Source organism: Procambarus clarkii, chromosome 82 (genome assembly GCF_040958095.1).
Source record: "Procambarus clarkii isolate CNS0578487 chromosome 82, FALCON_Pclarkii_2.0, whole genome shotgun sequence".
Lineage (NCBI taxonomy): Eukaryota > Metazoa > Arthropoda > Malacostraca > Decapoda > Cambaridae > Procambarus > Procambarus clarkii.
Window position 1 is genome coordinate 5,318,368 of NC_091231.1, and position 121,896 is coordinate 5,440,263.

Sequence of the window (121,896 nt, forward strand, 5' to 3'; positions counted from 1 at the left end):
ACATGATCTTTCCCCGCCAGACATTGTCACTCCTCCCGAAGATCCAACCGGAAAAACGGAAAAATCTATCAACTTCTCCTGTGATAAGTGCCCCAGGCGTCGCAACAACTGTTGAGTTGTACGTAACCTTCCATGTATGTGTGGATGATGACGGTAGTTGTGATACATCATGTGATGAGAGGACCTCTGGGGAGGAGGCCAATAAGAAGAGGAACTTGCGGAAGGGAACAATTACGGAAGACAGCCACTTCCTCAAGCGGGTGATGTGGTTGACCCGACCCCCTTCTGCCCCCTGGTGGGCAGAAGGGGGTCACACACACACACACACACACACACACACACACACACACACACACACACACACACACACACACACACACACACACACACACACTAAATTACATTAAATTAGTGTGTGTGTGTGACCCCCTTCTGCACACATAAAGAGAGAGAGACAGAGACAGAGAAACAATACGAACTATCGTCCGTCCTTCACCTGCAATATACTTCCCACAGCCCGTCCCAGTCCGCCCCCTCCCCCTCGTCACCCAGCACCAGGTGGGACCACCACCCGCCCACCCAACCCTGGTACATACAGGGTTGGGTGGGCGCAGATACGCAGTACAGTATACACACCCAGGCAATAGTCAGTGGTATATGAAGGTATATGAATGAATGTTTTACCCGATAAGGAAATACATTTGTATTAAATTCCTCTGAATATCATCAGATGTTGGCATCAGAGAGTATAATACTGTTGACATGCTTATAAAGACAGCCTGTAGCAGACTAATAGTAGAAATTAACACATTAAACATTTAGTTAATTACATTAACTAAAACATTGAAACGACTCTGATGAAAATTTTATTAACCAAAAAAACATTTATAAACATTTTAGCATTATATATGATGAATGCCGTGAGATGTTTACATGTGGAACTAGTAGAGCAAAAGGTCGACATGGTGATGTTTCAGTGGCCAGGATGTGGTCTGGGATACTGACATATCTGGAGTTTAGTGGCCAGGATGTGGTCTGGGATACTGACATATCTGGAGTTCAGTGGCCAGGATGTGGTCTGGGATACTGACATATCTGGAGTTTAGTGGCCAGGACGTGGTCTGGGATACTGACATATCTGGAGTTTAGTGGCCAGGATGTGGTCTGGGATACTGACATATCTGGAGTTTAGTGGTCAGGATGTGGTCTGGGATACTGACATATCTGGAGTTCAGTGGCCAGGATGTGGTCTGGGATACTGACATATCTGGAGTTTAGTAGCCAGGATGTGGTCTGGGATACTGACATATCTGGAGTTTAGTGGCCAGGATGTGGTCTGGGATACTGACATATCTGGAGTTTAGTGGCCAGGATGTGGTCTGGGATACTGACGTATCTGGAGTTTAGTGGCCAGGATGTGGGCTGGGATACTGACATATCTGGAGTTTAGTGGCCAGGATGTGGTCTGGGATACTGACGTATCTGGAGTTTAGTGGCCAGGATGTGGTCTGGGATACTGACATATCTGGAGTTTAGTGGCCAGGATGTGGTCTGGGATACTGACATATCTGGAGTTTAGTGGCCAGGATGTGGTCTGGGATACTGACGTATCTGGAGTTTAGTGGCCAGGATGTGGTCTGGGATACTGACGTATCTGGAGTTTACCCAGGACCCAAGTGTCAAATACATGTGTCAACTTTATGAAAGAGAAAACATGTATTCTTTTGAACGTTATATGACTGGTCGTCCCATAGCACTGAAGAACAAGCCAGTAACCACTATAACTCTGAAGAACAAGTCAGTAACTAGTATAACACTGAACAAGCCACCAACCACCATAACACTGAAGAACAAGCCAGTAACCACTATAACACTGAAGAACAAGCCAGCAACCACCATAACACTGAAGAACAAGCCAGCAACCACCATAACACTGAAGAACAAGTCAGTAACCACCATAACACTGAAGAACAAGCCAGTATACCCACCATAACACTGAAGAACAAGCCAGCAACCACCATAACTCTGAAGAACAAACCAATAACCACCATAACACTGAAGAACAAGCCAGTATACCCACCATAACACTGAAAGTTGAGAATATAATCGTCAAGCAGACCCTCAACTATATATCACACCTCATTAAATATATGTATACTTGTCATTTGTATCTTTACCCAAACCATTACGCATGATATTATTCTATTTGCCCGGCACTTGGGCGACATGTTAAAAGTCAACAGCTCCCAGTATACCACATCATCTCTCACTCCAAGATACTTTACTAGGAGGTCCTGCAGTCGCTCCTTAATTCTTTGTTCCCCTCCTTCCCGCCTTGTTCCGCTACACGTATCCTCGTGTGACTGGTCGACTAACACTTGGACGATCATATGATTGGTAGACAGACACTGGGACGATCATATGATTGGTCGACTGACACTGGGACGATCATATGACTGGTCGACTGACACTAGGGCGATCATATGACTGGGACGATCATATGACTGGTCGACTGACACTGGGACGATCATATGACTGGTCGACTGACACTGGGACGATCATATGACTGGTCGACTGACACTAGATGATCATATGACTGGTCGACTGACACTGGGACGATCATATGACTGGTCGACGGCCGCGTTTTACACAAGCTACTCAACATTAACTTTCAATTAGAGTCATTACTCTTGTTCCGTTCGTAATATTTGTCTAGAATTGTCTTGCTTGTAATTCTTTATCCGTTTTGTAAATACATCTTAGTGTGGAGAGGAGCGCTTCTTGACGCGTACGTGGCTGCCAGTAACGCCACGAACGACTCCAAGAACGTCTCAAAGAATGCCTCCATGAACGTCTATAAGCCAGCCAAGAAACTCCTACGTTTTCTGCCTCAATAAACTTGATTTTATTGAGTAGCTAATTTAAAATCTTCAATTTTTTTACTGCTCAATATTAATATTTAAATTAAGTTATTGAAATTTGAAAGTTTATCTTTGAAAATGTTTCAATTTATGTTTATTTAATTATAATTAGCATTACTGGTGGGTTTAGTGTATATAGGGGTCGCTTAGTGTAGTTGGCTGCGTTCTAGTTTCACACTCGAGAATCCCGGGTTAGATTCCCCGGGCGGGAGAGGAATGGGTGGGCACGTTAACCTGATGGCTCTGTTCACCTAACAGCTAATAGCTATACCCGGGAGTTATTGGCAACTGTTATGGGGTTTGCATCCTGAGGAAGGTCAGAAGTTCTACGCTGGGGACCGGGACCTGTGCCTAAATTATATATATTCACAGGCTTCTTGTCCCCGACAAGGCCTTGACTGACCTTCCCAAGGATGCAATCCACAGCAGGTAGCTAACTCAGGGAACCTGTTTACTGTTATGTGAACAGGTCCATCAGGTGTAAGGAAATGTTCTCAATCGCCTCGTTCTGTGCGGGAATCGATCCCCGGAGCATTCAGTTGTACTCACCTCACCTAGTTGTGCTTGCGTGGGTTGAGCTCTAGCTCTTTGATCCCGCCTCTCAAACGATCATAAGACTGGTCGACTGACACTGGGACGATCATATGACTGGTCGACTGACACTGGGACGATCATATGACTGGTTAACTGACACTGGAACGATCATATGACTGGTCGACTGACATATATGGTCGTGAGTCGACCTGCAGTGACCACTGTTGTGTTGTGAGTCGACTGTAGTGATCACTGTGCTTCCAGTTAGTGGCTGGAGGGGAGTGAGGGGCGGGGGGAAGGCACTCACCAGGCGAGGAGCGACAATATCCAGCAGCAGCAGCGGCAGCGAGTGTCAGGGCGGCAGTGTTCAACCCGCCTCCTTCACCCACACTTTTATACCTCCGCTGACGTCACTAACCATGGACCCTCCGTCTCCGTGTTCCAGTAATTACCCGAACTCAGTCTTAGACTTCGTCTGCAATGATAATATGACCATAAACAACAACTATGGTGCTCGCTTGACTAAGTTTGAGGGAACAGGTACTGCAGACGAAGAGGCTGAATCTGTCTTTCCCCCACTCCTCCCTCTCTTCCTTCCTTCTTTCACTCCTCTCTCTCTCTCTCTCTCTCTCTTCCCTCCCTCCTTCCCCCTACCCGTGCGTCCCCAACATTCGTGAGCTCGTTGACCAGTCAGTCGTTCGTGGCCCAGATACCGCACAATTTGGCGGGAATGTAGGTAGTGATCTTTGTATACAGGGCCGGACGTCAACCTTGTGTTGGCGTCTCGTCCACCAGTGTCAACACTATGATGGACTCCTCACCCCTGCAGCTTCTATGGCTGTCTATCTGTCTGTCTGTTGAGGCAGACAGACAGACATACCGAGACAGTGACAATGAGTGACTGAATATGTGAGTGGATGTGTAAGTTACGAGTGAGTGCGTGCGTAAGTGTTTAAGTGGGCGTGTGAGTGAATGAGTGAGAGATATTGTATTTATCTAATTGTGCTTGCTGAGCTTCGGTTTTATGGTCTCTCTGCTATCAATAAATTGGTGTACAAGTTTCAGGACATATTGGACACAGTTTCAAATTCAAATACATCATATTTACATATATCTGAATTTACATTTGAAACTATGTAGGCGTCAGCCTTCACCACATCACTTATTAATTCCATTTATTAACTACTCTGAGACTGAAAAGTCTTTTTGATATCTCTGTGGCTCATTTCGGTTCTCAGTTTCCACCTGTATCCTCTTGTGCATGTACCACCCGTAGGTGCGTGTGTGTATGTGTATTTACTATTTATGCAGAATCGTGCTATTAGCTCTTGGACCCCGCCTTTCTAACCGATCTATTTTTTTCTCTATTATGTCTACTACATATATATTTCTCTCTAATACACACACACACAGACGTAGTAGCCGTCTGACTCCCAGGAACCTATTTACTGCTAGGTGAAGAGGTGCATCAGGTGAATCTGTTTGTGCTTCGGCCGGGAATCGAACCCGGGCCCTTAGGACTACGACCCCCGAACGGTGACCACTTAGCCGCGAATGCATGTGTGTGATGGGGGGAGGGGTAATAAAAAAAAGGGTAGTAGGCTTACTCAGAAGACGAGATAAGAGAAAACTACCGGTTTGAGGCCATACTTGCTCTGAACACTAACAAGCTGATCTCCTTGATACAGACACAGATCCCATCACGATGAATGAGGCCAGGATTAAAGAACGGTGTCCGGCTGACCGTCCCTCCTGGCCGACGTAGACTGGGAGGTGTCCGGCTGACCGTCCCTCCTGGCCGACGTAGACTGGGAGGTGTCCGGCTGACCGTCCCTCCTGGCCGACGTAGACTGGGAAGTGTCCGGCTGACCGTCCCTCCTGGCCGACGTAGACTGGGAGGTGTCCGGCTGACCGTCCCTCCCTTAGACTGGGAAGTGTCTGCACAAGGATGCAACCTCACAACAAGCTAACCTCTGGGTACCAACTTACTGCTAGGTGAACAGATGCATTAGGTGATAGGAAATGCGCCTAACCATTTCTGTCTCGCCCGGAATTCGAACCTGGAATTCTCGATAGTGAGTCGAGAAACGAACCGGCTTGCACTACCGGTATATTAGACAACCGACGGTTAGAAAGGTGGGGTCCAAGAGCTAGCATCTCGATCCTGTAGGCAAAAATAGCAAAATTACACACATGTAGACCTGGAAGTGAATGACCATCTTCTAACAATGTGAGGCGTGAAAACTGGCTAACATAACGAGAGGAGGACGTAGACGAGATAAGGTCGGCTTGTATGGTCGGTGGCCCAAATCTGTCTCGTTATCACGTCCTGTCGGTTAGATAGGCCTATTTTTTCATATAAAATATGTTTTAATTAGTTTTGTTGATAATATTATTTGTTTCCGTAAAAAAACACACCCAACAGCGTACAGTGGATGTGGGTATAATTATGTGTGTTTTACAATATGATTGAAAATGGAAAACTGTGAAGAGAAAATAAAGTTATTCAATTACTACGGAATGATTCTCTAAGCTTGCAGGGTTTTTGTTCCTAACCGGGGATACCCAGACCCCTTTCAGGCGTGGATAACCCCGGTTCCCATATTCCTTTGGGGTATGGGACTCGTTCTCTGAACAACTTAAACAAAAATTGTTGTTGTTGTTAGATTAAAATTAACTCTCACCGTCAATAACTGTACTTCCATTTCACGTTTTGAATGAACAAAAATAACCTAAAAAATCTCACTGGATAGTCACTGCCAGAATATTCAGCCTGTAAACTCTGTGACAAACCATTCACTTGAACACTGTATTATTAAATGTGAAGCTGTAAAAGATTTGAGACCTCCTGGCCTATAATACAATCAAATATGCAACTATCATTGAATCTGGTATATTAGAAGAAAGCCTAACAATTTTTCCAAAATTTCCTTCACATTAGTTTTCTTGTTTTAAGCTGAATCTCATAAATCCATCTCTCTTGTGTTGCAGTGAACAATAGAAAGCTGCGTTTACAAATTCCCAAATTAAAACATGTAAAGCATGTATAACATCTAATGTAGTAGTGTAGCCTCATGAAATATATATAGTATATAACAACCTTTGATGTTATCTATGACGAATTAGCAACCTTTGATGTTATCTATGACGAACTAACAACCTTTGATGTTATCTATGACGAACTAACAACCTTTGATGTTATCTATGACGAACTAACAACCTTTGATGTTATCTATGACGAACTAACAACCTTTACTAGAGTTATGACGAACTAACAATCTTTGATGTTGTTATCAAAGACGAACTCATTCTTGTCCAGATAAGATTATGACTGGAAGGATCACTGGTCTCCGCAGCTGGCGGTGACACACCCAACAGGGTCGGGGTAAAAACAGTTTATCAGAGATAAGACCATTGATACGTACCGGACGCCCGGGTGGGTGAGTTACAACTGCATAGTTCCCCTAGCAACCTGTTGTGGCAGAGTCGTCTACCTCGCCTCTGTGGTAAGCTGGTGTACTCACCTGCTTGTTGTAGTACTAGCCTAGATGTGCTTGCGGGGGGTTGGGCTTTGGCTCTTTTGTCCCGCCTCTCAACTGTTAATCTACTTGTGTACAGGTTCCTGGGCCTACTGGGCTCTATCATATCTACATTTTAAACAAAGTATGGCGTCAGCCTCCACCACATCACTTCCTAATGCATTCCATTTGTTGGCTATTTTGGTGTGGCTATGATACTGTTCTGGAGTGACTGTGATACTGTTCTGGTCGTGGGAGAGGTAGTGATGGTCGTGGGAGAGGTAGTGATGGTCGTGGGAGAGGAAGTGAGGGTCGTGGGAGAGGTAGTGAGGGTCGTGGGAGAGGTAGTGAGGGTCGTGGGAGAGGAAGTGAGGGTCGTGGGAGAGGTAGTGAGGGTCGTGGGAGAGGTAGTGAGGGTCGTGGGAGAGGTAGTGATGGTCGTGGGAGAGGAAGTGAGGGTCGTGGGAGAGGTAGTGATGGTCGTGGGAGAGGAAGTGAGGGTCGAGGGAGAGGTAATGATGGTCGTGGGAGAGGAAGTGAGGGTCGAGGGAGAGGTAGTGAGGGTCGTGGGAGAGGAAGTGAGGGTCGAGGGAGAGGTAATGATGGTCGTGGGAGAGGTAATGATGGTCGTGGGAGAGGTAGTGAGGGTCGTGGGAGAGGTAGTGAGGGTCGAGGGAGAAGTAGTGATGGTCGTGGGAGAAGTAGTGATGGTCGTGGGAGAGGTAGTGAGGGTCGTGGGAGAGGTAGTGAGGGTCGTGGGAGAAGTAGTGATGGTCGTGGGAGAGGTAGTGAGGGTCGTGGGAGAGGTAGTGAGGGTCGTGGGAGAGGAAGTGAGGGTCGAGGGAGAGGTAATGATGGTCGTGGGAGAGGTAATGATGGTCGTGGGAGAGGTAGTGATGGTCGTGGGAGAGGTAGTGATGGTCGTGGGAGAGGAAGTGAGGGTCGTGGGAGAGGTCATGATGGTCGTGGGAGAGGTAATGATGGTCGTGGGAGAGGTAGTGATGGTCGTGGGAGAGGTAGTGATGGTCGTGGGAGAGGTAGTGAGGGTCGTGGGAGAGGTAGTGAGGGTCGTGGGAGAGGTAGATGGTCGTGGGAGAGGTAGTAAGGGTCGTGGGAGAGGTAGTGATGGTCGTGGGAGAGGTAGTGAGGGTCGTGGGAGAGGTAGTGAGGGTCGTGGGAGAGGTAGTGATGGTCGTGGGAGAGGTAGATGGTCGTGGGAGAGGTAGTAAGGGTCGTGGGAGAGGTAGTGATGGTCGTGGGAGAGGTAGTGCGGGTCGTGGGAGAGGTAGTGATGGTCGTGGGAGAGGTAGTGAGGGTCGTGGGAGAGGTAATGAGGGTCGTGGGAGAGGTAGTGAGGGTCGTGGGAGAGAGGGGATAAGATAAGATCAACGCAGTAATTATCTGTTACCTCTGCCTTAAAGAACGGTTCGTGAGTCATCATTTTGGTTCCTGAGGTAGTATGTGCCGTATACGCTGTAAATATTGTATCTTAATATTTTCTCGCACCTCAGTACTCTCATGCTCAATCGTTGCTTGGAGTCACTCGTGTGTTGGAAGCCACAAAGCTTATTTAAGGCCACTGTAGATGAATGCTAGTTAGGTAAACAACATCAAGCAGATCGTCGAGGACGCCGCTGACAGCCGTGCCGAGCTGTGTTGGACGCCTTGGTGTATATATTCTCCCAACTCAGCAGCTTCCGAGAACAAAGTGCTCGTTGCATGCACGCACGGTTGCCAGATCTAAATTGCTGAAAGTAGCGAGCTGACGCTCTAAAAGTAGCGAATTTGTAATAAGAGTAGCCCAATCTTTTTTAGTGAATGATATGGGGTTTCAAAGTAATATATTTTGATATATAGAGTACACTACACGATGTTAATTGTTTTATTAATATTATTTCTGCACATGCACACACACATATTATATATATATATATATATATATATATATATATATATATATATATATATATATATATATATATATATTAGTATATTTTGGTAGCAGTCTTTCCTGTAGACATATATTATTAAATATGACCGAAAAAGTAAGATTAATAATTCTAACACGAATTTTCTCAATCTTTCGTACATTTCTTTTCACTGTTGGAGGTAATTCAAAAATCAATTCTCCAAAATTCATTTTTATTTCTAGTCTATTTCTATTTATTTCTAGTCTCAATTTGTGCGCCCCTTGAGGCGCACAAATTGAGGGACTTGAAGTAGAGGGCTGGGGGGGGGGGGAGGGTAGAAATAGCCTAAGCTACTCTATCCCTTTGAGATGTATTTTTTTTATTGTCTCAATAAACATACTTGAACTTGAAGTAGACTTTAATGTTTTTTCGGCAGCTTTATTTCCTTAGTTTCCGAGCTGTTTTCTTTACCGTGTATGTTGTGATAAACTATTCCTATATTTACAGTTGTTTCTCCCTGTGAAGATTATTAAACAATGGTGATTATAAGGGCGCGGAAGTTCAGCCTGGCCAGGGCCGCCAGCAGACCTTGGGCCCGCCCCGGCAGCACCCAGTCTTTAATTTGGCACCTTTGTGGCACCTTTGTGGGACCTTGGTGTAAGCCTAACATGTATATACACACACTGGCTGCCTGTCCCCCCTACACAATGATTTATTATTACCTACTATTTTATCATTTAATTTAAATATTAAATAAAATAATTTATTTAATTATTATAGTAAGTACTTAATAATTTAATAATAAGTAGTAAGTACATAAACATAATTAAAAAGTACAGTTTAGTCATAGGAGATACCTAGATTGGAATTCACTACCAAATTTCAATATATCCAAGTATTTTTAGTGTGAAATGCTGTTATTATATGCATAAATTGTTGTTTTAATAATATTACTCCTAACCACTTGGGCTGGACGGTAGAGCGACGGTCTCCTTTCCTACAGGTCCGCGTTCAATCCCCGACCGCCCAAGAAGTTGGGCACCATTCCTTTCTCCCGTTCCATCCCAAATCCGTATCCTGATGATGATGATGATAAAGATTAAGCCACCCAAAAGGTGGCACGGGCATGAATAGCCCGTAAGTGGTGGCCCTTTTGAGTCATTACCAGTATCAATAGATGATACTGGAGATCTGTGGAGGTGCGCCTGCACCCTGCGTGACGGGAGATGTCTCCCGTGACCCCGTATCCTGATCACTTCCGAGTGCTATATAGTCGTAATGGCTTGGCGCTTTCACTTGATAGTTCCCCCACCCCCTGAATAATATTAAGAGAGCAGTATTTATGGGCTATTCATGCCCGTGCCACCTCTTGGGTGGTTTAATCTTCATCAATCGAGAGCAGTGCGTCCTAACCAGACATTATATGATGATATGATTATATTGCAGATTATAAAATATAGATATGATTATATATATATATATATATATATATATATATATATATATATATATATATATATATATATATATATATATATGCGAACAAGCCTGAATGGTCCCCAGGACAATGGGGACCATTCATAGTCCCCAATATATATATATATATATATATGCGAACAAGCCTGAATGGTCCCCAGGACTATATGCGAATGAAAACTCACACCCCAGAAGTGACTCGAACCCATACTCCCAGAAGCAAAGCAACTGGTAACTACAGGGCGCCTTAATCCGCTTGACCATCACGGCCGTCAAAAGGAAGTGATAGCCGAGGCTATTTGAGCCACTTCCCCGACGGCAACTCGGATGGTAATCTTGGGCATAGCATTTCACCAAATCACCTCATTCTTTGGGGCACACGTGAGGAACACAAATGCGAACAAGCCTGAATGGTCCCCAGGACTATATGCGAATGAAAACTCACACCCCAGAAGTGACTCGAACCCATACTCCCAGAAGCAATATATATATATATATATATATATATATATATATATATATATATATATATATATATATGTCGTACCTAGTAGCCAGAACGCACTTCTCAGCCTACTATGCAAGGCCCGATTTGCCTAATAAGCCAAGTTTTCATGAATTAATTGTTGTTCGACTACCTAACCTAACCTAACCTAACTTTTTCGGCTACCAAACCTAACCTAACCTAGAAAGATAGGTTAGGTTAGGTTAGGTAGGGTTGGTTAGGTTCGGTCATATATCTACATTAATTTTAACACCAATAACAAAAAATTGACCTCATACATAATGAAATGGGTAGCTTTATCATGGCATAAGAAAAAAAATTAGAGAAAATATATTAATTCAGGAAAACTTGGCTTATTAGGCAAATAGGGCCTTGCATAGTAGGCTGAGAAGTGTGTTCTGGCTACTAGGTACGACATATATATATATATATATATATATATATATATATATATATATATATATATATATATATATATATATATATATATATGTCGTACCTAGTAGCCAAAACTCACTTCTCAGCCTACTATTCAAGGCCCGATTTGCCTAATAAGCCAAGTTTTCCTGAATTAATATATTTACTATAATTTTTTTCTTATGAAATGATAAAGCAACCCTTTTCTCTATGTATGAGGTCAATTTTTTTTTATTGGAGTTAAAATTAACGTAGATATATGACCGAACCTAACCAACCCCACCTAACCTAACCTAACCTATATTTATAGGTAAGGTTAGGTTAGGTAGCCAAAAAAAGCTAGGTTAGGTTAGGTTAGGTAGGTTAGGTAGACGAAAAAACATTAATGCATGAAAACTTGGCTTATTAGGCAAATCGGGCCTTGAATAGTAGGCTGAGAAGTGCGTTCTGGCTATTAGGTACGACATATATATATATATATATATATATATATATATATATATATATATGTCGTACCTAGTAGCCAGAACGCACTTCTCAGTCTACTATGCATGGCCCGATTTGCCTAATAAGCCAAGTTTTCCTGAATTATTATATTTTCTCTAATTTTTTTCTTATGAAATGATAAAGCTACCCATTTCATTATGTATGAGGTCAATATTTTTTTATTGGAGTTAAAATTAACGAAGATATATGACCGAACCTAACCAACCCTACCTAACCTAACCTAACCTATCTTTATAGGTTAGGTTAGGTTAGGTAGCCGAAAAAGTTAGGTTAGGTTAGGTTAGGTAGGTTAGGTAGTCGAAAAACAATTAATTCAGGAAAACTTGGCTTATTAGGCAAATCGGGCCTTGCATAGTAGGCTGAGAAGTGCGTTCTGGCTACTAGGTACGACATATATATATATATATATATATATATATATATATATGTCGTACCTAGTAGCCAGAACGCACTTGTCAGCCTACTATGCAAGGCCAAATTTGCCTAATAAGCCAAGTTTTCCTGAATTAATATATTTTCTCTAATTTTTTTCTTATGAAAAGATAAAGCTACCCGTTTCATTATGTATGAGGTCAATTTTTTTTTATTTTAGTTAAAATTAACGTAGATATATGACCGAACCTAACCAACCCTACCTAACCTAACCTAACCTATCTTTATAGGTTAGGTTAGGTTAGGTAGCCGAAAAAGTTAGGTTAGGTTAGGTTAGGTAGGTTAGGTAGTCGAAAAACAATTAATTCATGAAAACTTGGCTTATTAGGCAAATTGGGCCTTGCCTAGTAGGCTGAGAAGTGCGTTCTGGCTACTAGGTACGACATATATATATATATATATATATATATATATATATATATATATATATATATATATATGTCGTACCTAGTAGCCAGAACGCACTTCTCAGCCTACTATGCAAGGCCCGATTTGCCTAATAAGCCAAGTTTTCATGAATTAATTGTTTTTCGACTACCTAACCTACATAACCTAACCTAACCTAACTTTTTCGGCTACCTAACCTAACCTAAACTATAAATATAGGTTAGGTTAGGTTAGGTAGGGTTGGATAGGTTCGGTCATATATCTACGTTAATTTTAACTCCAATAAGAAAAAATTAACCTCATACATAATGAAATGGGTAGCTTTATCATTTCATAAGAAAAAAATTAGAGAAAATATAATAATTTAGTAAAACTTGGCTTATTAGGCAAATCGGGCCTTGCATATTAGGCTGAAAAGTGCGTTCTGGCTACTAGGTACGACATATATATATATATATATATATATATATATATATATATATATATATATATATATATATATATATATATATATATATATATATATATATATTGATAAATAAAAGTAATTGCGGAACTCCAGTTATTCAATACTTATCATAAATGGTATAAAACCTTATCATAAGCCAAGGGATTTGTAGATCAGTGTTTAAAGGGAATTCGGAAGTAATAATAATACAGCTGATGCCATCTGTCGGCAGAAGAGAACACTATCAACTGGCTGGTCAACAGTGGCCATAAGATACAGCTTACGCCATCTGTTGACATCAAATTACACTTATAACAAATCATCCTACAAAATACAACTAACGCCATCTAGTTTTTTTCCAACGCACTATAAATAGCCAAACAGCAACCCATAAGGCGGGTTGTTGTGCTCGGGTAGGAGGTTCCAAGCTCCGCCCACAAGATGATATGGGGTGCATAATAAATGGCATATCATTGGTAGATATTCTTTGTTGACATTCACACAACAGCCAATCACAGGAAGGGATCAGCTAAAGTCTCCATCCACTTTTTTTTTTTTTTTTTTGAGATATATACAAGAGTTGTTACATTCTTGTACAGCCACTAGTACGCGTAGCGTTTCGGGCAGGTCCCTGGAATACGATCCCCTGCCGCGAAGAATCGTTTTTTCATCCAAGTACACATTTTACTGTTGCGTTAAACAGAGGCTACAGTTAAGGAATTGCGCCCAGTAAATCCTCCCCGGCCAGGATACGAACCCATGACAGCGCTCGCGGAACGCCAGGCGAGTGTCTTACCACTACACCACGGAGACACTTAATAAATCATATTTATTCAGCACACCATCCTTGCTTATGACATTCTGCTTCAACTTTATTCTACCTAAAATGTGAAATGTTAAGTATTTAAAAATATTAATATAGTGATAATTAAATACTGCAGGATGTAACGGGTGTTACAGAAACATAGGCTGGCTACCTAGCTTGTGACGTTATTATTGGTGGTTGCCTTGACACAAATAATGATACACTGCTCTGCCCTCTTGTTCGAGTAAATTATTCAGTTAGATGGAGATTTCTGTCAGGTGCAAAACAAAAATTGTTGTTCTTTTTCACAACAACCTTGTTGTTGTGCACAAGGACCTATTTCTTAGTATAAATTTTATTCATAAAAGAGTGTTGGTATTCCCCGCAACAGCCAATCACAGGAAGGTATTTCTGGAAGCTCGGCCTCCTTATGGACTCAGCACATCGATCTAGCTCATGGCTCTGTTTCATCTCTTGTATATACAAACTATGACTTTTTTCGATTACTGTTATAATTAATAATATGAGATATAAAAGTTTTTACACAAAATGGCTAAATTCTGCCATTAAATGGACTTTGTCTGTTATACATACAAACAGACACCAATTTATTACCATTCATCCATTATTAATTTCAAATGTAATGTATACTGTCTAGTTTTTTCCTCTCGCCATTACTTGGTGCAATATTTGAAAGTTGTCTATTTATCAATCTATCTATTATCTTGTATTTATATTTACAAGTTTCTGTGCTTGGAAGAAAACTCTGCATTGAATTGGGACTAATTTATTAAATAATATTATTTAGTATTAATTAATATTTACAATTATTATTAATTACAATTATTTATAGTTCAGTTACTTTCATGTAACTCGCAATCGTACATTCTTAACATTAATAGCCCAAATTAGCACATCTTGCTTTTAAATTAGCCCAAAAAATAGCAAGTAACGAAAATAAAAAATTGGGAGCGCAGGGCTCTCAAAAGTAGCCCAATTCGCTATTTGTAGCCTAATCTGGCAACACTGCATGCACGTCCGAGGTGGCTGACGACCAATACTAGACCTGCATGAGCCCTCGTCCTGCACTCACGCCAGCTAGTTGTGGCCCAGTAGACATTTATATATTTTATTATTATAGAAGAAAAGGCCACGGGTGTTTTGTACTGCATTCCTCCCCACTGACAATCAGAACCGACTAATAACACGTGGCCTAAGGTCACTCATGGCCTGGGGGGTCACTTGTCGCCTAGGGTCCCTCTCCATGACGCCATCCGGGTTGCTGTACCCGTGGTCGTCAACACGCCTGGAGCAGGAAAGCCAATGTTGAGTCGTAAGACCTGTCTTCCTGGTGTTATTAATTAACAGCCGCCTCGATCTTACCCCCGCAGGTGCTGCTGACTCACATCTGAGGACGGTGAACACTCGTGTGTGTCTGCGCCCACCTATCCCTACACAGCACATCAAATAACTCTCCACCTACAGCACCTGTTCCCACCAGCACCCATCACCTCCACCTACAGCACCAACATCACCTTCCCTGACAGCAGTGCACGTCACGATATCAACGCGACATCCGTCTCCAGTATGGAGAAGTCTCCCGTCGACGAAGTCAATGCTGCCTCACCCTTGGGTAACTAATTAAAACAGATTAGAATTAATATTATCTAAAGATGAAGAGATAAACTGATGGTATTGCATATTTATCTTGACCACGGACGACGTAAATCTTTAAAATATTGACGGTGAAATATAAACTTTTTACGGACTGACGACAGATAATTATTTCCTCGAGATGGTCATCATCAGTCGCTAGCCTGTAGGCTACCGTTCTTGTGGTTTCCAGGCTTCTAGGGCCCGAGTGAATGAAATGTTATTATCCACGTCTGTTGTGGTTAGCAATTTACATAACTTGCGGCGTGGATCACCTAATGCCTCCGTGCTTAAGTAGCACCCCAGGGAAGGCCTAAAGTCTCAGTTGGATACCAGTTACGTATCTTTGAGAGCCTCTCCTACTGTGGGTGTATTCAACTTAAATTGAACTTGACGGATGTAATCAGTCATTTCACAAAATAATAATAATTTTATAACCAAATAATATTCGTCCTACATTAACTCTCATGTATTTAGGAAATAAATTATATAAAAATATCCACTACTGACATACTCATAAACCATAAGTCACTAGCATATAGACCACATCTGTCATTTCCTCAAAATATACCCAGAAATATCCGTCATATACCTTATTATAATTTCATATATATTTATCTTATAAACATACTGACCTGAGGTGACTGAACCGTCCCTCACTCTTGCACTGGGAGGAAATGTAGATGTTTATCTCTCAGAATGTTTGGTAATATGTTTATTGTTTGTGATGTGTTTATATGTATGTATTAACACGATGTACTTAACTGGGTGAGAATAGCTTGGGCTACCTCATCCCTTTGTGTGTATTTTACCTCAATAAACTTATTTCAATTTCTTGCACTGGACTCCCCCACCCACTCGTATACTGGACCATGCCTGATTGGGAACCACCCCCACAGTGGAGCAGCCACCACCATACAGCGCCGAGCCTCCGGCGCCTCCACAGACGACAGTGTACCAGGCTACACCCCCTGGGGCGTACCATCCGGGCCCCGAGGTGGTCCAACCGGCTCCTGTACTGATCCAGCCGGTTGTGGTGGCAGCGACTGCCTGTCCCGCCTGCCAGGTCAGCACTAGTACATGTGATAAACGGGTTTCCAGTTTAAAAATTCTAAATTCATTAATATTTTTAGAAAATACAGAACAAATTAATATAAAGATATAAAATATTAAAGATGTGATAGTCACGGACAAATTTAAGAACATTTAATGTGATTATTTTCACAATACTTAACATGTAAACCTGTGCTAGTGTATTTTCTCGTAGTATTTAACCACAACCACTAATCATAAGAGTACAAATATTTATTATATTATGTTTTGTAGTTAAACAGAAATTATACACATAAACACAATAAAATCCAGATATGGGGTTTATTTATTTATTTATTTATTTATTTATTTATTTATTTATTTATTTATTTATTTATTTATTTATTTATTTATTTATTTATTTATATATATATACGAAGAAGGTACATTGGGTTTGAGAGAATACATTGGATAGTACAATATTTACATTCTTGTAAAGCCACTAGTACGCGCAGCGTTTCCGGCAGGTCCTTAATCTAGCAGATAATTTTAAGTAGGTAATTTCAATCAGAATTGATAAATGAAAGATATATTACACGAGAAAAATGAGATGAGAGAGATAAGTAAGTATATTAAAGCACATTGTTATATTAAAGCTCTGATTGATTACATTGACAGCTTGATTAGTAATTCAAACAAGATTAATAGACACCATACAGCAGATTGACAGCACATATAAGACAGCAATGATCACAATGGTAAAGATGTTCAGAATGGGTACATAAAGATTGGGAGACTGGGTAGCAAAAGATACAGATAACAAGATTTATAAACACCATACAACAGATTGGCAGCACATATAAGAAAACAGCAATGATCTCAATGGTAAAGATGTTCAAAATTGGGAACATAAAGGTTGGGAGATTGGGTAGCTATAGATACAGTACAATTTTAAGGCAAAAGTGAAAAACTATGAAGTTTATAAGGTAACAAGATACCTGCAGTACCTTGGTCCACACTAAAGTATGCTTGCTGGTTGGTCAGTAAGGGATTGTGTAGCCTTAACAACCCACCTCACATATTATTAGGCTAAAACTTCGTTCTTCTAAATTTAACACATTTTTTATTTTTCTCTAGGGGTCTTAGTAGGCTATTGTAGATGTTAGTTACTTTCTAGTTCATCTACATTTATTCCTTGACTGTATTCCAAGTAATATACGTGATGAGTGGCTTGTGCACTCCTCCAGGCGGGCATCCTGACGGAGCGGTTCACCCCCTGCGGCATCTGTCTGGCCATCTGGTTCTTCCCGCTTGGTATCCTCTGTTGCTTCCTTATGAGGCAGACACGCTGCACCAACTGCCGAGCCATCTTCTAAATCTCATCCTCCTCTGACCTCACCCACTCCTAGGAGACCTCATTCTCCCATGATGTCGCTCCTAGAAGACCTTCTCCCAAGATGTCGCCTACCCCTAGGAGACCAATGTAGTGTTGTGAGAAATCTGTATAAAGAAAAGTATAAACCTAAGACGTTCGGTATACTGGTGGTTCCTTTTACACGTGTCATCCATGTATCATGTGTCGGGGTGTTGGCAGTCACTCACACTTGGTGGTTAGGATAATTATTAGCTCTTATAAAACAATTACCTCCGCTGTAACATAGCTCCATTAAGCACCATTTATACAGGAAAGTGACTTTGTTGTGTACAAAAAAACTATGAGTTTTAGGAGACCAGCTGGCGTCTGGTGGACGCCTGCAGAGAGCTTTTAATGACTCGGTTAACTGAGATGAGTTCTTCAGGTATAGTGTTTACCTGCAGTAATCACTGCCACTCACTTAACATTGCTTGATGTAACAGTGGTTGACAAGAACAGTGACATAACAGTGGTTGACACGCAGTGACATAACAGTTCGTCTTTGCTGTAAATGTTTTTGAGAGCTGTCTTGTGACAAACAGCGTTACTTCCGAATGTGTGGAAGACAATATAAGTAATCAGTTCATCTGTCAACATCACTTGCCCCATCTTGGCTGATGCAGGCGCGACCAGACGCGTCAGTACTAGAGACGAGTCATTTAACACTCGCCAGGTGATGGTATCATATGTGCATCCACCGCGAGAATGTGCCGAATCACACAAGTGTCATATTAAGACATAAAACGTCTCATGTGGCACTACACCGCGCAATATACCATCGTTGTGTATAGCGTCCGTGACACCTACACACTGCGTGACACTATGCCATCTATGGTAAACATAGCCACCTTTTAATAAAGGGGGAAGAGTGTTCCCTATGGCGTCCATCTCCGAGTAAGGTCTAAGACCTGAAACAATGCTCACCATTCTTTGTCATCTCTACTCTTTAAGCAAACTTAAAGCAATCCAACCCGATACAATTTTGTGTTTTGTATAGAGTATGTACAAGGTGTGTAACGTCACTATGACGTCATAATGTGAGCCCTACCAGTGAGTCAACATGTCTGGCAACTCGGGACTGTTATAAAGTAGGTTGGCAGCTGTCCGGTGGTGTGCCGGTGCTGGCGTGCTGGTCACTGTGTTTCAGCTCATGTTTTGTTGTTACACCTGCCTCAGTGGTTGTCCCACGGGGGAGTGTGCTGCCGGGGCTGTCCCGCATGCCAGCTGCCGCCGCCAGGGCCTGAGGGCCGACGAGGTGGTGGTGACGCCGGTGACAACTTTCTGCTAGCATGAGGTGACCGGCGTGAACGGGGGCAGTGGGGGGAATGACTCGGACATCTCAGATTCGACTATTTTCAGGGTTTGTAACTCATATGTTTAGCTGTAACAGACTGAGGTAAGGTTTGGGGTCAAGCAATCGTAAGCTTAAGATTTCAGAACAATGGGACTTTGCTGAACATATATTTTAGAGATGCGGCCCCAGCACTGAGATTACGAATATAAGAAGACAGGAACATTGTACAAAAACACACAAAATGAGACATCGAAGGCCTACTGAAACATGCTGGACAATTCCGGTTTAGCATCAATCTTACTCTGTCACATATCCGCTGGCTCTCTCAAAAACAGTGAAGAAAACTGTTTTTCAATCTATGATGCTGATATGAGTAGAAATATAATATGAGGGCTTCCTCGGCAGCTGTGCAGGGTCAGGGGGGGGGGCTTCCTCCCAGCCTCATCCCCCCCTCCTGTACACAGTTCCACTACACTCATTGTTACTCTGGAGTTTATAATTTGATACTTAAGAGTTACTCATTTACCCATGTTGTACATCTGTTACTTTAGTTAGCAATATCATTTACTGTATTAGTCTATCATTAGTTTACACTTACTCGCTGTTCCTAGAAACTCATATTGTGGTTCAATTGCTTCAATTCCTGACACATTACATTGTATTTATGTTTACTACTTAAATTAAGTATATAAAAATGATTATAATAAAACTATTATAATGAAAAAGTGTTCTCATAATTTCGTTCAACCCTCGGAAAATAATGTTTTCTATATACAGTAATCGTCAAATTATGTTCAAATTTGTTAAACAAAACAAAAATGAAAAGATATATTTTTTATGTAAAATTTCCAGTGTGAAGTTAACACTCCATATGTATGATTAGGCTTTTGGGAGGCCGAGCGCGTGCGTGGGGAGTGGCCGGGAACATTGAGAGTAGGCTGACACCAGACGTCAAACATCAGGCTTATATCTAAATGTGACGTTTTATTTGGAGGATCGGTTGCACACACACTACTAGTGTGGACACTGATTACCCCCTATGTCTTGGAGAGTGTGTTGGGTGCTGTGCTTACCTATCATGGTCTACGTATTATTTTTTATTTATTTTTTTTAATTTTGCCCCAAGGGGCGAGTTTATTGGGTAGCGCCACTCATCCTGTGAGTGGACATCCCGCCATAGCAGCATGTACAACACTCCAAAACGAAGAAAACCCGCTGGGTTGTTCATTCTGTCACTTGTACCCAGACAAGTGACTTGCTTAACTTGCTTAACTGTCCTCAAGTGAATAGCTCCTCAAACAAGAAGATTAACATTTGTCAACCCTCAAAATCTTATGTTATCTTGCAGGTGCAAAATTGGGGAATCTCTTAAGAACAGGGTCAGTAACTACGGGAAAGTGAGGTCCAGCTCCTTAATATGTGTCTGAATTTACCGGAGGGCTTCTAGTGGCCTCGACGAGGACAGGAAGCCGGCGACTTGTCAAAAATCCCCCCCCCCCCGGTTGTTCTTGAGGATTTTTTTCCCTTTTTTTACTTGTCGCGTTATAATGATAATAATAGAAAAAATAATAATAATAATACTAATAATAATAATAAATTGTGTTCGGGGGGACAGGCAGCCAGTGCAAATATCTTGTCTTTGTTTTCCAATTATTTACACGGATATCATTACTGTTCAAAGCCATACATACTACTGACTCCCAGTAATGTGTCTGCAATACAGTCACAGCTCCGCTCCTGTGCCAGGTAAGTTCACTACGGCCTCACCACAGCCCGTGCTACTTGCAACTTTTTGTTCCGAGAAGCTGAATTTGAAAACAACAACAACGTCTGCAATAGCTGGCACACCTTTCCCTGGAGAGGTGGGCCCCGGCCCTCGTCCCTTGTATGGTGGGCTTGCCAGTGTAAGAGTCCCACTTATCAATGAATGGCACTGCATTATCTGTGCAACGCTTTTCAAGTCGTTTGGTTTAGACATGCCACTTCCGACGTCCAGTCGCAGCCTAGTCTTAACTTTGCCAGAACACCACACGTGACCACGACCCCTCACTCATGCCTTATCATATCTAGCGTTACTTTTGCTCAACAGCAAATTCGAGATTAAATCATGGTACTGCCCTCTTATAATCTATATATATATATATATATATATATATATATATATATATATATATATATATATATATATATGTCGTACCTAGTAGCCAGAACGCACTTCTCGGCCTACTATGCAAGGCCCGATTTGCCTAATAAGCCAAGTTTTCGTGAATTAATATATTTTCTCTAATTTTTGTCTTATGAAATGATAAAGCTACCCATTTCATTATGTATGAGGTCAATTTTTTTTATTGGAGTTAAAATTAACGTAGATATATGACCGAACCTAACCAACCCTACCTAACCTAACCTAACCTATCTCTACAGGTTAGGTTAGGTTAGGTAGCCGAAAAAGTTAGGTTAGGTTAGGTAGGTTAGGTAGTCGAAAAACAATTAATTCATGAAAACTTGGCCTATTAGGCAAATCGGGCCTTGCATAGTAGGCTGAGAAGTGCATTCTGGCTACTAGGTACGACATATATATATATATATATATATATATATATATATATATATATATATATATATATATATATATATATTATAAGAGAGAGAGAGAGAGAGCACTGTCACTCACCGTCAGCTGTTGTGTTGTTACTCAGCGTCCTCCTTACACCTGATACCTGTCTACTAATTAATGGGACGCCCCTAACCCACTTACCTACTTGTGCCACCAGGACGACCTTCACATACACCAACTTATGCTCCACTAGACCCTTACATTTTAGCGGTAAAGGGGAGCGGGAAAGAAGAGAAAATTCTTCTCTTCTTCCGAAAGAAAGAAAGAAAGAGAATATATGTCCTTCTGAAGGTGGCGTCTCCATGCCTGGATACCTATGTACAGGTGCGACCTGCTTAACTAACACCACCTCGAGTAGATGGTTCTATTACATGACGGCCATCAGGGCGTCAACATCATCATGATGTTTGATTTGGTGTTGGGCTTAGAGCACATCAGCCTCTTGACTCTACAGGGTTATTAAGGCCACCACAAGTGCTTACTGACCAACCATGCCAAGTATACGTTAGTCCTGAATATAATCCACGACTAAAGTAAACTTACCTCTGGACCACGACATGATATAAGTTATATAACTTGGGATTCCACTGAATCCACAGGTCGTCTGGAGGGGCCCTACTGAAGCCAGTTCAGGATGTACATACAACCCCGGTGTACTCTGGTGTAGGTAATGGAGCTCTTCCACCGTACGCTCCAGCTCCAGCAGTCTCCATACACAGACACCTCATTAACGGGTTGTATCAATGAAACAAAGATCAGTTGGATTAATAAATGGGAAACTCATGTCGAGGATGCGAATTCCAATATTGCTCCAATATTGTTTTTCATTGATGTATCACGTTAGTTCGGTTGTGTATACGAATAATAATTATAATAGTAATTTTTATTTAAAGATATGGAAAAAAGGTAGTGACTGAATAGTTGTTACATAAATTCATAATACTGATATTTAGCAATAATTATTACTTAAAATACATAATATTGAATTGTATATAATAGAGCAACTACTACACAAAGCCACAGCCCCGGTCCTGTGCCAGGTAAGTCCACTATGGGCTCACCATAGCACGGCTACTTGGAACTTTTGTTCTGAGTAGCTGAATCTAAAACAACAACAACCTACGCAAAGCATTTTCGCAATTACAGTTAGACAACAATTGGGGTTTGGAGCCTGGAGAAGGGCAGTATTTAGCATAGCGGGATCCCGGTAAGCCTAATAGGCTTCCTGTCCCCGACGATTGGAAACTCAGGTAAACCGCGCTGATAACACAAATCGTATAGTTTCCCATTCAGTTTAACAGTTACATATTTTCTATTTTTTCATTCATAGAAAATGAACAATGCGTATTTATGGCACACAAAGTTAAACCTTTTGTTGTTCGGTAGTTACCTGAATTTACATAAAGACCACTATCTCGCCAATGGTCTCGATGAGGACAGGAAGCCAGCGGCTTGCCAAAGCTTCCCACATTGTTTCTGAGTTTTATTAACTGGATTTTGAAATGAAACAATCAATGTTATTTACGGCTTCGTCAATGGGTTTATAATTTCCGTTGTTGAGGGTAGGAAGCCTATGTATATTTATATACTTTAGATTTGTATCGATATATATTCTCTGGGTCGAACTACGGAGCTTCCCAAGGATACAACCTCCATAACAGATGCCTAACTCCCAGGTGCCTATTTAGTGTTAGGTGGTCAGAAGCATTAGGTGAAAGGAAACGTGATCAACCATTTCTATCTCATGAGGGGATCGAACTAGGGTCCCCGATTTTGAGTCGAGAACGCAGATCACAGCACTATGGGTGAAAAAGCATCCGTTTTCTGTCCTACACTGTGGTTTGTTGAGCTATTTGAAGGTCCTTGTATGAATGACATAAGACCTAACCATGGCTGGGGTCGTTCTTGCCCTTGTTGGAGTGGTTCTTCCCCGGCCTGATCACAGCGGTCTCCTGGTTTGGAGTCCCTGTCCCTTCTGTTACCAATTTTGAGATAAACTCCGGACCTGGAGCCCCTAGGGCAGTTCGGTATTGCTTCCAACCTCGCTCGTTCTGACAATTCCTGCGACGGCGCTGGAACCTGTCGAATTGCCTTTCCATTGGAGACTTTCGGGGCCGTGGAGAGGAGGAGTGGGGGGCGCCTGCTGCTTGGGTGACAGCTTCTCTCCCGTATCGCCCTACCCTTGGAGAGGATGACGATACGTCACGTTACATGTTTCATGAGAACATATTTTTGGTTTTAAATTACGACTTGTTATACCGAAAAAATAGCAATTAGAGAAAACAGCGATGGGGTCCATTTTTACCCAAACCTCCCTACAGTTTTCAAAATATCGGAAATATAGGAAATCTGACACATGAACATTATTTTTTAACCGAATTCTGGTTCACTGGACATATTTGGAGCCTGAAATTACGACTTTTTATACCGAAAATATGCCAATTACTGAAAACGGCGATGGGTCATATTTTATAATAATAATAATAATTTTATTTAGGTAAGGTACATACATAAAGAGATTTTACAAAGTTTGTTGGCTTTATAGATAGAGCTAGTACATACAATGCCTAAAGCCACTATTACGCAAAGCGTTTCGGGCAGAAAAGCTTTGTGAAGAAACGCAAAAATTCATTTTTGCCCAAACCCCCCCCTGCAGTTTTCAAAATATCTGAAATGTCGGAAATTTGACTTCTGAGCGTGATTTTTGAGCCGAATTCTGACTCTCTGCACCTATTTTTATTTTCATATTACGACATTTTATACCGAAAATATTTCAATTACTGAAAACGGCGATAGGTCATATTTTGCCCAAACCCCCCCTGCAGTTTTCAAAATATCTGAAATGTCGGAAATTTGACTTCTGAGCGTGATTTTTGAGCCGAACTCTGACTCTCTGCACCTATTTTCATTTTCAAATTACGATGTTTTATACCGAAAATATGCCAATTACTGAAAACGGCGATGGGTCATATTTTGCCCAAACCCCTCCTGCAGTTTTCAAAATGTCTGAAATGTCGGAAATTTGACTCCTGAGCGTGATTTTTGAGCCGAATTCTCACTCTCTGCACCTATTTTCATTTTTAAATTACGACATTTTATACCGAAAATATACCAATTACTGAAAACGGCGATGGGTCATATTTTGCCCAAACCCCCCTGCAGTTTTCAAAATATCTGAAATGTAGGAAATTTGACTCCTGAGCTTGATTTTTGAGCCGAATTCTGACTCTCTACACCTATTTTCATTTTCAAATTACGACTTTTTATACCGAAAATATGCCAATTACTGAAAACGGCGATGGGTCATATTTTGCCCAAACCCCCTGCAGTTTTCAAAATATCTGAAATGTCGGAAATTTGACTCCTGAGCGTGATTTTTGTGCCGAATTCTGACTCTCTGCACCTATTTTCATTTTCAAATTACGAATTTTTATACCGAAAATATGCCAATTACTGTAAACGGCGATGGGTCATATTTTGCCCAAACCCTCCTTGCAGTTTTCAAAATATCTGAAATGTCGAAAATTTGACTCCTGAGCGTGATTTTTGAGCCGAATTCTGACTCTCTGCACCTATTTTCATTTTCAAATTACGACATTTTATACCGAAAATATTTCAATTACTGAAAACAGCGATAAGTCATATTTTGCCCAAACCCCCCTGCAGTTTTCAAAATATCAGAAATGTCGGAAATCTGACTCCTGAGCGTGATTTTTGAGCCGAATTCTAACTCTTTGCACCTATTTTCATTTTTAAATTACGGCTTTTTATACCGAAAATAAGGCATTTACTGAAAACGGCGATGGGTCATATTTTGCCCAAACCCCCCTGCAGTTTTCAAAATATCTGAAATGTAGGAAATTTGACTCCTGAGCTTGATATTTGAGCCGAATTCTGACTCTCCACACCTATTTTCATTTTCAAATTACGACTTTTTATACCGCAAATATGCCAATTACTGAAAACGGCGATGGGTCATATTTTGCCCAAACCCCCCTGCAGTTTTCAAAATATCTGAAATGTAGGAAATTTGACTCCTGAACGTGATTTTTGAGCCGAATTCTGACTCTTTGCACCTATTTTCATTTTTAAATTACGACTTTTTATACCGAAAATAAGGCATTTACTGAAAACGGCGATGGGTCATATTTTGCCCAAACCCCCCTGCAGTTTTCAAAATCTCTGAAATGTCGGAAATTTGACTCCTGAGCGTGATTTTTGAGCCGAATTCTGACTCTCTACACCTATTTTCATTTTCAAATTACGACATTTTATTTTGAAAATATTTCAATTACTGAAAACGGCGATGGTTCATATTTTGCCCAAACCCCCTGCAGTTTTCAAAATATCTGTAATGTCGGAAATCTTGCTCATGAGCGTTATTTTCGAGCCGAATTCTGACTCATTGCACATATTTGGAGTTTGACATTACGACTTTATATACTGAAAATATGCCAATTACTGAAAACAGCGATGGGTCATATTTTGCCCAAACCCCCCTGCAGTTTTCAAAATATCAGAAATATCGGAAATCTGACTCATGAGCGTTATTTTTAAGTGACGATGCTCATGCCCTCAGTTGCATGAGCAGCTGAGGGCACCGACCCTGAGCCGTGGGAGTGGTATTCACTGCTGGTATGACGGCTTAAGGAAGATGCATACAAATACGGTCCAGGATGTCTTTCTCACTCTCCAAACATATAAATAAACTCATGCACAATACCCCGTCCCATCTTTAACACATTTCTAAACGTTTTCATCATTCATTTTTTGAAAATTCTGATAAAGAAGTATGCCTTTTCTGAAGACTACAGCGCCATATCAATTGTCACAACATAAACAAAAGTTTGTAAAGACTGTGAAACTGGGTAAAAGAAATAATTCTGTGTCGACTATATCACATCAGAATTGGATTCACGAAAGGTTTGTATACACGAGATGTAAGAAGTAGCACATTAATCCAAGAATGAGAGCTGCTTTGGGGGGGTAGAAATAGCCTAAGCTACTCTATCCCTTTGAGATGTATTTCTTTCTTATCTCAATAAACATTCAATAAACTTGAACTTGAACTTGAGAGCTGCTCGGCCAACCCAGATTTCTTAGATACTAGTAAATCATTTCACAGTAAATTGCTGGAAACAGCTTCACAAACTAGTACAAAGAAAAAGATTAATTTGATCATTTTTTGCAGAATTTTAGTGCGTTCAGTGATGATTTGAAGTGCAGTTATGTCTGTAATTATCGACAGCGGTGGTTATAGACAAGTGGCCTGTTAAAGAACACATCAAGTACTTGAGTGCTAATTAGTATGCATACAGGTAAGAAGCCGATGCTCTAATCATCACAACGGTGGTCTTGAGTTTAGAATTACAGTTACATGGTCGGGGGAACGAACGCAAGGCACCTTGACTATTCAGTTATTTCGATGACTACAACAGATGAATATTGTTGCATTGGTTGTTGTTGTTTTAGATTTAGCTACTCAGAACGAAGTGTCCATGTAGCACGGGCTATGGTGAGCCCGTAACCTATGTTGCATTGGAAATATATATATGTATATAGATTGTTAATCTTACACCTGACTCAACTTAGAGTCGTTGCAGACTTCTCTATCATAGTTACTGCTGTTTCCCTTTGTCATACTTCTGTCTAAATATATTAATTTGCATATTTTATACGAAGAGGTAAGGTGAAAATAAGATATATTGTTAAGGAGACAAGGAAACAGTAAGTTTGGTTATACAATATATATTTGGAAAAACATAAATATCGTCATAAATATTATACAAACAGGTTCACAACAAACTTAACATATGGCTAAATAATTTGTATAAATACAAAAGTTCTTTGTATTTTTATATGTATATATATATATATATATATATATATATATATATATATATATATATATTAATACATCTTCAGAAGGAGTTTTATAAGTCAAGTATTGGACATATATAGGCAGGAGAGAATGGTGGAATGAGGTGAGGTACAATAATATATATATATATATATATATATATATATATATATATATATATATATATATATATATATATATATATATATATATATATATTATACTGTATAAGTGGTGGGAATTAACAAATAAATTACAAGAACAACAACAAGAGTCGTGAGTGTGAGGTGGGTCTAGTGACTGCCTCACCACACAAGGTCCACCTCTCAGTGTGACCTTCCAGTGGTCCATCTTAATATCACTCTTCATCTGTGAGAGTAATATTCTCCAGTACATTTACATAGGACTGCTACAGAATATATTTAACTCAAATTAAAATGCATAATTTCGTATATTACAAGTTGTATGAAGCTATATCAGTATTTTGTAATATTTTTGGTCAAACAAGATAGAGAATAACTTAGGTGTGAGGTCACGAAAACCTATTTCCTTTATTGATCACATGACCCGCGAGTGAGCTGAACTCATCACCTCTCTGAAGCCTCAAGAAATTTTGAGTCTCACTTCAGTTCTATTTTCTCTTGAGGATTCGTCTGACCGAAGCTCGACCCATTTATTAAGGAGAACTGATCTCATAGAAAACAGCAGACTCCTGAAGGCCTACTTCTAGCAGACCTTGTCCATGTTGAAGAAAAAGTCAGAGTGCTTTTCCGTCAGGTGAATGTTTACTATTGTGTGGGGAGCGGTCGTTATGGCCGCTCTGCGTATTAGTGGCTTGATATATTGTACTTATCTTACCTTCAAGTTCACCACTGTTCATGTATCACATGTCTGTACATTTTCATAAAAAATATTATTATTATTATAGTTTGGATATTGTGAATGAGCTTCATAAATTAGTAGCGACAAATTGTATCATGCACATCAGGATTCCAGCCGCGAGTATTGAAAGGTGATCGAACTCAGAAAATAGGACAAGCTCCGCAGTATTTGATAATCAGCATTGTTAGTGAGTGGTAATACGACGCTGGTACTTCACGTCAGGAGGTCGACGCTGGTACTTCACCTCAGGAGGTCGACGCTGGTACTTCACCTCTGGAGGTCAACGCTGGTACTTCACCTCAGGAGGTCGACGCTGGTACTTCACCTCAGGAGGTCGACGCTGGTACTTCACCTCTGGAGGTCAACGCTGGTACTTCACCTCTGGAGGTCAACGCTGGTACTTCACCTCTGGAGGTCGACGCTGGTACTTCACCTCAGGAGGTCGACGCTGGTACTTCACCTCAGGAGGTCGACGCTGGTACTTCACCTCAGGAGGTCGACGCTGGTACTTCACCTCAGGAGGTCGACGCTGGTACTTCACCTCAGGAGGTCGACGCTGGTACTTCACCTCAGGAGGTCGACGCTGGTACTTCACCTCAGGAGGTCGACGCTGGTACTTCACCTCAGGAGGTCGACGCTGGTACTTCACCTCTGGAGGTCGACGCTGGTACTTCACCTCTGGAGGTCGACGCTGGTACTTCACCTCAGGAGGTCGACGCTGGTACTTCACCTCTGGAGGTCAACGCTGGTACTTCACCTCAGGAGGTCGACGCTGTCACTTGGTGGTAACCGAGAGTTCTCAAGCACCACGTAAAAGATAAATTACCCAATCAACGGTAACATTGTTTAAGTTACGTCATGGAAGTAAGGCAGCACACAGCGCTGCGTCACGGTCCTCAGTTGACCCCGGCCACTGGCAGTTGGCCGCACGCCAGTTGAATGGGGCATATCTAGCGCCAGAAAATTACCGGTTACTATTTACAGGACACAACAAATGAGTTATCTAGTGCCGTCTTGAGTGATCCACTTCAGGTATTTGAATGTGCATGTGTGAAGAGGGTGTGTCATGTTACAAGTAATGAGGTGAGCATTGTTTTGTTGTAAATATATTCATTACTCGGGACTAGGCTAATATAAGCCATGAACTTGTAGAGTTATTTTCGAGAGATAACACTCTTATCCCAGTGATTATAAATTATTTTAGATCATTAAGAGTTTGTTGTGATTTTCTAATGAACTATAATTCATTCGTTAATATAACAATATTAACGGGGGGGGGGCACACAATAACAATGTTTTACACACCATGAGAAACCCGAGGAAGCCACAGTTTACATTTACGAGCTTAACATTGGAGCTTATGAGAGTCGCTAAGACGAGTAGAGTCCGTAAGTGTTCAGTGGATCCTGGCACACATTTAAGATCATATAGCTTAGGAAAGAATATGCGAGAGAAAGTTTTAATTTGGCTATAAACTAGGATGCTTACACCCACATTCAGCAACTTTTGGGTTTGGCTTGAAAGTTTACATTTTCACAACTCGACTTCACTTCTGACTCGATCTCTGGCAATCTGTCTACAACGAAATACCGAGCGTCGTAAGCTTGACTGCTGCTTTTGTTTTTAACATTTTGAAGATCAACTGTTGTGTTGATACAAGACTGAGGGCGGTGTTAGACATGTTGGATGATGCCCAGGAGTATGGGAACGTAATACAAACAAGACTAACGAGGTAACCAATCCTACAGGATAAGAGTTTCCAACAGCTACAGTAGGATGATAAACACTTGGATGTACACTTCTGGAATCCTGCAAGCTAATCAATGTGTGATTTCCAGAACGTGTGTGTGGGACGAACCATCTCCACGAGGGTGTGGGTGAGCCGTCCAGAAAGACCGCGTCGTTGGGGAGCAGGTGTTGCCTAGAGCTCTGGCACGGTTGGACAGGAGTACTTGTGGCAGGACTGAGAGAAGCCATTCTCGGCCACCTCGTTCAAGTGGTGCAGCTGGTCGACGTACCGGGGACTGTAGGGAACCCATCTGTGGGCAGAATGGTGGTGTGTTACTGGTAGAACACCCAACCCTTGGTCCTGCCTCCACCCCCCAACCCTAGACCCTGCCTCCACCCCCCCAACCCTAGACTCTGCCTCCACCCCACCCACAATAAGAGAAGTATATTAGAGACAGGAGCAGGTACTCAACGGGCTCACCAAAGCCCGTGCTACTTTTAACTTTTTGTTCCGAGTAGCTGAATCTAAACTAACGACAGGAGCAGTTACTGACCTTCGGAGGTAGCCGGCCACCTTGAAGATCATGGAGGAGACGGTGAGGTACTTGGAGGACTTGTCGGGCGTGAGGCAGACGATTCTCTCCAGACAGGAGTTGTCGTGGCTGGCCTCCCCCAGCAGCCACGCCAGCAGCAGCAGGATGTCCTGTCCCACACCACACCAGGTTTAGCCGCGTATGAAAGAATTACGTGAACATTGTACAGTAAGACTAATGATCACAGACAATATTTAGAGTGAATAATGTCATTGTACGAAACTTATTAAGGTACTCATAATTAGCATAACATTTCTGACGTTGCTTCCATTTTCTATTAGAGAGGAATGTTTTTCTTGTGCAGAAAGCGAGTCACAACAACGGGGCTTAACATTACACAACCAGCCCACATATCTGAAATTGTCGTCAATTCTTCATTCTCTGATTTGTGGCTTTGGGGTCTAATTTGTTTATTTCATTTTTCCAACGCTTTACCCGCCTCTGTAGAGACATGTGCGTTGTCAGGGTCACCCCTCATACACCATTAATTCATTCTCTCTTTTGTCACCACAGGCAGGTGCAGGAGTAGACGAGTCTGACTCCTGTTAGCAAGGTTTGAGCTTTTCCTTCACGTATTTATCTTAAAATCCTTACCCCTATTCTTCCCCTGAAACACAAGGTTTACAACCACTTTACCAATTACTGATAAGTGAATAGGGGAGAACAGTTGAGGATTCGATCTGGTCACCCCCTCCCTGGCCAGGGCTCGAACCCAGACGAAATCAGTAACGGGGCAAGTGTATTAGAACTATACCCTCATTCTCTCTCTCTCCCTGTCCAACCATTTGGGCTGGACGGTAGAGCGACGGTCTCGCTTCATGCAGGTCGGCGTTCAATCCCCGACCGTCTAAGTGGTTGGACACCATTCCTGCCTCCCGTCCCATCCCAAATCCTTATCCTGACCCCTTCCAAGTGCTATATAGTCGTAATGGCTTGGCGCTTTCCCCCTGATAGTTCCTTCCTTCTCTCCCTCCCTGACCAGCTTACCTGCTGGTCGACTAGTCCAAGGTAGGTGTGTTCCTCATCCCTCCTAGCGATGGTCTCGCCGGTGATGAAGTAAGGTGTGGAGATGACGACGGTGATCCAGAAGCAGATGATGATGAAGACGATGTAACCAACGGGCCACCTGCCCAGGAGCGCTGCTGACGTGGCCGCCACGTTGGGCGTGATCAGTCCGTCCTTGGCGGCCGGCGACGGCGCCTCCAGGCAGTCTCCGTTGTCGTCCTCCTCGCACCCGGCGTCAAACTGTACACACACACACACACACACACCAAGGTAAGGTGAAAGGTCAATAAGTAAAGACTATCTCCAGAGATATCCTGGGGTTGACTGAGGACTTGGTGTGTGTGAGACTGAAGGTAAAGCAGAATCCTCTACTTGTCTGAAGTAAACCCTGAAGTCAAGCCCTAAGCGTCCCAAGGGTCACGTCCCAATGGTCGCGTCCCAAGGGTCACGTCCCAAAGGTCACGTCCCAAGGGTCACATTTCAAGGGTCACGTTTCAAGGGTCATGTCCCAAGTGTCACGTCCCAAGTGTTACGTCCCAATGGTCACGTCCCAAGGGGTCCCGTCCCAAGGGTCCCCGTCCCAAGGGTCACGTCCCAAGGGTCACGTCCCAAGGGTCACGTCCCAAAGGGTCACGTTAATGTACAGTAAATGTAATATTTTGGAAGTCTGTCCTGGGAGGGAATTTTAACTGGAGCAAGGGGTTAACTGAGAGACTTGATACACCAGAGGATCCGGTACTAACATGACCTACATCGATTAAGATTCTGTAAGGGATTGGTATCGGTGAGATGAATAATGGAGCAGTTTCACGCAACATTGAAGGAGACAGTATTGATGCAATCTGTGAAATTTGAAAAGATTGCAGAATATTATGGAATTGATTCCTACCGAGGATTGAAGGATAATTGCTTCAATCATGCACTAGATGATTCCAGATACAAACTGAGGATAGCAACACAGGGAAGGCGGGTCTGTGTAGAGGACGAACAAGATATCTCAAGAAAGGGAATCTGAGGTGAAAGACATTTGAGGGGACGATAACAGCCGGACACAGGCTGTTATCGTCCCCCCAAATGTCTTTCACCTCAGATTCCCTTTCTTGAGATATCTTGTTCGTCCTCTGAGCATGACTTGACATGCTCACCAGAGATGCATATGAAAATGGTAGAAGTAGAAGCAGAACAAAGAGAGATCAGGATAGCAGAGATTGAGGCCCAGGAAGAGAGAAAACTATATTATCAAATAGAAGAGAAAGATCAGAGATTGACTAAAAAAAGTAAAAGGATGTAGCAAAGACTGAGGCACAGAAAGCTCAACTGGAAAAGAAGAACACTGATAATTGAACAGCTTCCTGGGAGCACAGAGAACTGGCCGAGAGTGGCCTCAAGTCCCACTACGTGACGCGGTTGGTAGTGCTCATAGGAGACTGTAGAGAGTCGGATTTTCAGTAACGCTCACATAGAGAAGTATTTGTCAGCATTTTGAACGTGGCAGAACTGGGAAGGCCGCTGCGAGACAACTAGACAAAGCTGACTAATTTACTGAACGAAGGAGAGAGAGAGAGAGAGAGAGAGAGAGAGAGAGAGAGAGAGAGAGAGAGAGAGAGAGAGACAGAGAGCTAGACAAATGTCAACATTGATGAGTGTAATGACTCTGAGGTTACGAAGATGTCATTTTATGGTCGTTTGATCTTGTCCTACAGAGTTACAGGAAAATATAGATGTGATTTATAAGGAGAGTGTAGCAAATCTTCATGATTCCAGTGTTGTGATCGACTATAATAATTAACTATACAAGACAAGGGCATATAAGTTCTACTTTACCTAGGCAAACACTTCCTCCGGCTCTGGGGACATGCTGGACATTAATTTAATAACTTCTTCCCTGATAACCACTAATCACCATGACCTATTAACCACCTACATAAATTTCTCCAGGTGTAGGTAAAATATGGAGGTCTTCTCTAGTAAATACAAAGTACTTATTTAAAATTCCACCCATTTATTTGTCATTATGAGTTACCTGACCTGCTGATCAACGGCCCAGTCTTCTCCCTAACCCTTGTTGATATATCTGAATATAAATCTTTAGTCTTTGCTCTGTTCTAAGTGTATCATAATTTATATAGGATTCTTATTCCTGTTTTAACATTCTGATAAGGTTCTTTAGCCTAGTGATTATTCATTTTGCCCAAATGTTATTTGAGCTAATCAATTTATATGGTTTACTACGCTCTTCTGAATTACTAAAATTTATAAATTTATTATAATTGGAATTGACATCGTAATCCATTGTCATGTCACCCACCGCTAAGACGTGACGTGACGTGATTCACGTCACCTAAGAACAGCCCACCTTCCATTTTCAGATTCAGCTAATCTATCCATTCCAATAAACCCTTCAGTCTTTCAAATTCAAGTTTTGGGAAATCTAACGCCCTGACAAAGCTTTCTCTCACACTACGTTGCTGTGCTGTGTTAAATATCATTTCTCATGGATAACTATTTCCTAATTTGTTGCCTACTTCTATATTGTCTCTGTTTGCCAGGGCCAAAGCCAGAGTATCATTGTTTCTGTCGGGTTCAGCAACACACTATAGTAGACAGCAATCTTCCATCAGTATCAGGAATTCAGCCTGTGAGTTACCTGTTCCTAATTTTCAACTAATCCCCCCGAGGTTTAAGCCCTCCCGGTCGGCCGAGCGGACAGCACACTGAACTTGTGATCCTGTGGTCCCGGGTTCGATCCCGGGCGCCGGAGAGAAACAATGGGCTGAGTTTCTTTCATCCTATGCCCCTGTTACCTAGCAGTAAAATAGGTACCTGGGTGTTAGTCAGCAGTCACGTGCCCAGCCTCTGTATACCTCGTATACCCCGTTCCCTATATAAACGGGGTATACGTGCTTCCTGGGGGTAGAGGCCTGGTCGAGGACTGGGCCGCGGGGACATTAAAGCCCCGAAATCATCTCAAGATAACCCCCCCCCCTCCCAACACACACACACATATTACTGTGTCTTTATACCATCTATCTCTTCGAAAATTGGCTTACTGTCCGATTTATTTAGACGAGGGAAGTGTATATTATTCCTGTTACGAGTTTATCACTCCCTCACACCTCCCCAGCAACCCACCCCACCTCACACCTCCCCCAGCAACCCACCCCCCATCACCTTCACCCCTCACACCTCCCCAGTAACCCCCAACCCCCCTCACACCTCCCCAGTAACCCCCCTCTCACCTTCTCGACGATCCTGGGCTCGTGGTCTTCGACAGTGATGATGGTGACCTCGTCGTCCGAGTCGTTGAGGTCCGCCAGGTAGGGCTCCCGGGTCGTGGCCTCCGCCCCGCTCTAAGAGACACATAAGTCATCTGGTTCACAACACACACATTCTCAGATACTCGGCTAGATATATAGATATACCAAAGCTCAGGTCAACCTCTATAAACAATATATCTAAACTGTGAAGTTGAATATAGTTTATAAGGTATACAAATGTTGCCTTATGAGGGGTGACAACACAGCCGCTCACAGGGCGAGAATGGGGTGCGTGAGGAACTAGCCGATAATGGCGGGAACAATAACAAATTCTGGGAACATGGCGTGTTAACCTTGGCCTAGAGCGGGGTATTGTTATGGGTACCGGCGCCATACCAGCAGGCCAGGCTGGGTCACACCCAATAAACCATGAAAGTGCCCAGCCTAGGTGCTGGGGCACTGCCCCAAGCAGCGCCCGCCAGCCTGGGTATGAACCCTTACGGGTGAGTGCCGCTGGAGAACTAACCTTCTCTTCCCGCTGGTTGGTCATCGTGGACTTGGTGCCATTGACGGCGGCCGGGGAACTGCTGTTAACTTCAGTGGTTTTGGCTTCACTAATTTTGGCGGGACTGGCGGCGGCAGGAGACAGGAGGGCCAGGAAGAAGTCCCGGACGAACCTGAGGAGGCGCTAGGCTTACTGTCTCGTATACACATGTGTGTATATATGAATACATTGTTAATAAATCGGATATATGCACCTGTCAAATCTGGGGTCGGGGGGGGGGGGGGGCGTACAGGTGACTGTACCTGGGGTGAGGAGGGGGTGGGGTACATACAGGTACACCTGGGACTGTACCTGGGGTGAGGGGGTACATACAGGTACACCTGGGGACTGTACCTGGGGTGAGGGGGTACATACAGGTACACCTGGGATTGTACCTGGGGTGAGGGGGTACATACAGGTACACCTGGGGACTGTACCTGGAAGCAAGAGCTCACCTTGGAAGTGTTTACTCACAAAAGGAATTCTGTTATTAAGGAATCTGACATAGCAGGAAGCTCCCTATATAAACAGACTGTGGGTGGGAACTCACTTGAAAACGGACACAATGTTGATTGGTGGTAAGCCGAACCCACCAGGCCCCAGCGACATTTGGGCTTCAGCTCCCGGCACCGGCACCACCACCATCACCACCGCCAACACCGCCGCCGCCGCCACCAACACTCGCATCCTGTCAATATCGAGACGGAATTTAATAATACACTGTGGTACACAGGTACTCTACAGTGAAGGTTACTGGGCACTGTGGTACACAGGTACTCTACAGTGGAGGTTACTGGGCACTGTGGTACACAGGTACTCTACAGTGAAGGTTACTGGGCACTGTGGTACACAGGTACTCTACAGTGGAGGTTACTGGGCACTGTGGTACACAGGTACTCTACAGTGAAGGTTACTGGGCACTGTGGTACACAGGTACTCTACAGTGGAAGTTACTGGGCACTGTGGTACACAGGTACTTTACAGTGAAGGTTACTGGGCACTGTGGTACACAGGTACTCTACAGTGAAGGTTACTGGGCACTGTGGTACACAGGTACTCTACAGTGAAGAAAGAGGACAAGAGGTCATGTTTAAGTGGTTAGTGAGGCTCAGGTTGGACCCAAAAGCGACACAGAGTGAGGCCGCCTCACCTGACACCCGGGGCGGGCTGCTCGCGGGTCATGACAGGTGGGGAACCTCTGCAGCAAGAGGCGTCAACACACTATATACACCACGGGGTATTAAACTCGGTAATGCGTCTTCTATCAATCATATACTAAATGGCTTACTCGGCGGTGCCCGGGTCGACCATTGCGACCGTCCTCCCCCAGACATATTCATCAATTTTAATATACTGTGTATTAAACATTGTTTTGTTTTCGTATATAAATTAATATTATTATACATAAAAATTCTATGTTAGGCGTAGGTTAGGTGTTTAGGTTCTGTTGGCGATTATTTGTATTTGTAGTACGTGGGTGAAGCATTTATAGAATTGTGGTTCGAACAGAGGACGTGAGCGAAGCACTTCTGGAAGTGTTCGAACGTCATCAGTTGTGAGTTCGTGTGTAAACCGCTTTTCATTCATAAATAGAGGGTTTGGCGGCTGGATTAACGAGCTTGGATCTCTGTATGCGAGGACGGGGCTGCTTTTTAAGAGTTGGGTGCCCGCGTCGACCCGGTGCTTGAGTCGACCCGCGCACCTAAAGGTTGCACCGTGGGAGGCAACACTGCAGCCCGTCCTCGTCAACAAAGGGCAAAAGTGGTTCCATGCACCCGCCGAACCCGCTGTTTATGAATGAAAAACGGTTTACACACGACACACAAATGATGACGTTCGAACACTTCCGGAACAAGTGCTTCACTGACGAAGTTTGTTCGAACCACAACGCTGTAAATGCTTCACCCACGTACTACAAATAAAAATAATCGTCAACAGAATCTAAACCTCCTAACCTAATCAGTGCCTATATATGCACAATATGCTAATATATAATAATATTAATTAATATTAGAGAAAATTCCTGTCTTGAATGAACAGCATGTTAAAATTGTTGAATGCGTCTTTGGGGTCGACCGCTGGATGGAATGGACTTGGTCTGGGCAACGGGTTGAACACTGACCCATTCTCGACTCACAATCGAGAATCACGGGTTCGAATCCCAGGCGGGACAAATAATAATTCAGTGTATAATTGTATTATGGTTGGACGCGTTTCCTATCAGCAAAATTGTATGGACTCTACCATCCACTTTCCACTTATTTGGAAAGGAGGTTGCAATCGGATCACACCACCTTTTAATGGGACCAATGGGGTCGACCCCGACCCACCCATGTTGGTCACCTACCCTACAGTACTCACCTTGTAAAGTTGGGCGAGGCTAGCCACAAACATCTACTCTCTTATTTTAGACAGACAGACATTCACTCTTACCAAAGAGCTACTGAAGGCTCAATAAAATGCATCAATTAAGAGATGCCTTACATCACAGTTATCTTGATCAATGTAGATCGGGTTTGTTGACACAGTATGCTCAATCTGACGTTACTGAAGCAATGTTTACATTATTACCAAGTAGGAAGGAGGAGAGGAGAGAGAGAGAGGGAGAGAAAAGAGAGAGAGAGAGAGAGAGAGAGAGAGAGAGAGAGAGAGAGAGAGAGAGAGAGAGAGAGAGAGAGAGAGAGAGAGAGAGAGAGAGAGAGAGAGAGTGTGAGAGAGAGAGAGAGAGAGAGAGAGAGAGAGAGAGAGAGAGAGAGAGAGAGAGAGAGAGAGAGAGAGAGAGAGAGAGAGAGAGAGAGAGAGAGAGAGTGAGAGAGAGAGTGAGAGAGAGAGAGAGAGAGAGAGAGAGAGAGAGAGAGAGAGAGAGAGAGAGAGAGAGAGAGAGAGAGAGAGAGAGAGAGAGAGAGAGAGAGAGAGAGAGAGCATAAAAACTGGTACAGCAACTTTGCTTTTTATTTAAGATGGGTTAGGAAGTGGTTTGTGTGAGCGGTGAGAGAGACCTGACCCATATCTGGTGTGGAGAGATGGGTACTGTGATGTGTCCTGTGTTACTGTGATGTGTCCTGTGGTACTGTGATGTGTCCTGTGTTACTGTGATGTGTCCTGTGTTACTGTGGTGTGTCCTGTGTTACTGTGATGTGTCTTGTGTTACTGTGATGTGTCCTGTGTTACTGTGATGTGTCCTGTGTTACTGTGATGTGTCCTGTGTTACTGTGATGTGTCCTGTGGTACTGTGATGTGTCCTGTGGTACTGTGATGTGTCCTGTGTTACTGTGGTGTGTCCTGTGTTACTGTGGTGTGTCCTGTGTTACAGTGGTGTGTCCTGTGTTACTGTGATGTGTCCTGTGGTACTGTGATGTGTCCTGTGGTACTGTGGTGTGTCCTGTGTTACTGTGGTGTGTCCTGTGTTACTGTGGTGTGTCCTGTGTTACTGTGGTGTGTCCTGTGTTACTGTGATGTGTCTTGTGGTACTGTGGTGTGTCCTGTGTTACTGTGGTGTGTCCTGTGTTACTGTGGTGTGTCCTGTGTTACTGTGGTGTGTCCTGTGTTACTGTGGTGTGTCCTGTGTTACTGTGGTGTGTCCTGTGGTACTGTGGTGTGTCCTGTGTTACTGTGATGTGTCCTGTGTTACTGTGATGTGTCCTGTGTTACTGTGATGTGTCCTGTGTTACTGTGGTGTGTCCTGTGTTACTGTGATGTGTCCTGTGTTACTGTGGTGTGTCCTGTGTTACTGTGATGTGTCCTGTGTTACTGTGGTGTGTCCTGTGTTACTGTGATGTGTCCTGTGTTACTGTGATGTGTCCTGTGTTACTGTGATGTGTCCTGTGTTACTGTGATGTGTCCTGTGTTACTGTGATGTGTCCTGTGTTACTGTGATGTGTACTGTGTTACTGTGATGTGTCCTGTGTTACTGTGATGTGTCCTGTGGTACTGTCATGTGTCCTGTGGTACTGTGATGTGTCCTGTGTTACTGTGATGTGTCCTGTGTTACTGTGATGTGTCTTGTGTTACTGTGATGTGTCCTGTGTTACTGTGATGTGTCTTGTGTTACTGTGATGTGTCCTGTGGTACTGTGATGTGTCTTGTGTTACTGTGGTGTGTGCTGTGTTACTGTGGTGTGTGCTGTGTTACTGTGGTGTGTCTTGTGTTACTGTGATGTGTGCTGTGTTACTGTGATGTGTCTTGTGTTACTGTCATGTGTCCTGTGTTACTGTGATGTGTCCTGTGTTACTGTGATGTGTGCTGTGTTACTGTGATGTGTCTTCTGTTACTGACATGTGTCCTGTGTTATTGTGATGTGTCCTGTGTTACTGTGATGTGTCCTGTGTTACTGTGATGTGTCTTGTGTTACTGACATGTGTCCTGTGTTATTGTGATGTGTCCTGTGTTACTGTGATGTGTCCTGTGTTACTGTGATGTGTCTTGTGTTACTGACATGTGTCCTGTGTTATTGTGATGTGTCCTGTGTTACTGTCATGTGTCCTGTGTTACTGTGATGTGTCTTGTGTTACTGTCATGTGTACTGTGTTACTGTGATGTGTCTTGTGTTACTGACATGTGTCCTGTGTTATTGTGATGTGTCCTGTGTTACTGTCATGTGTCCTGTGTTACTGTGATGTGTCCTGTGTTACTGTGATGTGTACTGTGTTACTGTGATGTGTCCTGTGTTACTGTGATGTGTCCTGTGTTACTGTGATGTGTGCTGTGTTACTGTGATGTGTCCTGTGTTACTGTGATGTGTCTTGTGTTACTGTGATGTGTCCTGTGTTACTGTGATGTGTCCTGTGTTACTGTGATGTGTCCTGTGGTACTGTGATGTGTCTTGTGTTACTGTGATGTGTCCTGTGTTACTGTGATGTGTCTTGTGTTACTGTGATGTGTCCTGTGTTACTGTGATGTGTCCTGTGTTACTGTCATGTGTCCTGTGTTACTGTGATGTGTCCTGTGTTACTGTGCTGTGTCCTGTGTTACTGTGATGTGTCCTGTGTTACTGTCATGTGTCCTGTGTTACTGTGATGTGTCCTGTGTTACTGTCATGTGTCCTGTGTTACTGTCATGTGTCCTGTGTTACTGTGTTGTGTCCTGTGTTACTGTCATGTGTCCTGTGTTACTGTGATGTGTCCTGTGTTACTGTCATGTGTCCTGTGTTACTGTCATGTGTCCTGTGTTACTGTGATGTGTCCTGTGTTACTGTGATGTGTCCTGTGTTACTGTGATGTGTCCTGTGTTACTGTGATGTGTCCTGTGTTACTGTGATGTGTCCTGTGTTACTGTCATGTGTCCTGTGTTACTGTCATGTGTCCTGTGTTACTGTGATGTGTCCTGTGTTACTGTCATGTGTCCTGTGTTACTGTGATGTGTCCTGTGTTACTGTGCTGTGTCCTGTGTTACTGTGATGTGTCCTGTGTTACTGTCATGTGTCCTGTGTTACTGTGATGTGTCCTGTGTTACTGTCATGTGTCCTGTGTTACTGTCATGTGTCCTGTGTTACTGTGATGTGTCCTGTGTTACTGTCATGTGTCCTGTGTTACTGTCATGTGTCCTGTGTTACTGTGATGTGTCTTGTGTTACTGTGATGTGTCCTGTGTTACTGTGATGTGTCTTGTGTTACTGTGATGTGTACTGTGTTACTGTGATGTGTCTTGTGTTACTGTGATGTGTCCTGTGTTACTGTGATGTGTCCTGTGATGTGTTCTGTGTTACTGTCATGTGTCCTGTGTTACTGCCATGTGTCCTGTGTTACTGTGCTGTGTCCTGTGTTACTGTGATGTGTCCTGTGTTACTGTCATGTGTCCTGTGTTACTGTGATGTGTCCTGTGTTACTGTGATGTGTCCTGTGTTACTGTGATGTGTCCTGTGTTACTGTGATGTGTCCTGTGTTACTGTGATGTGTCATGTGTTACTGTGATGTGTCCTGTGTTACTGTGATGTGTCTTGTGTTACTGTGATGTGTCCTGTGTTACTGTGATGTGTCTTGTGTTACTGTGATGTGTACTGTGTTACTGTGATGTGTCTTGTGTTACTGTGATGTGTCCTGTGTTACTGTGATGTGTCCTGTGATGTGTTCTGTGTTACTGTCATGTGTCCTGTGTTACTGCCATGTGTCCTGTGTTACTGTGCTGTGTCCTGTGTTACTGTGATGTGTCCTGTGTTACTGTCATGTGTCCTGTGTTACTGTGATGTGTCCTGTGTTACTGTGATGTGTCCTGTGTTACTGTCATGTGTCCTGTGTTACTGTGATGTGTCCTGTGTTACTGTGATGTGTCCTGTGTTACTGTGATGTGTCCTGTGTTACTGTGATGTGTACTGTGATGTGTCCTGTGTTACTGTGATGTGTCCTGTGTTACTGTGATGTGTCCTGTGTTACTGTGATGTGTCTTGTGTTACTGTGATGTGTCCTGTGTTACTGTGATGTGTCCTGTGTTACTGTGATGTGTCCTGTGTTACTGTGATGTGTACTGTGATGTGTCCTGTGTTACTGTGATGTGTACTGTGTTACTGTGATGTGTCTTGTGTTACTGTGATGTGTCCTGTGTTACTGTGATGTGTACTGTGTTACTGTGATGTGTACTGTGTTACTGTGATGTGTCCTGTGTTACTGTGATGTGTACTGTGTTACTGTGATGTGTCTTGTGTTACTGTGATGTGTACTGTGTTACTGTGATGTGTCCTGTGTTACTGTGATGTGTCCTGTGTTACTGTGATGTGTACTGTGTTACTGTGATGTGTCCTGTGTTACTGTGATGTGTACTGTGTTACTGTGATGTGTCCTGTGTTACTGTGATGTGTCTTGTGTTACTGTGATGTGTCCTGTGTTACTGTGATGTGTACTGTGTTACTGTGATGTGTCTTGTGTTACTGTGATGTGTCGTATGTGATGGAAGTCCAGTGTGGTGGTGGTCCAGTACAGTGTGGTGGTGGTCCAGTACAGTGTGGTGGTGGTCCAGTACAGTGTGGTGGTGGTCCAGTACTGTGTGGTGGTGGTCCAGTACTGTGTGGTGGTGGTCCAGTACTGTGTGGTGGTGGTCCAGTACTGTGTGGTGGTGGTCCAGTACAGTGTGGTGGTGGTCCAGTACTGTGTGGTGGTGGTCCAGTACAGTGTGGTGGTGGTCCAGTACTGTGTGGTGGTGGTCCAGTACAGTGTGGTGGTGGTCCAGTACAGTGTGGTGGTGGTCCAGTACAGTGTGGTGGTGGTCCAGTACTGTGTGGTGGTGGTCCAGTACTGTGTGGTGGTGGTCCAGTACTGTGTGGTGGTGGTCCAGTACTGTGTGGTGGTGGTCCAGTACTGTGTGGTGGTGGTCCAGTACTGTGTGGTGGTGGTCCAGTACTGTGTGGTGGTGGTCCAGTACAGTGTGGTGGTGGTCCAGTACAGTGTGGTGGTGGTCCAGTACAGTGTGGTGGTGGTCCAGTACTGTGTGGTGGTGGTCCAGTACTGTGTGGTGGTGGTCCAGTACTGTGTGGTGGTGGTGGTGGTTGCCTCCAGGGGGCAATACTGTACCTGTTTTCCACCTGAACACTTTCTACTGGTGTGGAGACCCACAGATATACAGGTCGTCACCCGTCATCACCCGTCATCACAGAGCACCGTGGGTGACGACTGGTCATCCTGGGAGGCCGCAGGTTATCGTGCTTCATTAGGAGTCATCACCATGGATGGCTACACGGTGTAGTGGCCATGATAAATTCAGTGTATCGACGGTGTACCGTGGATAGAGCCCCACACCGTGGACACACTGCACCGTGCGTCTCCCCACGCACGTACATCAATAAAAAAAAGTCTCAATGAACCATTTTCTTCTGCGAATTGGTTGCTATCAAGGAGCCTCGACCCCAGAGATGCCTCAGCCGAGGCACGGTTGCAGTGGGGCGGGCCGCTCCCGCCCGCCGGGCATGATATTTGGCTCCCCACACTAAACACATTGTTATTAACATATCTCTGTAGTGTTGTCATGGCTGCTGTCTGTACGGCGGCTGTACACGGGTATACAGACGCGTCTTGTCGCTCTGTGGCGTGGCTGCTGGTGTAATTGTGTTTTTGTTCTGTAATTTACTAAAATACATAATAAAATGCTAAATTAAAATAGTTTTAGTTGTGTATGTGCTTGTGTGTGTGTGTGTGTGTGTGTGTGTGTGTGTGTGTGTGTGTGTGTGTGTGTGTGTGTGTGTGTGTGTGTGTGTGTGTGTGTGTGTGTGTGTGTGTGTGTACTTACATAGACATGCTCGCTTAGATATGCATTCAGGGTCAAGGATTACCACCCTGACTGTCTCTCGATCTCCAGTTCCTGGTCATAAAATGCAATGCAATGATTTGTATTCCTGATGTTTTTCCTCGCCATAATACCTCTGAAAAAGGCTTTATGAGCCCCGCCTTGACATGCTCCTCTTGTACAGCTCATTCCACTTGTTGGTGACTTTATACATTACAGCCGCGTTTCCCGCCATATTTCTCCGCCTCGTCGGCGTCCTCAGCCGCCACCCGCGTCCTCTGCTCCTTCAGTTCAGCATTTTGAGTATTGCCTCTTTTTTTTCCAGTCTGGCAATTTCCCTCGTTATTTTATGTTATTATATAACAACGTTGTGAGTTCTGTTAGTCAGTCGGTGTAGGTGAGTTATCTTAGTTCTAGGACCAGTCAGAGTGCCTACTTCTCAACTTTCTCTAGATTTATTTTGGGTGTTTTTAGGTGGGGACTTCAGGTCGGGCTGCATATTGAACAGTTCGTCTTGCATAGGTTGCAGATAAAGTTCCGAAGATCTAGGTACCCGGAGGCTACTCTGACATTTGACAACATGACTTCTGCTGTGGTCCTCGGGTGCCAGGTGTGGTCCTCAGGTGTCAGGTGTGGTCCTCATATGTCAGGTGTGGTCCTCGGGTGCCAGGTGTAGTCCTCGGGTGTCAGGTGTGGTTCTCATATGTCAGGTGTGGTCCTCAGGTGTCAGGTGTGGTCCTCAGGTGTCAGGTGTGGTCCTCAGGTGCCAGGTGCGGTACTCTGGTGTCAGGTGTGGTCCTCATATGTCAGGTGTGGTCCTCAGGTGTCAGGTGTGGTCCTCAGGTGTCAGGTGTGGTCCTCAGGTGTCAGGTGTGGTCCTCGGGTGCCAGGCTCTTCCTCCCATTCCTCTTCTCATTGCTTAGCATTTGTCGAGTTGAAGTCTAGCAGCCAGGTGCACCCAACCGTTCTGTAGCCTCTCGCAGCCTTTCTCTCTAATATTTATCGCCCGCAAACATGGATTTATCTGAGGCCCAATATCTCAAGTGTCCTTGACGGAGACAGATAGCCAGCGGCCTGTCAAAGGTTCGAATTCAAATTTAATTCAAATTCAAATGTTTTATCCATAAATGTATGTACATTTACAGCTGGGTTAGTTTACACAAATTTACACTAAATTGTTTACCAAAGAGAAAGTCATTATAGCACCATAAAATGTAATATCTATAATTATATATTGTATATTCAACATTTATAATCCACATTTATCAGTGGTATAAAGATCATTAAAGTTGTCAAATTCACTCAGAAAATATGTTGCTAACAACTCCCATTATTACCGAACAGTTTTTCCAGCTGAAATCTATACTGAAGTATTGTCTTCTTCAGGAACGGCTTCGGCGGGTAGGCGGTTCTATAGATTTATAACCATATTTCCTGTTTTCTGTCCTACGTTATGGCTTGTTTGGCTTGATGCTGTTGCCCCTTGTGTGTTAAACTGAGATTTAATGAAGTTGTCTGGATTACTGTGTGGATTAGTATCTTCCAACTTGTCCAGTATAGTGAAGATCTCGATAAGATCAGCCATTTTTGTTTTCTGGTTTGTAGTGTTAGTTCTGTGGCCCTCAACTGTTCCTGGTCTGGGAGTCCGCTTAGTTCTGGGATGATTTTAGTCGCTCTGTGCTGAACTTTCTCCATATATGTTCTTCTATAAAGATGGGGATTCCCTGTTTGGATACAATCCAGGTGAGGACGCATCAGAGAATTGTACAGCTGGATAAGCACTTTATTTTCCTTGAATTAAAAAGAGTCGTTTGAATAATCCTGGGGTTTGGTTGGCTTTTTTTTACTGCGGTTCCGACGTGTTTAGAAACTTCATCAATCTGGTACATGGTAGTGTTGTTCATATGTTAGTTGTCATGCGCACTACATGCAATGTTTTGCATTTTCAATGTTGAAATGCCTTTCTAACCGTCAGGTGTCTAATGTATAGAATCCCTACCTGTGTATGTGGTGGAGAGGTTTCTTGCCTATCAACCATTAAGTAATTGGATTATAGGTTCCAGAGCCTATTGGACTGTGAATTGCAACAAATGCTTGTGCCCTCCAGACACAACCATCACCTCGGCCCCACCAGATGACCTCAGTATAGCCTATATGGCAACACCGCGCGCCGGCAGCCTCCTCAACTTGTAACATTCCTGGCCAGCACACCCGGCCGGATATGGGTACGGTAGTGTACTCTTGTACTCTCCTTTCACAGCACCTGAGGGCCCACCGTCAGCCACACACCTCGCCGGGTTATGAATGAGGCCGGAGTGACACACACACACGTCAGGCACCCCGCTGGCAAACATGTTTCACTTAGTTGTTTTAATTAATAGAAACATGAGCCTGGCCCTCGGGACACAACAGTGTTTGAGGCGTCGTAGCGCCTGAGGTCGGCTGCCAGGTCACTCAACGCCAGCACCCGCCACGCCTCCCTCACACACAGTGTTGATACAAGGTGTTTACCTCGTGTTGTTGGTGGTCTCGCCTCTCTGTACACGGGACGTGGTTGGTGGTAGTGACTGGTGTCGTAGGTGAGACAGTGTCACCATGAGTGCCCTCTACCGTAGGTGCGTATTACAGTCACCTACGAGCGGGTCGACTGTTAGCCACCGCAAGTGACCCACTTTTCTAGGCGGGCCTCCGGCGGGCTCCACGCGGTCAAGGTCAAGGTGCACCGTTGTCTTATTATATAGTGAAGCACATTACCTGGCTCATGACTGTGTTAGTGTGTCCCAGCCACCGCCCCAGCCGCTACCCTAGCTCCCAGCTACGATTTACAACCCTAACTAGGATTCAAACTCCCAGCCATAACCCTAGTCAACATTCTGATCCCAGCCAGAATGTTGGGGGGGGGGGACCCACGATCCTGGGGACCAAGCTCACATTAGCGACCATGGAGACAAGTGTGAGTCCATATAAGGAAGAGGGACGGGAGGACGAGCGACCTCGTCCCCCCGTGACCTTCACCTTGATACTGGGACTCTTGTAACGGGACCTCTGCCCTGCCCCCGCCCATGTCATCCCCACAACACCCATCCTCACCACTTCCTATCCCACACATTAAATCTCCTTCCCTCCCCCCAGTCTTCTCTTCCTCAATCCCTCCGTCAACGCAGGAAGGTTGGAGGGAACGAGAGGCGGTGGAAGGGTGGGAATGAGGGAGGCCAAGTTGGTGACCTATGTACAGGTCACCTCCAAGAGACACGTCCCCCACCCACCCACCACTAGGACACACGTCCCCCACCCACCCACCACTAGGACACACGTCCCCCACCCACCCACCACCAGGACACACGTCCCCCACCCACCCACCACTAGGACACACGTCCCCCACCCACCCACCGCCACGACACACGTCCCCCACCCACCCACCACAAGGACACACCAGTACCATGCACATTGAGACAGTTCCAAAGGAGGGCAACATTCACACTAACAGCGCACACTCTTGTAAATCTACACAACATAGGAAATATAGGATAGATTTATTTTTACAAAACTAACTTTTGAAATTGGTAACTAGCTATTCAACCAGTCTTACAGTAGGTGTAGTGCACATGGACTTCTCTAAATCTAGAATGAAAACCCGGTTTAAAAAAAAGATTGTCCTAAACGGAAATGAATTTGACTCGATAAATGTGGTGAGTGGAGTGCCGCAAGGTCCCATCTTGGGGCCAACCGTTTTTGCCATATATAATAGATGAGAATATTACAAACCACATCATCAAATTTGCAAATAACACTAATTTCTAGGGTAAAGTGAGCAGTGAAATCGACACTGAAGCCTTACAAAGCTACAACCGAACACCACAGATGCCGATATTTCTTAAAACATGGCACTCGTGTCGATCCCGACTGGCCTATGATATTCACACACTCCACATGTATCAATCTGCAAAGTTGGGTGAGGCTAGCCCGAAGCATCTGGCCTCATACTTCGGACACAGACAGACATTGTATTTTATATAGATATTTTGCCACAATATGTGTCACCGCTCTAACTGTAAGTTGTAAGTCTTATATGGCTGTGCACGTGTCCACTTCAGCTACAACTGTAATGAGTTGTATAAATCACTTACAAATAAAGTAGTAGCAACAGCAGAAGTAGTAGAAATAGTGGTAGAAGTAGCAACAACCGTCACATGAGGTTTTGAGAGGTTTTGGGAGCGCTGCCCCCTGCAGCTGGCCTGAGGTCAGACTTCTCTGGTGGTCGTCTGATCAACCATGAGGTTAGTGCTGCTCGCAGCTCTCAATCAACACTAACCACAACAGCCGCGATGAACCGGAACAGCCTGCAGGAACTTGTCAACTATTGCTATAATGTTTCTACCTTTGTTACAGCAACATATCACATATTTGCTGACAGGATTTTATACTACCAACAATGGATTTTGATTATTCCTATAAATGATATTTGTTGTTGTTTCAGTATAAGTAGCATTATTAATATTAGTAGCGGTATTAGAAGTAATCGTAGCAGTAGTAACAATAGTAGTTGATGTGGTAGTAGACCGGCAGAGGTAGTTAATTATTCACTCGTATACAAAATACATAATGAACTTCACCATCACTAAAATTATATTTTCAGTTTCCCACACACCTTCTTCCATCAAATATATGAAATATTGCGGGAACAAAAGTTAATGTTTTCAAGAGGCCATTGGACAAATTCCTGCAGGAAGTGTCGGTTCAACTGAGTTGTTGTGGACATGTTGGCCTGCGGGCCTCTGCAAGAAATTCTGGCCCCAGGCCAGGCTTGGGGAGTACAACTCTCAAAATCGACTACAGGTCAACGAAACCGCCATAGTTATCTTTGTAGATCTTGATAGACTGTGTGAGTCATGCAGCACTACTCAGCAACCTCAACATATTAAGAATTAGAACAGTTTCGACAGAGGTTAAAAATCATACGTTTTGCAAACGACACAACTTATATATCGCAGGTAAAGACTACGATATTCTTAACAACACGTTAAATACAGAACTAGGAAAACTTCACCAATAGTTTGTGGCTACCAGACTTTCCCTTAATATTAGCAAGACTTATACCAGGGACCAACTTAACAATTAATAATGAGGCTGGTAGCTAGCGAAGCCTCACGCGTGGTCCTCAGTGCACCTCTTCACGAACAACTCAACTTTACCATCTAACAGGCAAAAATAATTAAAATGTACGCTTTTCCGGTACTGCTGTTCTCAGACTCGTTCTCGACTGACAATCGAGAATTTCGGGTTCGAATCCCGGGTTGGACAGAGTGATTGGACACGTTTGCTATCACCTAATGCCCCTGTTAACCTAGTGGTAATTAGGTACCCTGGAGGTAATCAGCTTGTGATGTTTGTCCCTTCCAAGCGTTATATAGTCGTAATGGCTTTGTGCTTTCTCCTGATTTACATGGGGAAACACACCCAACCCCACAACCTTACATTGTTGTGGGGTTGCATCCTGGAGATGCAGATTTACTTCAAACTTTTCCAGCATATTTCAAAGAGTTGATAGTTGGAAGGATTGCGACATTCTATATCTTGGTTTTCGAAAGACTTTTGATGCTATACCTCATAAGAGACATCAAAAAGTTGGATGCTCACGATATTGGAAGAGTTATCCTAAGTTGGAGCTAGGCTTGGTTATCACGTAAAAAGCGGAGAGTTAGCATAGATGGAGTCCGTGTGCGAAACTATTATAAGTGAGGTGTACCAGGTCTCTGTTCTGGAACCTGTTATTTATCATATATATAAACGATTAAACACCAACATTTGTTTGCAGTTACAGCCCCGCTCCTGTTCCAGGTAAGTTCTCTACGGGCTCACCATAGCCCGTGCTACTTGGAACGTTTTGTTCCAAGTAGCTGAATCTTAAACAACAACAACAACCAACATTTGTAAATTTGCTGAAGATACAAAAACAGAGCTGGAAATAAATTCGAGACATAAAATCGCTTCGAGAAGATCTACATAGGCTTTCAACACGAACGAAAGATTAGCAGATGCAAAATCATGCAGTTTAATTTTGAAAAATATAAAGTAATTTTAAAATCCCTATATTATTACCTATAATTAAAACAATAGAGTAATTATAGCTTAGGTAATAATAATAGAGTTCCCATAAATCACCTGCAAAATGTTGAAAGCGCGAAGTTTGGAATACGAGAACACTATAAGATTCGCGATTAATTCGCTTTGTCATGAGTGGGAAGCCTATGTATAAATATATACAGGCGATGAGTCACAATAACGTGGCTAAAGTAAGTTGACCAGACCACACACTAGAAGGTGAAGGGACGACGACGTTTGGGTCCGTCCTGGACCATTCTCAAGTCGATTCCAATCGACTTGAGAATGGTCCAGGACGGACCGAAACGTCGTCGTCCCTTCACCTTCTAGTGTGTGGTCTGATCAACTATAAATATATACTTGAGGCTTGCATGGAGGTCCACAAAGGTCGCGCTACTGACTCTCAACAGGATATGACCCTCAATAGTTGCCTAACTTCCGGGGTACCTATTTACTGCTAGGTGAACAAAGGCATGAGGTGGAAAAAATCGTGCCCAACCATTTCTGTCCCAGTCAGGAATCGAACCCGAGATCCCTACTTGGGAGTCGAGAATGTAACCAAAGGGGTAGAAATAGCCTAAGCTACTCTATCCATTTGAGATGTATTTTTGCTTGTCTCAATAAACATACTTGAACTTCAGAATGTAGCCAACCGTACTATGAAACCTTAGTAAGAAACTTAAGCCAAAAAATCAATCCATAAATGAATGGAATAAGACAAATAGGACTGATTTATTTAGAAAAACATTAGCAATTAAACCTCTAATGTTACTCCTCAGCTTTATCTTGCGTTGGTTAGGCCCCGCTTAGATTATGCAGGTGACCTTAACAACAGTGCAGCAACTGCTGCCTGAGCAACAGCAGCACAACAGTGACTATGGTACAGGGGGACAAGGTGTTAAGGACAAGGACCCAGAGTGATAGAAACTTCATCTGGTGGAGTCAGTCCACGGAGCGTTGCCACACCTGGTGGCCACCATTAATTAATACGCTCATCTTCCCTTCACGGGCCACTATGAATATGTAACTGGGTATGTATATCTCAAGTAGCCTGGTGCAGCCGGAGTGGTGAGGCTTCCCACGTCTTGTGCCTGGGGTTAGTTAGCCTGGTGTCCATGTGGTGCCTGGCGTTAGTTAGCCTGATGCCCATGTGGTGCCTGGCGTTAGTTAGCCTGGTGCCCATGTGGTGCCTGGCGCTAATTAGCCTGATGCCCATGTGGTGCCTGGCGTTAGTTAGCCTGGTGCCCATGTGGTGCCTGGCGTTAGTTAGCCTGATGCCCATGTGGTGCCTGGCGTTAGTTAGCCTGGTGCCCATGTGGTGCCTGGCGTTAGTTAGCCTGGTGCCCATGTGGTGCCTGGCGTTAGTTAGCCTGGTGCCCATGTGGTGCCTGGCGTTAGTTAGCCTGGTGCCCATGTGGTGCCTGGCGTTAGTTAGCCTGGTGCCCATGTGGTGCCTGGCGCTAATTAGCCTGATGCCCATGTGGTGCCTGGCGTTAGTTAGCCTGGTGCCCATGTGGTGCCTGGCGTTAGTTAGCCTGGTGCCCATGTGGTGCCTGGCGTTAGTTAGCCTGGTGTCCATGTGGTGCCTGGTGTTAGTTAGCCTGGTGCCCACGTGGTGCCTGGCGTTAGTTAGCCTGGTGCCCATGTGGTGCCTGGTGTTAGTTAGCCTGGTGCCCATGTGGTGCCTGGCGTTAGTTAGCCTGGTGCCCATGTGGTGCCTGGCATTAACTAACTAGGTAGTCCTAACTTCAAACGTCAAAATATGCAAAATAACGGTACACACATATATATATATATATATATATATATATATATATATATATATATATATATATATATATATATATATATATAATATATATATATATATAATGTTAATACTTAAAAGTTAAGAATATGTAGCCCCAAGTGACCAATATTGTGCAATAACAGTCATTTGCTACATAATTGACGTGCTCTCAGCCCGCTGCTTGTCTTACCTTCTTAATTGTTGGTCTACAGGAGTGTTGACAAAGTCTGTAGTGCGTGCGTGCGTGCGTGTGCGCGAGCGTGTGCGTGTGGTGCCAAGGTGTGCCCGCCTTCACTGTGACCCTCACACTGGCCCGCTGGCCCGCTGGCCCGGCCCCACAACCCTGCCGTACGACAACCCTGACTCTCTCTCTATATATATATACCTCACTGCCAAGCGGCGACAGTAACATTATACACCAGGACGGTTTATTATGTATGTTGGAATAAGAGGCTCTTCATTCAAATGAATACTGTATGTTAAAGAAGATAAAGTATTTTTTAATTTGGCGTTATATGCAGTTTTATGAGTGGTGAGTTAAGATCAGCGCCCCCTGGGAGACATCAATGCAGCAAGAGAAAGCATTCAGAGCCCCGTGCCGTTACCTAGCGGCTCACTCTGGGAATATTCATGACTGCTGTCCTCGGTCATGGTAAACACATCACCCAGGCTCCTAAAACACCTGTCCTCGGCCATACTAAACACGTCACCCAGGTCCCGAGAACACCTGTCCTCGGCCATACTAAACACGTCACCCAGGTCCCGAGAACACCTGTCCTCGGCCATACTAAACACGTCACCCAGGTCCCGAGAACACCTGTCCTCGGCCATACTAAACACGTCACCCAGGTCCTGAGAACACCTGTCCTCGGCCATACTAAACACGTCACCCAGGCCCCGAGAACACCTGTCCTCGGCCATACTAAACACATCACCCAGGTCCCGAGAACACCTGTCCTCAGGCACAGTAAACACACCAGAACTCATGAACACCACAAGAGAAACAAATATACGTATCATATTCCACGGGTGCGATCGGGTGGCTGTTCCGTCAGTTCTTATATATAGTCCTGAGTTGAAGCAGATGATTGAGTGATTCGTATATGTAACTTTACTAAGTGGACCTTTACTGTGTGTGTATATTTAACTAAATATCATAAATGAAAGGACACCTCATATGCTTTTCTCACAGTAACACTTCCATGGCAACTAAAGCCATGTTCTGCTTATATTATTTTGACTCTCATGCATCCCAGTACCTAACTAAATTTTCAATCTGATAATGACTTTAGCAACTGAGGACCTTTACTTTCTGCAGCTCAAAATATTTCCCCTTTTAAAACAATTCAGCTTAATGAAGGTTAAACTCCATCTAAAATGTCTCAAGCCTTTTTCACTCGAGTAAAAGAAATGTGATCAACAAATGAACGAGGAAGCAAGGTATTGTATTGCGTTAAGAGTCAACTTAAGAGTACAGTAAAATATTAAGTTCAGTAAATTGAATCAAGTACAGTAAACAGAAAACCTAACTTTAAGATATGCTTCTGATACGATATAATATATATTTATCTTTGACATAAAACGTTTCACTGAAAACTGTTAACATCAGCACTGATGACTTGGTTCATACATCTTGAGAAAGTAGGCGAGGCAGACTCACAAGCCACTCATTACAGTACTACAAACTTCTCATATAAACATAAAATAAACACCTGAGCAAAAACAGGGATGTAAAACAAGTGATCAGAATACTTTTTTTTATATTTTTTTGCAAAATGTTAATTATGCAAGTTTTCCTTAATTAATACTTATTATGATACTAATATATGAAATGGGAAAACATTATTGTCAATGAAGGTACAATAATACTGTATGCGAGAAATCTAGGAAAATATAATATTCTGAACTAGATATAAAAAAAATAACTTTTCTCTATATAAGGCTTTTTAATGAGTGAGCATATTTTCCACTGAATTGGTTGTAATCTAAATTAGAACAATGGTTGAAACACATACACACATGAGCAACAAACATGCATCATATAAACATCGCAAGTGTTAATGCTACCATTATTGTGTGCGGAAGACCCCATCATAAATGTACAATACAATATTTACAAACGAGGGACTGCCAAAGAAAAGTTTAAACAATTTGATTGTCTGAAAAGGGCGAACGGTGGCTCCCTAAAACTGGCTCACTGAGGTAGCTCCAGACACGAGTAACATCAGCCTTAGGAGTCCTTAGTAGCCTACTTGGGACCAGAGCCAGAATCTGGCCCTCTCTCAAAGGGGCACAAGGAGCAGGGGATTACTATGATCACTCACCTTCATCTTACGTGAAGTGGGTTTTTGGGAGTTCCATTCCCCAAACCTGGCTTGGGCCAGGCTTGATTTATGATTGCTTGATACAACTGTTGCTCAAAAAGGCCAGCAGGCGTATATATATTCACAATAACCCATTTGGTCTGTCACTTCTTGCAGGAAAGTCGATTTTTTTTTTAAGAAATCCATTTTTGTTCTGGTAATATTCCTTATGCTTTCTGGGATAATACTGAACAGCAGTGGACCTTTGATGTTCAAACAGCATTCTCTGATTGTGCCATGGCATTCCTACTCTTCATTGGCTCTTCTGCATTTCCTACCATATCAATCACCCCAGTATATTATTCTACTGTGCAAATTTGGGACCTGGCTTTCCCATATCATCCATGAATATATTGTGATACTTTTCTTGTGTCCTTTGCAGAGTTGCTGAAACTTTGCACTTTGAGCCGAGACGGTCCCAATAATTTAGAAGCTTTATCGTGTCTATGCATGCCATGATATTTACTTGGTTATGTTATGCCGTTATACTGACGACCTCGCTAAACGTTAGGTTGTCAGTAGTCAGAGGGTAAGCGAAGTTATACAGACAACTGCAGGGATCAGAGAAAGGAACTAAAGCAGCAAATGACTCCTGGTGGTGCTGCAACCAGGAACTCACAATTGCCATGTTATCAGACCTCAGTCTTGTCACTGTTCCAGAGTGTAGACATACTAGTCGTCGGCTTTAGTGGGTCCCAGTCCTTTATAAGAAAAGTGTGGACCATCGTTTGGACTTTTGTCCTGTGTGGAGGGGGGGGGCCATTTGCTTATGTTTAAAAGTAGTATTTGCTTCATGAGTGTGTTTACAAGCCCCACTTGTAGCATTGACTTGGTTTCATCTTGAGCTGCATGTGTTTAGGACTGCCCTTCTCTGGCATTGCTCATGCTATGAAAGACTGACTGATTTGGTACCTGGTCACAGGTCTTCAACACCTCTGCAATGCACTGTGGCTAGAAGCCTTCAGGGGTTTGTTGTTGTAGGATGTACTAATGTGTACATGCTTATTTATACTGCCTGCCATTGACTTCCTTTGCAACCACATCCAGCATCATTTCTTTCAGCAAGCACCTTTAGTGCCTGGGTGTCATACTTGGTCATTACCTTCAGGCCCCAGTACGCCCTGCAGGTCTCAATATGGCTCAAACTGCCAAGCCAACACTCACTACTTGTGAGTGTGATGGGCGACTGTCGGCTTTCCTAAAAGCTGACAGTCATTCTTTGTCATGCTACCTGTTGGGTGCGTGACACCTTCCACTCTGAGAGGGTAACATTCACTGGATTATTGTCTTAGCTGTGTCTATCTCATTACAGGAGGCTTATCAGGCAGTGGCTGATATGTGGCTAGCTACCTCAGCGAGCTAGCTCTAGGGAGCCACAGAGTATGTTACACAGAGGCATTACATTACATGCAATGGTGGTGTTTTTCCTTCTGATGTGTGCATGTGGGAAGGCTCATTCAAACCCATGAATCACACCTAGACATGGGTTTACAACTTGGAATGGTATAATAGTATGAAAATAAATTACATTTATACCTCAGTCATGCTTTATATTGTGTGCTTAATATAATTTCTCTACAATTATAAGATAGTATACATTACATATACATATAATGTATAGCACCTTAAGGTATTCATAGACACCACCACTAAAATAAAAGCTTACATCAAATATTTTTTCTTTTCTAAACATTTCAGTACAAAATCCATGTGATGGATAAATCATTAAAACTTTTCTCTGCAAAATTTTAGAAATTTTGAACTTGCAAATAACAAAATCAGATGTATTTCTTTAACCTATTTGTGCCACAAGGCTCATATACGAGCCACTTCCCAATGTCAGAAAAACCACTGATGTGGGTTCTTGTGATAACACTAATACATTACTGTGACCAGACAACCACCTATGAAGAAAGCTGTACCATGTGCTGTGTAAATTTTAATTAATGTGTATACAGTTTATTCAAATCACACCAAACTGCATAATATGGGCATGGAAAACTTAGTATTTTAGGCTCATAGTCCTACTCTGGGCCCACTGACTTCAAGGCCTCTCTAACATGATTAGAGGGGCCGTTAGTGTTTAAAGAAAATGTACATAAGGATCTATTTACCTGGTTGCTTTAATATGAAATGCAGGGATTTAGAGGAGTGCAGGTTTCTAACAATAAACCTGAAGGTAAGAAAGTAAACCAAGGCCGAGCTGACCACTGATAAGCCACAATGGCCACCCTGCCAGCAAACATCTCCAACTTGTCACATCAGTTGATAATCATACAAATTTTGTGCACATCTTCAAAATATAGATCTACTCCTCCATGTGACCTATCTATGCTATCACATCTATAGATATTGTAATTCGGAATACAAACTTCACTGTCCATGTAATCTCCAGTATGGGGTCTGTGAATGTTTCAAAGATTGCATTAGCCTGTAATGCGACCATTTATTAAACAAACTTTGCTTTTTATATTGTTTTAAGGCCTTGTATGTAAGCAAGAACATCAAATTATTTTTAAGTTTTTTATGGGCTCATAAAATGGGCTTTATGGGCTTTTATGAGCTATTGTTACCTTAGCTCATTTAAAGGTTGCATGGGGTACTGTATTTGATTTATTGTTCTAGTATTGGTAGTTGCTGTAGTATTACAGCAATTAGTAGGCCTAATCATGGAGTGTGTACAGCTTGTATATCTGTTCCAAGACCATGCATTCCACGTTTATTGAATTGTCTACATTTTCTTCAACAACGTTCAGTGCTTTTCATACATAAATCTGGACATCCTATTTTGTGGCATTTTCATTCACCTAGCGAGGTTTTACACATTTACAAAACGTAATAATCAGGACTTTCCATTGGGGTAAGGCAAGAGCCAAGGTAAGGCAAGGCCATTAAAACAAAAACTGCAAAAAGCAGCTTTGCATTGAACAAAGTGTCCTTCTCTGAAGAACACTGGTTCAAGTGTGGGAGAAATGTGAAAGAACACGGAATCATGAAGAGTATTGAAGGAAATGCCAATTATGGCAGCCTTGTATTGAGCAAACACCAGTTTCCACATATAGGCAACTGGGTTGAGGAAGAACAAAATGCTCCCGAGTTGTGGCATAAACCATTCTGATGCAAAGCTTCAAGATGACGAAAAGATAAGGTTGAAATCAACAAATATTCAGGGCAACCATAGTCAAGTTTAGATAGCACTAGTGAGGCATGCACAATTTGAAAAAGGTCTGTATCTGCACCACAGATGGTAAGAGTTGTTGGGCATTCAGCACATACGTAATAGATGAGTAATGCCCATGATAGATGTGTGTTGGATATCATTCCATACTGAGCATTTACTAGCTCACCTTCCTCACATGACAGGGCATTTATGTTCTTCCTTCTGCCTACATATTTGTTCACTCCCCTGCCTGTCCACTTACATGCCTCTTTCCATAGCTGCCCACTTATTCATTCCCACCATACACACCTGTGTGTGCCTTTTTCTTATTCTCTTAATGAACCAGATTAGGTTGCCTCTGTGTTGTGTAAATTATTTATCAATGAGTGTGGTACCAATTCCATCAAAACATCTTTAGATCAAACTAATTTACTCTGTACTGTTTTACAGTGCACTGTGCCAGTGTTTCAATAGTGCATATATTTCATATTTAAGCAGTTTTGGTTTGGGAACATCTATTTTTCCTATAAAATATAAAAAAATCTACATGGTATCTCAGACAACTTACCCCAGCATAAATATAGGGGGTCAATGGAACCAATATTTGCAATACCTGTATATCTATATAGCCAAATTAAAATTGGCTGGCAGGATATTTGGATAGATTTGATTAAATTTTTATACCTTGCTACTAATTCATTAAAGTACTTCTCACTGACTATGCTTGGTTAATGTTTTATTTGGAGTAGCCACTGAGCCTGTCGAGCACTGTACCCATACAAATATTTTAAGGACAGTCATTTCACTCTTCTTCTTGAGGTTATCTTGAGATGATTTCGGGGCTTTTTAGTGTCCCCGCGGCCCGGTCCTTGACCAGGCCTCCACCCCCAGGAAGCAGCCCGTGACAGCTGACTAACACCCAGGTACCTATTTTACTGCTAGGTAACAGGGGCATAGGGTGAAAGAAACTCTGCCCAATGTTTCTTGCCGGCGCCTGGGATCGAACCCAGGACCACAGGATCACAAGTCCAGCGTGCTGTCCGCTCGGCCGACCGGCTCCCTTTTAGACTCTTCACAACTCTTAGACTAAGTTGTGAATCAGTTTTGCTACTCTAATTGGAATAATGTCCCTTAAAAGTTATACAATAGATTTATTTAAAGTTCCCCCAAACATTTAAGCCACCGCCCAATTCCTTAAATCACAGTGCACCATCACTTTAAATAATCTGCAATGATGAATTTTGTATCATATACTGTAGTATAAAAGATATCAAATTATTGAAACTGGCATTTTAAAACTAGAGCTAAAATAAATAAATAAATAAATATTTATATAAAATATATATAAACTTATCATAACATAACTCAGTAATTCATATTCTTAATATAAATATTAATTCAAATAAACCAATTTGAAAAAGGTTTGGAAATAATCAAAATCACACTGCCTGTTAGGCAAGTTGGGCCTTGCATACTAGGCCAAGTAGTGCACTCTGGCTATTAGATACCTAGATATAAACATAAGCGGGTATGTGTATTAGGTACGACACACACACATATATATATATATATATTATATATAAAACACACACACACAGTATATATATACACATGTGTCATACCCGCTTATGTTTATATCTACCTATCTAATAGCCACAATGCACTACTTGGCCTAGTATGCAAGGGCCAATTTGCCAGACAGAATTTTTAATTAAAAAAAAATTTAAATTGGTTTATTTGAATTAATATAATAATATAAAAATATTAAGACTGAATTACTGACTAATGTTAGGTTTGGTCAGTACGTTAGTTTTAACTAAAAAAAAATGTGAAGCTTTATCACTCCATGAGAACAAATTTAGAAAAATATATTATTTCAGGAAAACTTGGCTTGTTAAGCAAATTGGGCCTTGCATACTAGGCCAAGTAATGCATTCTGGCTATTAGGTACAACATATACTGTACATACATGTATATGAATAGCGCTCTAGAATAGAGACCTAACCCTAGGATCTAATTTGTTATGTAAAAAGAAATTTGCTTCCACATTCCTAAGTAAGGAATATTATTGCTTAAATTTAATCTAGAGTTCTTTTAGTTATATTATGGAGGATACATTGCAATAAATCAATAACAGAGATGAATTACAACTAAAAATTTATATATGTTCAGCTTTACTAAAGTATAAACTTTTATATTTATAATCAATAAAATTCCTCCACTGATAATAAAGACAACAAAATGTTCTATTTATACAATAATGTATCAGGAGTCTGCAAAATAATAATACGACCAGAAATACAGAGGAACACTCATGTCGGTAATTATAGGTCTATTGCACCACAGTAGTGATTGTAAATCTACAATAACAGAACCATTATAACATGATACAACAAGTGTTATCATCTTAAAAAGTCCATCACAATTAATCCAAATAAAATTGACATTAATCAGCAGTTTCTACGAGATACTGCCCAAGCCGATACTGGCAGATTCTGTAATCTCTTGATGGTGGAGATCCCCCAGTACATCCACAGGAGACCAAATACCAGAAGTAATACACTCTCTACATAATAGCCATCAATGTTGATGGTACATGTGCCTCCTGCAGCCTCACACATCTGAAAAATATAATTTCAAGCTAGTGTCTCATTCCACAAAAACTGCAACGGTTATCAAAGAGAATAACAATGCAACAAAAATAACAGGATGATTACTAGGATCTTTCCTACCATTCTCTTGTTGCAAGATACAGTTTTTTGTATATACTGTATAGTATAAAAACTTAGCATCCTTTCCTATCTTTTACACACATAAATTGAGATTCTCGACAATCAATATAATTCAAATAATGTTACCAACATGTGAAATGAAATAAGTGATAAATGACATTTTGGTCCATTAGAACCTTTATTGAAGTTAAGATTAAGCAGTCATAATTTCTTCTCCCTGTACTGCTCAATCTTAACTTGAGGGTCCAGGATGGACCAAAACGACATCTCATTTTATATTGCATATGTGGGTTGGAATATTTGTTTCCAGCCACATTGCGACATTTTCTGCAATACAAATTTCAATCAAAATCTATAAATATCAACTTTTAATACCTCCAGAATGGTATCCCCATGTAGTATCTTAACAACTGTTACAATATAAGCAATCTGGTAAACATATACTGAAATGAATGTACAAATATGCCTCTAAAGAAAAATGCAATTAAAGGTTTCAAGCAAAAACTACTATCCTGAAATACAAACATTAACCAACCTGTTCTTCCTGTTTGCTATTGCAAGAGAATGCGGTCATCACTCCCAAACAGGACTTCCATGTTAGTTCCGAGACATAACGCAGTGCAATCCAGGCTGGCCAGTTACCACCAAGATTGGTGAAAGTATTGAGGAGGGTCATGTAAGTCCCGCCAACACTGGAGTCGCTAATGCGGGCAAAGAAAGCCATCACACCCACAAACATGCAGTTTACAAATACCTGGAAAACAAACATCATAATAAGCAAGACAGATGGGTACTAGTTTAATTTACTGATCATCCACAAATCAGGATGGAAAACTGTAGGCTGCATAGTATTTACAACATGCTCTTAGGGTTATATTAAGATTCAGCAAAAAATTTTGGTTGGGCTAGACCAATTTACAGATCAATTTACTAAATACATGTGTTCTCCTTCCAATGGATTTACATTAATCCATTAGTCAATGAACACTTGAAAACTATCTAGTTATGTCTCAAAGTCAAGTCAAGCAAAGAATGTAATGCAACACCCTTTCCTGGTTCTTATGCATCGGTACAGCCAAACCCTAGGAATTACACCAGGAGCCAAGACCAGAATCTCGTGCTCTCCACAAGGTGAGGGGAAGATTGTGGATCTACTCAAAATTTATTAAAACCAAATAGGTTACCTGCGGTCCTGACTAGCACCCACCTCACTCAACCCCAACATACCCACAGCAAAGAGTACAGGGCAGCTACTGAGGGGCCTAACAGAAATTCATGTTTCATTACATTCAATGCTTTATTTCTTAGAAGATTACTGCAATAACTCCCTGGGGCTCATCACTAATGATGTCTGGGAGGAAAACAAACAAGAGAAACGGTGTAAAGGGCTTATCCTCTGCAGATGATGGCAGGAGAGCGGGGGCATCAGCTGCATGCCAAGCGCTCAAGAGCTACACAGGTGCAGCAAAAATGTGAAACATCCAATAAGAAGCAAGAGGTCAACACCCTGATGGATGCCTCAAAACCCTGAGCACATGTATTAGCCACGGGCATGTTGTTCAACAGGTCAGTCCTAATCAATCTGTTGGAGGAAGACTCCATAGGACATGCTGGATCTGCATAAAGTACTACCAGCCAAGAGAGAGACTTGTATACCAAATACTGTTATATAACAAATACAAACCTATACTGTTTGCTGACGATACTACTCTTATCTATTCAAACCTCAACCCACATACACTAAATAATGTTGTGAATAATGAATTAAAAAAAGTCCACTTATGGATGTCAACGAACAAACTAACATTAAACATCGAAAAGACTTACTACATCTTATTTGGAAGCAAATCATCAAATGCAATTCAGCTACAGATAGACAACATTAACATCAGTAATAAAGATGATGGCAAGTTTCTTGGCCTATTCCTAGGCAAGAGACTCAACTTCAGCACCCACATTCAACACATAACTAAGAAAGTCTCTAAGACAGTTGGTATACTCTCCAAAATCAGATATTATGTTCCTAACTCTGCTCTCCTCTCACTATATTATGCACTAATTTACCCCTATCTTAATTATGGTATCTGTGCATGGGGGTCTACCACTGCAAACCACCTTAAGCCCATCATCACACAGCAAAAATCTGCTATCAGAATGATAACTAACTCAGCTTTCAGACAACACTCAGCTCCCTTGTTTAAATCCCTAAACTTGCTAAATATTAACTCCCTCCACACATTCTCTTGTGTCAACTACATTTACAAAACCCTGTTCTTAAATGCAAACCATGCTCTGAAACTCTCCCTGGACAGATGTAATAGGACCCATTATCACCACACCAGAAATAAATATCTCTTTGATATCCCCAGGGTCAAACTTAATCTGTGTAAACACTCTATGCAAATTAAGGGACCTAGTTTATGGAACTCACTCCCTAGTGAATTGAAAAACTGTAAAACTTTTGCCTTATTTAAAAGCAAAACCAAAAAGTACCTAACTTCATCTTCTTAGTTTCCTACACTGAGCTTTAAATTTGCTCTGTACCTAGTGTTACCCAATCTCCTAATTTTTATGTAATTTCAAACAACCTTATCATTGTGTTCATTGCTGTCTTCTTTTATGTGCTAGCCATATGCTGTATTGTGACTACCAATTTTTGTCAACTACCATTCAAGCTGTCATTGCAACCAATCTTATATTGTTTCTGCTGTATTATGCCTACCAATTTTTTTTGTCAACTACCATTCAAGCTGTCATTGCAATCAATCTTAGCTACCTATGTGCTTTAATATACTGTACCTACAATTTTCTCTCATCTTTTTTTCATTTCATGTAATCTGTTATCATTTTTTGTCTATAATTTTGCAAGTATTTACCTCCTTAAAATTTTCTTAGATTAAGGACCTGCCCGAAACGCTGCGCGTGCTAGTGGCTTTACAAGACTGTAATTACCATATTTGTATCCTCACATTCCTTATGTACATTCTTGTATATGCATAAATAAATAAATAAATAAATAAATAAATAAATAAATAAATAAAAGTTGCACAAGATAATTCCAAATATGCCAACATATCATTCTCACATCATTCATTCCATGTTAAAGGTGCATCAATGCCAAAATCATTTTAAAGATAACCTCCAAAGACAAATTATATTATAGTTTTCAAGATTGTAAATCATACAAAATGTAGAGTACTTTCTTATAAACTCTTGCCTTACTACAACCCTCACCTGATGTATGAGGTATATAATAACAATGATGCAGTAGTAGTAGAAGGGGTACGAGCCATCAGCATCCTTGAATGCAGGTGTTAGCCACACTATCCCAGCCAACATTAGCCCAAACATCAATCTGAAAAGTTGTTATTTTAGTAATACTTTTTATCATGGTTGCTGTGGTGATCCTAGACCTCAGACTACCTTTTCCCTCTATTGAGTGGCTCAGATTCTGGTACATGTTCCTGGGAGGTATCTGTGCACTAACAGAGCCTGCTGCAGTACTGAAGGTTTGAGAGGTACACCAGTGTAGCTTGGGGAAATACCATAGGGGGGGGGGGGTCACCAAGAAAGCTTTCAAGCACTTCTATTTTCATGGTGTGCATTGTAATTACTAAACAGATTCATGTTCTTTCAGGATATTTTTATCGTTATCAGTATGCACCTCCACTTGTCAGTAAGGGGCCTTGTTTGCTTGCAGAGCTTTTTGATTTGCTCTTTGTATATGTAAATATGAACATCTAGTTTTTTCTATTTCTTCTGTGGGTTTTCTGTTATTTTTTGTATATCTTCATTATGGCATGAGCCTTTGCTTTGTCTTTGTGATTTCTCTGTAAGGTTTGCTTTTCTTTGCTGGGACACTCACGGTCACTCAAGTATTTATGTATCCTATTTCCTTCTGCTAAGTGTTCTGTGGTCTCTAGGTTAAATATTTCTTTTCTTTCTCACAAGGATATGTTTAGTGTAGATTTTGTATGTTTCTGCTTTTAATTTGCTTATGTATTGTGGTGAAATTTTAGAGCTCAGGAGTTTCCCAGGGAATGTTGAATTATTCATAGTTTATTTTGTCCCAGTCAATATCCCAGTTATTGAAATTAGATTTATTAAACACCCCATCCCATTGTATACACGTTTTGGACACATTGTATAAATTAACATTTGGCTTTACTTCAATTAGGACGAGATCCGAGTACTTTAAAGATTGGGTTGTACCTGACATGTTCATTACCCTTAAAGATCAGGTCAAGAGTATTATCTCTAGTTGACTCAGTTATGTTGATTTATCACGAACTTGTTTCTAAGTCTCATTAGCTCTATGATGCATGAATGTTAGTCTAGGTTACTTTACAGTTTTTAAAGAAAAGCATTGTAATCTATCATCTTCCATCTCAAATTTGGAATATTAAAGTCTATAAGAAGATATTGGGTACAAAAGAATTAAAAACAAACAATTATTCCCAACCTCAATGGATAGCCAAACATGAATGGATTGAGAGGCTTGGGTCCAGCAGTGTAGCGGGAGATATAAAACGGAAGGAGCACCTGGACAGGGGTCAGGGGTATGGACAGTAGTGCTAACCGGTCCTTGGGAACACCATTTTCTGTCAGCTTCAGAGCTGTCAGTGAGTCGGCAGCAGCAAAACCAATCTGAAGATAAAATTTATAAAGGAATGCAATATATTAAAAGAATTTTATTCAAAAGGAAATATTAATGAGCTTAAATAATATTGATGATTAATTTGAGTTTCAGATTGTTTATATGACAAGTTTTTTTTTAAACTTAGAGCACAACATGCATACACCAACCAATATTTTGCACCTTATGAATTTCAAATTTGGCACACACCAAAATTATTATTAGATAAACCAAATTTACAAAAATTAGGTAAACATATTAGAAAGCACAAGCAGCTTTGCATAACAAGGTGCTTATATTAACTTAATATTTACCGTACTGCTTATTTTAACTAGTGTGCAATTATAAAAAAGTAGAACATATAAAAGCACAGTATATCCCAAAAATATTCATATGGAAAAATGTGTGCAAGAACTGGTAGAGTTCCAGTGAAATCTCCACACATACCTTGCATGTTAGCAATACTAGAATCAAATCTTGCATTGTCCTCATCTTCAAGATACGACCAAGAATTTTGTACGTCCCAAGCAATCCAAAGTGGGGTTCATCAGCTTCAACCTGATCAAAAGTGAATTAATACTTATGGGTAAAATTTTCTAATGGAAGATATATCATTTGTAACCTAAAATTGTACAACAGAAAAATCAAGCATTGAATGTACAGTAATGAGAAGCACATTTCTGGTGTGAATTCTCAACTCCCTGAGCTTCCCATCTAGTCCTCCACACCCAGGTGCCACACCAGGTTCCAATGAATCAGGAGCACCTACCCACAAACCAGGACAAGAGTCTGGGCCCTTCAATACAGACAGAAAAGTGGGGATACTAGATCAACCACATTACTACATTATTACAACCACATACATCCACCAAAAATGTAGAATGCATAAAAATAAACAACTGCTTGGACAACATTTATAATACTGATTTTATTATATACTGGTTTGAATTATTTACATTAATTGTCAAGGTCCAACCATTAGTTATCTCCACACCCCTGCCTCAAGATGGCAGCACCATCAGCCCAAGGGACTAGAGCAGGTACCCCAGTCATTAGCATACTTGGTGCACTACAATGTGGTCTTTTAGGCATCTCTAGGACCTGTAGGAATCACCATTCAGCCAAGTTTTGGCTATCCTTTGGATTCTGTCATGCATGAGGGCTTGTACTTGCATTTGTTCCTTTATTGCTTCAAGTACACTTTTTCATGCCAACCAGTTGTGTGTACCATGATTACATGTTTGCATTGGTTGCATATAACTATAACATAATGCTTTTCAGTGTGTGTGAAAAATGGTAGTGTGAAAAAGGAAAAGGGTAACTCTTAGGCAGCAGCCAACTTAAGAGAAGTGACTACCACAACACTCACCCATGACCACAAAAATGACACTTGTACTTAAGATTTTTGTATAGTTAGTGCCAGGGATGATAACCCCCAAACTAAGCTGATCCAAGGAAATGTAATTGTCACATACTCAAAATACTGGTAACCACATCATGAAGAAAACAAAAGCCAAGCCTCAAGGAAAACTTGGATACACTTATCTGAATTGGTCTCTGCGGTGCCAGACACCAATATAGGTGAACTACAAAGCAGAAAATGAGGTTGCTGGCTCCCTGGAAGTGTTGTGTAGCTGGAGCTGCCACCAGTCGGGTAACTTCAAAATAATTATTTGAAAAGTGACAACTGGGTCTAATAGTGAGCCCAACTATTGTTTGGAGAGTGGGGGGGTGGTTACTGAAAAGGCTGTTTCTGCTAGTTTTGCTTTATAATTTTAAGGTTGCTTTGATGGAAGCTTGAAAATTATCTTCTTTGGTTCCCATCCCCAATCACAAGGTAAGACAGACTGAAAATGTCTTGCTATTTTGGGGTGAAAATCAGCGAGGACCTGGCAACAGTCCCATAACCAGGGTGGAACCTTACTGGTGGTTTAGGAAAAGCCAAGAGGTTAGAAGGAAAATGTCAGAATATCTTGAATAAAAGAATCCATTTAGGCTGTATGAAAGTCAATAGGCCTGTTACAGAAAAAATCATATAACTCAAGATCGGGAGTTGTTTCCTGCATTGGTGAGATGCTCCCTACACCCAGCCTGCCAACTGTTTTGAATAAAGTTCAATAGAGGTATTCATCAATATCCATTCTTGGCAGTTATCTTTGCTTTGCCTGCTGGGCCTGGTAACCATCATAGGTATCCAGTAGGCACTGTTGATGTCTCCATCACTCTACTTGTCAAGGTCGGGAATCAGTTCGCTTAGGGCTTGTGATGTGATCATGCTGGAACTTGTGTGTTTACCTCAAATTAATTAACCCACCAGCAATTAATTAGCCCACACATTATCATCAGACATTATTCCATGATCATAGGTGTTGTAACATGTTGAATCATTGTAGTACCCAAATGTCTTTTTTATTGATGTGCCGTATTTTCAAACTTAAAATGTTATCTTTTGGGAGAGGAGAGGAGAGTTTAAACACATACCCACTTGCTACCTATTCTTGGCCCCTTCTTCCTTCCTTGGTAGTTATAATGCAGGTCAATTATTGTAGATACAACAATGTATAATCTGGTGTACTCTTGCTTGCATACAACAGTACAGTATACGAAGTTACCACAAATATAACTTACCTCTAAGTCATCTCTCTCGGGTTTAAATATCCACACTGCAGTTGTGGTTACACAGAATACTATGCCCCAAAAATACAGGAAGCCTGCAAGGTAAAGCATATACATAAAATTAGTAACAAATATTAATAATTTCCTTCATGTCATCACAATGTTTATATGTCATCTGAATGCTCTGTACACAAGTAAGTGCAGTAACATGATGAGTTAAGTTTTTGGAGTCCCATATTCCAGTAGTGTTTTGTCTTGTATGTATACATTTGATATATCCTTGCATGCTTGAGTGCAATTACCTAAGGTAATTACTCAAGCATGCAACCAGTTTCCATGGTTTTCTTATTGTATTTACATTGTAAAATTTGTATTGAGTGAGCTTTCACCACTACTTTTACTATCCTATTCCATTTATTGACAACATAAACATTGAAGACATTCTTTGCAACATCTGTAACTCATCTGTATGATCAGGAAGCATGAGGAGCTGTTGCATAAACTGTACCAGGCACCTGACTGAAGTAGCTGGCTGGAACCATGGGCTGTCAGGGATGCCATCTGGTGGTGGGGGAAGTGTAACTAACAGTGGTAACTGGCTAACAAGTATATACATAGTTAACCAGGTTGCCAATGTTTCTCCATGCAGTTGCTTGTTTGGGGCACTCTATCATAGCTCGAGTTGATCTAGCATTCTCACTCTTTGCTTCTAATGAGAGGACCAGATTCTGTTTCTGGTAGGCACTTATGACACACTAGAGCCTGGTGAGGCATAACTGGCTTGGAGTGATCTAGGCAGCTAGCTCAGGGAGGCAATCTCAGACAATGTGAGGAGCCTGGGTAAAGAAACTGTGGAGTTCAGGTTGTCACCAGTTGAGGGCAGTGACCAAATAGGTCATTAGATAGTGATGGCACTGCCTGCTGGTTTTTGTTGATACTAAGTAGCATTTGGCAAGGCTTTGAATTTTTAAGGAATTCACACTCAAGCTGCATTCCAGGCAGAATTGAGAATTCTCCAGTGTTTTCCTAGCACCATCACAATACAGCAGAAATGGTTTGAGAAGTTTCTCACTGTACTAGTGTAGAATGTTTAACTTTTTGAGATCTTAATTGGGGATTAGGGGGATCTTGCCACAGGGAGGAACAGTGTGAGATAGCTTAGAAATAATAATTTGAAAAAAAAGTGTAACCACTAAAAGAAAGCTGAGCTCCTTATTTCTGCAATACCTAAGTGTGACTTCCTTTTATTTATTATATTTTAAATAACATAAAAAAACTGTCCAACATTCACTTACCTGGAAGAGTTACTAAGGAGTCTTCCTGACCGAGGTAGTTTACACAAAAGTCCTTCGATTCTAGAGCCAGAAATACAACATATCCTAGAAAGTAACCAGCAGTTTGCCCGACAGAGTTGCAAGTCGATGCCCAACCAACATGTTTTCTGTGGAAATGATATGGGTTTATCCTGCAATCATACTCAACTGATAAAAGTGTTAAAAGAAAGTAATATACAGCAAACTAAAAACCAATGAGATTTATAAATATTACACTGATTTGTAATGCAGTATCCTGATCAGCTGGTAGCAGTTATTAATTTTGCCACCATGTTATTTGGTATCGTAGATGGTAATTTGTTTCCAATTTGCCATTGTTGAAAATACTTTACACCTGGTTGTATGAAGTGATCTGACGCTGCTGTCGATGTGTTGTTAGTGTGCAAACATGCTAATTATATGTGATACTGCAGTTTTTACTGTGAAAGAGACAAATGTATGTGGTGTCCAACAAAAATTTTATGCATATTGCCATATTTTATTGTGCTGCGGACTGCAACATCTCGTCTAGTTTAGTACGACAAAGGTCAGGCTTGGAGCCTTCTGCTGGGACCAGGTGACCATTCAGCACACCTGGTTGAGTAGCTACCTGTGATATGCCCAGCTACACCCAAAGCTTAAACTCTGGTTTATTTTCCAATTTGGGTTGAGCTAAACCACTGATCAGAACTGATATTACTATGGAGCTACATCCTCATGGTGTCTCAAGCGGGCTGACTAGGGAAACAAACCAGTAGCTCATACCAAGCAACATATTTACACTTTTTAAACACCAATTATCTGAACAGCTTCACATGACTATTTGCATGCAGGAAATATGTTAATAACTGGCATCCAAAGAGAACATGGTTTACCATCCACCAAACCATAATCACCTGGAGAGAATAGTGAGAGCCCAGCCATCCACTGCAATGTCTTGAGTTGCAGCCAAAAAGTTGAGAGCAAAGAAGACACATGTGATGATGGTCACGTTAGGAGGGTGATCGGAACCCACTCCTAAAAGCTCGTTGACAGCTGGTGAAAGTAACAGCATGAACACACCTGTAACAACAATGATTATACTACAATCACTGAAACTTAGTTTGTTTACAATATTTCAAAATAATTACAAAAGAATTTAAGAAAATACTGTAGTTTTAGTATACAAGGAATGCCAAAATAGCAAACCTTGCAGGAAACAGGACACTGACACTGTAAATAAAAATAAAGTACAAAAATGGCTGAAAGCCACTGTTTTTCAATTGGGATAAAATTGTAAACTTAAAAGATTCATATACAGTTCCAGTATTTATGGTAAGGATATAAATATTTCCAATTCATAATACAGAACTGTACTACCAGTAATTTGGTAATATCATTATAGCCTTTAATTTGCACATCTGCCACCATTGTATTAAAAAAATCACCCTCTTCCTTCACCTATTTCTAGAAGCTTATCTATACAAAAACCTGGTTGGAAGTGTAGAAAATACTCATGATAGGTATAAAAAATAACATTAACAGAGCCTAGATACTTCTATAATTCCCGGCACTAAAAACAACGGAGATCATGCCCCTCTACAAAAAAAAAAAGCAGTAAAGCAGATGCAAAAAATTACACACCAATAACACTAACATCATACATCATTAAAATTGTTGAAAAAGTACTAAAAAGTATGATCACAAAACATATCCTGAACAACATGGGTTCAGTGTAAGATGCTCCTGCCCCTCTCAATTTATAAACACTATGACATGGTCTTCGATGCCATGGAAGACATGCAAAATACCGATGAAATACACAGATTTTGCAAAAGCTTTTGACAAATGTGACCACGGCATTATTGAACACAAAATGCATGCAAAAGGAATTACTAGTCAAGTAGGAAAATGGATATCTAAATTTCCTAACAAACAAAACCCAAGGAGTAATACAGTATTCAACAAAGTAAAATTTGGATAATCCATTGTGAAAAGTCCAGTCCGCTCAGATCTTGCACCAGTACATTTTCAAATTATTTTCAAATTCTCAAATCATACGAAAATAAGGACACAAACTATACTATCATATCATCTCTTACGAATGGCACCAGGATTTTTATGAGTAGACAATATGGAGGACTCAGCAGCAAATCTCCACCCAATGTTACTAGTAACTGTGTGCAGTATTAAACCTTTTAATTATTCCTTTACAAACTATGTTATATGCCCTCTTAACAATTAAAGCTAAGTTTTACTTGGAGAATAATGCTATCACTCATGACTTCAATCACTATTTTCTTGACAACTATATATAATTATCTGGTATTTTTTGTCCATAAAACTTAAGAGTACATATAACCTCCATAGCTAGCTACAGTACAGTATATAGCTAGCTATGGAGATCAAACAACTCTTCCTACAAAGGATTAATTTGTATTGCAGACGATGCTTTGCTCACTTTAAAGCCTCCAGAGGCCAGACCTGCAGAAACTCTTCACAAAGCAAAATATCATCTTCAATATGGGTTGACTGATGTTTCTTTAACTTGTCAGTTGCTCCTGCTCTTTTTAAGTTAGAGCCCTTCATTTACACCAATGTCATTTTCTACATACCACTAATTACAACACTGCCCTTTTCTATACCACTGCTTACAGCACTGCATTTTTCTAACCTACTCCACTTACACTACTACCCTTTACTACACCACACCACACACCATGTCCCTTTTCTACACCACTCCACTTACAACACTGCCATTTTCTACATACTGTATTACATTATGTAATCTACATACAGTACTGTATTACAAAGCTTTTCCATACAGCAGTTATTTATATTACATTAGGAATAGACACACAATGCCCTACAATAAGTACAGTACCAGTTATCAGAAAAATGTACAAGAGCCATTTATACAAACCTATTAGGTACTGAGCTGGTACTAGCCAGGATTTACGCCGCCCCATCTTTCTAAAGTAAACAGAGTCTACCAGAGGTGCCCATAATAATTTGATGCTGAATGGCCAAAACGATAGACTGAAGGTGGCCTACGGACATAAGAATACAAATAATGTCAAATTGTCATAATTAAATTAACAAAGAATAGTTTTTCTGTTTTTTTTTAACAAAACTCAAACTTTAACTTGGTGTTTTTTATAATATGAGGAAATTAGATCAGTTTTCATTATATCAGATGAAGAGAGGTATACCTGAGCAGTCAAGTCTCAATAAAAAGTAGAGCCTTGAGTACATGAAATATAATGAATACAGTAAAGGTAGTGGTAATGGTAGGTGGTTATGGCAGTGGTCACAGTGTTGGTAGTAATGATGGTGTCAGTGGTTGTCAAACATAGCTGGGAACCACTGTCAACCCATAAACATAAAATTGATCACTCTTGGGGCTATTGGTGAAAAAGGATAACAGAAAAACTCAGGAGTTGTCATCACCTCAGATCCACCACAGTTGTGTCATTCAGCAAAGAGAAAGAGGAATTAGGCAGCCAACTGTGATATTCTCCAGGTGTTTAGCTTAAAAGTTTAGCGTGTTCATACAAATTTATATTTTCAGTGGTTGTGGTTCTTACTAGTGTCACTAATAACTTTTTGATCATTGGCAATGAGGTTGATAGATCAGATGTCTACTAATGAATATTCAAAACCATCTAATACACAAAAAAGGATCACTCTATCATCTGAAAAACCACCGGTAACACCACAAATGGCTGCTCAGTCAATGTTAATGCTCTATCACACTTCATACAAGAGGAAGTACTCTATCCAAAAATACCATTTTGAATTTATGGAACTAGTTACAGAGATGCATAATTGACATGGGATTATTTTCAGATAAGGTTAGGTGGTTGTAGTTGATATTATAGTTGTACAACACGAGTGGTTGTAGTTGGATATAATTAGGAAATGATTTGCAGGGACCTATAGGTCATCTGTAATTCCTCTATTCTTAAGTGCTTATGTACATTTACTTTTTCTATAATAAGTGCTTAAGTTGAGTAAATTAAAGAAGTATGGCCAAGTAAATTCTATGTTCATTTATTTTCCCACAAACTTTTCTACACAGCATTGAATACAATTTACAAATATAAATAGCAACAGCTTGTGCCAAATGCTGCTTGTGATTGCCCATTTCAAGTGAGATGTCACCTCTATTTGCAAGCAGATGAGCTGACACTTGGCACTGCCAATCCACATAAATATCCAGCAATAGCCAATGCTGTAGATCAGGCCAGCTATATGTAAATTATAAATAACAGGTTCCAATATACTGTATAAAAAAAAAACTAAGAATAAGCCATAATACCTGGTCTTTATATGGTACATGTCTGTTCTGTAGAATCATGGGAATACTTCCTGCCAGGCCAAGAGGTATGCCCTGAAGCACATACAAGAAAAGCAACAACATAACATTTCCTCGGTCACTTCCTAATCCTTCTCCCTTTGCTTCATGATGTAATTTCTCATCTGTAATATATTATAAAAATTATAATTTATCCTTTATACATTATAGATACAGCAAGTAATTTATATTCTTCCTTGTCATCCATTAAATTAATTTACATTAATTATCCATGTTAAAAGAAGGACGACGAAAGAAATTTTTTACTCCGATTATAAAATTACCATAAATATTTACAGAATACACTCTGATCTTTCTTACCTGTTCTGTCATGCATAAGCAAATGATAATGCTCATCATTAATACTCTTCTCCGCTGTTTTTCTTCGACTAGTCATAATTGTAAGACCAAGAAAACCAGTTTCTTGAAAAACTGAAATAATAAAATTTTATACAGTACTGTATATAAATTATAGTCAAGAGTCATTAAAACAAATTTTGCAGTACTGCAAACTTCCTGCGACTGAGAATTTTATGAATATGGCAATATTAACACAAACTTGATACATTGGGTGCAATGGGTTCATTGTTTAAAAGTGATTTCCACTCATGCTTCAGCCACTCAAACTCTAGGTTATATTCATCCAATTTTGCTCCCAGAATAAACATCTAATGTATGAAAGACTTAAAGGATAGGGTAGTCCATAGCATGCAATACCAGAGTTGGTGTCAGGCTAATTGCCAAATCTAATCAGGCTAGCTGCCAAGTGCTAATGATTTCAGAGGGACAATGATAAAGTTAAACAAAGTTAAAGAATCCTGTAGACAAAGTTAAGCTAGCCCAGGAGGCACTCAAGCTGCCTATACAAGGGCAGGTGCTTTTCTAGGACCAATTGATGATGGTAAGCAAGCTAAAGCAGCACAGTCTCTAGCATGGATAAGAAAACTGTCCTGATATCCTAAATTAACCACAAGCAGGTCACGTGGTGTAAAGGCTAGTCAGGGGATAGCCCCAGTGACCTGTACGGCCATCTAGACTCCGTCAGGTGTATCACCAGGTGTTCCTTGTACACATTTTGTATTTGTTTCCAATAAGAAATAAGCATGCTCTTCATATTTACCAGCAATCATTATAGCACTATGATAAAAATTGTCAAGAACTGGAAAAAAACAATTTAGAAAAAGTAAGCTAAAAAAGTGAAGGTTGGGTAAATAAGAATGAAAGTCCTGTAGGTAGTCTGTAATCACACGGCACTCGTTCAATGTTGGATCAACTTGATTCACTTCAAAGTAATCAGTAAATGAGTAATAAAAAGTAATAATAATTTAATATTGTAATAATAATTAATTTTGTTGGGGGACAGACTGCCTGCATATATATGCATGTTAGGCTTGACTATTGACCCTCCCCAGGATGCATGACCCTGATGACCTGTTTACTGCTAGGTGAACAGACACATTAGGTGATAGGAAACGTGCCCAACCATTTCTGTCCAGCCCAGGATTTGAACCCAGAACTCCAAATTGCGAGTTGTAAATGAACCTAACTGTAAATTACTATTATGGCTTCCTATTATCAAAGGCAGGAAACTGAGGTCATTCTAGGCCACCACCTGCCTATCCCTAGTGTGCAGCCCACAACAGTCTCCTAACTCCCAGGTGGTAACTACTAATTTATTGGTAATTCACAAGAGACTTCACATGAGAGGAAACAAGCAAAAATGTTTATGCCGCAAGAGCTTATATTGACTGCTGGGTGACTATAGGCTACAGTTAAGGATTGGCGCCCAGTCAATCCTCCCCGGCCAGGATACGAACCCAGGCCAAAGCACTTGTGAAGCGCCAAGCAGGCGTTTTACCACTGCACCACGGGGACTGCAGGGAAGGACTGTGACACTACATGGGAAAACAAACAGCTTTGAGTTAACTGTTGATGTATCAGCCAATGTGATTACAAGCACCATGGCTACTTAACAGGGGCACCTTGGCTCACAGGCACCTTGGCTCACAAGTACCTTGTCTCACAGGCACCTTGTCTCACGGGCACCTTGTCTCACAGGCACCACCTCTCACAGGCACCCTGACTCACAGGCACCTTGGCTCACAGGCACCTTTTCTCACGGGCACCACCTCTCACAGGCACCTTGTCTCACAGGCACCACCTCTCACAGGCACCTTGGCTCACAGGCACCTTTTCTCACGGGCACCACCTCTCACAGGCACCTTGGCTCACAGGCACCTTTTCTCACGGGCACCACCTCTCACAGGCACCTTGGCTCACAGGCACCACCTCTCACAGGCACCTTGGCTCACAGGCACCTTTTCTCACGGGCACCACCTCTCACAGGCACCTTGGCTCACAGGCACCTTGGCTCACAGGCACCTTGGCTCACAGAAGTACCAGGCATGGGGCTGCATGTGCTTGTGGGCCGAATGACAAGACATTACAACAGCTGTTTTCTAAACACCGAGATGCCACTTATGGTCAAAATTACACTAAGCGCCGGTAAAAAAGACATTTAGAGTGCATCAACACGTTCAATTTCGGTAAATAACAAGAGGCATCTCACCAAATGAGTGAATGTTAGCACGGGAGCGGTGGTGGCGGCGTCCACCGTGGGTGCCGGGGGTGTGTGGTGGGGCCGGCACCTGCCACCTCACACTCCTCCTGCTGCTGCTGCTGCTCCCTCAGGCCCCTCCTGCACACCCCCCCCCCCCATTCTCCCTCAAACAGGAGTTTCCACTCCTACCACAACAACACTCCCCTCCCTCCCTACCCCTAGTGTCACCCCCCATCTTTTCACCTCATTCGGCCATGGGGATCTCCTTCCTTAGGCCACGTTGCAGCACCCATCTCCCCCAACACAGACACTATATCCTCTATCTACCCCCCATCCTACAAAGAATCCTATCCCCACATAGAAACTTACACCTACACAGGATAGTTATTCATATTCCTATTCAGCACTCTACCATTTGCATGGTCTACAAGTACTGAAAGAAGTTGTGGAAGTGGAACTCCATCCAGAAATTTAAAACCAAATTCGACAAAGAATTCGGACGTTAGGGTAGTAAAAGTATCAACACAAGACAGAACACGAAACAATGAGTGTAAATTGGATAAGTTTAGATTTAGGAAAGACCTGGGTAAATACTGGTTCACATAATAGAAGTAGGCTCCTTTGATTGTTTCAAGCGTAGGTTAGACATTTATATGAATGAGATTGAGTGGATATAAACAGGAGCTGCCTCGTATGGGCCAATAGGGTTTCTGCAATTACCATCATTCTTATGTTAGAATGACTCGATTATAACACAACTGGTACATAACAAATTTTTTTTTTAACACATCACCGTATTCCACCCCTCTCCCAACTCACCAACTTTCTCATCCACCTACCCGACCCACCAACCTCCCGCTAACTAACCATACCTCATCCCTCCCAGAACCAACTTTCCAGAGGACACGTGTTGGGCAATTTCGACGTCGATTCAACGTGAATTAACGTTGAGTGCTCTCCAACCTTATTACTTCCCTCTCACCATTCTCCTGGAATCCTTTTTTTTTTTGGGGGGGGGTAAGGGGTGATGTAATTCTTCCTAGTTGTAGTAACTATATTAATGTACTATAGCTAAGCGGCCGCCGAAGGCTACAGTAGCCAGTCAGGCCGCGTGGACACCGTGCTCACCTAGTTGTGCTAACCACGAGAGGTAGCACGGGCATGAATAACCCGATGGTAGATTTTTGGAGTGAATGTGATTTTTGGTCATGTAACTTTAGTCTTGAAGCGTCTCTGAGTCTCTCGACGACCGTTGGGTGAAAGCGGCCGGCGTTATATAGTGGACAGTATGTAACGTTTTGCATGACTAACCATCATGTGAGATAGGGATATTAGATGGACTCATAGCTAGTTTTTTTTATCTACACTGTAATCTTTCATGTAGAATAGGGTAGTAGTACAGTGATGTGTATACCTAAGCTTATTAATAAAATAAAATCCCGTAAAGAGAAAAACGTGTGCCTTAATTAAAGGGGGCTACGTACATATGTTTTATGGTTATCTTTTGTTTATCATACTGATTATATTGAGGATATCTTTATTCAATATAAATAGTTAATAACAAAATATTTTATATGCAAAAATTTAAATATTGAATACAGAAAAGACAAAATATTTTGGTATGTAGTGGCCCTGATTTGTTTACCAATAGAAGAGACCCCACCCGGGCCCCCGGCCGCCCTGGCTGCTCGCCTCCCCGAAGGAACCCCCAAACTTGTATTCTAACATTGTGTGTCTAACATTGTGTGTATGTGCCGTAAGAGACAGTAGTTACGTTGATAAGAAACGTGTTTGTAGTCACAAGACTGTGTTTTACCTTACAAGGGAACACCGGGGCACGTTTGGCACTTGTGTGGTCGTGATCCCATATCAACAGCGTCCTGCTTGCCTGGCAAGTGGAGTGCCTGCTGAACTTTTGCACCTCTTCTCCATGACTATGTTAACATAGAATATAATTCATATTTGGTTATAAAGGTACAATATGTTAACATGTTAAAATAGTAACTACTTTTTGACTTGGTAGTTTGGAAAGTTGTTACTCGATTTTATTCAGTCGCAACCACAGACACCAATACGTTGTCATCAATAACCTCTCCCCACAAGGCACTATACTAGATCCTCTCATATATATATGCAAACAAGCCTGAATGGTCCCCAGGACTATATACAGTATACTGTATATATTTATACAGTATATTCAATTACCATCATGTTAGCTGGAGACTTAAACTTTAGGACACAATCTAGATGTGTCCTAAAGTTAAGTCTCTGCTCCTGTTAAAATTGACACATGACACTTCTATGTTCATTGCATATACATATATGAGAGCCAGTGAGCATCAAGATCTGATTTTTCTGTGCAATGTAAAATGGTAATTATTTTTGGACTGGTGCTTATGCTGGGTGACTTAGAGAGTTAATTTTCCTGTCTCTATTTTCCTGTTAATTTTGTTTCCCAGATACAAATATCATTTTCCATGCTAGTTTCTTGGCACATGATATTACACTTTGTATTACCCTTCCTAGGTGTCTACTAGTCTGTCAGCTAAACTTTAACTTAAACTTCTAAAATTTAGGAATCCTACATCTGCTTGAAAGGAATAAAAACCAAAATTCTTAATTTTAAAGAGGTTTGTTGTGATGATCAAAATATTATTTTATGATTCTTGTAAGACAAATGCAACTGGATATAAAAAAGTTATAAGTATTTTTCACTTATGTTTATTTTTGGATACGTATACAAATATTGGCAGCTTCATCCTATGCATATGCATTATTAACTCACATCTACCCAAGGACTTTCTGCTACTTGTTTACCTAGTATTGTAAAATCTAAAAATAGAACTCATTCATCAGTCAAATGTCTCATTATCACTGCCTTTGTCTAGGACCAAATGTAGTTAGGTAATTACCTAAATTTTAGCAACAAATTAGCTAACTGCTTGCATGGTAATTATAATATGTCCATTAGTATTACAGTAATTACTGTACTCCATTGGAAATTGACTGTACAGTACTTTTGTTAACTTCTAAATCACTGCAAGTTTTCATTGTATACCTCAGTCCCTAGTTTGAATATTTTGTTTAGGATTGATTGTTCACAAATTTTGTGTGTAAACTGTACCAACTATGTTAGTTCCAAGACATAGAGCTAAAATGTAAGTGGCTTTGCACAGACAAATGTACAAAAATTTACTGACCTGGGAAAATGTGATGAAATGAGGTACAGTACAGTATAAACCACCCAACAGAAGTCGTACATACTCAAACAGTGCATTGCCATAAAAAAGCTAACTTCTGTCCAACCTACCCCTACCACCTTGCCCCACAGAAGAATAGCGGCTCATGCATCACCCGGGGGGTGAGGCCTCTTAAGAGGAGGAAACCCTATAAGGTGGACTATACCTGGGAAGCAGGTTGTGGCATTTACTCTATTTGCCTAACAGTCATCATCTCCAGTGTTCCTGTTGAAGACTGAAAACCTGAGAATTATGAATACTTTGCATTTTTGTTTGATATGCTTTCCAAGTGTATTTTGATATTAGGTATTGGTCTTGATCTGAAGTTTCATTGGGTACTGTATTCCAAAGGTTTATAATTCTTTGGAAGTATTTTCTGTTGTCTATTCAATATTGTGGTTTAGCAAGTTTAATGTTGCTATATAGGTACAGTATCTTCCTCTTATTTAAAATTCAAATACAGTGTATTATTAGATCAAAAGTTAGAATTTTATCTAATTATTTAATTGTATGTTTTTTCAGGGCAGCATGGACAATGAGTGTGGTTAAGGAGCTACAGTTTCAGGAACTGCCAACAGGAGAGCAGTTGGTGACGCCATTTGGTATATTTAGAGTTCGGAATGGCATTGCAATTGGCAGGTATGAACATCATACTGTACATGAATTATTATATGTTCATTATCTTAATTAAGGTTGTACTAACTTATGTAGTCAACACATACAGTATTGTATATCCCCCTCCCTCTCCACAAATGATGGATCCAGGCTCCCTAGTAGATTTCAGAGGCCTTGTGTGATATCTAAGCCTTGATAACTCCAGTGCTGTAGTTCAGGGAGCTACTAAGTGGCCCACCTGAAAGAGACATTTCACTACATTTACCGCTCTTTTTATTTGTCAAGAATTAGCTCATAGTTATCATGTTATTTTCATATAAAATTGATGCATTCTTTTTCTTAAAAAAATATCAGTCTATTAAAATAAATCACTTCCAACAGCCCAGGATGCTAGAGGAAAATTTGTTCATGTGTGTCAAGCAGATTTGGCCAAAAATTCAAGTAAGTTGCTTTATTTTGGAAACCAAGACAATACAGGTACTATACTTCTGGTTTTCAACATGTTAAACTTTCATAGTGAGGTAATATTATTTTGAGGTGATAGTGAGGTTATATAATGCTGAGGTACTTTATAATGAGGTTACACTATGGTGAGTTGCCTTATAATGAGCTTATACTGTGCTAAGCTGCCTTATAGTAAGGCTACACTGTTCAACTTGGTTTATAATGAGGTTACACTATGCTGAGAGGCCCTATAGTGAGCTTATACGTACTATGTTCAGTTTTTTAGGGTAGTATACTATGTTGTGGTGCTGTATAGTGGTTACACTATACAACTTACATGAAAGAATTCGTCTTGGATACAAGTAGTTTAAGTACCAATGGAGATATGGGATGGATACAACAGGTGAGCAGAGAAGTTGATTATGCGGCATGTGTGAAGGACAACATTTGGATCACTACCTGAGAGATTGTGCCCGTCTAAGAGACATTAGAAATATGTGCAATATAATAAACCCCACATTTTGAAGTTTAAGTATGGAAAGCAAATTTTATCAAATATAGATATTGTTCTCTAAAGGTTTTCCACTTTGGGTCAGCAACAATAACATTAACTTGAGGGTTGTAAGATGTTAATCCCTTGTTTAACAATCTGTTTATTTGAGTCAGTTAGGTAAGTCTTTGTTGCATTTGGGTACAAGTGACAGGATGAACAGCTCTGTGGGTATTCTTTTTATAACTGGGGTTGTTGTACATGATGCTATGGCAGTATGTTCACTCACAGGATGAGGGATGCTGCCTAATAAACTAGCCCTCTGTGGCAAAATTACAATGAATTCCATAATAAGTAATGGTAATGTCTTCTTGCAGACATAATAACATAGGATAAAAACCCACACTTGTCTATTTGTGAAATTAATGTAAGGAATTTACACCAAGTGTTTTGCACTCTCCTGAGTGCTTTGTGAAGGTCTGAGTGTGTGGTTAGGATGAGACTTCCATCTCAACGTCTAATCACTAGATGTTGAGATGAAAGTCTCATCCTAATCACACACTCAGACCTTGACAAGCACTCAGAAGAGTTCAAAAGACTTGGTGTAAATTCCTTACATAAATTTCACAAATACACAAGTATGGATTTTTATCTGAATTTCATAATCATACCAATCAGTAGCTACTACTGTATAAATGGATTTTGTAACTCTTATTGTTGATAACTTATAGCTTGTGAAGCAAAATCCAGATACAGTACTATTTTATAATGTTTATTCTTCATTTTGACATGATTTACCCCGAAAGTGAAAAGTGTGAAGAGTGAAGAAAAGTGTTTAGAGTGAAAATGCTTGGCTTCTTTGATTACATAAATTATTTTATTAAAGCAATATGCCAAGTTCAACACTTATATTATATCACCCATCACTTATTTCACCCAACAGATGTTGTGAAGTTTATGATGGTGAAGACTGTGTTACTGGAGAGGCGGTGGCATTGAAGGTGTTTCGTCGCTATCAGCAATATAGAGGAGCACTCCAGCGTGAACTCTTCTTCCTCCATACCTTGAATGCCTCAGGGGCTCCGATTGGTACTGTTACTTTCTTTTATTTCTCCACTTTGCCCTTATATCATCTGTTAAAAAAAGGTCTCGATATTTGTCATTATTTAATGTTTTCCTAAAAATTTACTTTACAGAGTATACAATTCATATTCACCTGGTATGGTACTTGTTCCACACATGGAATGGATAAGACCCTGATAAAATTGAAAAAAAAATCAAATTCTGTATACAAAGTGACAACTTTTTGGCTAGACATATAGATGCACCTCACTCTCAGCCACTAGTGGCTATTTTTCACACCTAACCAGTGTGCTATGCATGCTACATAGCATCAATAAACACTGATACTGTAAAGCACAGTATGAAAGTGGTGCCCGACCTCTTTGTATTTATGTTGAAAGCCATTGAAGCTGTTATCTGCCTCTCATCCTTCAGTAAATTTCTGGCTTCCTAGCAGAGAAAATATACACCACCAGTCTCTTAGCTTCAGAGAGTAATCATAGTCATTCTCCATGGATGCTGGATACCTTCTGTGAGGAAGGGTGTAGAACGAGGCTGTTTCACTGGCACACACAATATCATGTTATATTCTAATGTGAACAACAGCACATGACCAGACATTACACTCACATATGCAAACACTCATACAGCTGGCAAGAGTACAACATCTGAATTCAATGACAATGTATAATCAATAATATAATGATCATAGTGTACATGTAAGGTCCCATCATTTCAGTGGAATGTATTGCAAGGAAATACCTGATGGGATGTTATTTCAATATAATGTCTGAATTTATTTCAGTCAAACACATTGGAGAATTGGAGTGGGAAGGAAGGGATGTGCTGGTGCAGGAGCTGTTGAGCCTCACTGTACGGGATATATTGTTGTGCCAGGAAGGTGGCGCGTGCTCCCCATGGTTTGTCATTACACTTACTACTCACATCCTCAAGTAAGTTGAAAGTAACACTTACCTTTAAAGTTTCATCATTTGATCTTATTTGGGAAAGAATGTAGCCAGCACAAAGGAAGAGGTATCCAGTAAAGCATAGGTTCTACAAATGCACAGCTGTCCAAACAAGACTTAGAGTAAGGCTTGTGTTGTGTAAAGGTGCCAATATACAGTAAATATTATAAATTATTTCTCTAGTTTCAGACTTTTTCTGGACATCAAACTAACAGAATTTTCAAAATATACACTTAACTAGTTCCTTACAGTACAGTATTGTACTTTTGTAGTTGAACACTATCTACAAACTAAAGTGAAAATTTAACAAAATTTTGGTATGAATGTCACAAATGGTTTATCAGTTCATAAAAGAGTAACACAGAAACTGGTAACAAGGTGAGGTCAGAGGTGAAACATATGAGAGGTGATTCTGGTCCTATCTTATTGTAGGCAAGGAAGTTTCATTATATTCATTGTTTGATTTATCACTGCTGAGAAGCCATGGCTAATTCATTTGCATGAAATATTTCATCTACACTGCAAGTTAACACACACATATATATTTCATTTATGTCTGTTAATTTGTACAAAGAATGTAAGCATGACAAAGTACACGTGGCTAGTTAAAATGATTGCTGTCCATGCACAGGGGTCTGAAGCATCTGCATGATAATGGTGTTGTTCATGCAGATCTAAAGCCACCTAACATCTTATGGGATGCTCGCACTGCTACCTTCAAACTTGTAGACTTTGGAGTGAGCTTTACTACTTCAGAACAGTTTCTTCATGCAGTACAAAGCAAAGGTATGTTTGACAGGGTGACCATCCATTGATTGTCATAGACTTCTATGGCTCCCAGACTCTTCTCAAATTCAGTTTTTCTTTATTAAATGTAGTGTATTGTAAATATAATTTTTATTTAACTTTAATAAGCTGATAAATAGTAAATCTCTTTTAAGTCATCACTTATTATTAAGTCATTATTTATCTCCAATTGAAATACCTTATGTTTTTGATGGGATTATTGTTACGGTAAATTGTTTTCTGAGATGGGCTTCCTTAGTGTTTCCCAAGCCAGTGCCATGAGCTGCCTAGGGCACTGCTCAAACACCCGGTTTTAATTGCCTTTTGCCCCATCATGACAACTAATTTCTGCAAACGGTCTTGTCATGTAGTTTAAGCAGGGAGAGAGTGAAACCTCTGATTCATTCCACCACTGAGAGACTGCTCACTATAATACTGTACAAAAGAAATTAAGCAAACCACTCATTACTGTGTGCATGTGATCATTGAGATTGCATAATATTGCAGCTGTGAATGACAACAGAAGTAAATTAAAACCCAGCATTGAATGTTGTGAAATACCAATTTCTGGAGGAGCCCCAGTGGCTCCCTGAACCTATCTTCCTGAGATTGCTCCTTGCTAAAAGATCACATAATCTGCAGCCAGTTCTATTTAGTCTACCCACAACCATTGGCAGAACCTGCACACCCCCATCCCTCACAGATGCATAGAGAGCCGGTGACAATATACCGCCTTGCCATGAAATGCCTCCAGAAAGTCAGTACAGCTTTACAGACAACTGGAGGGTTCACAGAAAATGAAGCCTCGAAAAATTGCCAAACAATTACTGTACTGTACAAACAAGTTACATGGAACAAGGGATTCACTCAAATGAGCTCCAAACTCATTAGTACCAATTATCACCACCTGGCAGCCTGGACCTGGCTCCCAACTGGCTCCCCAAAGCAGTTCTGTTCCTGATGTTGGTGTCACCACAACAACTTGTGGTACTTCCAGTCACACCAGCTCATGGTGAGCCCTAAAAGCTTAATTTACTATGAACCCTCCAGTTGTCTATAAAGCTGCGCTGAGTTTCTGGAAGATTTTTCTGGTTAGGTGGCAGACAGTCATTTGCTCTCTGCTCCTCTGTGAGGGAGGACCAGGTTCTGGCTATAATTCCCCTGTAGGCTAAACAGATCTAGCCGTGGCTATGTGACCTTTTAGTATGAAGTAATCTCAGAAAGATAGCTTCAGGGAGCCACAAGAAGCTCCTGCCAGAAAGCATTAGGAGGTACTGTGATATCCAGCAGTGTTATTAGCTGGAAGGGGATACTCTATTAATCCTATGATAACATCTACCAGGCTGGCAAACCATCCCACACACTTACTCCATGTTAGTTCATATACACTCATCAGAGTACTGTATTCACAAACTCTTTAGTCTCTTTGTAGCCTTATAATATAAATTCTTGTGAGCAGTTAGTCAGTTGGTTCCCTTTTGGATGGCTATCAGTTACTTTTCCTCTTTCCCTGGCTTTGGGTGCCCCTTGGGGGTGAATCAAAAAAGGTGCTAGTAGCTTTAAGGGTGCAGTCAAAGGAGGATGAGTGGATTTCATCATGGGGACTCATTCTTGGGGTACTGGGTACATGTTTCATTTAATAGCTCCAGGTGAAGTATTCTGATGTTTCTTCTTATTCATTTTCGGTTCACCACCTGTTCACGGGCCTTACAACCACTTTGAGTAAGAATAAGCTCTGCAGAAGGCTTTTCCCAGACTGGGCATGCCTTGCTTGGTTGTAGTTGGTGTGGCAGTCACTGGGGTGTGCCCCGCTCTTTGGTTTTGAAGCTACCCAGGCAGTAGAAGAGAGAACCACTGAAGTGGCCCACCAGAATGAGAGATTTTATGACATTCAATTCTAAATTTCTACATTATTTATGCACAGTATTTATTCATAGTATTTTTTTTTTTATTCACAGACACAGGATGTGTCTGAATCTCAATTAGCCTACTGAATAGGGTCCTGTATACATTTTCTGCAAAAGTGTAAATTGAGAATGTGAAAAGTTATTGAAGTTTTTAGTAAGAAGCTGTAGAGAAAGCATTTCTTATTTGTTTTCATTTAGTTAAATATGTGAATGACTCAAAAATTCTTAATGATATCTATTTTCAAATTTTTCATTTTATCATTTTAGACACAATTTTTCCCACTAACTAGACTTAAATGCTTCTGAAATTAGTCTTAACAGACTGTAATTTACATTATCAATCTGTACAAGGATACACTGCCAGAGGCCTGACACTGAGTGTACATAATTTTATTATATTTGTAAACCTGGTTGCTGAGTTTATATAGAAGTGAGCTTCTAATATTTTAGAACTCTTGAATCTGCAAAATTGTAAAATTAAGTTATGGGTTTCGTGGTGTTGACTCTGCCAACTAATGAGTTTCGCAAGGCTGGTAGTAGCCCATAGATAGGTCAATTTAACTATAGGACAGTAATTTATTCATATTTTGATATAACTAACAGGTTACCAGGCTCCAGAATGTGTAAAGTGGAATAGAAGAGTATCAGATCCAATAGGAACTACATTGCAGGTAAAGCGACCAGGACCACCTGCAGACATTTGGAGTGCTGGCTGTATCATTGTTGAGGTATGAACAGTATGCAGATGACATCAATATATTCACTCCATCCCTAACATTCATGGGTCAGGGAAGAGTCAACCTGAAGAAATTTTTTGAATTATATTCAAATATCTAGCGTTGAACAGCTTTTTGCAGCCTTATTGGTTGCAGTACTGCAACTGTGAGCATCATTTTGCAATTTCTTACTTATTTACAAACACCTTTTATATATACAACTTCTACTTAAGCTAATTTTTTTCTGTTGTGAGTGTTATTGTATCTTCATTGCTTCTTTTTTTTCACATTACATGAAATGGATTATCTGCACATGTTATTTGGCAAACGTTTTGCTTATCACTTAGCAGTTTCTCTAATCTAATACAGTATTTTACTAGGTTGTACATGAATTAAATTAAGTTTTAAATATCTTTTGTAGTACAGTATTCCATTTCAATTAATGACTGACATCATTTGAAACCATTTTTTTTTTGCTGTGACTAACCTCCAGCCACAAGGGTAAACCCATTCCTCCAGAAAGAGGCATTTTTATTACATTCAGCACTGAACTTAATTTTGCAGTCATTGACCGGGATTCGGTTATTTTCTGATTCATTGAAATTTGAGGATGTTGATGGAAGATTAAAGTCTGCCTTATCAACTGTATGCAAGAGTTATCCACTGACCTTCCTAAAGGAGACGTACAACTTCATCACCAGGTATTGACATCTGTAACTTCTGTTCTTTATTAGAACTTATTACAAAATACTGTAATCTGAAAGATCTAGAGAAATAAATTGAAATGCAGTAAAATATTCTGTTGGTTACATAAAATATAAAGTGATTCCACGCTTCACTTACAGACATTTATTTTTTAATTTTTGACAGTAGGGTAGAGCAAGGATGATTTGGGGGAAATTATTGTCTAATTTTAGGTATTATATGCAGACTGATTTAAGGCGTGCACTAGGATTGCTACCTATCTTGGCTGTATTGCCTCTCACTTTCAAAGCTCTATCTTAATAAATGTTGGATGTAAACATTTTAAAATGACCCAGTGTAAACTTTCTGAAACATTCCCACATTTTGTATAAAGAATACATAAATACTGTATAATTCCCAAAGCATTAAATAAATTTGTTATAAGATGAAACTTAAGACAAAATAAATATTTATGGACGGGCTTCCTCAGTAGCTCCTTGAGCTAAGTACTGGTACAGTATAACTAAGCCTAAGGAGATCATACCAGGCCTCTGACACCCCCCCTCCCCAACCTATCGTGAGCCAAGACCAGAACCAAGGGATTACAAATACAGTTTATCAAAAGGCCAGAAAAGTTAAGGACAGCAAAACAACAGCTGCTTGCAAGAAAATAGTAATCCTGATGCAAACAAGACAGTTATTTCTGAGTGAAAACTCCCCAATTGTGTTGCCTTTAGCCATGCACCTTGTTCGCTTGCATGGTGTACATTAAGGCGCATCACACTGACTGGCCTTCCCTGCTGCTTTTCATCTTTAGCTAAGAGATGCTGGTTATCTCTAAAAGTGGCTGTTTTGCTAGCAACCATTCCTTAACTTTTGTTTCATTTACACTTCTCAGTTGTGCTTTATGTCACCAACAGCACATGTGCTCTGGCTTTGGACCAAAATTACCTTTCCTAGCAGTCAGCTTGTGTCTCTCTTGCCTAACCAGAGATACCTGCTCTGAAGGGGTTGATTGGTTTGGGTTCTTTCTCTTCAGGTTGTCTCCTTTTAATACATTTTACTTCCAGGTAGCACATGGGACTCGTTCTCCACTGTGAGGCTTTTTGATGGGGAGTGATATTAATTGTGTGTGTGTTTGTGTAGCTCTTATGCTTGGCTCTGCTTCCTGTGCATGCTGGAGCCTTGCAGTTTAGCTGAAAGTTTGCTTGGGTCGCATACATGATAGTTGTAATTGGTTGCTTGATATCCTTCCCTTGCTGTGCATTTTGCAGTCGCTGTTTGGTGTTTGATTTGAAGATATATATCACTTATTCCTGTCACACCTGCCTATGTACCATGTCCCTGTGGAGTTTTTTTACTTTATCAATGTCCATGGTGAAGTTATGGTGTCCCCATCGTATGCTTAACCTGCACTGTAGTTTGCACTTTTCTGGATACAAGCCAGTGTTTATTGATACTGGTGACCATTACTGTTGCCTTTGCCATTCGCCCTGTTGGATTTAAGAGGTCTTTCACCCTCGGGTATGTATCATTTGTCAACACTAGAATTAGGTCATGGCCAATCCACCTTCTCGGACAACAGTCTGAGGCTGCATCAGTGTTGCGTTACCACACTCTGACGTACAATTTTTTTCAAATATATATAGAATCTTATATATTTTTCAAATATATAAGATTTAGATAAACTCAGTGTATCTAAATCTAAATTTAGATACACTGAGTTAGTGAATCAATCTATCTGAAGTGAATCTGAGTTCACTCTAAACTTGAACACTGGTGTCTATTTCATGTCCGCTTAAAGTGTTGTTTTTGTACAACAGTATCTGTCAAGTGGCTGGTTTGTCCGACTTCTGTTTACTCGACTTCCCAGTCTCTACTACTGTCTTTGACTCCTAAACAGCTTTAGGCTTCACGCCTGCAGGTGTCAACAGACAAGAGGCTGGTGAAAATGATTTGAGATTTTCTTGTTTCTTAGAAATGTGACTGGGAGTTCAGTTGTCAGTTGTCTTTCCTCTTGGTCTCTGGGCTCTGAAGGGGATTTAGGTTGTCCCTGGCCCTTCTTCATTTATGATGGGTTAAGGCTTTTGTGTCCCAGTTTGTAGCCTGGATACACCCACACTGCCATTAATTTTGTTGTCTTTACTCATGAGTGTGGGTCCGTAAGACTTGCTTGGTTCATTTTTGCTATACTGTGACCATGTATCTGAACTGGACTGAGGCTCATTTGAGTACAGATTCTCTTTTGCTTCCAGGCTGTAGTATGAGGTTCTCGGTTCATCCTGGTTGGCAGACAACCCCTTGTTTTCCTTCAATAAGTGGCAACTTTTCTGTGAAGGAACTCCCTCAGTACCCAACTAGAACCCTCCAAAGCTTTGGTATCACTCCAAACTCTTAACGAATCACGAGTCCCTACCTGAGACTTTAACCAAATCGGACCCCTATCCTCAGTAGTGATATAGAAGAATCTGGGGACACAAGATCGCTACGCTACCAAAGAAAACACATCAGAAAGGTAGAGCTCATCAAAACAACCAACGGCTTGGACACCATTTGTAACCCCTGATTCAAACTATGTTCACACACATTGTCTAGATTCAACTGCTAGTTAGCATAGCTCCCTCACCACCAGATGGCAGCTCTTGTTTGAAGGGTCCAAATTCCGATCTCGGTCTCTGGTAGGCGTTCGTTGGTCATAGATCTCTTGGGTCTTTTCCAAGGCTTGGAGGTGTCCAGGTTGTAAAATATAAAGGCTATTGAGTTATCAATCAGAAACAAGTATTTCATTACAGTACATTCAAATCTGAATTTTGTAATTGGTGCAAATTTTATTTTCCGGTAAGTTTATTATGGATGTTGTGTTTGAGCACTGTAAAGGTGATGGTGTATTTCATATTACAAGATTAAATTAAAAATGTTACCCATTTTACAGATGCTTACAGATAATTCCAGAGGAAAGAGCTAATGCTTGGGATTTACTGTGTGACCCATGGTTGATGTATCACTGTCGCCCATCATACAGTGACCTCATGATCCTTCCAACAGCTGTACTTCGTATTCTCAATGTGACAGATGCTAGTTCCTCTGACTGTGCAGGTAAGTAGCTGGCAGATAATTTATTTTCAATGCACGGTGGGCCATTTCCCACACAAAAATGGGAACAGGGTTAAGTTATTAGTTTCGGGAAGGTTGTCCCACTGTGGCTCCCTGAAGCTAGTTGCCTGGTTTGCTTCCAAACTGTCATGCTCCCCCCCCTCCCCAAGGTCCTTGTGAGTCAAAAAAAGCCTACCACAGACCAGAGGCAGACTGGTGGCTCCCTTCTGGGTATTTCCTCTTTATTTCCTTCTCATGGGTAGATAGCTTCAGGGAGCCACAAGGGGCTCCCACCAGAATACCAGCATTGAAAATGTAATGAAATGCCACTTTCTGGGTAAGCCGCAGTGGCTCCCTGACATCCTCCCTCCCCAAGGAAGTCGGGAGTACTGTAGTTTTTTTCATTTCTCCTCCCCCAAACAAGGGGAAGAGGTGGGGTGAATGAGCTTGTACAGTGTACTAGTTTCAAAAATTTTTGATAATTTGTTTACATTGTTAGGGGAGTTCTTTTGGCGATTTTGAAGCATCAATCATTCCTTATAACCAGCAGTGGTCTGTTTTGTTTTGCAGACTTTGTGGGTACTTCCTCGGTGGTGGTGGATATGATTAAAATTCACTGACAATTTATCAAAGTGCCACTGCTCTCTGCACCTCTTTATATCGGGGGGCCAGGTTCTGGCTCATGGTCCTTAGTAGGCCGAAAAGAACCGACTGATGGCACCTAGTACTGTAGTTTGGCACTGTATCAGCATTATAGCTTCAGGGAGCCACCAGGGCTCACCCAGAAGGTGAAATTTCATTATATTCAATGTCTTTTTGTGCTCATATATTGATTATTGATATATTGATTATATTGATAATTGATATATCAATAGTGGTATGGTATTCATTATTTATAAACCTAAATCTTATAATTGCAAATAGCACGCATTTTGCATGCAAATATATACATGGATATCACTGATGTGCTGTTGGGGCTTCTGAATAAAATTATCTCCAGGCGATTGAAGCATATGGGCCAATTGTTCTCAAGTGATTGGAGCAGTGTAAGGGTTAAACACTGATGGTCATTCCTGTTGTCTAGTCATTATGCCTGTTGGACACAGAACTGACATCTTTCTATATAGAGAAAAACTTAAATACAAAGGAGTAAAGGCAGTGGCCTATTTGCAAGTCTGTGCCTTGCAGTATAAGAATTTACAATCCCTGTTTGTTCACTCTTCCAACATAAACTATTGGTTCTATCTTCAAATGACTTGTGCTCCTGGATCCTTTTCTGAGTTTCTGTAGTCCTCTGCTTTATTTCCTATTGCAACCATGGTTGTTGCTTGCAGGTTGTTTCCACTGGTTGTGGCTCTTCATGCCTTCCTACTTGTGGTTTTAGTTTCTCTCCAGATGTCTGCTTGGTCTCTCTCATTCATTGCCCCACTCTCTTCTTCCCTTGGAGAGGCAATGCATTAAAGTCCCTGAAAAGAACAAATTATCCAAGAAAATATTAAATAAACAGAAAACCTGAGAGATACCTTCAAAAACTTGTGTCCTGGTAAGTTAATTATAATTGATTTTCACACACAAAAAAATAATAATAGTGTATACATTTTTTTTTTACAGATGTTGAAAAATCGCTATTGAACTTGTGTAAGAAATATGGTGATGTGACCGGCTACCACTTGGAACTAGTGACTGGTAATTTTTACGTTCGGTACGAAACTGCATCATTGGCAGAAATAGCATTGCAACAGATGACAGAAATGGTGTTCAGTGATCGAACATTAATTGTTACTTTTTATCCTCTTATCTCTTGGGAGAATGAGGAATTTTATTAGTTTTATGTTATCACATCTTTCCTCATAAGAATAATAATCTAATACAGTAATATATTTACACTAGTCTGCATTAGTACAAATTAAATTAATGTATATATTTTAATAAATGTATTTTTATCCGCTTCAAAGTGGGAAAGATATATGTACAGTATATCCATGTGACAAAGGGGTCATGCTGAAGGTTTAACAAAACAAAACTAAGCCTAGTAGAGAAAGACAAAGGTAAACCCTTGAATGCATGACAGTTTGAATTTTTGAATTTTCTGTACTACAGCATATTAATATTATTATACTTAAACAAATCTTGTAAATTTGAAAGTCATATTTAAAATCTTTCTGATCTTTCTGATTAACAATGCAAAAACTAAAATGTAAAAAAAAAAAATCTAAAACACTGAGAATCTCAGTCTCTTTTGTGTCTGGGAGTACGGATGAGAGAGTGAGTGAGTGAGTCCCATAATCTATGCTTGGAAAATACTTCACAGTAAAGTTTTTAATCTGCAACAGCTTACTGGAGTGAAAAGTATGGATGCCATGAACTTCACCCATGAATACTGTACTATGTCAACATTCGAGGTCCATGACTTCATACATGTCAGGAAATACAGTAGACTCCCATGTCTGTTATTATTTTACCCTTTTCCCCATAAATAATTGAAACCATAGAAATATTCTACAGAATAAATTAAATTCTGTGCACAATCAAGCATAGCAATGTGAAGCATCTGCAGTACAGGAAGTCTCCATTATACAAACATTCGTCCAACCGAACAGCCTCCCGTGATGATCTAACCACACCAGAAGATAAATAAACGACGACGTTTCGGTCCGTCCTGGACCATTAACAAGACATGCGACTTGATAATGGTCCAGGATGGACTGAAATGTCGTCGTCTTTTCATCTTCTGATATGTGGTTTGGTCATCATATCTTCAGTCACGTTATTGTGATTCATCATCCTCCCATGTCCCAGTTTTTCTCTCTCAATCCACTGGATACATATAAATCAATCAATATGTGCACATAACCCACTAGTGTCATGCTGTGACCCACACTACCCCTGTCAGCAGTACTGTGATTACTCTCAAAAAGAACTAATTCTCTCGACTCACAATATTCTAATAGATCAAGGTAATTTCTCATGTAAATGGTGGTGGTTTGAGTCAGTGGCAGACTAATTGTGTTAATTTCCTTGATGCTTGTCATCCACAGCCAATGGCTTTATGATTCTTTGTTTATTCCTTCACCTATTTCCCTGCCATTGCTGTTGTATAGTAGGCATAGGCAGGAAGACAAGCATTCTCAGTAAGGGTTGAAGTCTGCCAGGCAGTCAGTCTCACATGTAAGAAGCCACCATGTAGTGGTTGAGGGGGTGGGAATTGATACAAAGGTGAAGATGGCAGAGTATCATGGGTGGGGATGAGAGGGTGTTGGGTGAATTGACTTGTGGGAGCGAGTAATTAGGTGTGTCGGAAGTGGGTGGGTGAGGGGTGTTTAGAATCTTTATGAAAGTGCTTCTGGGAAGATGACAGTTAATAGGGGAGCTCTCAAGTCCTTAGTTACCAACAGACTTGTGATTTGAACAAGACCAGAGCATGTTTACCCTGTTGGTTGGGTGGAGTTACCTGGGTTGCTGATGGATGGAGGGTTTAAGTAATTATCAAAAGAAGGCACCAAGCCAGGGAGATTATGTAGCACCAGTGTTGCTGGATATACCAAAAGGTGCTAAATATCACTAAGGATGGCAATATGAGAACAAAAACATATAAGGTGAGTAATATTAAAGGCATCAGATTCACCAAGGATTTTGTCGTCAGATGTTAGTAAAGCAAGACATACAATCGTCCTGAAAATTGGGCCAATCCACAAGGTGTGCACGACTAAGTGGGACAATGCAGTTTGGATGTTTTGCAGTTTCAGTTGTTTGTAAATGCTTTATCTAGTGGGGTGGCAGATTATAACTCCCTGTGCCTCTGTGAGGGAGCCAGGTTCTGGCTCTGGTTCAATACTCAGGGAGCCACAGGGTGACACCAAGAAAACCCAGGTAAAGTTGTTTCCCCATTGTACATAGCGCCATTTCCCTGACTGCAAGGCCGCTGGGAAAGATTGACATGTGCCCAAAAACACTCAACATAGCCTACCGAGTACTAAGTGAACAAGCCTGGCTGTTCGTGTTAACATTCATACAAAATTCTTAATTCAAGTCTACATGTTTCCACTTATAAATTTAACCACCCTCCACATAAGTATGAACCTGGTTTGTAATAGCGAAACTCCAAACAGGTAAAAATAAGAGCTTAAAAGTATTTCAAAACCACATTTTTTTCAGTGATCCTTCTAGTTCACAATGCCATCTATAACAGCATATGGTAAATTGAGGAAAATCCTACCTGTGCCTCCTTTTCCAAAGAAATTAATAAATTGTATGCTTTCTATTTTTATTTAAACATACAGTATACAAGTTATTAATACAAAATATATATCATGCAACATTTTTTATTTTAAAAAATTAATTATCCAACACCAAATAAATCTCAAAATGACTGTCAATATTGAATGAAACAACTTCATCTACTTATAAGTTATAAAAAAATTTTTTTTTAAAGTTACACTAACGACACACTGTCTAATTAGGTACCATGCTTCATCAACATTGCACTTCAATGTATAAAAAGTAATGTAATAAGAATCACTTGAGTCCTACATAAATAAATGGAATGCATTTTCTTGTGCTCAACTGTACTAATTAGTCACCAGGAGTATGAGTACAATTACAATAAAAAATGCAGATATCACAGTCAAATTTCAATAAATTTCTATATCTTGTCTTACACTAGAATGTGTGTGTTCGGAATAACTGCCACAAGTGAAAATTTTTTTGCAATACAAAGAAAAAATACAAATGTAGATCCAAGATTAAATGCAGTAAAACATTCTTTCCGTACCTTACACTGTGCAGGATGTGCACACTTGTGTCCTAGGCTTCGACAGGCTGACTAACTTCTATTAATCACAATACAGTGTCTAATTTAAAACCTGATGGCTTTAATTATATATATTTATTTTATTAAAATAAATTTTAATATACATCAATATTTTGAAATAGTATTTCAAACCCTTACCCATTCACTCAAGAACATATGAGGATGAAACACTCGTGTCGCACACTACCCCAACTACATAATTGGAACGTACCGATAAATCAATCTTCAGGCACAAAGTAACACTTTATGCTCTTCCTTATTATCTATTCATATCTTTAATATTGTTGCACTTCAGAGCTTCACTTCCCAGAGGCACTGGCTGTGCACAGAATCACTCAGTTGTTTCAAATGTCTTTGCAAGTTAAAAATATTTAAAATATTTATAAAAAATATTCACACTCATCTGGGCAATACATATTCCACGATCAAAATGTCAACTCTGCACAACTATTTTACATCATTATCTTGCTCACTGAACATCTCAAGTAAGAATATGCACGGAATGTTTTACCCATTTATACACTGTATATACCTGTATATATGAATATATGTGTGTATAGGTACATTGTACGAAGTATATTATATACACCGACTATTAAATGCAATAAATTTCTTATTTGGTAATAACTGTAATACTATAGTAGCAAATGCCAAGGAGGACTTTAATCTGTCAAAATTAATGAAACTAACAATTTAAGAAAAAAAGACCAAATGAGACATTTTTAAAAGTGCTGTACTGTTGTTTCCTTGACAAAAAGACAATAAAAGGTATGCTATACACAGCACCCAAAGTAGGCGAGTGCATTACGGAGAGAAACCACAGTGGATGGGGTTTAATATGTAGAGCAGCCACAATGGGTAGGTTCAATACGGAGAGTAGCCACAGTAGACGGGTGCATTACGGAGAGTAGCCACAGTAGATGGGTGCATTACGGAGAGTAGCCACAGTGGGTACACTTGGGTTTCTGACAGCAGCAAAAATAAGCAATGATGCCAGGGATGATAAAACAGGGAAGTAGCAATATGCAACAGATCCATGTACAACAAGATGGACTCTTCTTTATTTTTCCTCTCTGAAAAAAAAACAATGAAGAAACTTTCTTAGATATTGTAAATACTGTATGACAGTAAACTAGAAAAGGTTGCTGGCCACTTAAGCAAGTTATGTGTGCCAAGTGAAATAAAAATATTATTAAACATGTACAATATATATTATTATACACCAAAGATCATGAGCATCCATGGAAATTTAAGCATGAAGTTAAATTTTTGTATGCAAGTTATCTCTTGAAATCCTCAGTACAATTCGTTGAACCTGTATTTGAAGTTGTGTCTTATTCTGAGGTCAACAGTAAATGATCTGCCACTAGATTATAATACAGATTTTGTATGTTCACAGTTATACTTTCCTAAAACTAAGAAAGAGGCTAAACAACAAGAAATGGTCAAATTATTATTCAAATCCATCAGTTTGATTATAGCATCATTGGATGGTTGGGCTGTATAACGGTGGCCCATTATGAAACATTAGCCCTTATGCTGCAGATTTTTAATTTTGGCCCATCATATCCTTGGGTCTATTGGGGCAAAGAAAAAACCCTAGTGTTGAAAGTAATGAAAGGTCACATTCGGTTAAAGCCCCGGTAACTCCCTGAAGCTATCATGGCAAGATTGCTCATTTAAAGATTCACATCAGTTGCTGGAGTTGTGCTTGGCCTACTGGGAACCAGAACCAGAATTTGGTATCCTCACAGAGAGCAAGTGACAATTCAGAATTCAGAAAGTCAGCTTTACAGGCAACAGGAAAGTTCCCAGAAAACAAAGCCTCGAAACAGCTAAATGACTGCAAATGATTTACACAGCACAAGCAATTTACTTAAACAAGCTTAAAGCTCGTTAATACTGATCAACAACACCAAGGGGCCTGGCCCCAGCCCACAGCTAGCTCCCCTGACCAGCCAATTCTGGAGCTGATGAACGGCCTATGAGAATGAAACTGAAATCAAACGAATTCAAAAATGAAATAACCAAGTTAGCTTGAAAATGTGATATTAATATGTAATACAAGCAACATGGAGAACATAAAAGAAAAGGATTCCATGATGAAATTGGAGAGAATGAAGGAATATTTGATGCTTGAAAGAAATTCATGGTCGAATCCCATTCAGTGTTCTTAGATTTTATTATAATTAGCACAGATAAAAAGACGAGCATTTAAAAAATTTGGCTTCCAAGTTTAGTGCTCTGATCCAAAGCATTTTTGACTATGCACATAATGTGAACAAATTAGAATTTTTAGCAGACACATACTCAGATGTCATTGACAGCCAAACTGAAATTGTAGAAGTTTCTTTCGTTCAAAGACATACAAAGAAATAACAAGCACTAGTAATGTGGCAAAATAAAGAATAGAGAAACTGACCATCAATAATGTACTTACATTCATGATCACTAATGACATGTGTTCCATTTATTCTAGCCTGTCCACATTGTAACACATTTTTCTGACCTTACCAATAACCAGCACAGTTGCACAACAATCCTTTAGACGGTTGAAACACAGAGTCCTACCTTCATTATACAATGAGCGAGGATAGATTGTCTGGGTTAGCTTTGTTCTCCACTAAAAGACAGTTGGCTACCAAGGTGAATTACAATAAAGTACTGTAAGCTCACTTATCCAAATTATGTTTGACAAAAACTTTGTGAATTTAGTTTCACAAAATTTTGGTAGTTTGTTTCCATTATTGGGGTAGTTCTTTTTTGCAGTTTTGAGGCTGCAATATCTCTCTAACCATGCAGTAGCCAGTTGAATTTTGCCGACTTTCTGGGTGCTTGCACTGGTGGTGGCAGGGAATAACATGACATGAATAACTTTAAATGTAAGATGTTCATAATGCCACTGCTCCCTGAGCCTCTCTGAGGGGGGGACCAGGTCCTGGCTCGTGGTCCTTGGTAGGCCAATAAGAACTTCATGACTGATGGCACCTAGTAGTATGGCACTGAATCACTAATAGCTTGAGGGAGCCACAAGAGGCTGCTCCTAGAAACTGTACTCTTAATGCTATAACTGGAAAGTCTGGAATAGATTGTGGTGCCAAGGATAGTTCCCAGAGAACACAAATTATTGAAGGATACATGTTAAGTCATACTGTACTTACCCTACACACACTACAAGTGCCTGGGGTTAGACCTCCTACCACAACAACTTGTGTTGGTTGGATACACGCTGCAGTCGCAGGGGGAGCTTGCTGAGTAGCTATAACAACTCCAGGCTGTTGAGTGTGGATTACTGAAGCTGGAGGAGGCTGAGCATACGAGGCAGGTGGCTGAGGATACGAGGCAGGTGGCTGAGCATACGAGGCAGGTGGCTGAGCATACGAGCCAGCAGTGGGTGGCTGATTATATCCACCACCTGGAGGTGAGTATGGTGGTGGAGGTTCAGGATATGGTGGATTGTATAACCCAGCTTCTTGTGGGTGATTATAGTCTTCAAATGAATTTAAAGGCCTCTTTTCATCAGTAGTTTGCAGATTACAAGGATCTGCTGGTGGTGCTGATGGAGCCCCAATGTTTGGATAAAGATCCTGAAAATACAAATGTACTGTACAATACTGGACATGTTTTTCAGTGGTACGTGGAAGATATCCCAAGTCCCTTAAATCAAGCATATTATTATTATTCAAACATTAAAAAATATTCATAACACTAGTCTATTTACCTCACTCTGTACATGTACTATACAATATGGATATACAATACAGAATGGAAAAAGGCAACGACTGAAAATGAGTGTGGGTGGTGGTTGTGAATGTGGGGATGGGAGGTGGGGGGAATTGGCTGTATCAGTGGATGGGTTGTATGCCTACCTCTTGGTGTCTATGGAGGAGTGAAATCCATCTTTTATGCACTGCCTCCTCGTCATCTATACCTGGTATGCCAATCAAGTTCATCACATTTTTTCTTAAATATGTGGCTGGAAATGCCTGGAAATGACCACCTGTATATTCCACTGATGTCCTTTTATCTTACCTCCCGGGCATGCAGCCCGGCAAACTTCTAGACAGTAAAATACACTACCTCAGGGACAGAAACCCCCCAACAAAACGAGATAAAGATGCATCTTCATGCAAAACATCATAGAATGCTCAACTAATGTACTGCTAGAATCAAGTCAATTCCAGAAATGTACTTCAATGATAGTGCCAGAGGAGGAAGTGAGCAAATACGGACTGGGAGGAAAAATAAAATAAGCCTCCACAAAAAAAAAAAAAAAAACTCTGGCCAAGATGGTGCAAGGCCACAAAAGGGAAGATGGCATCCTTGACCCTCCTCAAACAAGCTATTAAAACACTAAATACCTTTCCCTGACACAGGAGGAAAAGAAGGAAGAGCCATATAGCCTACATCCCACCTAAGGTTCAAAAGCAGAAATGCTATGCAAACGATCTCAAATAAGAGAAGCTCAACTTCTCAACCAGTTTGGAAGAATAGCAAGAAATATCGTACCTCATTTAACAAATTTCACTCGCATTTCTCCATATGACATTTGAAAGATGACAAAATACGATATTTGTGTGTTTTGCATCTATTGTAAATTCTAAATACTGAATCACACAGTATAAGCCTTTCATGAGTCTCTCCTAAATATTGTACATCATCCTACTAAATTTCTTGAACAAGTCATGTATGTTAGCTTACTTGTTCTTTAGTATTAAATGTTTACTCAATTAAACTCATCAACAATTTCATCAACAATTTAACTGAATTATCTTGAAGTAAGCCCAAAACTCTCTGTGTACTAGTGGCTTCATTAAATGTGCATTTAATTTATTAAATTAAATCTTTATTAAATCTTTATGCAATAATAAATAAGCAACCACTATCATGCTGTGCTGTATATTTTTAATAAAGTTATTATCATTAATTATTATTATAAAAACAGGAAGGGAGAATGAATACAAAACCTAGGGACTTTTAGCTCCTCAAAAGTTGAACCCCAATAAATCCCTGTACAGTATTGCATATAATGAAACCCCTTTCTGGTAGTCCCTCTGTGGCTCCCCAAGCTGCCTACCTGGTAAATAGGAGCCGCTTCATATTGGCCCTATAGGCCTTATGCAGTTTCCTTAATTCTTAGCTCTTGCCTTATGTTATAGCAATTAAAGCAAATATCCAACCCATGCTGCTCCACAGGATGACCTGGACAAACTGAAAACATGGCCAAAACAGTGGCAGGTAGAGTTTCACTCAAACATTTGCAAACTAATAGAGCTCAGTGCTGGCAACAGTTGGCCAGCTTTCCCTCAAAGCCCACATCAAAAGGACATCATGCACATGCAGGGTTAGCCAAAATAAAAACAGTCTTTAGAAACATGAATTTTGAGTCATTTAGCATCATATGAACCATATACACACCATACCAATTTTGGCATATGCAGAGCCAGCATGGAGCCCTTTCTTTATTCATTACTAATTTACTATGTCACTTCTTATTAACTTCAAGATCATGAGAAGCACTGTTTTAATATGCTCTAGCATCTAACAAAAGTATTAAATACAGTATTGACATCAATCTTTTTATACAATAGTATCAAAGAATTTTTATCAGTGTAATAAGGCAGTATTGGTTAAAACTGACATTACTACAGCTCCAAAGAACAGTGTATTTAAATTGAAAGGAAGCAGAAGAGGACATCAGCAAGTCAAGAAATTATAGTATCTTGTATATGTGATCAGAAAACGGAAGGCATAGAAAGAAGTGCTTTTGAAGCACTTCTAACAGTGCTTCAAGAAAAAAATATGACATGGAACTTGAACATCAAATAATGCAATAAGCATGGCAGGGATAAGAGACCAGGAGGCAAAACTCAATCTCACAATCTTTGATTTGTAACCACCAATAGGTACTAGCAGGCGAATATAAGCAATGCTGACAGTACTAATACTACCAATGCCAAACAAATACAATCCTCCTTAAAAATAGAACATCACTGTTAGAAAACCAAAGGCAACAATCAATCAGTACTGTACAATAAATGATTCTTGAACAATTACAGTACACAATAGTTATTGTCCCTCTATCCTAAGCTACTCACCGGCTTGTACTTTGGTGGCTGATCCATGTGGCAAGAATTTAAATGTTGCAGTGATGATGACCAATCTATTCTTGCTTTCTGCTGCCAGTTCTGAGAAGAGGATAAATACACAGTATTGTATATCATACAGAACTTTCAATGCATTGAAATGTCACTGTTATAAATGACAAACACACAAAAGGTGGAAATGATGCACCATTTAAAAGTGCATGAAAATATATAAATAAATATATATAAATAAATAAATAAATAAATAAATAAATAAATAAATAATTAAATAATATATATATATATATATATATATATATATATATATATATATATATATATATATATATATATATATATATATATATATATATATATATATATATATATATATATATATATATATATATATATATATATATATATATATATATATATATATATATATATATATATATATATATATATATATATATATATATATATATATATATATATATATATATATATATATATATATATATATATATATATATATATATATATATATATATATATATATATATATATATATATATATATATATATATATATATATATATATATATATATATATATATATATATATATATATATATATATATATATATATATATATATATATATATATATATATATATATATATATATATATATATATATATATATATATATATATATATATATATATATATATATATATATATATATATATATATATATATATATATATATATATATAAGTCAGGTACGTTTTTGACTCACAATCAAGAATTCCGGGTTCGAGTCCCGGGCAGGACAGAAATGGTTGGGCAAGTTTCCTATCAGCTAATGCATCTGTAAAGATGGACATTATGATGCACATAATGTGCATCTAGCAATAAGTAGCTACCCAAGGAGTTAGGCAGCTTGTTGTGGGGTTGTATCCTGGGGAGGGTCAGTAATTCTACCTGGGGGAAGGGGTCCATAGAAGCCTAACATGCATATAAACTGTACGTTTTTGAGACTTCTTTGGCGATGTGTTGTATGTGGGTGCTGCAGTTCAGTCTCTTATTTATGTATAGGCCAAGGAACATTCCCTCATTTTTATTACTAATGTTAACACTGTCTATCTGAAGTCGAATTCGATTTAATGATTTACTACCAAATAAAATGCAGTAGATCTTTTCTATGTTTAGTGTGAGTTTGTTTGTTGACATCCATGAATGGGCTTTTTTTAATTCATTGTTGACAATATTATTTAGTACAGTATATGTGGGTTGGAGTCAGAATAGATGAAGGTTGTATCGTCAGCAAATAGTAGAAGTTTAAGAATGTTAGAAACATTTGGCAAATCATTTATGTATATACAGTATGAAATAGGAGAAGTCCCAAGATGTGGCACCCCCTATTGTCAATGGTAGAGTGAGGATGTTATGCTATTGATGGCTGCATATTGGTGTCTGTCACCGAGATAGAAATGAATATAGTCCAGAGCAAGGCCTTGGATACAATAGTGGTGAAGTTTAAGTAAGAGGTAGTTATGGCTTACAGTATCAAGGCCTTCCTCAGGTCAATGAAGAGGTCAATTGGGAACTCATTTTTGTCAAGGGCTGAGTAGATTATATTAAGCAGACTAATAATGGCAACATTAGTATTTTTTGGGGAATGGAAGCCAAACTGGCAGAGACTGAATATGTTGAGTTTTACAAAGTAAGAATAGAGCTGTTTATAAATATTTTTTTCAAATATCTTTGAAAGTATAAGTAGATTTGATATTGGTTTATAATTGTTTATGTCAGCTGTCTCACCTCCTTTATGAACTAGTGTCACTCTTGCTTTTTTTTAAGGCTATCAGGAAAAGTATGACACAGAGATTTGTTGAACAGCAGAGCTATGGGTCGTGCAAGAACAGGGGCAGCACTCTTATATATCATAGATGGTATTTCATTATATATAAATATATAAATAAATAAATAAATAAATAAATAAATAAATAAATAAATAAATAAATAAATGTTCCCAGCTTTGGTTTTAACCCAAAGTAGTCGTTAAAGGCCACGAGTGTTAGTGGCCCTCAAGTAAATTCTGGTAAAATACGCGATATGATGATTCCCATTATCTTACTATCAGTATAAATTATAGTGATTTAAGAAACTCTGTTGTCTTAGAAGAGAACAGGAGCCAACACAAATTAATACAGGTATGTACGAAAGACTTCCTATGGACGAAACACTATTGTGAATGGAACGAACACTGAGAAAAACCTGTAGCTATGTGACCGGTCCCGGGTCCTGTGCACCCGTCCAGATCCTGTACACCCCGTCCAGGCCCTGTACACCCCGTCCTGTACACCCGTCTCCACTACCACACGCCACTCCTGCCTGCTGGAACAGTAACTCTCACTAATTCACAGTTATGACCAACGTTACCGAGTGGATTATACACGTACGGAGATGTCATCAGCTGGGCTGGCTGTCAACAGTCACCACCACCTGACTGTTGCTCACCTCATCCACCCGACACACACAACAGCTTTAACACCCTCCACCGACCAGTTACTCACACTGGCGACTGTCTACAGTCTTAAGACAGGTGTGAGGAGAGACAGGAGGCCGCTACAACACTACAGGGAGAGGCCGTGGTGGTCGCCGCCTGCACCAGTAGTCACTAGAGTACTGCGGCTCCCACCCTCCCTCTCTGGCCTTGACGGGTGCAAGGCCTTAAATCCACCACTTTACTCACCGCTCCTTTCGTCCTCCTAACTCACCCCTTGATTCGCCTTCTAACTCATCCCTTGGTTCGCCTCCTAACTCACTCTTTGGATCACCTAACTCACCCCTTGATTTGCCTCCTAACTCATCCCTTGGTCCGCCCCCTAAGTCATCCCTTGGTTCACCTCCTAACTCATCCCTTGGTTCGCCTCCTAACTCATCCCTTGGTTCGCCCCCTAAGTCATCCCTTGGTTCGCCTCCTAACTCATCCCTTGGTTTGCCTCCTAACTCATCCCTTGGTTCGCCCCCTAACTCATCCCTTGGTTCACCTAACTCATCCCTTGGTTCGCCTCCTAACTCATCCCTTGGTTCGCCTCCTAACTCATCCCTTGGTTTGCCTCCTAACTCATCCCTTGGTTCGCCTCCTAACTCATCCTTTGGTTCGCCTCCTAACTCATCCCTTGGTTTGCCTCCTAACTCATCCCTTGGTTCGCCTCCTAACTCATCCCTTGGTTCGCCTCCTAACTCATTCCTTGGTTCGTCCCCTAACGCATCCCTTGGTTCGCCTCCTAACTCATCCCTTGGTTTGCCTCCTAACTCGTCCCTTGGTTCGCATCCTAACTCATCCTTTGGTTCGCCTCCTAACTCATCCCTTGGTTCGCCTCCTAACTCACCCCTTGGTTCGCCTCCTAACTCACCCCTTGGTTCGCCTCCTAACTCACCCCTTGGGTCGCCTCCTAACTCATCCCTTGGTTCGCCTCTCGATTCACTCATTAACTCGCCCCTTAACTCACTCATTAACTGGCCACTTAATAATAATTTAAGAAGGGTACATAAATACATACATTACCTGAATTTACCTTATGTCTATTATCTCTCTAGTGGGATCCATGAGAACAGGAAGTCGGCGGCTTGTTAAAGGTTTTCCCTATGTTCAAAAATAAAACCAGGGGGTGCCTAATTTCATCCTCATAGTTTCCTGTCTAGTGCACTAAGCTCGCACTGTGTCTTGTGTTACTCAAGCCCCCAATATATGTACCTAAGCCATTCAACTTCATTGTAATCACTGCTATCATCTTATTCATGGTTATTATATTGAACGCATATTTTACATTATACCTAGAAATAATCCTTAAATTACACTACAATGTACCTGTTGATAATCCTCAAATTTTATTATAATGTACCTACTAATCTGAGTCAAATTTTCTTGCAATGTACCTGTTAACATTTCTCAATTTTGCTACAAATTACCCATGGCTTTACAAGGATTAAAAACATCAATGCTATGTACTCTCACAAACCCAATATACCCTCTTGTATGTAAATAAATAAATAAATTTGTTCTGATGGTTTTATCGAGCTGAAGTTGTAAATTCAGCCGTCTTTTGGCATTTAAGGCTTCTGTAGGGAGTTCCATGGGTTTATAACAGTGGGTAAAAAAAGCGTCTCCTGTTTTCTGTCCTATAGTTGATTGGCAGTTAAGAGTCGGGACCAAAGAGCCAAAGCTCAACCCTCCAGCAAGCACAACTAGGTGAGTACATTGTGGCTTGCTGACAGTGAAGCCGTTGCTCCTTGTCTGCGTTACATTTGACCTTTTAAGGAAGTTATCTGAATCAATATCCTCCAAATTTGTCAGGATTTAAAAAAATCCTTAAAGTACCTAATTTCATCGTCATAGTTTCCTACCTTGTGCTTCAAACTCACACTGTTATCTTGTGCTACCCACTCACTCAATTACAATACTTGTTGCCTAGCTGGAACTCTATGCGTATTAGTGGCCTTGCAAGAATATAAAACCAAATGGTATGTACTCTCACAACCCAATATACCGTCTTGTATGTTATAAGTATTGTATGTATAAGTAAATTCGATAAGATCAGCCCTGTCATGTTTGGTGTGTAGTGTTGTGAGTCCTGTGGCCCTCAACCAGTAAGAAAATCAACTTAGTTCTTATTAATTTTCAAACTCCCTACTTACGTTGCTCTATTCAGACCGATCTCTTCATTAAAAACAGCTCGAAGCCAAACGAGAACCCTTTGTAGCAATCGAATGTGATACACCTGCCCCCATGAAGGTGGATAACCTTCAATTTATGACATCGACCAGCTCGTGAGGCGTTTAACCTGTCATCTTTAATCTAGTGCCCCTAAAAATCACATGAGAGAAGACCATCACATCACTAACAAGAGAAATACTGAATAAAACACTTGTATATTAGATAAAGCCCAAGATGTAGGGCGATTACAAATTCTTGAAGCCTTACACATAAAGGCAGAACAACCCTCCATAAACATTGAAATAACAGGATTATTCATTCTCTCCACTTTGTTGAACCAAGCAAGAAAATTACAACCCTAAGAAGCATTTCATGCATTCTCTACAGCAGGGGTTACAAAACCTTATATTAGCACAAGTTCGCTCCAATCTTGAGCGGCCATCACTTTCTCGGGTGGCCTGTTCCAAGTATTTAACCTAATAAAGGACATGAAGCGAGACGACTTATCTCTAGTCATGACCCAGTTAGTCAGTACAACAGAGCCCTAAACACCGGAGAAATGTTGGCGGTCGTCCTGTTATGTATAAGGCCAATGTTCTCAAGATTTCCCATTGTGGACAACCAGAAGTTGGCAACCACAACACGTTGATATACTCAAAATCCAGTGAACCTGTACCTAAAATCTAAAGATACACGAAGGTTCTGTTGGTACACAGTTGGCTCTAGCTTTATCCTGTTACTGACCTGATTGTAACTTACTAACTTAACACTAAATAAATATTCGCAATTTAAACCTGAATTTACTTAAAACATATAATAAGCTCATCATATAAATGAGTTTCTTAGGTCAAGCTTCAGCAGATGAGCTGATGAAGGATAATCTCTTACGTTGCAGTTTCACTAGGAACTCCAATGACTTTCCTAATGACCCCCTAGTCTTAGTTTTAAAAAATTAGGTAAATGCTCGAGTAATACAGAAAAGTGGAATAATGTTAGTCAAACTTGTGCAATATTTTTACTTGTCAAAATTACGTTGTGAATGCTAGTAGCTCCGTTAAAATGTATCAATTAATCTCCATTGCCTGTACTAACATAAGCCTGCCTCAAATAATTACAAGTAAGTATATACTTGGTGTTCACAGAGTTCTAACTTTGTATTCATTGTCCCTTGGATGTTAATTTTCTCAGGTTTTACATGCGAAATCCTTAATATTATTCAAGATGGCGTCAACCACGGTAAACAAACACGTAATTCCGTAGTATTTTCTTAATTATTTCGGAAATCGCTCGTCTTTAGCTCATCATTTATAGACGAGGGGAAAAGTGTGGTGTATCTAGATTTTTGTATCAAATTTTAACTTAGTTAGTGGTATGTAAAGAGACTAAAACGCCCAAGACGTTTGACCCAGGAAGTGAAGATTGAGGAAGAGAACTGTTGGTGACCCAACCCACTTGTGTCAGCCTGGGCCGCCCCGCCCCAACCCACAGTTGTTGCAGGTGTTGAGGGAGGCCTGTGTGGCGGCTGGTCAACACCCGCCACTATGTCTGTGGTGAGCGACCTTCTTTTTGTCTCGACTGTGGTATGGATGAGAGGTGGTCTAATGATACACTTTGGTACCACTTATATTAGCAGTGTTTGACCATATATTTTGGGCTGCATTCTGTTTAATTGTGTTTTTTTTAATTGTATTTCTCTTGCTGAAGCTGGCACTGCCGTGTTGCTCCATGTCTACACAATGGAGTAATATAAATGCCCTTGACAATACAGGGCAGTTTTGCAAAATATTTTGTTTAGTATTATGTTCCTCGAAAGTAAACATCAATGAAATATCAATGTGAATGAATGTTTGTCTTGCATTCTACATGATCTTTCAGTCATCACATGATGAGGTGAGTTTAATCCTCTTGCTGTAAAGTTTAATTATTATACAGACTCGTGAATTTCATTTTGATGCATTGAGTTAAAACCTGGAGAGCTTGTACTATCATAAGCCGAGTCAAGCGTGGGTGTGTATCGCTACTTATTGGGATAAATTGTTCAATAACTGATAATTATTTTTCATTGTTGGTTGTTACTGGGAGGCAGTGATTAGGAGAGCTCTTATTTACAGCTCAGTCTTATAACAAACCTAAATCCAATGAAATTGTCAGTCACCATGTTTATAAAAAAATTGCCCCCTATGACGATTTGAGCTCTTCTCAAAATGAGGCATTCAAGCTTCTGTTCACATCACATTAGTACATAACACTACCCAGAATGATTCACCTATCTTATCTAATTATACAGTCTATAATTAATCAATAATAAGTTATACAGTTAATCTTTCCTAGCTGTAATCTAACTAGACATAACATAGCTTAGCCTAATCATACTCATACAAAGTCCAGTAATATGTAGCCAGTTGGAAGGGGCGTGTTAAAAAGGAGCAATTCATCCTGATGGAGCAATTCATCCTGATACCTACCTTGAGGTTACCTTGAGGTGCTTCCGGGGCTTAGTGTCCCCGCGGCCCGGTCGTCGACCAGGCCTCCTGGTTGCTGGACTGATCAACCAGGCTGTTAGACGCGGCTGCTCGCAGCCTGACGTATGAGTCACAGCCTGGTTGATCAGGTATCCTTTGGAGGTGCTTATCCAGTTCTCTCTTGAACACTGTGAGGGGTTTGCCAGTTATGCCCCTTATGTGTAGTGGAAGCGTGTTGAACAGTCTCGGGCCTCTCGGGCCTTGATAGCTGTAAAGTTCATGACGAATGTAATGAGGTTAACTAATGGTTTGTTATGAGGCCATATCAATCATTATATAAGATAACCTACTCAAGTGCAGATTTCTGAAACTATTCAACATGTTTGTTGTGAGGGGAAATTTTTATAGGGATACAATATATGAGTATAAATATACAGACACCATGTATTTATTCATTCTTCTGTAATATTGTATATATATAAGCCTCTATAAAATCTTAAAATTGCACATGGCACACATTTTGCCTGAAATACATAAAAGTACATGGTAATCACTGCAGATGATGAGTCACAATAATATGGCTGAAGAAATGTTGACCAAACCACATACTAGAAACTGAAGAGACGACGATGTTTCGGTCCACCCCGGACCACTATTAAGTTGATTGTTGATAATCGAAGAAGTCCATTATCAGGTCTATAATTGACTTGATAATGGTCCAGGATGGACCAAAACGTTGTTGTATCTTCAGTTTCTAGTGTGTGGTTTGGCCAACATGGTAATCACTCATTTGCTGTTGTTAAAAGTTTAGTGTCTCTATGGCTGCCCTAAATGTTCAGACACTGGATGGAGATGTTACCAACAATGGTCTTCATTATTTTTTATTAAGGCCCTTTGATGGAAAGTGAGGGACTGGATTTTTTTCAAGTTGGTGTATGGTTTCTGAACGCCTGAGGAGACAAATGTGAGCCCGGTGTTTGTGCAGGACTATTTTAAATATCTAAATCATATACTATATGATTTATACTATATTATCATATACTAAATGATTTACACCCCTCCAAGGATTAAATTGACCTTCTGAAGCCCTCGATTCCATTTTCTTCAATGAAAACGTCAGATTATGAGAGTAATAAGACACCAATACTTACTACCTTATTTGTGGGATTTGTAAAGGTACTGTACAGTATTTAGTTGTATGTAGGTGCATATCAGAATGAACTCGTAATCATTTTGGTTTCCTGTTCCGAGAGTAGTCAGAGTTCTCCATATTTTTGCTCTTTTGCCCAATTATTCCATGTAACTGAAATAGTAAATGGCGAATTAAGAAAACAAAGCTAAGAATATTACTGCACTAGCTATAATATACAAGACACATCTAGAAAGCGTTTTACTGTATGTGATACAGTACAAGATTTTAAAGCATTTTTATTACAGTTTATTACTATTACAAAAATATCAAATCATTTACTGAGCCAGTTTACTGTACTTGACATGAAATTGGAATAAATGCATCCATGAGTAATTACTAATTACCAATTAGTAATTAGTAATTAATCTAATTCAGCCCCATACTGAATTAGAGTAATTCAGTATAGGCTATGAAATGTAATAAAGCAGTAATTACTTCAGTACTTTGAAGTTTCTCTTTCCTTTGCAGAATCATGGGACGCCTTTGGAAGACTTGGCTGGGTCTCGGTCAGCTGGGTGTCTCAAGGTTTTCATTCAACGAGATTATTCTGAAGGAACCTCAGTAAAATTTCAGACAAATTATCCTACTGAACTTGAAGGAAAAGTTAGTAAGATTGTCTTTGCTTTAGTTTGAGCCAATATTTCTCTTGATTAGCCCCACAAGAAAATTTAATAGATGTGTAATTAGCTGTAAATTTCATGATTACAGTTTTCTTTTGATCTGCACGAGGTATGTCCTCAAGAAAAACCCTCACATAAAATGAATGTACTGTACACATCTTTGTGCCTAGAACCTTCAATCAATGGTGAATACGTTTCTTCTGAATTAATAAAATACTCGTTCCTGTGTACAGTGGCACCTTCCAAATCTTAACCTTCCTCTAACTGATCCCTCTGAAATACAGACCAAATTTGACCACCGAATTTTCCCTGGTTCATTCGATGTCATGAGCATTCCTTTCAAAAATAAGATTTAAAGGGCTGGATCCTGATGGTGCACAATAAAATTAATTGTTCCGAAAAAATAATTTTTTCTTTTGACATCGTTAATTAACATTTAGGACTGGATGTCAATTCTTGTATCTTTGGCACCCTTTCCTTCTATCAAGGGGTCTGTTTTGGCCTCTGGTTCCCTCTGGCCCCTTAAGGGCCTGATATGTGAATTGAATGGTGTGGAACTATTTCGATTGCAAGCACCAGAGCCTCCATGGATCCACCAGAAAGAGGTGATTCATTACATTCAGTAGTTTTATATTAAATAAATGTGCGCACACTTGGTTTCTTATTGGTTCTCTCCCAAAGTCACCTCTACTGCTGTTTTTTCTAATTTTTCCTACCCCAGATATAGTTGTTGGTTAGTAGCACTCCAAATGCAATTGTATTCTAGGAGTGACTGTTGTCTTCCTACTTGACAAAACAGCATGATTCTCTGCATCCCAAAGATTCTGATTGTTAACATTTTAGAAAGGGGCTCTGCCTTCCCTTTTAATTATACAACAATTACTGAAGTAAGGAGATCATCATGAGGAGATGGTGAGAGACTTGGGTACCTTTTTAAATGAGGTAACTCGCACAGAGGTGTTTAAGATCTTTAGGAAAAACAAAAAGCCTCGATGTATTTGTTAGCTTTGCCATTAACAACCATAATGTTACATTCTGCTACTGCTTGCTTTCTTGAACTTGTTGTTCATACCACACCAGTATCTATCCTCTTAGTTGTTTTAGCAGAGAATGATAGAATTATGGAGATTAGTTGAAACATTTAGCGAATGTGAAAAATACTAAATTGAATGTGGACAAAAGTACAATTGATGACGATGGAAGGGAATTAGGTGTATGAAATTAGTAATTACTTAAGTGTAGTTGCAGGATGAGAACTATGCTCGTGGTGTCCCGTTTTTCCAGTACTGTACTGTCATATGATGCTTTGAAATTAATAACGGTTTTGGTTTCCACCACTGCCTTGCTTGTTGTTCCAACCGTCTACCACTTTGTTTGCACAAGAAAACTTTCCAATATTTTTTCATCACCATTTTTGTTTTCTTAGCTTGAATTAATGACCTCGTGTTCTTGAAGTTGCATGTTTCAAGAGTTTCTCTTTGTTAATTTTTATCAATTTCTGTTACAATTTATGTATGTAGTGATCATATTGCCTCTTTTTCTTCTACCGTCTAGCTTTGGCATATTTAAAAATCTAAGCCTCTCTTCATAGATCTTGTTTTTCAGTTCTGGAAGCCATTTCATAGGATATCTGCATATTTTTCAGTTTATTGACATGCTTCTTGAGATATGGGGCACCATAGAACTGCTGTATATTCCTATTTTGGTCTCACAAAGGTGGGAATGTTGAAGTGCTTGAAGTGGTTGGCTAGTTTTTAGTACTTGGAATGTCTGGCTGATAAATGAGGAATTTGTGTAAATAAAGTTTAGAGTGAATTGGGGAAGGAAATTATCCAGTGTAATGAAAGCCTTGGTTAGAAAGAAAAAGATTGGAAGAAATGTATCCAGCAAACTGTATGAAGGAGTGGTGGTTCCCTCCCTTATGTATGGATGCATTTTGTTGAACAAGAGGACAAATTTATTTTTATCAGAATGCAGTACAGTGCTCTTGTGCATACATTTCCTTACACAATATTAAGCTAAGGGTTTCTTCTCACTCAAAATTTGATAATGTTTTATTTCGTTTTAACAGATTGAAAAATCAGTGTTTGTAAATACAATCAATGACATCAATGGTATGTTTGTTGAGGCTGAGAAGATGTCTTGTGGCCGTTACTGCGAAGGTTGTCTTGGATGTCTAACGGCGTACCTCGTATTTTTTTGCATGGAGACACACTATGAACAGGTTGGTATGCCTTATTTTAACTTTTTCCGAGTTCAATATTGTCATTGTGTGTGTGTGTGTAGATCAGTTTTTCATAAATTTAGTATTTAGAAAATAAATATGTATTTCTAGTTTCAAAGTTTTACAGTTAGAAACACAATTATGTTAAAATTAATTCATCTGTAAAGTTGAGAATTAATTTCCTTACATTTCAAACTTCAGAGTCTCTGAATATTATTTTTTACGCTTCAACTGCTTAATAATCTCTCTCTTGATTATGAACTTGCAAAAGAAGTGCATCTTCACTCTAACCTGGCTCTAATGAATTCCCGGTTAGTTGGAACAAATTGTATTTGGTACAAATTGTTAAGTGGAACATACAAATGTTCAATTGAGGATTGTTTGTCCAAGCTGTCGCTGAGGCTGAGTATCAGAATGTGGGTGTGTTATCATTCATGATCCACCTAATCGAAGTGTAAGCAATTTTACAGTGCTTGAAAACTTTTAATAAAACTTAAATACAGTACAACATAATATTTTTACAAATTATATTATAAAAATACAGTTCTAATATTTAAAACAATACGCACAGAATAGCCAAAAGTGAATACAGTATTATTAAGCTTCAGTATGTTAATGATGATCATTTTTACCCAAAGGAAGTTTAGCAAAAATACTAAAGTACAACACACTATTATGCATATATTATTTTCAGTCAATAATAATTCAAAATCATATACAATATATATATATATATATATATAAAAAATGCTTCCAAGCCAACAGTTGCCTTCTTTTGATAATTACCTTACCTTACCTTACCAAGCCAACAGTCAGTACATGTGGTCAAACATCATTGCTGGTTGGTTGGCTTGGTCTGAGATGTTGCTGTCAATTGTTATACTATCTGCACTGTAATTTCTCTCCTTTATTAGCAAGATTGTTTACTAAAGCAATCATAGTGCTGAAGTTTGTAATTAAAATTTGGGATATATTTCCATTTGAGTGAATATTGATTATCAGTGCTTGGAGTGTAAGCTGCCTGCTGGTATGACTGAGGTGAGAGTGGTTCCCTCCCTCCCATACAAGCTCCATGAAAAATGTCTAGAATTTCATTTGTTTGGTTTGATTAATGATTGTATATATAAACTTGATGCCCAAAGGAAACTATTATACAACTATTGTCAGTTAATACTAACTCTAAATACATAAATTTTTGTATACACAAAAACATAAAAATGCTAAGCCACAAATCAATTGAGTGGTGATGTTGTCAATTATCACATTACTGTATCTGCTGTCATTACTGTGTCATTACTGTATCATTACTGTATCTGTAAATGACATATGTAATATGTCATTTATTATTAGCAAGATGTCGTACTGGGGCAGTTATAATGCTGAAGATAAGTAGTTGGAGTATATTTCCATTTGAGTGAAATTTGACACCATAAAATTTTTTAATATTGAAATATTTCTTTTATTTCAGATGATGAAAAAAGTGACTAAGTATGTAGCAGAACAGAATGAACGTGCATGGACTCCTCGTGGTCTACTTATCACCAACCCTATAGAACGTGGACTCAGAGTTGTATCCTTTCTTGCTACCATAATTGATTTGTATTGGCATGCTTCCTTACCAAGTTATGATTGCTTACCAAGTACTCATATATTTTCAAGGTCTTGCTCTTCATTTTATTATTAATATTATTATTATTATTATTATTATTATTATTATTATTATTGTAATGTGAAAATGGAGATGAATTTAAGTTAATTTCCCAACTTGATAATGGCCACAAGATGCTAGAAGTCAATCAAAATATAGAGTCTGAATAACTAGATTTCAAACTCTTGATAGGGAAAGATAAATTTAAAATAAGAAAGTAAATACAGTGGTACCTCGGAACACGAGTGTCCCTGTATGCGAGTTTTTCGGAATACGAGCAGAATTTCCTCGGAAAATGTCTCGGAAGGTGAGGGTTACCTCGGAACACGAGTTTGTTGATACGTGTACAGGCCGACTAGCGCATGGTGGCACAGCGATCGCGCCTCAGTTTACCAGTGTCTTGCGTCCAGTGACTATCCCACCTGAATTCTTCACAAGGATTTACAGTTTTTGTCGGTTTTTTGGCCATTTGAGCATAAAAGTTGTCATTATATATCTTGCCATGGGTCTCAAGAAAGCCATTGGTAAGGTTCAACCTAAGAAAATAGCTGTGAGTAGAGGCAGTAGAGGATGTCCCTTCTTGATTAAGAAAATGTGTGAAGTATGGGAAGAACTGCAAAGTTTTGTTGAAAAAACTCACCCAGATAAAGCTGTAGCAGGCCGTTGCATTGACCTTTTAAATGACAATGTGATGTCTTAATACAGACAAGTGTTAAAATGTAGGGAAAAACAAGTGTCTTTAGACAGATTCTTAGTAAAACAAGCAAGTGCTAGTGGTATGCAGGCAAAATGTGCCAGTGTGTGCATACCAGTGAAGTCCTTACTGCCTGATGTTATAATGGAAGGAGACTCCCCTTCCAAACAGTAACACCTCTCCTCCTCCCTCCTCACATCTTCTATACACCAACAGCAGTCCTCAGCAAGGGTAAGTAATAACTTGAACATAGTTTTGTAGGTTTATTTAGATGAATAAGGTATAAAAATTTAGTTTGATGTGGGGTTTTTGGGGTAGTCAGGAACGGATTACTTCATTTCCCATTATTTTTTATGGGGAAATTAGCTTCGGAATACGAGCCGTCTCCAGGAACGAATTAAACTCTTAAACTGAGGTACCCCTGTACTGTAATTCAGAGTACAGTACGATATTTACATTTGGGTGTAATTGAGGAAAGATGTGTGCTTTGAGTGAATGTGTAAGATAGTATGGAGAAAGACCTAACAAAGTTGAATATTGAATACAGTATACGTTTACAGTAAGGTGTATGTTTTGTATGGGATATAATGAGGATATTGTCTGCCATTTCCTTAACCACTTGATCAGATTGAAATTAGTGTATTAACAGAAGCAGCAAGTACGAGATCCCAATGAGACGTCCATAGCAATACTGTTACTGCTGTACAGGACTGACAATTCCTTCATAATCACCGCTCACACTCATCTTCATTGTTAGCCAGTCATAGTACACACACACATGATCATCCACAACATTTATAACATTATATGGGTTACTCTATGTAGGTTTAAGAGATAACTATGTGACTTTTAGAAGAATGGGATGAGCCACATCCTCACTGTACAGAATATCAATATATTTTGCCTTTCATATTTTAATGTGGTCAAGACCTGAAATTGTTTCTTTCGTGTCTGGTTTAGGCTAGAGCTTGTTGACTGCGTAAGGCTATAGGCAGCTGTGTGTGGCCTTTCTACTGCAGGAGAAAGATTTCAGCTACTGTATATCCTTTTGTTGTAGTCTGTTATGTAGTCATTTTTGTCTTCGTCTATTGATAGAAATGGGGATATTCGGCCCTTTTGTTTTGTATTTACTGTACTAACAAAACTGTATTGAGTGTTACACACATTTGTAAGGAAAATTTGAGGAAATGCCTTTATTATGGAAAACAAAAAGTGTAGTTATTCACATGTCAAACCAGTAGATGAACTGCCACCTTTGCATTTGTAGAATTAATTGATGGTCCACAAAGCAATGGACAAGTGTTATGTGTTCATAATACAAATTTAAAGTTGAAAACAATTAATATAACAATCAAATTAATTTGATTTTTTTGATGTGCAATAAAACTTTTAAATAGTTTTCTAATCCAAGAAAAATATTGTACAGTACTGAACATTTTGTATACATTATATGGTGAATAACTTTTGTTTCTAAATATCCACAACAGCTGTCAGAGTAGATGACATTGGGGTTGTCTTAGTTTTGTATGCCATATAAATGTCACATTCCTACATGTCAGAATTGCCATTATAATTAATTAATATATATATATATATATATATATATATATATATATATATATATATATATATATATATATATATATATATATATATATATATATATATATATATATATATATATATATATATATATATATATATAATATAATATAATATAAAATATGAATAAAGTTAACTGAAGTATCACTTGACCGGCTTACTCTACAGTTTCTCAGAGTTCTTTCAAAAAGTACCATAGCAAGAAATTACTTTGACAAGCTCAATATTATCTATCATGATAGTGGAAGTACTGTAGTTGGAATGTAGACATACGGGGGCAAATTTAGCTACACCATTGGGTCGGTATAATCTTTTTGTAGCCAGTCAGAGAATGGTGACGAATGCATTGAATGCATTGTGTTTATAGCTGAGGTCCTGCCCGAGTGGCAACTAGGAAGCCACTGAGAGCTGGTCAGGGAGGTACAAAGTGTGGTAGGCTGTACTCTCATGGTCAGGAGAGTGTTGCTGTCTCATCTGTCTTCAGTTATAACTCTTACTGCAGCTTTTGTGCCCGGCTGTCATTACAGTGATGGGTATACGGTGAAGCCATTTGACTCCATCGGTTTATATCTTTACAGTTGCTTTGCCATGTAGTCTGTTATTTTTATCTCTTGAAATTTAGTTTTGAACTGTTTCAGCAGCTTTCAACCAGTATTGTGAACCGATGGGGTTTTGCTGAAGCGTGGAATTTGATACATTTATAAAAGAAAAGCCTTATAATGTTAGTGTTGAGTAATCTATAGCTGGCTAAGTTTGTAAAATCACATTTAAATCATCATATTTCATATTTACATGTTACTGCATAATTTATGTTACTTCATATAATTCTATTTTTTGTCTTGTCTAGTATTTTCTTTTGTTATTCCTTTGATAAAAACTGATCATTAACAAAATTTCTATTAATTATAATAGATTATTCCAGATTTTTCTGTCAGCATTTAATTGTTTTAATAATCAAAAGAGAAATTTGGTTAATCATATAATTACACTGAAAATGGACCAACCACTGATGGTATATATATTGTAAATTACATGGACAAGATCTTGTGAAGCAAGACTGTAACAAGCATTCCAGTGGGTTTCCTTGCCTGAAACTTGTAATGATCAATATTTTAAAAGTGTATCTTAATGACCTCTAGCATGTCATGACAATACTGACTTAAATGTTAATATCTTTGTATATCCAAATAATGTTCTTTATGTATATGATTTAGCATAATAGATGATATTAATATATTTATTACAGTATATCAATAAGTAATTCTGTGCATCCCAAGACAGTGTGTATTCTCCAGCTCTTGTATACAGCATACAAAGACACAATTAGAAAATGGCATTTATTTAACAGTAGGAACTGGTACTGATAAGGTGTATGATACTTAAACATGTTCATTAATGTTGATTCCAAATGCACATACTGGTAATTTGATAAGAACTAGTGTGGTAGACATTGATGTGATGCGTGTAAAAACGAGCAGTATGCCTGGATGTTGGTGCTATTCTGCCATAACGTTCTCGTACTCTCATTATAATGAACAGCCTCATTGAGTCGTTAAGAAATTTTCAACTAGTTTACATGTAAAACTTTATTTTACCACAGTAGATTCTGCATTATGTCATCTCATATACAATGTGAAAGGCTGTTCTGATAAAATTGAGTAACTGAAAATAAGTTTAGTTTGTAAATTTATTGCATGTGAGATCTTCTTTTGTAGTTCAGTATAGGCAAATTTTTTGTCACCCAGTAATAGCAGATGATTATTTTATATACAGTGGGACCCCATTAGAACAAACTACTCTTAAAACGAATTCACAGATGGACTGAACATTTTCTAGTCAATTAGAAATCAGTGTTGTGGTAAAACTTTGTCAGAACTTTAAACATTTTTATAATCGTTTAAATTTTATGCCCTGAAATAAAGGCCTTTAATTTTAAATTTTGGTTCGGAAATGTTCACCATTGATTATTGTTATCATATGGTATAAAAATGAGGATTACATCATAAATTTGTTTACTCTTTTAATTGAGTGTTGGAGACAAACAAAAGTTGACTCTAATGCTGTTTGAGATGAAAGTGAAATCTTAATAAATATTTCAGTCAGGAAGGAGCTTGTACTTGCCTAATAGTACTTATGTGGTGGAGGAAATGCACTTTGAAATCTCCTGAAAAGGTAAGTGTGAATTTGACAGTACATTGCAGTGTAGCATTTTGTAATTTGTTTTAATAAAAAAGCTTTTGTTTATATGAGTTTTTACTGTAAAAAACTGGATGTTTTATGAATTTGTTAATGATGCATTGAGATAAAAACCTGTACAAACAGGGAATTGGTTGTAAGCCTACCCAAAACAGTGGAGAGATAAACGTACATTTACTCTGGGGGGGTCAGGCTGTGAGTAGCAGTGTCAATGAGTAACTGAATGGGTTGACTAGATCTCCACCCTGGAGGCCTAGATAGAGACCAGGCTGTGGGGATGTTGATCCTTGAAATGATCAACTGTTATACGACAGGTATAGGGTTGATATTCATGGAAGAAATAAATTGACTATACCCCTCATAGTTCACCTGAGGTCCCATTGTACATATATTTTTTTGAATTGGTATATATTTACCATATCCAATTTAACATGACAGATTTGTGATATTTATTATAAAAAATGCATTTGCAAATAATGCAAATGCAAAATTTATTTTAAAAAATGAGGGTTCAGTGCTGTATATTAATATACTGTATTTTAAGCATTTTCAATTGTTTTTAATCCAAAATTAAATTTAACTCTTCCTGTAGTAATAGTTATCCTGCTTCAAAGCTCTGGGATAAATTTTCTTGTGTTTTTGTGTACTTTTCCAGGTTAAACAAGTTACTAAGACAAGATTAGGCTTAATATATAGTCTTATTTTTATTTGCTTAATGTGAAAATCCTGTATTATCCTTTGATACCTATCAATGATTATAAGTGGCTGGTATTTATCTTCAAACACTATAAATTTAATGTTTTGAAGTAGCAGACAACAGCTCATGTTTGCTGCACATCGTCATTCTCAGCTTTACCAGGTGTGATGTTGAGGGACCTGTGAACCCTCATGGAGAAGTATCTACTGTACTAATATTAATATGTTGATTATAAGGTAAATTTTGTATATTTTATAATACAGTATTCAGTAATTTGCTGGAGTGTTATCTAGCACTCAGAAATCGAGAGTTATCTAGTTCACTTGATATATATATTCCCTATTTGGAAAATGGAGGCATTTTATTCCCACAATCGGTGTCTTGTGTATTATTCTTTTATAGGCGTTTCCTTCACTCGATCAATATTTTGATAATTTAACCCTTTTACTGTGTTTCACATGCAGTATACCCCCCTGTATTGGTTGGAGTGAGCTTAAGCAGATCAGTCTATATGAGGTAAAAATTAGGTTTCCTTAAAATATTTTGAATACGTGGTTAACGATTGGAGCTCGGTGAGTTAATATGACAGTGTAAGTAGTCAGTTCCAAGAGTCTTGTATTATTGAGAAAAACATATACAGTACTGTATATATATATTTTCTCACCAGTGATAATATGGTATTTAGTTTCACAGGTCTGAATTCTAAAAATGTATTTTTGGGCATGGTAAAAACTATTGAGCATATTTTCAACTAGATTCTTTGGCTGGTAACAAAATTTAAACTTTGCAAAATTAGGGTTTGATGTCAAAGTCTGTTGTTACACTCTTGAAACTTGCCCCACTGTTCCATGCAAACACCTCTGCCATCCACCCATTCAACACTCACTCCTGTCACCAACCAGTGACACTGACCTGTATCACACTCTCATGCCACCAACTTGTATCGTTCATTTGTGCAACCAACTTACTGACCATATAATTGCATTGCACTGAACTGCTGATGGTTCAAAAAATAGGCTTTAAGAGCAGACACTTGACCCTTAAAACACTTCTAGGTGTGAGTACTTAAGAAAGCCTTTGACTGTAAATAGACTTAAGAAATATATTATGTTGATAATGTTTTGGTATGATTGAAAGAGATGTTGTTCTATAAAGTGACAATTAAATGGAGGCTTTACCTATAATAACCACAACTATATTTAAAAAATGGGGCAGTTTGGAGTTTTGGCACACGTGGAAGTCTCCAAACACTCACCCACAAACATAAGCTAAAACTACCCACCCACCAACACCCTCATACCAAAACCCCTATCTCCACCAGCACTCCCTCCCACCCAGACATGCACCCTTACCCACCAACCAGCACCCCCTACCCACCCCAGCAACCCGTTCTCGCAAATTTAATAAGTCAATATTGACTTATTAAATATGTGCATAGGTGACATACTTAACATAATAGTTTCCCTTGAAAAGCTTCATAGAAAACACCGACCTTACCTAACCTACTTAGTATGTTAAGATAAGCATCTTATAGCTTCGTAATTACAATTATTACCTAACCTATACCTATAATAGGTTAAGTAACAATTGTAATTACGAAGCTATAAGATGCTTATTTTAACATATTAAGTAGGTTAGGTAAGGTCGGTGTTTTCTATGAAGCTTTTCAAGGGAAACTATTATGTTTAGTATGTCACTTATGCACGCAACTAATAAGTCAATATTGACTTATTAAATTTGCGAGAACGGGTTGACCCCAGACAGTCAGCCATGATATGTCCTGTCTTGATAATGTCGTCAACTTCTTCGTGTCTTGCATTCTATCAGACTATGGAGATGTATGGGCTTGCCATTTTCTGCTGCAGAGCCAGCCTGCCAAGGTGTGTTATCAATGCAGTATTGGGGACAGCTAATGAAAAATCTTAAGCATGAGGGGCAGTTGCCTTCAGAAGGCATGCTATTCATCACAGAAGTCTGGCATTGTTGATTTTTTTTTTTTTTTGTATTATTGCTTTGGAGGGGCCTATCCCAGTGAGTTTTTTTGATCTTTTGAGAATGATGTATAGGGTGAAGGTATAGCAATATGGTCCCACTGGCTGGCTCCTTCAATAAACTTATGATCACGAGTCAAACTCGATTCTCATGTAATCTGTAATATTCATTTATACCAATTCATTAGCAGTACTGCATGAAAATTTGAATGCCAGAAGGGCTATCGGCAATGCTCTACACATTCTTAATTTTTCTTGTCTGATTGGCAGCATTGATTGGTCACAATGACTGTCTTCCGAATCGAATCAAAGTTAGAAAGGTTGTGTGAATATTAATTTCAGCTCAAAACATTTTACAAGGATTTTCCAAACCTATCTAGTAGTCGTCAATTTTATTCCGCTCTGGTTTTCATCATAGTGATGTCACACACCTTTTTCATAACATATAAAACAATTTTTTTTTCTTATTTTGCTTTGGTTATGTTAGGACAAGTTAGGTTGGGTTGTCAGGATACATTGGGTTAGATTTCCTTACAGAGGTGCAATGAAGCAGTTAAGGTGCATAGGATCTAATCATAACAAGTAGAACAAGAAGCCACAGCCCCATATGACTGAAAATGCAGTGTGATGAGACATAAGGAAGTACAGTACATGTACTGTAAGAGCTTGTCAATCCAAATTCCAGTAACCCAAATCTCCAGTGAACCTGAATAAATTTATATTCATAGTTTCCGGGTAAATGGAGGGAGTAAGCCGATCAATGAAGGGAGTACATGGGGTAAACAGTGGGAGTAACTAGGTTGTGGTACAACTAATTGTGTATTTGTTAAATTTTGGACATTCCTGGTAAGAAATTTGGCAAAGCTAAATGACAGAAGAGAGGGCCTCATAATGATTATGAGATAATTTATTGTAAAAGCAGATAAAGTTAAATTGCCACTGTTGATACTTGATGACTTCAATTTGAAATCGATAGACTGGAAAGCCCATGAAGCAAGAATAGAAGACTTGTGGACTAGGCAATTTGTGAACCTCATCCTGGAGTATGGTGTATCAACATGTAAAACAGGCCATGAAGATGAGAGAAGGGGATGCTCCATCGTTGCTGCATTTGTTATTTACCACAAAAGAAGAAATACTGTATTTGACATTAAGTACCTTCAGTGGGTAAGTATGACCTTGTCCTTCTGGAACTAAATAAGAACATAAGAATAAAGGTAACTGCAGAAGGCCTATTGGCCTATACGAGGTATTTATAACTACTGTACCAAAAATGTGCGATGCATTGTAATTTAGAAGAGCTTTAAGAAAGAAAAATAATAGTAAAACTTAATTTTAAGAGGGGACATTATGGGAACTTACAAATTTCTTTAATGAATTTGATTG

At 40.0% G+C, this 121,896-nt stretch overlaps 6 protein-coding genes across 19 annotated transcripts; 2 read left to right on the forward strand and 4 right to left on the reverse strand.

Annotated features, from left to right (window-relative positions):
* Positions 1-27,726: 27,726 nt before the first annotated feature.
* Positions 27,727-52,162, reverse strand: LOC123764380 (uncharacterized). Its single transcript, XM_045752102.2, has 7 exons — positions 52,028-52,162; positions 36,290-36,427; positions 35,722-35,872; positions 35,178-35,288; positions 31,921-32,178; positions 30,895-31,043; positions 27,727-30,651 (listed from the first exon to the last, which is right to left on the reverse strand). The coding sequence occupies exons 2-7, from the start codon at positions 36,424-36,426 to the stop codon at positions 30,534-30,536; spliced, it is 924 nt and encodes a 307-aa protein (XP_045608058.1). The 5' UTR covers position 36,427; positions 52,028-52,162; the 3' UTR covers positions 27,727-30,533.
* On the reverse strand, positions 29,001-30,293 carry LOC138358302 (RNA-binding protein 12B-like). Its single transcript, XM_069316155.1, has 2 exons — positions 30,203-30,293; positions 29,001-29,344 (listed from the first exon to the last, which is right to left on the reverse strand). Exons 1-2 carry the CDS (start codon positions 30,291-30,293, stop codon positions 29,001-29,003), a joined length of 435 nt encoding a protein of 144 aa, XP_069172256.1.
* Positions 52,163-59,500: 7,338 nt separating the features above from the next.
* LOC123764378 (acetyl-coenzyme A transporter 1) lies at positions 59,501-76,778 on the reverse strand. Of its 4 annotated transcripts, none has more exons than XM_069315964.1 (12): positions 76,682-76,778; positions 73,315-73,425; positions 72,958-73,118; positions 71,560-71,686; positions 69,554-69,719; positions 68,640-68,785; positions 67,357-67,439; positions 65,176-65,286; positions 64,555-64,739; positions 63,327-63,447; positions 60,628-60,846; positions 59,501-59,981 (listed from the first exon to the last, which is right to left on the reverse strand). In XM_069315964.1, exons 1-12 carry the CDS (start codon positions 76,761-76,763, stop codon positions 59,811-59,813), a joined length of 1,683 nt encoding a protein of 560 aa, XP_069172065.1. In that variant the 5' UTR covers positions 76,764-76,778; the 3' UTR covers positions 59,501-59,810. The 4 variants fall into 4 exon arrangements, with proteins under 4 accessions (XP_069172065.1, XP_069172066.1, XP_069172067.1 ...); XM_069315965.1 differs by lacking the exon at positions 76,682-76,778 and adding an exon at positions 75,563-75,711; XM_069315966.1 differs by lacking the exon at positions 76,682-76,778 and adding an exon at positions 75,008-75,622.
* Positions 76,779-77,198: 420 nt separating this feature from the next.
* LOC123764376 (serine/threonine-protein kinase Kist) lies at positions 77,199-92,003 on the forward strand. Of its 4 annotated transcripts, none has more exons than XM_069315968.1 (9): positions 77,199-77,286; positions 79,315-79,431; positions 81,285-81,430; positions 82,209-82,356; positions 83,003-83,157; positions 85,668-85,792; positions 86,345-86,481; positions 89,397-89,560; positions 91,169-92,003. In XM_069315968.1, exons 2-9 carry the CDS (start codon positions 79,328-79,330, stop codon positions 91,381-91,383), a joined length of 1,194 nt encoding a protein of 397 aa, XP_069172069.1. In that variant the 5' UTR covers positions 77,199-77,286; positions 79,315-79,327; the 3' UTR covers positions 91,384-92,003. The 4 variants fall into 4 exon arrangements, with proteins under 4 accessions (XP_069172069.1, XP_045608040.1, XP_045608041.1 ...); XM_045752084.2 differs by having other exon boundaries at positions 77,206-77,527; XM_045752085.2 differs by having other exon boundaries at positions 77,206-77,444.
* Positions 92,004-93,804: 1,801 nt separating this feature from the next.
* LOC123764377 (uncharacterized) lies at positions 93,805-103,196 on the reverse strand. 7 transcript variants are annotated; one of them, XM_045752091.2, is made up of 4 exons: positions 103,038-103,196; positions 100,466-100,555; positions 97,529-97,954; positions 93,805-95,440 (listed from the first exon to the last, which is right to left on the reverse strand). In XM_045752091.2, exons 2-4 carry the CDS (start codon positions 100,490-100,492, stop codon positions 95,297-95,299), a joined length of 597 nt encoding a protein of 198 aa, XP_045608047.1. In that variant the 5' UTR covers positions 100,493-100,555; positions 103,038-103,196; the 3' UTR covers positions 93,805-95,296. The 7 variants fall into 7 exon arrangements, with proteins under 7 accessions (XP_045608047.1, XP_069172070.1, XP_045608052.1 ...); XM_069315969.1 differs by having other exon boundaries at positions 100,466-100,549; positions 103,037-103,189; XM_045752096.2 differs by having other exon boundaries at positions 102,982-103,173.
* Positions 103,197-106,391: 3,195 nt separating this feature from the next.
* LOC123764375 (golgin subfamily A member 7) lies at positions 106,392-117,870 on the forward strand. 2 transcript variants are annotated; one of them, XM_069315974.1, is made up of 5 exons: positions 106,392-106,734; positions 109,307-109,441; positions 111,530-111,682; positions 113,151-113,252; positions 114,652-117,870. In XM_069315974.1, the coding sequence occupies exons 1-5, from the start codon at positions 106,726-106,728 to the stop codon at positions 114,697-114,699; spliced, it is 447 nt and encodes a 148-aa protein (XP_069172075.1). In that variant the 5' UTR covers positions 106,392-106,725; the 3' UTR covers positions 114,700-117,870. The 2 variants fall into 2 exon arrangements, with proteins under 2 accessions (XP_069172075.1, XP_069172074.1); XM_069315973.1 differs by lacking the exon at positions 106,392-106,734 and adding an exon at positions 107,033-107,074.
* The last annotated feature ends 4,026 nt before the right edge of the window (positions 117,871-121,896 follow it).

Bases quoted from the DNA above. Each gene is read 5' to 3' on its own strand.
- LOC123764376 (XM_045752083.2), top strand. From the start codon at position 77,801: ATGTGTCCTAAAGTTAAGTCTCTGCTCCTGTTAAAATTGACACATGAC. The intron at 81,431-82,208 runs GTACTGTTACTT...AATTTATTTCAG, and splicing joins TGCCTCAGGGGCTCCGATTG to TCAAACACATTGGAGAATTG. The intron at 83,158-85,667 runs GTATGTTTGACA...TATAACTAACAG, and splicing joins TCATGCAGTACAAAGCAAAG to GTTACCAGGCTCCAGAATGT.
- LOC123764377 (XM_045752091.2), bottom strand. From the start codon at position 100,492: ATGGATCAGCCACCAAAGTACAAGCCG. The intron at 97,955-100,465 runs GTGAGTAGCTTA...TTGTATTTTCAG, and splicing joins AGCCACCAAAGTACAAGCCG to GATCTTTATCCAAACATTGG. The intron at 95,441-97,528 runs GTAAGTACAGTA...TTTTTTTTTCAG, and splicing joins GCACTTGTAGTGTGTGTAGG to AGAGGAAAAATAAAGAAGAG.
- LOC123764375 (XM_069315973.1), top strand. From the start codon at position 107,048: ATGATCTTTCAGTCATCACATGATGAG. The intron at 107,075-109,306 runs GTGAGTTTAATC...TTTCCTTTGCAG, and splicing joins TTCAGTCATCACATGATGAG to AATCATGGGACGCCTTTGGA. The intron at 111,683-113,150 runs GTTGGTATGCCT...CTTTTATTTCAG, and splicing joins TGGAGACACACTATGAACAG to ATGATGAAAAAAGTGACTAA.
- LOC123764378 (XM_069315964.1), bottom strand. From the start codon at position 76,763: ATGACCAAAAATCACATTCACTCCAAAAATCTACCATCGGGTTATTCA. The intron at 71,687-72,957 runs GTATTATGGCTT...TTATGTCCGTAG, and splicing joins ATGTACCATATAAAGACCAG to GCCACCTTCAGTCTATCGTT. The intron at 65,287-67,356 runs GTAAGTTATATT...ACTTTTGATCAG, and splicing joins CCGAGAGAGATGACTTAGAG to GTTGAAGCTGATGAACCCCA.
- LOC138358302 (XM_069316155.1), bottom strand. From the start codon at position 30,293: ATGTCTAACACCGCCCTCAGTCTTGTATCAACACAACAGTTGATCTTC. The intron at 29,345-30,202 runs GTATTTCGTTGT...GTTGACCTCCAG, and splicing joins AGTCAAGCTTACGACGCTCG to AGGTGAAGTACCAGCGTCGA.
- LOC123764380 (XM_045752102.2), bottom strand. From the start codon at position 36,426: ATGCGAGTGTTGGTGGCGGCGGCGGCGGTGTTGGCGGTGGTGATGGTG. The intron at 35,873-36,289 runs GTGAGTTCCCAC...GCGCCTCCTCAG, and splicing joins AACATTGTGTCCGTTTTCAA to GTTCGTCCGGGACTTCTTCC. The intron at 32,179-35,177 runs GTGAGAGGGGGG...GTGTGTGTACAG, and splicing joins AGCCCAGGATCGTCGAGAAG to TTTGACGCCGGGTGCGAGGA.